Source organism: Xyrauchen texanus, chromosome 28 (assembly GCF_025860055.1).
Source record: "Xyrauchen texanus isolate HMW12.3.18 chromosome 28, RBS_HiC_50CHRs, whole genome shotgun sequence".
Classification (NCBI taxonomy): Eukaryota; Metazoa; Chordata; class Actinopteri; order Cypriniformes; family Catostomidae; genus Xyrauchen; species Xyrauchen texanus.
In genome coordinates, this window is record NC_068303.1 from 23766697 (window position 1) to 23910875 (window position 144179).

At 38.0% G+C, this 144179-nt stretch overlaps 3 protein-coding genes and 1 long non-coding RNA gene across 5 annotated transcripts in view; 2 read left to right on the forward strand and 2 right to left on the reverse strand.

Moving 5' to 3' along the window:
• Nucleotides 1-736: 736 nt before the first annotated feature.
• LOC127622326 (uncharacterized) lies at nucleotides 737-18631 on the reverse strand. The gene is made up of 3 exons (XR_007967963.1): nucleotides 18599-18631; nucleotides 16135-16217; nucleotides 737-1156 (listed from the first exon to the last, which is right to left on the reverse strand). It is a non-coding gene; the product is annotated as an uncharacterized LOC127622326 (long non-coding RNA).
• Nucleotides 18632-18831: 200 nt separating this feature from the next.
• LOC127621836 (disheveled-associated activator of morphogenesis 1-like) lies at nucleotides 18832-103504 on the forward strand. Of its 2 annotated transcripts, XM_052095580.1 has the most exons (26): nucleotides 18832-19167; nucleotides 39531-39809; nucleotides 47510-47599; nucleotides 66069-66140; nucleotides 67001-67095; nucleotides 69027-69360; nucleotides 69466-69576; nucleotides 70147-70250; nucleotides 70345-70411; nucleotides 70562-70679; nucleotides 71184-71322; nucleotides 72406-72464; nucleotides 72639-72826; nucleotides 73056-73361; nucleotides 74221-74328; nucleotides 76283-76312; nucleotides 79083-79180; nucleotides 88457-88541; nucleotides 90696-90802; nucleotides 92105-92193; nucleotides 93255-93423; nucleotides 93546-93653; nucleotides 99235-99295; nucleotides 99374-99505; nucleotides 102440-102610; nucleotides 102758-103504. In XM_052095580.1, the coding sequence occupies exons 2-26, from the start codon at nucleotides 39627-39629 to the stop codon at nucleotides 102977-102979; spliced, it is 3246 nt and encodes a 1081-aa protein (XP_051951540.1). In that variant the 5' UTR covers nucleotides 18832-19167; nucleotides 39531-39626; the 3' UTR covers nucleotides 102980-103504. The 2 variants fall into 2 exon arrangements, with proteins under 2 accessions (XP_051951540.1, XP_051951541.1); XM_052095581.1 differs by lacking the exon at nucleotides 76283-76312.
• A 1226-nt stretch (nucleotides 103505-104730) lies between these two features.
• Nucleotides 104731-110770, reverse strand: LOC127621837 (trans-L-3-hydroxyproline dehydratase-like). Its single transcript, XM_052095582.1, has 6 exons — nucleotides 110582-110770; nucleotides 109125-109611; nucleotides 108854-109023; nucleotides 108057-108179; nucleotides 107771-107908; nucleotides 104731-107610 (listed from the first exon to the last, which is right to left on the reverse strand). The coding sequence occupies exons 2-6, from the start codon at nucleotides 109603-109605 to the stop codon at nucleotides 107485-107487; spliced, it is 1038 nt and encodes a 345-aa protein (XP_051951542.1). The 5' UTR covers nucleotides 109606-109611; nucleotides 110582-110770; the 3' UTR covers nucleotides 104731-107484.
• Nucleotides 110771-118300: 7530 nt separating this feature from the next.
• Nucleotides 118301-144179, forward strand: part of LOC127621695 (nesprin-2-like) — a 126606-nt gene continuing 100727 nt past the window's right edge. Inside the window, 22 exon segments of the mRNA XM_052095418.1 lie at nucleotides 118301-118415; nucleotides 122250-122311; nucleotides 123847-123942; nucleotides 124063-124140; nucleotides 124264-124360; nucleotides 125509-125695; nucleotides 125844-126043; nucleotides 126596-126696; nucleotides 127293-127406; nucleotides 127511-127648; nucleotides 129992-130156; nucleotides 130254-130366; nucleotides 130729-130897; nucleotides 130982-131078; nucleotides 131187-131380; nucleotides 135126-135284; nucleotides 135672-135809; nucleotides 136187-136288; nucleotides 136423-136599; nucleotides 136688-136846; nucleotides 136937-137869; nucleotides 138305-138443. Of these exon segments, the coding sequence (XP_051951378.1) occupies nucleotides 118328-118415; nucleotides 122250-122311; nucleotides 123847-123942; nucleotides 124063-124140; nucleotides 124264-124360; nucleotides 125509-125695; nucleotides 125844-126043; nucleotides 126596-126696; nucleotides 127293-127406; nucleotides 127511-127648; nucleotides 129992-130156; nucleotides 130254-130366; nucleotides 130729-130897; nucleotides 130982-131078; nucleotides 131187-131380; nucleotides 135126-135284; nucleotides 135672-135809; nucleotides 136187-136288; nucleotides 136423-136599; nucleotides 136688-136846; nucleotides 136937-137869; nucleotides 138305-138443 (3706 nt within the window). The 5' untranslated portion in view covers nucleotides 118301-118327.

Consider the following 144179-nt stretch of genomic DNA (forward strand, 5'->3'; position numbering starts at 1 on the left):
GCTTGAAATCATGATTGCAAAAGAGAATGCTGCTGTTATGGACCCTTTATTCTGACTTTATCTCCGTTTTGGAGCTTTGGTCACAATTCTCTTGCATTGTATGGACCAACAGAGCTGAAATATTCTTCTAAATATCTTCATTTGTGTTCATCAGAATAAAGAAAGTCATACACATTTGGGATGGCATAAGGGTCAATAAATGATGAAAGACTTTTTAGGCAAACTAAACATTTAATTGGTTTTGAAATGTATTTTTATGTATCTTGTATTTTCTTAAGCAATTTTATGTAAAGCACTTTTTTACCACTGTGTATGTACCACTGTACAGGGTTGGGAGGGTTACTTTAAAAGTGCAATCAGTTACAAATAAAGATTTGTAATTTGAAATGTAATCTTTCAAGTAATCCAGTTCACTAAATAAGAAAATAATGTAATCAGATTATTTTAGTTACCTTTATAATTGCCTCAATATTGCATATGTTAATAAAATCAAGAGAAAAGAAATATGATTTTTAATCAGTCAAACATCACCAGCTAAATTTTATGGGTGATTTTATGTTTATGCTTAGGGAGTATTTTAATTTAATAATAATAATAATAATAATAAAAGTTAATTAATTAATAAATAAATACAATCTTGTTTTATTGAATAGATCGAAATGGTTTTATACATTTTTAGTTTCATGATTTACTTATTGCTACTTTCCATGAGATTTAAAATTTTACATTTGCCAGTATTTCTCCCTCACCCATACTTTTGAACTGTTCTTAACAATACATTTATAATAAATATCAAAATCAGATAAATTATCCAATTGCACTATCCACCTAAGAACTTAATAACATTTTCAATTAATTTGGTATTCATATGTACAATCCAGATTTTCTTAAAGAAAAAAAAGAAATGCTGTCCCAATTACTGTTGTCATTACAACATAAACGCATGTCAGAGAACAATTTTAGAGTTTCAGCTGAAGTTAAGATAGAAATGAGAAGTCACACTAAAGTTTTGACAGTAGGCGTCCCCAGCACTGGAATACTGGCCATTCACCTGAGGAGTGGTTGTTTCTCTGCTTCTATTCCTGCTCCCGTGAAAATGATCAACAGACTGTCGGACAGCAAAATCACTTCTGGTTAGGGCCCTGTGGAAGATATTCTAAATAAAGACAAGCAAGTGAAATTTTACAATTGACCCTTACTGCTGGGTCACACTTTTGTGTGTCTGGGGGTCAACTGTCAGTTGACAAAAAAAATTAATTCAGTGTTTCATTAGCTGAATGATCAGTTCCACTTACTGAACGGGTTCTATTGCCACTTTTCACTGTCTAATTTTTGTTTGTCTCAAATTAAAAATGGTAGTTACAGTACACTGACTAAAGTCTTTTCTTCCACTCATTTTTAAAACTATTCCTCTGTTCTGGTGAGTGAGCATGGAGCTGTTTTCTTAGTTGTAGAAAAGGGGGGCTGAAGCACAGGACTTCAAGTGATCAAGAAGAGTCTCTGAAAGGCAGATCCAATAATGCCACTGCTAATTACAGAATCTTGGTGAGGGTGGGCAGAGCGCTTATTCAAGCATTTAATTTGTGATATGAAGTGGTCTCAAGGCAGAGAGAAACTGGATCTGTTGTGTCTGTGGAAATCGCACATCTTAAATTTGCCATTCCTCTAGCCTCTGAATAGTGTGGCTTTTGTATGTGAGTGACATTGTTTTGCCAAAACATGCATGCACAGTTTTTCTCAGTCATTTAGATCTACCTCTTGAGACCGAAGCATGACTGTTGTGTTCATTTTCCATTTCCCTGTGGTTCAGTCCCGGCTCACCCAGGGCCCTTCTGCGTGGAGTTTGCCTGTTTTAAACCATGTTCTTGTGATTTTCCTCCAGGGTCTACATCAAGTGAATTGGAAACTCTAAATTGCCCATAGGTTTAAAGGAGTGTGATTTTGTATGTCTGTGTGTGTTTTCCCTGTGATGGACTGGCTACCTGTCCATGGTGTATCCCTGCCTTTGGCCCAAGGCAGCTGGGATAGGCTCCAGCAATACCTGTGACCCTACGTAGTACAAGCTGATGGATGGATGGATGTTTATTATGTTTCCAGGAGTGTTGGTTATTCACATTTTTGAGACATTACCTCAGATATTAGAATAATTAATTCTGATTCATAGTAATGGTCAGCATCACTGCCAACTATGTTAAAATAAAACTATACATGATAAAATTCTGAATCTATGTACTCATATGTACGATTGTCCCATGTCTGCCAAACATGTTGAGTGGTCCAAACATCACCTGCAGCCTGAAACTGAACTTTTGATAGGAAGTATGGATTGAATGCATAGAGAGTTATAGGTGCTCCCTCTCTCCCTATTTAGTGAATGACTTTACCTCCAGTGTGCTGTCTATCTGCACTGGACTCAAAACTAAATGTATCTTATTTTTATCCTCACTCCATATAAAGCCTCTGAAAGCAACAATTATTAGATTTTGAATGAACCCATTCTCAGCATGATAATGCACAGTAAATATGGGATTTCTATGGAAAAAATGCTCTAAAGTACACATTAGTGAACATTGTTTTTAGCTGTGTGGAGCTTCGTGACAAATTGATCCAATTTTAAAAATGGCATATCGGATGAAACTAGAGACTCTAATCTTGACTCTTTTATTTTATTTATCTTTTTATCTTGATCATTTTAATTAGATTTCTTACCAGATGTAAATTTTTTGGCGTTTCTCCCAAAGACAAACTCTGCTGTGGTCGGCGCCATGTAGTTTTGTCACATGACTCTGTACATAAAAAGATTAACCCTTTACTGACAGCCCAGAATCTACTACTACTACAAGTGACAACCATTGAACTTTGGATTAAGTAACTGACACATGGGCTATCCACTGATTTTTATACTCCATATTCAACAGCATTTAAATGTTTTTACAACCTTATGAAATATTACTCCCAAAGCTCAAAAAGGATTACCAAACAGAGCAGAAATAGTTTGAGCACAGCTTCATCAGATAACTTTGATTCAACTTATTTACATGTGGAAACAACCCCATAAAATAGAAAAAAATAGCCTTCTGCACAGCTGCTGCCCAGGCATGCATGGTTTTCAGGAGATGTCTATTTGAGAGAGATTCAGATCTCATTCTGTCTTTCACAGCATGTTTCTAAGCTTGTTTGGCAGTATATTTGGCAGAACATGCCACAAATTCGTCATCATAGGAGGTTAAACTAAATTATCCATTCCTGCTACACTTAACTGACTGTGGTGCCTGTTTCTATTTTAAGATTTTCTACCTGTCAAAAGTGTCTCGTAAGTTGTTGTTGTTTTGTTTTTTTTAAAGACTTGGAAGTGTTCCAGACCTACCTAAATATGCATTATGTCCATTATCAGTATGCAATATGTTTGCAATCAGTATGCAATATGTTTGCATTAGCAATTTAATTTAAATCAATTCCTCATAAAGTTAAAACTCTGTTTTAGTGTTATTTTTGGACCCTGACTAAGATTCTAAGAGCAAAATGGATAAAAGAAGTGACTAATTCTGGGAAGTATTTTGAAATGAAGGGCACAAATTATACTGGTAGTACTGCAGCTTGAGCAGGCTTCAGTAATCTCATTATTTCTAATCATCGTTTATGAGTCAATAACCTAATCATCACTACAGTCTATTCAAGACATCAATCAAAGTGTTGTTTGAGATACATGATGATGATATGTTTTTATATTCATTAATGACAGTGCAGTCCACCATTTCAGTCACATAAAGTCTATATTCTGCATCAAAAGCCAACCCAGGGTGGAGGCCTCTCCCTCATTTTCAGACAGTGATGTAGTTTAGAGGCTTGACCATACTTGCAGAAGCATCCAGTACAAGTTGCTTTCTTTTGGAAGTTTGATTTTCAAGCAGATTTACAAAAAAAAATCTACTGCATAGGCACAGTTAGAGATTTCAAACAAATATAAATGCCTCTACTCTTCCAGAGCCAGTTTGACAGCCAGTAACTCTCGATCACCCACATCATTATATTTCCTCTCTATTGGTGTAAGGCGATGGAAAAGGAAGGCAAATGGGTGATATTTTTTGTTGTCACCTTGAGAGAGGACGGCACCAATCCCGACATCAGAGGCATCCACCTACACAACGGCCGGAAGGGGTGTTAAAAGCGGTCTTCCATTAGTCTCCTTGACTGATGTGCACAAGGTGGTATGCCATCAAGTTTGGTGAAGATGGAAGCCCCCTATAGTAGTTCAAAGGCAGTGGGCGTGAGGGGCAAGGTACAGTCTAAAAAATGCTGGGTTATTTTTTCAACCCAAACACTGGGTTAAGCCGTTTGGGTCATTTAATTGGGTTATTTTCTCAGTGTTGGGTATAGTTTTATGTGTAACGTTGGGTCATTTTCACTGACAGTTGAAACAGTGCACCCCCACCCTGACGTATCAGCCAAACTCCTGTCTCAAATCAACTCAATGCTTTAGTTATCTGACGCGCAGGCTTTTGAATCGCCTCAGAAGGGAGCGGTTTTCAGCGAGAACAATTTGTTTTTCTCTTACGAGAGGTTCTCTCGTATTGCGTAAGCTAGCTTACGCTACGGGAAAGATTAATCTTTTCTGAGATATTGAAGCCAAAAAATTATCCTTAATTTTGTATCATTTGTCAACGCAGTGCAGCAACTGCAGACCTTGAGCGGGCTAGCTAGCGAGCTCATTGGTTGCTCTGCGGCAACTGCTGCAGCCTATAGACGAACTTGGGCGAACTCGCGTCCAATGAGAGGCGTCCGCGCGCTTACTGCATCAAAGCCCGCCAAAATGGCCGTGGCTAGAGTGCATATAAGCGTAGTTCGTAGGCTGGAACCCTGATTTTCATCTCTTCAGCGAAGCTCTTCGCATCTCTGAACTGGAAGCCTCGAAGAAGCCGGCCGTCTCCGCCACCTTCAGCCATCCTGCGAGCTACGCCATCCGGCGACGTATCCTTTTTTAGAGCAAGCTAGTTCTTAACGAACTTCACAAAAGAGTAACGAGCGTCTTTTTTAAGATGCCTCGCACCACTTGTGCTTCATGCTGCGCCCCTCTCAGCACCGGAGACCGCCACATCATCTGCGCTCTCTGCCTGGGACTGGGGCATGCAGAGCTCGCCCTCGCTGAAGGCAGATGCGACCTCTGCGAGGAGCTTCCGATGTCAACCCTGCGGGCTCGACTCGAAGCGCTCAGAACCGAAGCCGCCGCGCCGCCTTCCGTTCCGCCAGCGCAGGAAAAGCGCCGCTCCCAAAGGCTGCCAGAACCGGTGATAGAAGCGACTGCCTCGCCGGAGCCTCTCCCTCGAGCATCGCTCTCACCCTCCCCGCCCCCCCGGGACGCGCAGTTGCCGCCCAGCGGCCTCACTGCTTCCATCTCGGAGGATGAGGCGAAGGATAAGGGCTGTTCCATCATGGCTTCGGACAGCGAGGAGTGGTCAGGCTCCCACGCCTCCTCCTCGGCCCAGGAATCCAGCAGGACCCGCGCCGGAGTCGAAGGGGAACTAACACGCCTCCTCACACAGGCCGTCGACCGCCTCGGGCTCGAGTGGTCACCGCCCCTGAGCAGGCTCCCAACAGACTCGACGGCTGCTTTCTTCAGAGCCGTCGCCGCGCAACACCCGCGGCCCGGGCCGCTCCCTTCCTGCCGGAACTCCATACTGAGCTTGCAAAGTCGTGGAACGCGCCTTTCTCGGCCAGGATCTAAGAAGCGCGACGGACCTCGCCCTTCGCGCCACCAAAGCTGCAGACCAAGCTCTAGGGAAGTGCATGGCCTCGCTGACTGTGACCGAGAGACACCTGTGGCTAACGCTAGCCGACATGGGAGAAGCAGAGCGCTTCACGTTCCTCAACGCACCGCTCTCTCCGACCGGTCTCTTCGGCCCCGCAGTGAGTGGCATTGTTGACCGCTTTTCAGAAGTCCAGAAAGCCACCCAAGCCATGAACCTCTTCCTGCCGCGTCGCGCTAGCTCCTCTGCAGGCCGCCCATGTGACCAGCCTCCTGCATGAGCCTCTTCACAGCGCCCAGCTCAACAAAGTCAGACTTCTCAGCGTCGACAGGGCGGCCGCCCTCGATCGCGCTCAGACAGCCGCCGCAGACCGCCGCCCCCCCGCGGGCCTCGGTCTAAGGTTGCGCTGAAACCTGAGCAACCGAAGTCCTACTAGCCTTGTTGAAAAAAACGACGGCTCAGTCCCGCCGCGGCCGGACCACCGTCAAAGATGTCAGTCCCCCTCTCTCAGGCTACTACAGTGGTGGATTCAGCAGCCAACAATCCGGTGATACTGCCCGCTTGCCTGCACTCAAACGCCGTTTTCACGGCAACCCAAAGAAATCTTGTAAAGAGCAAACATGCCTTATGTGTAGAAAATGTGCCCACAATCCAGTGTTCACCCCTACACACAAGCATTACACTTCCCGTGTTCCTATCAGAGCCCACTCACATAAAGCGGACACAGCCCGCTCGAGTGTTAGAGTCAATAAACGCGCCCACGAATCCGTGCGCGCGCCCCTTCTCTGGCCGGCCTGTCACACGACCAGCCTTATGTGTAGAAAATGTGCCCACAATCCAGTGTTCACCTCTACACACAAGCATTACACTTCCTGTGTCCCGATCAGAGCCCACTCACATAAAGCGGACACAAACCGCTCGAGTGTTAGAGTCAATAAACGCGCTCACGAATACGTGCGCGCGCCCATTCTCTGCCCGCTCTGTCACACGGCCAGCTAACACTTCTCTGTATGTAAGTCCCGTGCCCGTGACTATGCTCGCGCATCACTTAACAGATGTGACTTTTTCCCCATTCACCTCAGTCGGGAAGTCACTCACAGAACAGCCTGTCCCTGCTGTCTGCGAGCAGTCATGCATAAGCACAGTAAGCGCGCTCACACATTCTGTTCAGCTCGCTGTGTGCGGCAATCAGGGTGATTTGGCCATTCACCCTCTAGCGTTACGCTTCAAAGCGTGGGAAGCTATCCCAGGGATATCCAAATGGGTGTTAAGCACAATAAAACAGGGCTATTTGCTACAGTTCGATCGCCGCCCTCCCCGCTTCAGAGCGTGCTCGAAACTATTGTGAACACGGAAGCAGCGTGCATGCTTCGTTCAGAAATAGCAAACCTTCTGTGCAAAAGGGCCATAGAGAAGTGCCGCCTTCGCTGAGCGAGTCGGGGTTTTACAGCCGTTATTTTCTTGTTCCCAAGAAAGACGGCGGCCTCAGACCAATATTAGATCTCAGGGGTTTGAACAAGGTGCTTGCAAAAAGACCGTTCAAAATGCTTACAATCAGGAAACTCCTCGCGCATACGCGCCAGGGGACTGGTTTATCTCTCTCGATCTGAAAGATGCCTACATTCAGATTCAGATAAATCCCCGTCACAGGCCATTCTTGAGATTCGCCTTCGACGGCCAGGTTTATCAATACACCGTCCTTCCGTTCGGCCTGTCTTTAGCACCCCGTACTTTCACGAAGTGCGTGGATGCGGCGCTCGCACCCCTGCGGAGTCAGGGCTTGCGAATTCTGAACTATTTGGACGACTGGCTGATTATGGCACAGTCACATACGGAGCTTCTGTCTCACAGAACAGTACTCCTCAGCCATCTGAACAGTTTGGGTCTTGCATTCAATTGGACCAAGAGCTCACTACAGCCCAGTCAGGCAATTTCCTTCCTTGGAATAGAACTAGACTCCGTGGCTATGACGGCTCGCTTATCTACACAGCGCGCGCGCCGTATTCAGCGACTAGCCGCGTCCTTTCAGATGAACAGCCTCACGCCTCTGAAAAAATTTCAGAGAGTGCTAGGTTACATGGCCTCAGCCGCAGCAGTACTTCAGCTGGGTTTACTGCGCATGCGCCCGCTTCAGCATTGGCTAAACACCCACGCGTCTCGCCAGGCTTGGGCCACAGGCCGCCAGCCGATCAAGGTGACTCAGACCTGTATTTCAGCTCTGCAGCCCTGGACAGTGGCCGAATGGTATCAGCGGGGAGTGACGATGGGAGCTGTATCTCGCCGAAAAGTCATCTCGACAGACGCGTCCAACACGGGTTGGGGCGCGGTCTGCGAGGTCTCTCCGGTTTTTGGCCTATGGTCAGTTCAGGAAAAGCTCCTTCACATAAATTGAGAGTGGAGAATTTTCAGCGCAAAATAGAGGCGCGCTTTCACCGGCTTTTTCTGTATATAACGCGGAATACATAATTAGGTGCATAATTAGTGCTCAGGGCTCACACTAATGACCGTAATTAATAAAAAAAAGTGGCTGTTTTTGACGTCATTTTTTCTTCGGTTCAGTTCAGGTGGCCGAGCTGTTGTCGTCTTTGTTCGTCATTTGAAATCAAATGACCGTTTGTAGGCTATTCAAATTTGTAGCCTAGTATATATTGCCTAATTGAGTGCGCGAACGACCGCTGCTTTTTCATTGGCCATTTAGGTTAGTTACGTTATTGTTCACGTGATTGGTTCATCTTAAAAAAAATTGTGTGTGAGCCTGAATTTGTTTGAATTTCTAAATACATTTGCAATACCTTTCAAACAATCCATGTGTTTTTGCATTTTTTCCAAACACAATATTACTCAACTTGAGGCTTTACGTAGTTTAAATACAATAAGAAACTTCTGTTTCAGTTTTTTTTTTTTTTACCAAAAACTCAGGCTTCAGGTATCAGTGTTGCAATTGTTTGGCTGTAATAGTATTTCTGAAGTGTTTTTTTTTTTTTTGTTTTGTTTTTTTTTTATGATCATGAAGAGGTCAAGGGGCGTTTGTTCAAAAAAGGTTGAGAACCACTGGTCGCTGCAGCAGTTGCCGCAGAGCAACCAATGAGCTCGCTAGCTAGCTCGTTCAAGGTCTGCAGTTGCTGCACTGCGTTGACAAATGATACAAAATTAAGGATAATTTTTTGGCTTCAATATCTCAGAAAAGATGAATCTTTCCCGTAGCGTAAGCTAGCTTACGCAATACTCGTTCCCTCATCTAGAGAGAACCGAGGTTACGTTAGGTAACCGATTCGATTTATTTGGGGAAACAAGGTTTGTATCGATGATTTTTTATCTATAAAACTATTACGTTACACTAGCAAATGCAAAAGTATGCAAAATAGGACAGTTCACATGACATTAACTGTTATTAAATGTAATGCTTGCTTCGTCAGCTTTGGGTTGCTGTAATGCTCACTGGATCGTTATTACGTTTGTTATTCTGTTTTTTTCTTCTTTTTGAATTATTCAAACGTCTCATTTGGTCATATTTCGACATTTTAGTCTGAAATGTGTGACTTATGTAACGGAGTCAATAAGCTCAAAGTCGATTAATACCTGACGAGCGTCGCGTCAAATATAAACGCACCAGTGGAAGAGTAGTTTATTAATGTCGGCACTAAGGCATCTTCACTTAGATATATCAATTATATATATATATAATTTATGAGATATATATATCTCAGTGAAGATGCCTGTAGCGCCGACATTAAAAAACTACTCTTCCACTGGTGCGTTTTTAACGGAGGTGAGCGTGTTTTCAATTAATTCCTATGGAAGTCGAGCGGCGGTGGGACTGACAGCGGTACAAACAATCATGAACAGCAGGAACGTTGCAAGCAACGATGAGCGTATTTCTTGTGCTCCAGTGGAAACGTACCATAAGCCCCGTTTACATTGTCAGATATTTGTCGCTTGGAGCACTAAAAATGTTGGGTGGAATTTGTACCCAACCAGGTGCGTTCATTAATTGTTTATGGTTCCTTGAACAAACATGAAAAACATAGTTTGAACCCTTTAAAATAAAGATCTGTAAAATGATTTGGATTTTTTCAAAATTATTTTTAAAATACAGTGTCCTGAAAAAGGGACATTTGTGTGTGTGGTGGTCATTCGGAAATGAGAGACAGGTGTGCAGATAGGTGAGATCAGGTGGTGCAGGGAGCAGGAAAACTGGGGTTACTGCATGGTAGGGGGAAGTGGCAGGATCTGAAATGACAGAGGGAGTTAATGGCATGAAGAGACTGGGTATATGGAATGAAGGTGATGGAAAAAAGAATGTTTATGCAAATTAAAGTAGATGGTAATTTGAGTCAGCTGATGATTGATTTTGTATAATAATGCTGCATCAATCATGTATAGTGTGCAGTATGTTCTCATGCATTCTACGTTTTTACTCTGTTTTTAACAGATTGGGACCAACATGGTTGAATACTTGGGGGAGGCTGAGACTGCTAAACCCTTCCCCGTTGTCCTTGGCCTCGGAGACAACAGTCAGTGCCATCAAGCCTTTGTTGTTGTTGGCAGACAGGCACTACAGCAAAACACTCTCCTTGGTGCTGTGGACAAATGCTTTCAACTTTTTATGTTTTGGACATTCATTTCCCAAAACAGTGCGCACCAGTGTGGGAGTTTCTTCAGACCGTTGTCTACAAACTCCCAGGAACAGAATTCACCTTTAATAAGACTGCTTCATGGTTATTTGTCTTGCTAAGCACAACATTTGTTAGCTGATAATGCGTTTTTTATGCTCGTTCCACTGTGTTCTTGTGCCACTCTTGTTAACCTTATTGTTGTAATGTTTATGTACTTTTGAAACAAAACCATTTATGAAATTTTAAGGATTTGTGAACAGAAATTGGATAAATTGAAATTGTTTATATGCTGTTTTATTGTTCATTGAGAATTAAAATATACTTATGCTTTCTATTTTTTGTCTGTATATAGTTACAATAAGTGAAGGTAGTGAAATATAAAGCTATGACATACTCTGCAGAAATGCAATGTACACCCGAGTTATAAATTCACAAAAACTGCAGAAAATACTGATATGGTCCTTTCAAACCCTTTATAAACAGCTTGAAACATACTACACATTGGGTTGTTGTAACCCAGCAAAAAATTATCACTACCCATAAGATGGGTTAGACAATCAACCCATAGAGTTGGGTTGGTTGTACAACCCAACATGTTAGGTTAAAATAACCACGATTGGGTTTGTCCATATTTGACCCAGCCATGGGTTGAAAAACAACCCAAAATTTTTTAGTGTGTAGCGGTTATGGATCGTGATCCTGTTAAGAGCTTGTTAAAGAATGCATGGATGTAGACAACCATCCTTCTGACCATGAAGAAACATTCAGCCCCAGCCCGGGAGCAGATCACTGGCGCAGTGAAATGGATGGTGTGGTGTTTGGGTGGTTCTCCGCTTGCTGAACACTTCAGAGTTCCTTTCAAAGTTTATTTGCGCTGTTCTGTCCTGTCTATATTAAGTTAGAGCATTGTTACAGTGTTTTCAGAGCGGTTCTGTGCTCCACAACTCCCTCTCCTGCGTAGATTAACTGAAGTGCTCTGAGTTCGGTTCCGTTTGCTTACGTGCGCTAAACGCCTTATTTACACTAAACTGGCGCGTCCTGCGTGAAGTGTTTTTTATTATTATCTGCCGTAGCAGCATCTCAGTCTTCGCAAGGCATAGGTATCATAATAAAAATGCAGAATATAAGATGGGGTATAATTCAAACAGCTTTATTAAATGATTGTTGAGCAAACAGCATTAACAGTAACACCTGTAGAGTCCAGAAACATCTCTTCCTCTAGTCTACTGTCATTTGATTACCGCACTTATTACACTCCCCGCGGAAACAAGTGAAAGCGGAACTAATATTACCAACATCCAACACAATGAAAAGGAAGGAACATAATAAATCGATATCAAATATTTAGTTACTACAATATAATGCATTGCTAAATTAAATATAATAAAATAATGAATAAAAATAATTAAATGAAATGGTGACAAACTAACCAAATTGTTCACTTTAAATTTAATTACACCAATGGTTTATCAGTTCAACTTCAGTTTGAAATTAAGCCTCATTTTTAGGACTATCTTATATACCGTAAAGAATAGTTTGTATAAGCCTACTAGTTTTTAAGGCCTTGAATAAAGAGTAACATTTATATTTAACAATGTTATTTTGTTATTAACCAACCAACATTATTTTTGACAACAAAAACTAGGCAACAACTATCGTTTTACCAACAGGGAAATGTAGTTAACAGTGACATTGAGCAGAAAGCTTACATATAACCAGTTTTGACAGAGCTGCTGATAAAAAGTTCTTATGGGGTGGTGAAAAAAATGTATAGTACCTTCCAGATGGGTTCAAAAGTCTCCAAATATCTGTGACACCAAGATATTTACACTTCCTGAGAAGCGTCAATGTTGCTCTAAGGGGCTTACAAACTTTTGCTTCACTATGATCAAGGACTGAGTCCATCAATAGATTAAAGTATCCTCCCAATATTATATCACGAGGGGAGCCAGCAGCTTGCAACATCCCTTCAAGATCTATAAAAAAGCCCTGATCATCAGTGTTAGGTGCGTAAATATTAGCCAAAATTAAACTTTGCCACAGAATTTCTGCTAAAACAGTAATGACTCTTCCTAATTTATCTTTACTCTGTTTGAGACATTTGAATTGTAGATGTTTATTTATCAGTATAATGACCCCCCCTGTTCTTACTTGAACAGCACTAAAGAAAACATGTATACCCCATATCTTCCCAAATTTTTCAGCTTCCTGCGGGGAAAGATGCGTTTCTCGAAGAAACACTTTCATATTTCTTAAGTTTAAGAAGAGAAATAGCCTTCCTTCTTTGTATGGGGTGCCTCAACCCATTCACATTCCACGTGGACAGAGGCAATCCACTCATATTAACATTTTACATTTTAGAAAACATAGATTGTGTGTCAAAAACAAGATTATACAGACCACATTCCCTATTGGTGCAACAATCAAACCCCAAACTTCCCCCAAACCAAGCAAACAGAAAAAAGGAAAACGTGTGCATTAACCACGCACAACGACCCCACATCCCTCTGAACTCAAAGAGACCATGTACGCCTATGAGCCCCCGCGACAACTTTGCCATTGGATTGCTCAAGTCCGGTGCTTCTGTACAAATTGTGTGGGGCAATAGGAGAATAAAAACAAAGAATGTGTAGATTAATTCACAGAACTGTCCCGAAGGTTTGTTCCTCCACAAAACATGCTCTAGTCTCTAGTGGAATCAGCATAAAGTTTGTTTAAAAAAAATGATAAAGAATTTAAATAAAAAAATGATATTATATTGAAATGATATTATAAAGAAAAATGTTCAGTGAGCCAGCTGGTAAAATACTCCACAAAACAAACTCCAGCCAATAGGAGGCATAAGAACAAAGAACATGCAGATTCATCCACAACTGTCTCAAAGGAGTGTTATTCCACAAAACAAACTCCAGCTATAATGCGGAACCAGTACAAAAAGAAACAAAAGAGGCGGCTCAGTTCCTCAGATGGTCAATAGTGTATTGACCGAGTCTAAATCACTCAGAGTCCACATAAGAAACACACCATGATTCCTCAGTCCATTCATTTTATGACAGACATCACTTGTAGGCATGAATATATTTTGCTTAGTTTCTTCAAACTTAGTATTCATTCTCAATCTTTCCTGGAACTTCAGTATAAAAGCGATCTACCATCAACGCAAAATTTTCTTGAAGAAATGTTACTCCACAAAACAAACTCCAGCCACTAGGCGGAACCAACACAATAGAGAAACAAAAATGACGCTCTGCTTCTTCGGACAGCTAAATGCGTACAGCGAGATAATCCACTCTCATGAGAAACACCAAATGGTTTACTCACTCATTGATTCTAAAAAAAACAAGGCTTGTTTGGAACATGTAAATACTTTGCAGCCATCCTTAGTATCTATTCTCAGTTTGGCCAGGAACATCAGAGCAAAAGTGATCTTCCATAATGTATGAGTTTCTTGCATTCCTTGAATCGATCATGTTTCTTTCTTGTCGAATTCGCAAAGTCCAGGAATAAGAAAATGTTGTGATTCTTCCAAGAAATCTTTCCTTTGCGCCTCGTCCAATTAAAAAGTTATTTTACCTACTTAGATTCTCCAAATATAAAAACTTTTCACAAACGCATTTCAAATCTATCTTAATCATTAGTGGCTAATTCCCTCTCCAATGACTCCAGATAATCTATCTGTTTCTCGACGTCTGCCACTCTTGTAACTAACTCCCGTAATTGATCAACGTATTACAGCAAGATCCTCTAAGTCAACAACTTTCGTCAGCATCACAGACATGTTGGACAGTTGACGCTGGATTTCTCCTGCCACACCATCCAAATGTAAAGATTTTGAAATGTATTTTTATAAAGTTCAAGTTTTGTGTAGAATTTTTTGTAAATATAGTGTTCAACATAAGTTAATAAAAGATTTAGCAATTTTATGTATGTTATTTACTACATTAAATTGTGTGATACATTGGCATTATATCGGCCCATTGGCCACCCTTTTCTCTAGATCTCGGCATCTGCCATTAAAAAAATAAAATAAAATAAAATAAAATAAAATATTGGTCGACCATTAATTGTCAGTATTGGCCAAATGTCTATATCAATTAATCCTTAATCTCTACATGGTAATAAAAGGTCTGGACTCTGTCTTAAAACCTTTCTAGCTACTAATCTCATGCCCAACCTCTCCTCCACATAACACTAAGCAATCTTTCACCTCTCTATGTCTCTGTCTCTCTCTCTTGTGGCTATTCCATTGGGTCTGTTTTTGCAGCTGCCGGTGGCGCTTTTGAGCAGTAATTCTACTGAGAAGAGCAGATGCCTGCCATGTAACTGTGTGGTTGATCAAACAGGTGAACTGAGCCTAACTGTTAGCATATTTCTTACACATTCCCAGCAATCAACCAAGTCTTATGAAGTGAAAAAACAAACGGTACAGTAAATGCTTTGTCAGAGTGACCAAATAATATCATATACATTAGACTGCCTTCACTTATGTTAGGAGATAATGAAACCAACCAAAAGTATGTATTTAAGGACTATGTATTTTTGCTAAATGTATTAAGTGCTAAACTGCTTTATTTACTTTCACACAAATCACAGGTAGTATTACTATAATTACTCACACACTGCTATGATATCAAAACACTTTTACTCTAATGCATCAATTGAAAAATAATACATTTTATTTTAATGGGAGCTTGTATTACAGACCCACCTACATTTACACACTGACTTTAGTGTGATTTACTTTCACGGTAGCTCACCTGAGAAAGTATTAGACTTTGAACTCAGAGACTACACTTCGAGCACAGCCAAGGATGCTTGAAATTAAAGAGAAAATTAAGAGAAAGTGTCTTAGAAGCAACACAAAATTATATGGTTGCTTCAGTAAATTTTCTTTTCATATCAAATTTGCTTTTATATCACTATCGGGGTAGTGCTGTGTCGATACAATCAAATATAGATATATCACAATACTATTTCTCATGATATTGTATCGATATTTGAGATCCATATATCGATATTTATTTAAGCAATATCACACAAGCAAGAGTCCGATATGGCCCTACATCAGCACTGCTGTGATTCGGCCGCAGGCATGATTCTGCTGGCAGAGTGCCGTAGGTAATCATAGCAGTGCTGATTTAGGGCCACATAGCACGATTGTGAGTGTGATATTGCTTATATCCAACAGTTCAACGAACAAGTTAATAAAACGCATTTGTGCATGGAACTAGTTTATTACGTGACGGATCAGAATCTGCCTTTGCTGGTTCAAACCAAATGATGCGTCCAAGCCTCCATTAGTAATTCAAAAAGTCAGACCTTCAGTGCTCATGGAACATCTAATCAGATTTGAAGACCAGAACTAAATGTATATATTAAACTAGTTGTGTATTCATTTAATGTATACACACAACAATATTGACACACTGTTACTTCCAAATCAATTAAATGAGCTCACCAAGAGACAAAAACATGATGTTTCGAGCTACATGCTCTTCATCAGACATCAGTATATAAATGAAATTTACCGAAATGAATTGGAATTGAATTGGAATTGAATCAAAATTACGATATATATCGCAATATACCGAATCATGATGTGTATTGCAATATGTGTTTATCATGAGGTGTCAGACAATACCCAGCTCTAGTTTGGGGTAAGGATGTCTGCATTGTTCAGATCTAATTTATCTTTTAAGACACTATCGGTTAGGTTTAGTTTAAAGTTGTAGGTTAAAGAGGTAGTTTTTACTCATTAAACATCTAATATTCACCTTAACCTCTATTGATTACAGCACCATTTCACTTGCTTGTGGCACCCCCCACTGGACACTTCGCTAGGAAACTGCAGTCAAACCTGTAATAAAGCACATACATTTATTTTTTTAAAGACATTGATTTTGCTATGTTTATGCCTTTCATCTAAACTAGACTGCTAATTTCTTACACCAAAAAGGGACTTACAAAATGAACTTACTGTTCCTAACAAATGATGATATTAGGAAACATAAAATGGAGTTTTCAAACAAAAATGGATTAGTGTGAACATTGCCTTGGAGACTCATATTTGAGTGCTCCTCTACATGTCATATTTAACTACCATGGACATAGTACTTGTCTTGGACAGACAGGAACAGCAAACAAGGCCTTATTATCAGTTGATTGACAACTCTCTCACTTGCTCCAGGCCGAGGTGGTGGAGAGGGTACTGTCAGATAAGCTTTCCACATGCTCCTCAGGAGGGTGGCTTCAGTGTTTTGTTCCCTCCTCTCCACACTCTCCTGCAGCTGCCACACAGTCTCTTGTGCCAAACACCAACACGGCCATCAGAGTTCCCTCAATTTGGTATTTAAGCCATTCATCCAATTATCTGTTGCTTGAAGAAAATCTTGTTGTAGCTTTTGGAAATAAGCTATAAAGTAGAACCATTTGTCAAAGCACTGTTCAGTCCAAGAGGGGTGCTTGAGACTGAAGTTCACAAAAAATAAAATAAAATAAAATAAAGGAGATATATTATATAAAGGTGAAATTTGGATTGGTAGATAATTGAAGAACCCATGAAATGGTTTGATGAAAAAAAATGTCTTTCTTGTGTTGATATATTTCCTAAAACAGCCAGTTTGAACAGGACATAATTTACCATTGCTTGTCAGTGGCAGGTGTATAAGGGGGAGGGGACGTTCTCATTCTAGACAGCATTTGACTGAGAAACATTTGTGTTTGTCCCTGTGAGCAAGATGAGTCATCAATTTTTTTGTGACCTTGTTCTTGAAAGAGAAAGACTTTTGGCTTTTGGCACCCTGAAGAAGGCATTTTTGACGATACGTGTACTCTGGAAGTGTGCCATGATTTTACTTTTTCTTTTTGGATTATTATTTCCTCATTCAAAAGCACCTTCATTTATTTTTTGAAGAACTTCAAGGCATACCAGATTTTGTTTTTTGAAGACTTTTGGCTTATTCCATGTCAACTTAACCCGAGTTCCCCAGGTCAAAATGAAGTCTTTGATATGATACCATGAACAGGCTGGGGGAGTAACTGAATGTAACAGGATTACATATTTAAAATACAAAATATAAGTAACTGTATTCCACTACAGTTACAAATTAAATCATTGGTAATTAGAATACAGTTACATTCAAAACGTATTTTGATTACTTAAGAGATTACTTTGCATTTTATTGTATATATTTAATTTAATATTTTGTCCTTTCATATGGAAAATGTTTATACATATAAATGATGCGATCCAAAGTGCATTTGAACAGTGGTGAAACACTTTCTTATGTGTTACATTCATACAAGCAGACAGAGAAGTCAATTTGAAGTGAGTTTGGAGCAGAAGAAATAGAAATAAACCTTGTGTAAATTGTCAGCTTTATGCTAAACTAAAATACTATTTCTAGCCATTTTACATGCACATTTTACCAGACACGATTATATTTTTTTATCAAGAAAATTCATGTTGGATCATAATTTATTTTTTTCTAGTAAGACCTTTGATATTAGGGCAAACATCATATTCTTGATGATCATTTTTATATTGTTTTCCTGTAAAAATATAAAAACAATCCTTAAAACAAGATACATTTGATTTATCTTGTTTTAGAAGCAACAATGCATAAGATATTTAGGTTTTTCAGAGAATGTATTTTGAGTTTTTATAGTCAAAACAAGTAAAAAAATCTCCCAGCGCTGAAGAAGTAATCCAAAGTATTTAGAATACATTACTGACCTTGAATCTATGAATCTAATGGAATACGTTACAAATGACATTTTACAGCGTGTATTCTAAGTAACCCTCCCAAACCTGGCCATGAATAGGGATATAATAATAATGAATTTTGCAGAAGGGCGTTAAAATGACAAGTTTTACTTGTGATTTTGTAGCAAAACTACCGACTATGCTGCAACTTTAGAAAGGTGGCAGCCTTTTATTTTTATGTAAACACGTGTCTGTTAATAACATTAGGTGACCTCAGCACACCTTGTTGCATTATATGCAAATGATGTTCAAAAAAGTTGTCCAAAAATGATGTTGTTTTTCCATAGTTGGAGTGACTCCAGAGGAATGAAAGATATATTAATATCCTTATAGATTCATTCATTTTAAACTTTCTTTTTCATATTTTAATTTTGAAGGCCCTATGTGCTTAAATCCCAAAGATATATTCACTCTCTATTGAACAGCCCCCCACCCATACAAACGCTCGCAAATAGAAGTGAACACACACTCACCTTAGCTGTCTATTTAGCAGCCCTTCTCCAAACAAACTGTAAACAGTGCTGCTGCAGCAGAACACAAGGGGTTGATGAGAGCGGGAGGGGGAGAGAAGTGAAGAGCAGTGGGTGGAGTCTAAATTCTGCCCGTATCCTATGAGCGATCTGAGTGTTGAAAAGAGGCGTGGTCTGTCGATAGAAACATCTGTGCCTGTGTGCTCGGAGAGAGAGAGAGAGAGAGAAAAGGAAAGACAGGGGGTGGAGGGCATTTGTATGAGATAGGCAGTTGAACAGCAGGGAGACGCATGTGTTCACTGGTTGACCGTGGCGGATTGGTTGTGTTCGTGGCTTCTCCTTTTAACCGGCTTGAGTATTTCAAGCATGGCACTAATGGAAGCCTTCTGGGACTGATCTATGGTATTTTTCTGTTTAGAATGACTCCGGTTACTTAAGTGACAACCTTAAATGTAAATGCTTTTCAAGCCTTTTATTGAAGATTGTTTGCCATTGTCATTCCTTTCGGCAACCGGTCTTATTTCCTCTTGAGGGATGTAATATTAAACGGACCATAAGCAAAGGCATAAAAGGTAAGTTAACCCAAGCAGCGCCTTTTACATTAGATGTCATTAAGGTTTCTCACTCTCATGACAGTACCGTTCTAATGGGTTGCGGTTTGGAATGCATGATTCCTCAGTGTTCTTCTCTCTTCGAGGTCAGCTGAGCTTTTTAATTGGTTGCAAAGCCTTGAAGGGCAGGTGTGGATTCTCTCACTGTGCGGTGTGGACGTGTACAGCCCTACAGTGATCAAGAGAGGCTGATAGTGTGCTAAAACGTCTACCGGTTGGAGCTCTTGAATTAGCACTTGGTGGCAAGACAAGATGCAGCACTACTCTCTTCATGCTCTTCATTTTAATGTGGAGGGGTTGGGCGAGAGAAGATAAGGAGGTCACTGTGAGCAGAAATTATCTTGAGCAGAATGGCCCTTTTATTACTGGCCTCATTTTCCTATAAATTCTTTTCTATTGGGCTGTCACAAATTCTATAATCTTTCCTCACTGTGTTGCTCTTTTTCTGGGTTTGGGTGAGTTCTCTCTCGGGCATGAAATGGGAGGTCTTGAAAGGAGAAGTTATTAGGTTGCCTTTTCCCTACTTCAGCATAAGTGATCATTTCTTACTGTGTATTTCAGACACAGTAGCCACCCTCTGTTTGGAGCTGTCATGTTGAGGTTACTTACATTCTTTTGCTTTCAAGCAAAATTCTGCTGTCACATCTGTTTAGTGAACCACCCCACCCTCAGAGGTATCGGGGGTTAGGATTGAGGCAGTTATACTTTCAATGCAGTAGTGTCTATAGATCTTTTCCTCTCTTTCCTTTCAGTGCTATAGTAATATAAATATTTTCTTTGATAAGGTGAATTAGAGTTATCTAGGACTATTTCGTGCTTTCGATTGAGACCTTATCACATAACAACCAAGCTAGAATTTGGTCATGTTAATTTAAACTTGCTTGTGATAGATTAAGAAATGTACACAGTAGATTTTAGGCTAGGTGTTCCAAATGACCACATTTGCCAGGTAACCGCAATTATGCCTAAATTAACCACATTTCTGCTCCTTTCAGATCTTTGAGTGTTCTTAATTACTGTGAATATTTAAACAAAATCAGCAGCTACAAAGGGAAATTTCTGCTGACCTATCAGCTATATTATATGCTAATGGTTCATTTAAATATTAAACAGTTTCTAATAAGAGGGTGTGGCTCACTGACTGGATTGAAGGAATCGGTTTATCTTCTCCATGCTTTTTTAATTGAGCTGAAAGGCTGTCATTTGACTGGGTCATGTGAAAGAGGCTGTTTTAGGCAGAGGTAATCAAAAATATGAATGAATCTTTTTGCATTTGTTCCTGTATTAGCGAAAAAGAGGGTTGAATGCCAGCTGGTGTTACATGGTGCTTGTTGCCATGGCAACAAAAGGCAAAGGGAGGCGCGGATAGCATTTTGACACATCAGTCCAACCAACTTCCACATCGCTGAATTTAACCTTGCCATCAAAACACAGAGAATTCTTGTTGTCTGTCCAATGTTACATTTATATTCATAGTGTACGTTAAAATTTTGAATGAGGATTTGGTCTTGGGGGAAAGGAAGAAGATGGCTGAAATCACAGTTGCGACTGTAAAACGTACCTTTTTCACCATATATCTGAGTATACATCAAGGACACCTCTTTATTCCTTGTATTTCAGCAAAACTGGTAGCATTGATGTAAAGCATTCTCTATCCTCATGTGAAGTATGGGATCAAGCATTAAAGTGGTCAGTGGAGCCAATGAACAGCCATACATCTGAGTCAAGTGCAATTTCCTGCAATGGCAGGGTCTCAGATTTCACCTGTATCTCTCTACTGAACTCCTTTCATCTGTATGGCCTACACAGCTCTCATGGCCCCCAGGCCACTGCACAGACAGGCGTGGCCCTTACATAGACCTTATCAAGGCAAGTTCAGACTACCATTTCCAAACATGCCCGTTGTCTTTGAGCGCCTTAATATGTGTTACATTGACACACCATATCAGCAAAAAGGCTTTAGCCAATTTATATGTATGAATTTGATGAATACTTTTACAAAAAGCAACTTAAAGTTATACATTATCATTATTAGTGATTGACCGATATGGGATTTTTAATGGACGATACCGATATCCAGAGAACAGGGTGGCTGATAGGCTGATTCAATGCCTATATATATATCACACAATTTAATATAGTAAATAACATAAACATAGAATTGCTAAAAAAATTTATAAACTCTTATTTAGCACTATATTTATTCAATTTCACACTAAACATTAACTTTGTAAAAAAATTATAAAAATAATAATTTTGTATTTAAAATGGTAGATAGCAGTTTCTTCTGATTTCTGTTTAGTCATAACATTTTAGTAATTTCTTTGCACATAAAGATATTTTTAATATATTAGGAAGAAGGAACAGTACACACAGTAGTCAGGCAACCATGGATGGCATGTCCATGTTAGCAATCGTATTTTTTCCAAAAAATAGAATCAAACCAATTGCACATACAGTGCATATGGAGTGGTGGTGGCATAGTTGGCTAAAGCACTAAACTGGTATTCAGAAGGTCGCTACCAGCGAGTCTGTAAGGGCTCTGTAAGTTGCTTTGGATAAAAGCGTCTGCCAAATACTTAAATGTAAATGTAATTGTGTAGTGAATAAGACATTTACTCATAGCACACATGAAGCACTTTTACTCTGAAGTTGCACTCACATGCTCGTGCAGATCCAGTGCGTGCAGCAATCTCCTGACAGTTCAAACAATCTGGTTCGCCTGCTTGGATTGTCACAGACTGACCGTCATGATTTGGGAATTAGAGAAACTCTGAAAATCCTGAAGTTTTTGATTCTGGCTGGTGGAATATTCACTTCAGAGGAAGATATTAGATGAGTGCTCGATGGGGAGAAAACTCTGGATTTTCGTGAGGTTTGTGAATTACAATATTTGCAGATGGTATATAATAGAAGTTTTATTGTTGCCTTTTATAATTAGAAAAGTTACAAAGAACAGTTGAGGAGAGACAGTTAGAATTTGTGCTTCAGAGGAAGATTTATGAGTGCTTCACAGGATGCTGAATCTGCTGAAGTTGTGTGATGTTGGTTTATTACATTTGTTAAAATGAGATATGTGCATATTTGCAGATGGCATATGATATTAGTTTTATTGATATTTACCTTTTTACCATTAGGCAATGCAGTTAAAAGTTGCAAGTTCAACTGTTGAGGAGAGATGGGGAGAATGAAACAGGCAAGCACTTTAACATTATGAGCTCGAACGCATCTGCCGCGGCTCTGATATGCGGCCCATTTAAATGACACTGTGTTGCACGCCGGTCTATTATTGTAGTAACAAGATGGCAAGTAACAACAAAACAAACCATGACATTTCACCCAAAAACTGGAGCCCACACATGGTCATGCATTCAACAAGACTTCCAGCTTCAACCACTGGGGGCAGTTGTTTGAATTTTGATAAGCACAGACCAATTAACTTTCAACCTACTTTCGCTGAATTCACACTGCGATCAGTTTGGAAGGAAGGTGCATGCCTGTATCACCCGTTGTTTGACCATGGGATATCCAATATCTTTTCACACTGATGGACAAATAAACATCTACACTTGGAAGTGCACTCAGTAACTTTTTTGTTTGTGTTGTCTTGGAATTACACTTGACACCTAGCGTCATGGATGCAGCATTACTCAAAATGTATGGTTTTTAAATACAGATTCCATTGGAGAAATTCACTAGTCACAGTGAGCCATAATTTGTTTAATCCATGAGTGAAAGTGATTAATAACAGCTTGTTAAATGAGATTAAGTGAGCAGGATTCAGCTGGTCATCTGATTTTAGCATGACAGCCCCCATAGCTTTTATAAGGTTACTAATATGACTGAAGTCTCCATCTCATGTGATTGCTCATAAATGTAAAATATTTTTTAAAATATGACAGTTTCTTTAGGGGTACAACTTTTGGAACGAGGAACAAATTACTGAGTGCATCTTTAAAATGATATGTTGTTCTAGATTTTGGAGTGAACTGAGGTTTAAAGTTTTGTCTTCATTAGAAACAAAGCCAGGATATGTGTTTAATTGGTTGTACATGGGTTAGGGTCGGGTAAGGGTCAGGGTAATTTACAGAAAACTTGGCTTGTGTAATGAACCCCTGAAAAAATAATAAATGTCTTTCAAACATTATCATACTGTTCTGCTTAACCCAGCTTTGCCTTGCCCCTCAGAGGGAGTGTCGTTGTGTGGGGAGGAATTCTCGTATTTGTGTGTGTGTGTGTGTGTGTGTGTGTGTGTGTGAGTGTGCTTGTGTAAGCAGTTTGTGCAAGTGTTAAGAGGGGGGATGGTGGTGGTCTCATTGTCTGCAGTACATATTTGACAGGCCGTCTGCAAGGGGAGCACCCATTCAGACCTCTTCATCTTCCCCTCCCGTTTTTCCTTCTAAATTACCCCTGACAGGAGGGAGTGTGGAATCTGAACCCCAGCTTTGGGTTCATATTAAGGCTGGATCGGTGGAATCCCTGTCTGGCCTGGGCTATGGAGCTCTCTGGTCTTCCATTCAGATAGCATATCAACTTCCTTGTAGCATGAGGGGGAGACGGATAGCTACCGCCACCCTCATGATTAATGAATGGCTTTTCAAATAATCGCAGTGTTACTCAACACCTCTTTTGAAAGCCTTGGACTATATCTCACTCTCCAGACTGGTCTAGGAGTCTTCTAGGGGGAGCACTCCAAGGTTCCCCAGTGTCCTTGTCCAGAATGTTGATTTAAGAAATGTGAAATGTATGGGGATTTTACATTTGAAAATCAGTGCTGCACTTCTGAGGATATGTTTAACCCCCTTTATTTCATGGGAGTTTTGTTTTGGTATGTACTGACCTTAAAAGCTGATTTCATCAAACAGACTTCACAGTTATTTGACTACATGGTTTAACTTTATGCAAACGAGCAACGGTGTAGTGAATAGGAGTGAATATGATGGAACTAAAAGGCGGCTGTTGTTCAGGTTGTAGAGCGGGTCGGCTGACAATTGCAGGGTTGGCAGTTCGATTCCCAGCCCACATGACTCCACATGCCGAAGTGTACTTGGGCAAGACACTGAATCCCAAGTTGCTCCCAATGGCAGGCTAGCGCCTTGCATGGCAGCTCTGTCGCCATTGGTGTATGAGTGTGTGTGTGTGAATGGGTGATTGGGACACAGTGTAAAGCACTTTGGTAACCTCTAAGGTTAAAAAAAAAAGCGCTATATAAGTGCCGACCATTTACCATTTTACCAACTCATATGATCTTATGCTGTGTTGCATTCAACTCGGAAAGTCTGATTTTCCAACTTCCTACTGGGAGAAGTGCAATGGAACGCCACTTTAAGTCATAATTCCAACTTGGAAAGTCATGCAGAAATTCTATGTCGCCGAGATGCAGGTGCGTGACACCACACAATCATGTCTGCACTCAGGAAGTTATACTAAATAAATGATAAACATTCACTTGTATTAAATAATATTGATAAATGAGTCAAAGTTCCTACATTACATGATAATAAAGCATGTTTAAAAAACCATTAGCAGAGTAGCAGGTATTCAAAACATATACAAATTATCAATTATAAAAATGATACTCTCTTTTGATAATCGTACACCTGTAGCACAAATGCTAGCATTGCAGATTGTTTCTGAATTGGGTTGCTAGGAGACTAGCAATGTCAAAAATAAATGTCTAGTGACAGTCAAACACCTGCTAAGTTAACGGGAGCGTTGCAGTTTTGTTTCGTTAAACGTCATCTTCCGAGCGTCTGGAAATGGAATGCATTTATGCTTGGAGATCAGAGATAACAAGTAGGAATATCCGAGCATTAGGGTTGCCACCTGTCCCATGTTAACTGTAGCATCCAGTATTTTGGCTGAAACGATAATGTAACGGGACGCCTATTTTCCCATATTTATATGCCAAAATGTTAGAGAGGGCCAGTGGATATAATCCTTACCTCTTGTTCTATTGTCAGCACTCTGAGAGAAATCTGATTTACCAGTCACTCCCAGGGCACTGTGTCATAATGACATTTTCGCCTGAGAAATGGTCCTGTTGACTCTTCATTGGGTATGGTCAGTTACTGCATCTAGGCAACCAAATATAAACATTGCAGAGTCTTACGTTCACCTACAATAACTCATTAAAGCTTTTTGGCACTCTGGCTGGGTGTAGCTAATATTTACTAGTGCAAAAACCTGTAAACAATAGGACTGTATATTGTGTTTGCCGCTCTGTTGAATTTGTATTTTGTTGAATTTTTTTATTTTTTTATTTTACCTGTTTACAACAGGTATAGATAGACCTGGTATAGAAACCAAAGTGTTGGGGTCTGAGGGATCTTTTCTACAAAAAGATTAAAATATATCATAGAGTTCATCAGTCAAGGGCAATTGGGTATGAATATTAAAAGATAAGATTCACAGTTTGTTTTAAAACTGAATGACAGCAGACCAGTTTTTGATTTTTTTATATATATTTTTTAATATTCAGAATACACCTCTGAATGGGACATAGGAGGCCTTTTGATAGATAAAAAAATACTGTATCGGCATTCAGGGGTGTCCCCTAAAAGAGAACTTATAAAATATAAGTCTGAATGGACCATTTTTATATATTCCTTGAAGTGATAATCTATTAACACAAACAAACATTTTGCATAACAGTGCAGCATAAAAATACTGTTTGCTAGATATGGACATATACAGTAGGCTATAGGTATAAATAGGCTGACTATGAAATAATGGAAACATTTTCAACAGCAGAGAACTTTTCTTGGAAAACTAGTCATTTCAAAGTTTTGGTTGCCTTTATTTGCCATCCATACCAGAGATGATGACATATTTGATTATTATAAAAGTCTCGTAACATGCTTATTAATTAAGCAAAATTATATGCTGGAAAAAACTTTATACACGCCAAGTTAACTTGTTCTGTCACAAACCTGTCTAAGCTGAACCATCTGAGTTATATATCAGACGGATGAAGATAGTTTCACTTTGTTTCATTCTTGTTTTCTGCTGTGTTTATGCCATCTATCTATATTGCTATCTAAAATGCCATCCATCTATATTGCTGTACACTGTGTCTCTGTTACTTTTGTTAAAATAACTGCTCCTGCAAATCTACTTATCAGGGTTTATGTGGCACCTTATGTCTATAGCAAGGAGAGCAATGAAAGGGAATAAATCGTGTTCGGCGGTTGTGAAAAATATAAATTTCCATGGTGTGTACAGCTCCATAGTATTGTCACGTTGCTCACTTAAACTGTAGAAATGGTAAGATGGGGCAAGTATTATTATGATGCCTCGCAGTCCGGATGAAACCAATCCGTGGTCCGGGTCTGCTAATTTGTGACTGCTGTTCTAGATATTCAGTGCCTGTTTTTGGAGGGCTCTTCAAATGAGTAAATGGATTTTCTTTTTTTGCCTGTATGCAGCCTTTTAGATAGATGCTATTGAAATATTTGGCTAACGATTGGCTTAAGCTAATGAGAGGCTAATGATAGCCTTCACCAGGTATGTTTGTAATGTTTAAAAATATCCTTGGCTTGTATAAACCAATCATCCACAACATTAAAACCACCTGCCTAATATTGTGTAGGTCCCCCCTCGTGCTGCCAAAACAGCACCAACCCACATCTCAGAAGAGCATTCTGAGATGTTATTCTTCTTACCACAATTGTACAGAGCATTTATCTGAGTTACCGTAGACTTTGTGTGTTCGAACCAGTCTGGCCATTCTCTGTTGACCTTTCTCATCAACAAGGCATTTCCATCTGCAGAACTGCTGATCACTGGATGTTTTTGGCACCATTCTGAGTCAATTCTAGAGACTGTTGTTTGTGAAAATCACAGGAGATCAGCAGTTATAGAAATACTCAAACCAGCCCATCTGGCACCAACAATCATCTAATCAGCTAATCATGTGGCAGCAGTTCAGTGCATTAAATCATGCAGATACGGGTCAGGAGCTTCAGTTAATGTTCACATCATCCATAAGAATGTGTAAAAAATTGTGATCTCAGTTATTTGGACCATGGCATGATTGCTGGTGCCAGATGGGCTGGTTTGAGAGTTTCTCTAACTGCTGATCTCATCTTTCACACACAACAGTCTTTAGAATTTATTCTGAATGGTGCCAAAAACAAAAAACATCCATTGAGTGGCAGTTCTGTGGACAGAAATACCTTTTTGATGAGAGAATGGCCAGACTGTTTTGAACTGACAAAGTCTACGGTAACTCAGATAACCACTCTACATAATTTTGGTGAGAAGAATAGCATCTCAGAATGCGATTTTGAGATGCGGATTGGTGCCGTTTTGGTGGCATGAGGGGGACATACACAATATTAGGCAGGTGGCTTTAATTTTGTGTCTGATCGGTGTATGTTGATGTTTCTTATCTTATATTAACCTACTGTGCTACATCCCTCTTGTATGATGTCAAGTCTTCCTTTCTTATCTTGGCATTTCTCCAACCAAAAGTGCCCTTAGTTTTTGCCGAGTCTTAAAGTTGGCTCTCATGAGAGTGATGTGGATATGTAAAAGGTGAGAAGTAATATGGAAAAATATACTAAGAAAGAAGGCGCATGCAGCAACAGTGGGGCAGAAATGGCCTTGTTTTTCAGGCGTCTTTCAACTTCTTTTTCTTTCATTTCTCTTTCCTCCTGATCACCTGACTGACTGGTAGAGTGTTTATACATAATCTCTAAATCAACAACACAACACAAAATGTTACTGCATCTCCTCACTTTGTATGATTTGGTTTGTTTAGAATGACTTCGGTTTGTAGGTCGCCAAGTTGAGTCACAATATAATAAATAATAATATAATTGATCTATTGTCACACATTATACATATATTTTTTTTTTTTTGGCATATATACAGTGAAATATTTTTTTTCACATATCCCAGCTTAGCTGGGGTCAGAGTGCAGGGTCAGCCATGATACAGCACCACTGGAGCAGATAGGGTCCAGCTCAAGGGCCCAACAGTGGTGTCTTGGTGATGTTGGGGCTTGAACCCCCAACCTTCTGGTCAGTAACCCAGAGCCTTAACAGCTGAGCCACCACTGCCCCATAATACATTAAGTAATAGGTACGGCACCATAGAAAATGAGAACGGATACACATATACATTGATTGATGGCAGTCCTGATGCTTTAAAATCCCCAAAAGTCACATAGGTTGAAAAGTCAATAAGCAAAAAAACTGTTAGCGTTCAGTGTTGCATGTACCAAGGAAGATAGATCGACTTAGTGTCATTTAAGGGTGGGAGTCAGCAGGGACCAGCAGAAGCATTAAAGGAGTGATTGTTTTGAACACAGACTTGAACTCATTTGTCATTTGTGCCTCAAGGACACAGGAAGAGTGACGATAGTGCGTGGTAAGTGATGTCATTGGAGATGTGCAGAGATCGGCTGGCTATGTGCGGAATGTGGCCTGTCAGGACAGGCCCATGGGGAAGTTTAAGCCCTCGGCAGAGGTGAGCAGGGTTGGAAGATTAATGCATTTAATGTACCATTGTGAACACCAGTAGGTTTAAAATGGTGATCAACACTAATCACCTTTGTATAAATCCCTCACATGTATTACCCCTCCTCTATCGATTTTGTCACATACAAAGGGGTTTGTATTCTTGTGAGAAAATGCTTAGTAAGGGCCTGACCACTCATACATTTTTATTTTTGTTAATGACAAGAAATACATTATTTGTGACATTGATGATTCAAGTCTGAATATGCTGTTATTAAACACGTGGAGGGGTTTTTCAAAATCTCTAAACCAAAAACATTTCTGACTCTTTCAGACCTGCAGACTGTTTTGACTTGTGTTATATCTTTTATAATTGATCAGACTTATGGAAAATCAAATATGGCATTGATTCCATTCAAATTTCTCTCGGACTGTAATCCTATCTAACCTTTATAATATAAACTTCAAGCTATTAAAACTATTTTAATACTATTTATTAACAACATCATGACATCACTAACAAAAAGTAATATGGTGCTACCATGGTTTTCTTTGAAGTACCTTGGAGTACCATTAGCTGTAAATACCATGGTAGATAAATATATTTTAGTCATTCAGTACAGATGGTGTATACTCACTCTACAATGGTACCACTGTGGTAGTTTTTTGTAAGCTATCTGTTATGAAATGTTTTTTTGTCACTGTATCACCTTCTCCTTTTTCCTGTTTGTCTACTTTGGACTTTCTCATAGATTTTCTGGTTGTTTATTTGTGATGTAGACAAAACATTCTTTCAATTTTGCTTTATATATTAACAACAGGGTAAATGTTTGAGGAATATAGTCCCAAAGTACTCTATTTGACATAGATACTCTTTGCCAAGATACTCTATTTACCATATTACCATTTGCGTTCTGTGGTTTTTATGAGTTGTCGGTACATGGAACAGAGTCAGCAGACCATTTCTGATTTACTGATATGTATGTTTGAGAAACTCTCCAATGTGTCTGAATAAGCATTTGACCTGTGTGTTTGTGCGAGAAAGCTCATGTCATCCAGCTTAGAACACCTTGCACCTTTATGGAAATAACAAGGAAGTACTTTACAGTATTACACCACTGCATTTGTATTGCTGCAGGCACACACTGCACAGAGCCTCTGATGCTGTTTTAGTTGTTTGCATAGATAATAATTACTTATTGCTTAATCATAATTTGTCTGTAAAAGATTAAGCACTGGCCTGGTGGCTGTCACATGGTGGAGCAGGGGTTTGGTTTTACTTCATGCAAAGCTGTCAGGTCACATGTCCAACTCTGTTTGTTGTGTCTGCGGAATGGGTACAAAGGAGAGATTATATTGTATGCCAACAAGTCACAATGCCTCTATGGACACTTTCATTTTGAAACTGTCCTTTTCAACAGTTGTACTGTATGTGAATGATATGAAACAAAGAATAAGGATTTTGATACATTTTAAATTATGAAAATATTATTGGTTACACTTTACAAAAAGGTTCCATTTTGTTAACAATAGGTAATGCATTTGGTATCACAAACTAATAAAGAACAATATATTTTAACAGCATTTATTAAACCAGTCTTATTAACAGTTGCAACATTGTTAGTGCATCATGCATTAACTAATGTTAACGTAAACAACTTTACATTTTTAACAATTTGTATATGTTGAAATTAAAATGATCCAATGCTGTTATGTTGTTAACAAATGGAACTTTATTTTATAGGGTTTAACATTCTGCACTTTTTCTAGGTCACTAACCAAATAAGCAAATTTGTGGAATTAACCATGTAAATTCCTTTGTACAAATGGTTAGATTTCTTTGCTTCCATTAAAGCACACAAGATGATCTTTCGATTGTATTTAGATTACTCTGGGATAAAATTGATTATTTGGTTTAGCACAAACTTGTAAATGTCAGCTTTAGTGCTGTCACTAATGAAACAGTAACATACCAAACAGTCAATTCTATAATTTATTTTAACAGTTTACTTAAATTGCTTTGCTGATAATATTTCTTGGAGACTTTGCAAAAAGCAATAATTTTCAAATTTTTGTATAATGTGTTTTCCTCTCAGTTCACGTGAGCATGGCTTTATGTTACTGACCCGAGTTGTATATTAGTATATATTAAAACACTTAAGTAATACAGAGATATTTTGGCAGCATATAAACACATGCTAAATTTGTGTGTTTGTAGAAATCTGAAATAAGGGTAAGTGCAAGCTTTCTGCCTGTTTCTGTTATTGTTTTACCGGTTTGTGACTGCACTGATGGGATTAATGAAATGTATTGTCAAGAAATAGTCAATAGGTCTTTAAGAGGTCTTTCTGTTACTAGATAATGTAATTAGTTTTTTAGTTTTTTCTGATTAACTGTTTTTATTGATTCATAAAATAATCACACACATTTAAAACTATACTTAACTCTACACTGCCCCTCCCGAGTAGGTGGCACAGCTGTAAATACCTAAAGAACTGAGATCTGGGAATCCCAAAATGTTGAACCAAATTCTCAAAGGATCTCAACACTCCACTCTCATATTGGTCACTGAGTGTATTAACCTCCCTCACAACCCACTCTGACCAGCAGAACGGGGACTTATTAATTCATCATTTTGGGTTCAGCCATATGCTCGAGGAAACATTTAAATAAATGTCCAAATTAAACACTTTTGTCCATACCGGGTGCAAATGCGATATAACAGGGTGTAACTTATCTCAGAATCAAGATAAATTTTTTGCTCTGCCGTCAGTTTCTAATATCCTCATCAGTAGATTAAGAAGTGGAATTTTAGAGATCAAGATAGAATTCTTTAAAAGCATTATTCATATCAATGGCTGAGGTTCACCACCAGCAGATTGAACAGAGGGAATGTTAGAAAAAGACTCTCTCTGTTTTATTTATCTAGCCAGAAGTTTTCCTGAATTGTCCCCCAACTCAAAGTATGACTGTCTTGCCCTGAATAGCCCAAACTACACCTTCCGCAACAAAATAGTATTATATCTGTATTTCAATCGGGTCAATTCTTTGAGACCATCAGATGACATTCGGCGCTTCAGCTCACCCTCGGTAGTTTTAATATTCCCTTCCAACTCCACAAGCTCTCGTGCTTTAGATTTTTTGGTGAATGAGGCATACTGTGTGATCCGGCTCCTAAGAACCTGAGGACGATGCTGAGGACCAGTTGGTCTCCATTTAAACATTGATTTCAGCCTTTAACATTTGTTGGAATTCAGGATTTTGCAAAAGGGATACATTAAAGTGCCAACTAAATGATTTCATTTTCTCCATATGTTGCAACACCTATAAACACACCAGGGCTTGATCTTAGACTGAAATGTTTCCAATTGAAAAATCAACATCAGATGAGGGACTTAGATATAAAAAAAAAAATCTATTCAAGAGTAAATCTTATTGGCTGATGGAAAAAAAAATTCTTCAGCCTCAGGAATTCCGACGATTTGGACGTTATTCTGCCGACAACTGTTCTCCATGTCCTCCAACTTCTTCCAGACACTCTCCAAATCCACCTTGGTCGCTAGCATCTTTACAGATAATTCTCTCTCTGATGACTCCAAATAATCGATCGGTTTCGTGACATCCCCCACTCTTGTAACCACCTCAGTGATCGATTGACATACTACAGCAAGATCCTCCAAGTCAGCAATGACCTTTGTCAGCATTGCCGACATGTTCAACATCTCTCACCGAATTTCCCTAATTTCTCTGACCAAATGAACTCTCTGCCTTGGTGCCTTCTCAGGGTGTTGAGCATGTAAGTGTCTTTTAATGTCTCCAGAGCCTGAGAATTTTGAATTCTTTGGCATATTGTCCTCCTAGAACAGTTATGGAATAGAGTGTATTGAATCTCACCAGTTTGTCATTAATAGTGTTAAAACTAGCAAAGTGCGCAGAGCTTGCCGTTCACATGTCCGAACCTCGCATGGCATCAAATGACTCCACCAAATTTGTTTTGTTTTAATACAATTTTATAATGATATAAATTACTTGTAATGCTGTAGATTTACAGTATATGCAGTCTAACAGCATTTTTGGGTTTGTGCTTTGGCCTAATGGCAGTTTATAATATCACACTTTGAAACCGTTGTTCATTCCCTTAAAGTGAGAATGGAAGTCATTTGTATGTGTACATAGAATGCTTATTCATTTCATCCTTTATGCAGTCCAGCCATAGCTAGCCTCCTTTGGTTAGGGACACTTTCAATGCAGCTCTCCAATCACCACTTCGAAATAAACCACAGCACAGACTTCTACTTGCCCAGACATTGCAAAAAGGTGGAGACAAACTGGAATGGCCATAGCTGACACACAAGTACAAAATCCACCCTGTACTTAAGCCCTTTCCCACCTTTCCCGTTTGATCCATTTTCATTTACATGTGGATTTAAGAGGAAATAACTGTCTGATCAGAGAATTATAAAAAGAGAATACATTTACATCCATGAGAACTTAACGGATCTTCTTCAGTATGTCTGGTCAGCTTTTTAAAGACAACGAGAGTACTTGGAATCATAATTGTGTTTTTGATTTTTCAAACATGCAAAATGCAGAAATGCACAACGTTGAAGGTATTGGTGTAATATAAACTAGAACACAATTTAACATATTTCACATTTAATATGGTCATGGGGGTGTTCTCTGGGGGCTAAGCCCCTTATTGCTTGCAAGCTTAGCAAAGCCTCTGTTTACTAACAATGTCCAGCAGTGTATGGGATTGCTTAAAAAAAAACAAAAAAAACCAGGGCCACTGTGTTTGATTGCTCATATCTTAACATTACATATAGGCGTTTTCACGATTTTTGGCTTATTTCTATGACTTTTTGTAAACAACTAAATGACGTCACTACAAATAAATAAATAAATAAGAAAATAGTTTGGCCTAAAAAAAACGTGTCCACATAGCGAAAGATAAGCACCTAAGTTTGCTGCCATTGATAACTTGGCTAAATGAGTTACTTCTGTATTTTAGTATTTTTTAGCATGCTGTTGCTCAATATGACATCACAGTGAAGTCATTTGGTTGTTTACAAAAAGTCGTAGAAGAATGCCAAAAATTGTGCAAACACCTTTATGCATTTTTTTAAATATGAACTATCAAACATAGTGGCCCCATTTTTTGGGCCACCCTGTATACACATGTGTCACAGGAGAATTACTGTAAGTGGAATTGCATTTGAAACATTTTCGGAAAATGGCAGACTTTTTTGCCTTTCTAATGCTCATTTTATTGCTAATATTATACGTATTATAAATACACACAATCAAATATTTTTTTCAAACCTTTTACATAGAATGCAGCTTGATTGATATTTATATATACAGTTCTGTGCAAAAGTCTTAGGCACATAAGATGTTTCACAAAAGCATTTGTCTTAAGATGGTTATTTATATCTTCAGCTTTAGTGTGTCAATAGGAAAGATAAATGTTAGACTCCCAAACATTACTTTTGAAACTAGAAAATATTAGAATAGAAGAACAGGGAGCCCTGCAACAGATCTCATGGCCCCCACAAAGCCCCCCACTGAACATCGTGTCAGTCTGAGATTTCATAAAGAGACAGAAGCAACTGAGACAGCCGAAATAGATAGAAGAACTGTGGTGAATTCTCCAAGAAGCTTGGAACATCCTATCAGTCAGCAACCAAGAAAAACTGTGTACAGGTGTATCGAGGAGAATTGGTGCTGTTTTACAGGAAATGGGGGTCACACTGAATATTGATTTAACTTTTTAGGTTTACTGGACTTTGTATGACATTAAGTGATACATGAAAACTATTAATTTAATTAATTTTCAAGACATTCTCACTATGCAACATTTTCACAAGTGCCTAAAACTTTTGCACTGTACTGTGTAGTTATATAAAATGAAATCAGTTAGTTTTAATAACAATAATCCGCTGGGACATAACAAGCGTGTCTCAACAACATTCCTCTTAGCTGAGAAACTGATTACTCGTGAGTTTCTTCTTTCAAACTGTTTTGATGCTAACCTTCTGCTCTAATGCTGTTGAATGTTATCAGTTTGGAGTCAGCTAGAGGTTAGCCAGAGAATGTAAGCGAGTTATCCCTCTCCTCACTAGAGTGATTTTTGGTGTGAAAGAAGCAGCATAGAATTTCCTCACAGCAGGGTCAAGCAGTCTAGCTGTAGTCCAGGGCCATAAGTCTCTCCCACAGGGCATATATTTTGATATCAAACCATAGAGGGGAAGGAATGCGTGGTGATTCGTGATCTATCATAGTGTGAGGAATGATCTCAGTGTTGACCAAACCAGATCACTCCTGTTGGTATGCAGGATATCATTAAATGCATCCAGACGTTGACTGCTGGGCCAGATGAATAACGGCTCAACACATGATTCGTGGATTATTTTAGGAAAGCCTTGAGTGCTTAACCTCCTCTGCATTGTTAATGTTTTCTTAAATAGCCTGATGAATCTTACAAAACATTTTGTACTTGAGATTAAAGTTGCAGTCAGGATTGAACCAACTCTAGTTCCAGGGAGGGGCAGCCGGGAATTCCACTGTGGCAACAGGCTGGCTGAATGGGCGTTGTGTTCAGCTGTACTCCAGCTGTGTCGATTTATATTGGTGACCAACAGCCGGTATATGGGTAACTGTGCCAGACTCGCCCACTCAAGGGAAAACTTTGAGAGAAATGACCATAGACGGAAAGTAACAAATTACAACTACTCTCATTACAGTACTTGAGTAAATTTTTTTTAAACTTTTTTTAAGTATACATAAATAATAATACTTTTACTTGAGTTGATTAAAAATGAAGTATTCAACTTTGCTAGACTAATTTTTCACCACAACTATAAAGTTGTACAAAATGTATACTACAACTATAAATATTTCTGAATTTTTTGGAAGAATAAAGTTGTAAGCTCTAAATCTGTTTCTAAACAAAAACGCGCTGTGTGTGTCACGACGGAAGCCCGCAGGGCACAGCAGCTCTCATAAACTGTCGCCGATGTCCTCTCTTCTCTAGGTTATCCAAGATTTTCTGCCCTGTCACTATACAAGAACTGTAATTCAGTGATTTTCTGCATATTTCATTTTATTATGGAAAGGAGCCATTCATTCAGGAACGAGGGAATCATCTGAACATGTTTAACCACTGATCAAACTTCACTTGTTTTTAAGGTAGGCAGTGTTTTAACTGTATCAAAGATTAACACAATGTAGATTGACATATATGTGGGGATATCTTGTTTACTAGCTACTATGTCAAAAACAAACTTTTTATATACCTTAGAAAGATAAAATGCCAATAATGTTGGAAATTAAAAATGCCACCAAACTTGACAAAAATATATCCAAAGTTCAAAATATGGTGGCAAAAAATGCCCACGCAATGAGTTCCCGTGTTTTATTAATAATATCTGATATAGTTACAATGACATACAATCTTCTTTTGACTTTTCACTGAACATTATTTGTTTCCCGGTTTGGTTCCTCACACCGTCCCGTGCACAGACGCATCAGTTCGGTATTGTACTCTGGTGTTAAATTATGTTAAATTCATACTTGAAAATGTATGAATTTCATTGCATTTGATAACAAAATATAAAATCAAGTGGCTTCTTTAAACTAATAATGCTAGACCTTTTCTCAGAACGTTTTTGCTGTGGTCTCCAGGTCATTTTTAGTGCATGTTTGAATTCAGTTCCCCTCATGTTCACATGGGTGTCCTAGTAGAGTAACCACAGGTTCGTCACATTAACTATGGGCATGTTTGACAATCAGAAAATTTCCAAATGCTTTTTGTCTTAAAGAAATACTCTGGGTTTTTTAGAATGTGAGCTCAATCGTCAGCATTTGTGGCATAATGTTGATTACCACAGTTACAGTGAGGCACTTAAAATGGAAGTGAATTGGTCCAGTCCATAAACGTTAAAATACACAATGTTTCAAGAGTATAGCCAAAAGACATGGCAATTAAATGTGTTAAAGGTACTTTAAGCGATTTTACCAATTCTAACTTACACGAGACTAAGCCGTTGATTTAGCCATGCCCCCTCTTTCCAAACACTGCACCAATACCGTTGAAACAGAAATAAAGGATGTTCCCACGGTTGTCAAACACAACAGTAGTGAAATGGCACCCTCAACTGACAAATTATAAATCAGAATATGGCATTAAGCCTGAATAATTAGCTGTAACGCAATGAGAATGTGCAAAATGATTGACAGGTCAGAGACAGGGGTTTGTGGACACATTTTTGTTTGCTGTTTACAAAGTCTAGAGCGGTCACAGAGACCAGTGAGATATCTCCTGATACTTATTTTTGTGATATCTTTCAGGGTGTTGACATTTTTTTGCATACATTTCCATGAAAAAAAAAACACTTACAGCACCTTTAACATGACTTTAGTGTGATCAAATCAACAAATAATCTTGTCTGTGTAAAGTAATATGCAGTATTACTCCATGAAGACGTACCTCCAGTACAGAACAGAACAGTTTTTCATACTCAAATCATGTATACACGTATAATGTTTACATCGTTTGGCTAACATTTTTAAACTGTGTTTTGTAACATTTATGGACTTGCCCCATTCACTTCCATTGTACATGCCTCTTGGAATAGACATTTGTAATTTTTTTTATTAATCAAATTTATTTCCTATGGTAATGAATAGGTCTGGGTATTGATACAGATTTTCAAATTTGATAAAATTCCTATTCACAAGCTCTCGATTTGATACTGATTGCAATTCAACATTATTCAATATTGATTCATATTATAATGTCCCTTTTGCTTACATATAAAATACATTTTCTCCCAGCTAATTCTGTGAATTATACAGGGGACCTTCTAACTAGGTACATTACAAAAATATAAATGTGTTAATTTTTAAAAAGCTAAAATGTGACCAAATTCATGAAAAACTAATAAAAATATAATTAGTAAAATGTTATATTTGTATTAGGTTTCATGATTTTGGTCACGTTTTAGCTTTTTAAAAATTAACAAACCCATGTATTCAATCAATTAATATGATTTTTACTATTTACAGGTATTTGCATTGATTGATTTAATTTATTGAAAAACCTCTTAAAGTCTCTTTAAGAAAGCCCACATTCTGTAAAGAGCATCTGTAAATGAGTGCATGTTAAAGAGACAGACTCAAACGTCTCATCTGTCCCACATGTTTTTTGTTGTTTTTAAAAAGGGTATTAAAAGACAGATGGGTTGCGTGGATCTCATCTTTGGACACACATTATACGTAGCAACTTTTACTCTCAAAATGCTGTGAAAGGTTTTTGCTGCTGAATATTACACCACTATGTTACACAATCACTGTTAAGTGAAATCTAAAAGTGTCCAATATACATTTTAGTCGCATAGCACAAAATTTGGTTGCAAATGCAAGTGATTTCCTCTCATTGTAGCAGAGTGATGAGCATAGAGTAAAAGGTCGATCTTGGGATTTGAGAATCGATATCGAGAATGTCTATATTTTTACCTACCCCTAGTAATTAATATTGTCACAAATGTTTTGATTAACTTGTATCGGACATATAACATAACTTTTTCATGAATGATCCTTAATCTACTTCTGTCAGATTTCTTTCTGGAAGTACTCTGTCAACTTTTTCCCACCATAAGTTTGTCAGTGACTCCAGGGCAGCCATTTGTGATTACAATCATCGTCCTTAGCCCAAAGGGCAAACGGTTCCTCACTTTGTCACTGAAATGCCTCACAGGTGTGTGCATACACCTGCACGCTTATATAAATCTCTTGTTAAAGCAATCCCCTGTGAAAAATTGTGCTGCTTTCACCGATTCAAAGTCATGACCATGATACAGTATTCATTAAACTATGTGTTTGTGGCTCCACACCCAATTGCAAAGCCATAAGACACCTGATGCATCTTCTGCTGTTGGGCTTGAGTGCCAGATGTTACTACATAGTGTATCCTGTAATGCACACAATGATCTTACAGCAACTGTGCATATTGAACTTCGAAAGCATGTCAAACTTGAGGGTCTGGCCTTGGATTATTGTGTTTCTTAATTAATGGCATTAGTAATTTAGCCTGCCAGTTAAAAGTTCTGATCATCTTATTTGGCGAGTTTGGGTCTTATGAATAGGTTTTTATTTTTGTTTGTGGTCAGTGGAACCCAATATTGCTTTCTATTTTCCTAAATATAGACGAGGGCCTGCACACATTGATGCAAGCTGCGTTAATTTGTGTTGGCTCTGTAATACTGTGTGGGAAGTGATGCAGTGTGGTGTACAGTCACTTCTGTGATGTGGTTTGATGGAATGAGCTGATCTGATGAGTACATGCACTTAACGTCACTGCTTGTGGTGCTGACTAAGCTTTTTGGGTTGACATCTTGATTCTTAGTTTATAGACTAAACTGTTAGATGTGTAGAAAAGAGAGAAGAACAACTTGGGTTGCACTGCAAAAAATCCTTTATTGGTACTTTTGTCTGGTTTTCTGTTAAAAATATCTAAACATCTTTAAAAAAAATGCTTGAGTAAAAAATGTGTTTTGGCTAATTAATTTTATCAGGTTTTAAGTACAATTCTAACAAATGTTAGTGAGGTTAATGCTTTAAAAGAGGGGAAAAATTATTTTGCCAATGGGGTATTAAGAAATATAAAATATAAAAAAGTGTTAATATCTTATGAAATGTAGCTTCTCATGTATCTTGTTTTAATAATATTTAGATATGTTTGCTGGAACAATACAAAAAGACTGATTAAGACAATTATTTTTGCATTGTCTTTCCTGTACTTAGGTCTTAGTCACACATCACACAAACTGACTTAAAGTTTCTCTTTTTGTCTTCTCGCAGGGCTGAGTGACCTAACTGCAGCTCTCACCTGGGGGAGAACCACCACTCCCTGATTCCCATCAACCCTCACCCTTGAGCCCCCAGTCCGAAGCAGCCATGGCACCACGGAAACGCGGGGGTGGAGGTAGTGGCACATCCTTCTTCTTCTGCTGCTTCCAGAGCAGTGACCATCCAGAGATCACCTACCGTCTTCGAGAAGACTTCGTCCTGCAGACCATGGAGCCCACACTGCCCATCCCCAGCTATGATGAGCTGGATGCCATGTTCTCAGAGCTGGTGGTGTGTATCATATTGCAGACTTAAAAAATCTCTGATCTGTGTGGCTGATTTGCAATTATTTGTTGGGAAGTTCAGTGGCACTCTTCTGCTCATGCGCTTCCCAGAACACCCTAATTTAAGTGGACCAAAAAGACATCCAAGTCCACTTTTATGGCCACTGACTGTGTGTATATATATAATATTATATAATTAGTGCTGTTAGTCAATGAAAATTTGTAATAGCTATTAATCGCATAATTGTTCGTGGTTAATCGTGATTAATCACAGATTTTGAAAGTGCTGAAATTTGACCCTAAATATACTTATTTTCCTGTCAGAATTTATTTATTACCTTCTTAGGAAAGAAAACTAAACAATATGCAACAATATAATGCTTTATAAACATTTTCCAAATAATGTCTTCCACAGTATAAAGATAGAAATGCACTAAAATAGCACCAATTCAAGTAACATTAAACATTTTCCGAAGTCTAGTCCCCACATGCATTTTCATTGCAATGATCATTAAATCTCTTAAACTCTCATCTGCCATAATATTAATTAGCTGGCAGACTGTGGCTATCCACATTGTTACAGCAATCGTGAAGCCGCATTCATGATTTGCGTCAGGGCGTCAGTGTCAGCCAGCGTCAAGCTTTGAACTCCACATGAAATTCGCTTCCAGATAAAAAAGTATCATTCTGCGTTTTGGTGATAGTTAAGACTTGCTGTGCTTCTGTGGTAATTAAAATGCTTTTTACTTAGGCAGAAAGATTTATTAATTTTGACATCTCTAAATATATATATATATATTGCAAGGTTTTTATATCGACAAAATATTGTATTTGCAATATTTGTAGTATTGAAACACTTATTGGTCGACCACTAGTTTTTAGTCCTTTGTTGGTTAATATCAGATTTCAGTTGCAACTAAGGAAACAACCAATTAAATATTTTTACATTTGACAATTTGTTGGTGTAAAGGGATTTATGGAAAGCAGAAGGCGAGAACTGTCTTGACAATATAAATAATAGTTTAATGATAAACTTAAACGACACAATGACGGTCAGCTGACCGTAAACGATATCTCTCTCGTCACACCACTTTCCGCAGTTGGCCTTTATCCTCGGAGGCTTAATTAGCCTGATAAGGGACCGGGTGTGTATAATCACGACCCGGCCCCACCCTCCGCCCTGTCACAGTTGATATTTTTGCAGTCACGACTAAGTGAAGCATTTCTGTGTTTTAAACCTGGTATGAATAGACAGTGGTATTGTACATGTCATGTTCAGACTAGCTAATTAATGAAGAAATTAAGCATTATGTACTGAATGTGGATTATAATTTATCCACATACTCAGCCCCTCATTCTTGGCACACTAATTTAGTGTAATTAAATAACAGTAGTTGACATATCAAAAGATGCCATCTTTAATCCTAGCTTGAATAGAAATCGCAGCACTTTGGCATGCTGCAGACTCTCTCTCTATGGTTGTCTCCTTCTCCATCACTGCCAGCTTCCACTTTGCACTTCAATGGGTCCCTTTGAGTGGCCTTATGTCTTGGACTGCTCTGCAGGCTAATTGCTTGTTTTTGGTGTGACCCTCTCTTAACCTCTCTTTCCCTGTACTTGGGCTTGAATTGATGAACAACACAAAGTAGGAGCAGCCTCTCTCTTTTCACAGCCCTTACAGAAAGATTTCATGCTCTCAGCATGTGCCTTTCTGGCAAGTTATCTGCAAATTTGTAAGACAGTGTTGCATAACTGGCAACCTGCCTGCTTATTCACAGCTACACACTTGTACACAAGAAGTAACATTAGATTTTAGTTAAGGATTCCTAGCTAACTACTTGAAATACTGCAGCCAACATTCAAAATATTTATTTGTCATTTGTTTATCATGCAAATTTAGCTCCATCCCTGAGCTTGGCGTAGTCCTGTAATCAATTTATCATATTCAGCTCATTGAGGACATTAGAATAATAAAAATACACTCTGAACAAATAGTTTGTTCAACCTTAGATGAAAATAATGAGATACAGTACATGAGGGGAGTTTTCATGTTATTTAGCCATGGCATATTTTTTTAGGATTGCCACCAATAATGACATTTATACATGGCTAGAGTCTGATCTGAACATATTGCATTAAAATCCCTTATGGCAGAGAACTTAACTTCTGGATAAGCCATGAACACAAAGATAATCCTATACAGTGAGGTCCAGTAGTTTCAGACCACTAGTAAAAGCATTTTTCTAATTCAATACAACATTTTTGTTACAAATTATATTATAAGCATGATATTTTGAGTGATATGTTGAATTAAAAAAACAACAACTTTATTTTAAATTTGACATGGAATGGACTTTACAAAGCCTGATGATCAATTTTATCCCAACACGATTTGAGAATGTTCCAAACTGCATCTTGTGTACTTCAATGGAAGCAAAGAAATCTGATCTTTTGTACAAATGAGTTGGCATGGTCATTGTCACTGATATGCTTATTTGATAAGTTACTGAGGTAATAAGGTTTCTTTGTTTTACCTTTTTCAGAATCCTGAAGCTTTCTGTTTATTTCCAGGTTTAAATTAGATTTTGAATCCCAGATGTTCAATGTGGTCACATACGTTTGAACCCCACTGTACTGTATATGGATTCAATAACTATTATATTTTACAGTTCCAGACTGGTATACTGTCACAATTAATTACCTATTTTAATAAACACGTTAGCTCTTTTAAATAGGGCTGCTCCCGACCAAAGATTTTCCTAGTCGACTAGTAGTCGTTAGTTTAAACCATTAGCTGACCTAGTATCTTAAATATATATTTTTGGTGGGGCATCAGAAAATGGTTTGAGTTCCAGGGCTGAGGAAAAATGTTATAAGTAACAATGCTAACACTGTTGTACATTACAGAGAAATACTAAACCGTAATTATGAGCCTTTACAATATACATTTTACAAGCGCACACACGAATTGAGCCACAGCGACACCGGCTAAAGCGGTAATGATTATGAATGTGTCGGAAAAACCAGCAAGAAGACTGTCTGAACATTTTGTTAATTTATAGAGAGAAATGCACATTAAGATAATCATGCTGTAAGCGAGGTGCTAATTTAGCTTCCCCACTCCCCACGAACACTTGTATAAGCCTAATAGCGCATACTTAATTAGTTATCTAACTTTAGAGTGAGCGGCCATGCTAAGTAGCTAACATTAGGCTACTTACATGTTTCAAATGATAAACCATGTTTAAGGTCCATCAATGACGAAAAGAGTTTGCATGTCGCCTTCTTGGGGTCATCCTTTACCATCTCGAAATGATCTTGATTTGAAAGATTCTACAATGGAGATTTACCTCATTATAAGTGGTGAAAGGATTTGTGTGGTATTATATGAGAACATGAGAGAGCATTGATAGATTGATGTGCACTGCCCAGGCTTTAATGTTTGTTCTCAGATGGATGACTGGAGCTTGATGTGGCATGTTGGCTTCAGATAAGGCAATGTGTGGTTTCTGCATGAATGGAACATCCTGGTTGTAGTCTGGCTGCCCTTTGCTGTAATGAGAGATTATATACATATGTGCATTGGGGATGTCTAGACCTCTGCTGACTGTGCAGCTCATTTCCGCAAAAGACTAGGGGATTCACAGGAAGAGGAGAGATGGAAGAGACACCAGGCCGGATGAGAGGAACAGCAGCTCTTCCTCTCTCCTACATCCCTGTGGAGCACCAGGAACATCACTGTCACCAAGAGCTGCCAGACAGGAAGACATTACCAGTTTTGGCAGGCAGATCTCTCTGTAGCATTAGATAGATACAGGATTTACATAGAGAGATGTGCGCTGACAGGCCACTTTATTTGGTACTGCTGGTGAAATGAACAGGATGAAGTTGGATTCTTTCCTTGAACATGGTCCAGTTCAGATGTAGGTCTCAGATTCAGACTGCTTTGACTGTTGAGTCAGTTTCCTTTTCCAACATCATGTTTTGCAGGTGTTTTAAAGAAACAGTATAATAAAGAGTAGTCTTTCTGGTGAGAAGGTCAAATCTCTGACTTTTATAGTCTGTGCATGAAGACATGGAGGTCAAACTCAATACATCCATCCTGCATTTAGCTAGTACAGTTCTGTTGGTAAAAAAATGTAAATCCCTTAATTTTTCCTAACCAGACGCGGTATGATAAATAGTGCAATGATAAAAGCTATTTCTTACATGAAAATCTGAGTGTTTGTCAGAACTGTCCACAACAAGGCATTTGCTGTTGTGCTGGGTAGCCATGCCCACTGTTAAATCTCATTGGTTCAGAAGTTCTGCTTCACATACATTTACTTTACATTAAATATCAAATATGTTCTAATTGGCTGTTATTGCTTCGTGTCATGCAGCATTTTTACTTTAAGTGTGGACAGACAAATCACTTATGACTTCTTGGGTCCCACTTTATATTAGGTGTCTTTAACTAGTATGTACTAACATTAAAATACATACAATACAATGTATTTTTTGAGGAACTACATTTTGTTCTACAAAAGTTTCAGAAGATTCACATTTGCTGCTACTAAGGTTGAGGTATGGGTAGGTTAAGGAGTAGAGTTAGGGTCTTGGTTAAAGATTGGGTTAGAGTTATGTTTAGGGTTTGGGGTAAAGTTAACAGTGTAACTACAGATGTAATTAAATACAGGTACTTTACACGTAAGTATAATGCAACAACTCATACAACTCATACAGTGGCAAGAAAAATGATTGGAATTAGCTGTTTTTTTTTAATTGGTCATAAAATGTGATCTCATTTTCATCAACGTCACAAGTATAGAAAACCACAATGTGCTTAAGTTAATTACCAATTAATAACCCCAACCAAGCATTTCCGGGAGCAGCAAATTAGACCTGCGCAATGTTGACAAGGAATTTTGGGCCATTATTTCTTGCAGAACTGCTTCAGCTCAGGCATATTCTTATGATGTCTGGTGTTACGGTCTCTTGAGGTAATTCCACAGCATCTCTGTTGGGTTAAGAAAGGATTTTCTTTTTTTGAAGCCATTCTGTAGTGTATTTACTTCAATGTTTAGGGTCAGTGTCCTGCTGCAACACCCAACTTCTACTGAGCTTCAGCTGACGCACAGCCACCCTGACATTATCCTGTAGGATATCTTGATAAACTTGGAATTCCTATTTCCCTCGATGATGGCAATTGGTTCAGGCCTTGAAGCAGCAAAGCAGTCTCAAATCATGATGCTGTCTCCACTGTACTTTACCGTTGGGATGATGTTTTCATGTTGGTATGCGGTGCCCTTTTTACGCCATATGTAGTGCTACGTGATCTTCCCAAACAATTCAACGACCTTAGTTTCATAAAACATTTTCCAGTAGCGTTGTGGAGTGTCAAGGTGGTCTTTGGCAAAATTCAGGTATGCAGCAATGTTTTTTTTTTGGAAAGCAGCACCTTCCTTCAGGACACCATGCCTGTTTAATGTTTTGCATTTAGTAGACTCATGAACAGAGATGTTAACCAGTTCCAATGATTCCTTCAAGTCTTTAGCTGTCACTCTAGGCTTCCTTTTGACCTCATTGGGCATTCTTTGGTGTGCCCTTAGAGTCATCTTGGCTGGACAGCCACTTCTAGGGAGAGAAGCCAAATTACTAAATCATCTCCATTTATAGACAATTTGTCTAACTGTGGACTGATGAATATCTAAGCTCTTCAAGATAACATTGTAACCATTTTCAGATTTATGAATGCAACAATTCTTGATCTTAGGTCTTCTGAGATTTCTTTTTAATGATGCATGTCCATTTCAGCAGATGCTTCTTGTAAATAACAAACTAAAAATATTTGAGTGCTTTTTATTAGTTAAAGTAGTTCTAACCAACACCTCAATCTCATTTAATTAATTGGATGACAGGTTTGCCAACTCCTGACTCTAATTAGCTTTTGTTGATGTCATTATCCTAGGGGTTCACTCCAACATGATTGAATGATGAATTCAATATGTACAAGAACAATACAATAATGTGTGTGTTAGTTAAAATAGATTGTGTTTCTTCAGCATTGTAACTTAGATGAATATCAAACCAGATTTGAAGACAAATTTATACATAAAAGCAGGTAATTCCAAAGGGTTCACAATCTTTTTCTTGCTATTGTTTGAACATAATAAATACATTGTATCACATGCTTAAGTACATAGTAATCAAAGACACCTCATATGTCATGCCTAGTGAGAACACATTGTGGCTAAAATTCTTTGGAGCAAGTGGTAAATGGTCTGTTGGTTTAATTGAACAGTGTAGGTACAAAATTATAACTTGAAGCAGTGTTTAGAACTATTTAGCAAAAGCCTCTGGACTTCTGTACAAATCAACAGTGTTGGCTTTCTGTACACATCAACAATGTGTTGTCTTGATCCTTTTGGGAGGCTATGGGAAAATCTTGCTGTGTTATGTCCCTTGAGGACAGCATATACTAATGCTTTGTGATGGGACATTTAGTTGGACAACACCCTTATGTCACAAAAGATTGTTTAAGAATGTTTTTGGTCGCACATTTTAACAAATACATTTCTCTTCACCAAATATTATAATGTGAACAAAGTGTGTGCGTGTGTGTGTGTGTGTGTGTGTGTGTGTGTGTAGTGCATGTCTGCTTGTGTGTGTTTGTGTACAAATGGGAAATCAGAGTGGAAACATTGGTTCACATGGGACTCCCAAGTCGAAAGCAAGTAAACAAAAGCAACAGGGCTGTTTTTGTGGATATTACACCCACTGTTGAGGGCCAACCACGACACAGTGATTGTTGTGGTTTAGTGCTATTTCCAGTATAACACAAAAGGAAATTACAAGTGGTAGACATTTATTTGTTGGACTTTAATTGTCATAGGCAGTGCTGGGTGTCAGTGTTTTTCTGCTTGCAAACACATGCGCACAAATATATTTATTTTGTTTATAAAACCAGCAATTAACATTTCAGTTGATTGTGTCATTTATTTGTATGCACTGTTTGTCATTTTAGCACCCTATTCGCTAAAGGATTTATGCAATTCAGGTAATAGCACAAACATGCCATAAAATGCTAAATGTAATTTGGGGGGAACAATTTCCGATCTTGCATTTCTATTATTTGATCATTGATTAATTTTGCTGCCATAGTCAATAGAAAATGTACACAAACATCTCTTTTAATAAATAAATACATTTTAGTTCACTGCTGCTTTCCATGGAAGGTTATAGCGCAATATCTTTAACTGTGACAGGCAAATAGTGTTGTGAATAAGGTGCAATCTATAAGACTAATTTACGCAGAAAGGAGTTTGCACTGAAAATGAAGAGCTACATCAGGCTATTTTAGCACTTGGATAAGCTGGATTGCAAGTGGTATGTGAGTTAGACAGGTTTTGTGCTGCAACCAAGTGCAAAAGTGGCACAAATGTTTAGTGAAATCACACCTCTTGTGTTCTATCACAGAACATTTGTGTTCTTTCTCTGCCAAATTTCTTTCTGGATTTCCTTTATGTCCTCACTGCTTGAGGACGGGAGGAAATATTTGTGGGTAAAGTGAGAGTTAAAAAAACATTCTGTGGTTTCCACATGTTATCATTGGTTTATGGGTGGATATTGACCCTGTCTCGAGAGATTTACAGTTTTTATGCCATATGCCAATCTCTTCAAAAGTATCTAAACTTTCTTTGTCTTTCTGTTTCTCTCTCATTTCAGGATGAGCTGGACCTCACAGAGAAACACAGAGAGGCCATGTTTGCCTTACCAGCAGAAAAGAAATGGCAGATATACTGCAGTAAGAAGAAGGTTAGAACTCTCAAACATCTCATATATCAAAGTGCTTAATTTAACCACTTATCCATCTTTAAGAATCAGGATTCTGAAATAAAGCACCTGATATCCATTCCAAAAACTACTAATCTATTATACGTTCCCATTCATCTGTCCTTTGTCATTTATGAGTCAGGGCTAAGTAATATGGATGGCATGATGGCCCAGGGTCAATGTTGTTATCCACTGAAAACTTAAACATCTGTAATGTACTGAACATTGCTGTTGTGAATTTTTATGATTTACATATGTGACCAGGAAAATGTTATCTAGCTGGGAAGATAATGTTATTAGGTGCTCAGCGTACATGAGATCATGTTTAAAATTATAAGGATGATTTGTCATGTTTGTGAAGCCATGTTTATTTGGTTAAAAATTACGATGTTTTCTTTTGAACAAAACAATTTAATATAACAATAAATATATAATATTAAATAAAATGTAATATAACATAATATAAATCACAACATTGGTCTTGTTTATGTCAAGTAAAATGCTGCATAACAGAGCAAATGAAAACACAGATGAAAACTTCTATTCAGTGCAACATCGCTCTTGCTATAATAATAATAATAATAATAATAATAAAAAGAAAATTGTATAAACACTAGTAATATATTTCTGTCCCAATTTCTTAAATTTCGCACATTAAACTTTTATTTTAAATGAATTTTCACATGAATTCTGTAGTTTCACACTTTTGGATAAGACGCTGGTTATATGACCTAATGTGATTATTCACGCGCAAAATGCTGTGATGTAATTGTATAAATATATAGTTTGCAAGCGTTCCGCATGTCACAGTGAATGAATACTCTCTTCTGTAATCTACTACTGTCATGAAGCATTAGAGGCAGGACCCTAAAATAGGGAGAGAAATCAAACAGGTTAACAAGCAGGGCAGGTGTGACTAATGAACTAATAATAAGCAAACAAGGAGGCGGGGTATGACGCAAGACAGAGAGACACGAGGCAAAACAGAAACAAAACAAAGCCACGTGCTCTAACAAAAGACTCGAATGACATATATCGCCAAGACAATAAGCAACATGGACTCATGCTAACCGACAGATAAGATGAGAGAATGCACGGCAACACTAACATAGCAATGCCATGCATTCTCACACTAGACTAACCCTGAGAGTACATCACGAGGCAAACACCACATGATGCCCGCAACAGTCGACAAAATGAGACGGGACACCTGACGAGAGTTCAGCCACACACAAACCCGTCACCTCAGACTGAAGTGACTGAACATCAGCACAACGTGAAGATGGCTCGCAACACAGGCGCACAGCGCAAAGCGAGGACAACGTGCGCACGCTGTTGCCAGAGACAGACACAGATTACTGACGCGAGTGCATCCTAACAATGTGACATAAGAGCAATGCACTCATGCCAATACAAGTCAAGACATGGAACATGAGTGTCTGGATCCCAACACCAAAATGGAAACCGAAACAGACAGAGAAGTCAGGATCCAGACACCATGCTCCGAACATGACACGAGACTGACCGAAGAGCGCACAGCAGGGAAATACAACCGAAGCCGTGCACTCACACAAAGACAGGAGACAAACCACAAGCCAGAAGAGAACAATGATGACATGACTCTGTCATACAAAAAGCCAGACTGACCGAGTGACATGATCATGACAACTACAACATGCACAGCGCACGATGCTCATAAATTGTGGTGTTTTCATCAGTCTATGTTTTCAGCATATGAGCAGCTTCACACATTCACTTTGCGGCATGCAGAGCAGGCAAACTGTGTATATATTTAATTAAATCACATCCATCTGCAGATTAATAATCACACTAGGACAGGTCACAATTTTAATTTGATTAATTGTGCATTTCTGTGTAAATGGAGTATCAGAACACATGCTCAAATAAGCATTTGTTAATAGTGTCTGTCAGTCAGTTTCTAAAGTACTACCGTTACTGTAGAAACACTGGTATCGTTCAAAGTTTAGGTACTTTTGACATGACTATTCATGGATATGGTTACAGCTCTATAATTGTTGGCTATTTATTCAAATTAAAAACCTAATAAATAATTTGCTGTAAATTGTATAATAATAATAATAATAATAATAAATAAATATAAGGATATTTGTTTCTGACAAAAAATGCTAAAAATAACTTTTATGGCAGTATCAGGGTAAGGAAAAGTCTAAACTACTGTCCTGATTTTGATTACAAAAACATCTTTATTGATGTTGTGTCCTGAAGTGTCAGCTAAGATTTTAGTTAGCTCAATAGGGCAGACCTTTACAGACAGCTGTGAATAAAGAGAATTTGTCTTTTTGGTCATTTCTTACCAAAGCATTACTGCTCTTCAGGATACTCCATTTGCTGCTGTGAAGAGAGTTTGGCAATGTATCAGTCAGCCTGTCTACATCTAAGAACTTAAGAAATGGTGATTCATGGCTCTTTGTGATGCTCTTAGACAATAACAGACCCATTCTTCTTTTGAGAAAGGTACTTTCTGCTCAAGACTTTTTCACTGCAACAACTGCGCTAGTGTCCTCCAAAGACCATTATTTGTACTAATCCTATACAAGATGAAGACTTCATCAACTTCAAGTAAAGGTTTCAGAGCTAATCTTTTAATGCACTGAGTAGATGCTCATCTGACACTATAAAGGCTTGATTGGTCTGTGATGAGATCAGAAGAATGTACTGTTTCCATGTTGTATTTAGCACATGTTTGCCATTTGTGAAGTAATTAGTGTGAGTTGTCCCCGCTTTCACAGGGGTCTGCTGTTCCCACTACTGATTCTTCCAGTTTACTATATTTAGTAATAATAAAATCCTGGGTCACACTTTATATTAGGTGGCCTTAACTACTATTTATTACTATATAACTACATGTTGTTCTGCAAAATATCTGCTTCTAAGGTTGAGGTATGGGTAGGTTAGGATTAGGGGTTAGAGTTAGGTTTTGGTGTAAGGGTTGGGTTAGGGGAAAAGTTAACAGTGTAACTTCAAATGGAATTAAATGCAGGTACTTTAAATGTAATTACAATGCAACAACATGTATGTATATAATAAGTATATTGTGTCAAATGGTTAAGTACATTGTAGTTAAGGCCACCTAATATAAAGTGGGTCAAAATCCTGTTTTTAAAATCACACTTCTGCATTTGTACTGGACGATGTTGCGCGTTTTGGAATGTAGGATGCAGCCAAATCATACCATTTGTACTCCATGAACTAAACGAGTTCAGAGAGCACAGAAACAGAAATGTGAATTTAAGTTTGTTAAGGATGGACGAGAATAGAATGACATCAATCTCTCCATGATGCCACAAACATCACAAATCCTGCCAGCTCTTGACTTTTTTTCTGATGTGAATCCATGTGTTTAGCTCAAAGACAGCATGAGCACTGAAGCACTGAGTAGGTGGTTGGTGGTTACCTGCCAGTGCTATCTATGGAAGGAATGCAGTGTGAGGGATGGAAAGAACATTAAAGTGACAAAATCCTGCTCATGTTTGTCTATAAGTGCAGGTATTTAAATGGCACACATTTAGTTCCTTTTTTATTGAAGTATAAAGATCCCAACCAGATTTTTTTGTATCTTTTGGTCCATGTCTGTTAGCTTTGAGGATATCTGTCATTGTGACCCAAAAGTGCATTTTCTGATATGGTCATGGAAAAGATTTGGCTGAAGCTAGCCAATTTAGGCAAATGCCAACATGAGCAGGTTAAGTGAAATTGCCCTCTTCCTCAAAAACCATTACAAAATAATGCAATTCATTGTAATATTAAGGCATTTAAAAGTTTGTTTTTAAAGAAATATTACGGGTTCAACACAAGTTAAGCTCAGTTGACAACATTTGTGGCATAATATTCATTACCACAAAAATAAATTTTGACTTGCCTCTCATTTTCTTTAAAAAAAAAAGCAGAAATGTGGGTTACAGTGAGGCACTTACAATTGAAGTGAATGGGGCCAATCCGTAAAAGTGAAAATGCACTCTGTTTCAAAGTCATAGCCACAAGACGTAAACAATATACTTGTTAACATGATTTTAGTGTGATAAAATCACGTACTAAACTTACTAACCTGTGTAACACTATATACAATTTTACAACTTTGTTACCATTATGATGTAGTCAACAAACCCTAAAACGACAGTAAAAATGACCATTTAAACAACTTTACAGCTCAAATAATACATGAGTTTTAACAGAAGAATTAATGTAAGTGCTTTTATAAAATTGTAAACTTCACATTTCTGCCTTTAAAACCTCCAGAGATTGTCCCCATTCACTTCCATTGTAAGTGCATCACTGTAACTTAAATGTTTGCTTTTTTTCATGAAAAGAAATGATTTTTTTGTGGTAATCTACATTATGCCACAAATACTGTTGATTGAGCTTGACTTGTATTGACCCAGGATATCCACGGTCACGAGAGACAGACATAGATTATTGATGACAAGCACAATGCACTCACACCAATACAGGACAAGACATGAAACACGAGTGTCCGCAAGCAAAACCGAACCAGACAGAAGGGTCAGGATCCAGACACTATGTTCCAGACATGAAACAAGACCGACCTAAAACAAAAGACAGACATAGGACGATAATGCCATGGTCCTGTCAGACCATAACCCAGAGTGACAAAGTGACAGAACTGTGACAAAAATGCTCTTCACCTCAATTAAAATATCACCTGACATTGATTTAATGCTACAACAGTCAGCAGACAGTAGCTCAGAGATTTAAAAAAATGTAAGCAAATAATTTGACAGCCTACCATTTGCTCCAAATACTGGTTTTATATGTTATATGATAATTGTGTTTGTCAAATGGTTTAATGTGTTCTCCTGTTCTCCAGGGTAGGGTTGCACCAGCTGTGCATAAGGTCTTACGTAAGTCGTGACGTAAAGTTCACACTATGGGCTTTGTAACTACTAGATAGTTTGTAACTAAGTCATTGCTTAATTTGGTTGCACCACCTCTCCATAAAGTAATGCATAGTCGCATACTATGACGTTTACCTGTATTGATCCAATAAACAGCCTTTAAATTTGTACACAGAGCTGTTAAAAATCCATGCATTTTAGTTTTATCTTGTTACAGTTGATGTTCAAACCTGTTTGCTCACGTAACTGTCAGCTGTAATAAATGATATCCCCATTAAGGGAGAGGATTGAAGCCTTCCATGAAAAACATGTGCTTATTGATGTCATAAAATATCAGTCTGCTTTTTGATTGGAATTGTTACTTCTGGTCGGAGGTTTCCATAAATATTTAGTTGATACGTAGGTTTACATTCTACTGAGTTTAATGGTGCAACACTCAAATATTTAGTAGTGTGCCACAACTAGGCTAAGTTGTAATTTACGTATAGCTGGTGCAACCGGCCCCAGGGCTTCAGTTTGGGAAAGAAGGTGTGAAAGGATAAAGGAAGAAGTGGTTGGTCCAAAGCAAACTGGAAGGCCTTCATTTGCATGTGCAGATTATTTAATCTACAAGACCAGGGGCTTTTGATGGGTCTGTCAAGCCAACGGCAGGGTTGAAACCTTCTCTTCTCTCATCCTCCCTTTTATTCCCTTAAACTATGTGTAGCCATCTTTGTTATTTACTTTAAGTCAAGTCAATTTTATTTGTATAGCGCCTTTCACAACACACATCGTTTCAAAGCAGCTTTACTGAAGATCTGGCATTAACAGAAGATAAAACTGTAATGTCTATAAAGTCGATGAATCATCATTGTGTAATTTAGATAAAATATGATTCTTAATCGTGTTTAAAAATAATTAAACAATAATTGTAGTAACCCCAGTGAGCAAGCTGTAGGCGACTGTGGCAAGGAACACAAAACTCCATAAGATGTTGATTAATGGAGAAAAATAACCTTGGGAGAAACCAGACTCACTGTGGTGGCCAGTTCCCCTCTGGCTAACGTCATGAATATAATGTAAATATTACTTATGTATAGTTAAAATCATGGTTTAAAATTATTAAACTAAGTAAGCGTTAAGGGTCAGTGTTTAAACATCGATTGTGTTTGAATTGTAAGATTAATGACCAATGTCTTTGAAGTCCATCCTGGATTAACTGCAGAAGTTCACTTAGATGCAATTGTCCTTGTTAATTGGCTGATGAAGGCTTTTGTTGGCAATAGTTAGTCTATGCATTCCATTTCAAGATCGTAGTCCATCAATTGACCGAGGTCACAATAGACGACTTTAGTCACATCACTATGGTAGTATGCTTTATTCACATCTTTTCTTCAATTATTTGTTCATACAGACATTATTCAGTGTTAATTGACAATTTGAGAGACACACCTGCTAGTAAATGCTGTTGTCAGTCCCAAACACTGGCTGTGTGAATGTAGCCAGTAAGGTGTAGAAGTCTTGGATCTTGTCACACTTGTCACACAAAAATACAAGCCCTGATGACATTTGTGAAAAGCTAATGGTGAAGAGATAATCTAACTGGACTATAGACCTGTGTTTGGCAAAGTTCATAGCGCTGCAGGGTATTGATCTGTCTTCACGCTGCTAATCTGGTCACAGATTCAATCACAGATTCAAAACTGACATTACAAATGTGAGTCATAGACGACTGTGTCTCTTTGATTATGATATCAAATGATGTGATGACAAGATGGTCCATAAACCAGACAGAAGAATTTAGTTTCTTGACCAGATAAAGCCAACGTCTACAGTGAACATCCCACGTTAATGCTGTACTAGAGATTTACTCTACTAGACTCTAGAGTTTTAAACTTAGTCAAAGCCTAATAAATAAAGTGGATATATCATAAACAAATAGGATTTTCTTGCTCTTTTGAAATGAAAGAGTTAATTTAGGTATGCTCTAACACTCGGGCTGTGCCGAAAAGGGGTGCATAAAAATTCATTTGAATGTTCTTAATATCGATTCTTAAATCTCAAAATTTATCTTTTACTCAAAGCGAAACCCTCCACCACAATGAGAGGAAATAACTTGCATTTGCAACCAGATTTTAGGCTATGCGACTAAAATTGTATACAGTATACAGTATGTTTGGCAACTTCCATGTAATGCATTTCCAAAGACGAGATTTACGCAATCCATTTGTCATGAATAATGTTTCTTTTAATACCCTTTCTTTTTTTTACTGTCAGTTGTTGATAAAAAAAGAAACTATTTATTTTAATCAGGCATAGCACAGATGAGATAAAGCCATTCAAGTCTCTATTGTTAACATTCACTTATTTACAGACAACAGTACCAGTTTTAAGCATGTGTTCAACAGATCAATGTGAATACCTGTAAAAAAGTACAAATTATGCAATTAAACAATAAACATGTATCAAAATATAATAGATGCAATGTAATACCATTTATTGATTGAATACATAGATTTTTTTTTTTTGAAAAGCTAAAATATTACCAAAATTATGAAAGATTAATACAATTTTATTAATGAAATTAATAATTTAAAAATGGAATGTTGTTAGAAGGTCCCCTGTATAATTAACAGCATTGGCTATGAGAGAATGTATATAAAATGTAAGAAAAAGGGACATTAAAACTGAAATATACCCATATGAATCGATATTGAATTGAGAGCTTGTGAATCGGAATTTAATCAAATTGGGTAATTTGTAACAATCCCCATCTCTAGTGCTGATACAATCATATATCGCTATTAGGGGTCTAACTGTTCACTCATCGAACGATTTGGTTCGGTTCAGTTCATAGTACTGAACTCAAGGTTTGGTTTGTTTCACGATTCTTTAAACTAAACCTGAACCAAGAAAAGTTAATGATCTAAATGATTGATTAGGGATGTACTAGGACTAAAAATCCACCCAGAACAGGACAATGGTGACTCCAAATGAAAATAATTTCAGTAAGCTAATAATTCTGCTTACTGAAATTCATAATTATGTTAGATACAGTGCATTAAGAAAGTAGCCAGACCGCTTCATCTTTTTCACATATTGCTATGTTGCAGCCTTATGCTAAAATGCTTTTTTACATCATTCTATTCTCCATACCCCATAATGGCAAAGCAAAAAAAAAAAAAAAAAAAAAGATTTTTGAAAACTTGATTTTTTTATAACTGCAAATTTATTAAAAACAATAACTTAAATATCTTATTGACATAAGTATACAGACCCTTAACTCAGTGTTTAGTTGAAGCACCTTTGGCAGTGATTACAGCCTCAAGTCTTTTTGGGTATTGTCACATATTCCCTGTTGTCTTTTGTTTTTGTGCTTTTATGTTGAAGTTCTTGTTTAGTTCCTGTTTCCTGTTAGGTTTTTGTAGTTCTTTGTAGTTTCATTTTATGATTGGTTTTCCCCTGATTGTTTCTCATTCCCTGATTGTTTCCCCAGGTGTTCATTGTTTTCCCTTGTGTATTTAAGCCCTTGTTTCCCCCAGTTTATTTGTCAGTTCTTGCATGTTTGGCTAGGTTCCGTGCTAGGTTCCGTGCTAGGTTCCGTGCTAGGTTCCGTGCTAGGTTCCGTGCTAGGTTCCGTGCTAGGTTCCGTGCTAGGTTCCGTGCTAGGTTCCGTGCTAGGTTCCGTGCTAGGTTCCGTGCTAGGTTCCGTGCTAGGTTCCGTGCGTTTTGATTTATTCTGAGCTTTCTTGTTTACTTGAATTCTGAGCTTTCTTTGCTTATTTGAATAAAGATGCGTATAGATCCTCATTCCTCGCCTGCCTCATCACAGGTATTATGCAACAAGCTTTGCACTCCTGGATTTGGGGATTTTCTGCCATTCATCTCCGCAGATCCTCTCAAGGTCTGTCAGGTTGGATGGGGGCCGTTGGTGGACAGCCATTTTCAGGTCTCTCCAGAGTTGTTCAATTAGGTTCAAGTCCGGGCTCAGGCTGGGCCACTCAATAATATTCACAGACTTGTCCTGTAGCCACTCTTCTGTTGTCTTGGCTGTGTGCTTAGGGTAATTCTCCTGACGGAGGTCCTGAGCACTCTGAACCAGGTTTTCATTAAGGAGATCTTTGTATTTGGCTGCAAATACAAAGGTTCCATTCAACCTTGACCAGTCCCTCAGTCCCTGCTGCTAAAAAACACCCATACAGCATGATGATACCACCACCATGCTTCACCGTTGTGATGGTATTGTGCAGGTGATGAATTGTGTCTGGATTCCTCCAGACATGACGCTTGGAATTGAGGCCAAACAGTTTAATCTTCGTTTCATCAGACCAGAGAATGTTGTTTCTCACAGTCTGAGAGTCCTTTAGGTGCTTTTTGTTTTGCTTGCACTGAGGAGAGGCTTCTGTTTGGCCACTCTTTCATAAAGCCCAGATCGGTGGAGTGATGCAGTGATGGTTGTCCTTCTGCAAGGTTCTTCCATCTCCACACATGATCTCTGGTGCTCAACCAGTATGACCATCGGGTTCTTGGTCACCTCTCTTACCAAGGCCCTTATGTAGGGCTGCAACTAACGATTAATTTAATAATCGATTAATCTAACGATTATTATAACGATTATTCGGCAATTATTGCAAAGATTAATAATTTTTCTTAACAGATTATTCAGCTTGTGCCCCGACTTAAAAGGTTGTATTAAATGTGCTTGCTAACAATAAAGAGGGAAAAAAATCATCTTTTTTAAATTCACTGCAAAAAAACCAACAACTATTGTTGTCAAGTGTTTTTGGTTTGTCTTCCATTTAAAATTGACTTTTAAATCCTTTAAACAAGATACATTTACTGGAGAAGCAACATATAAGATATTTAGACTTGCTTTAAGAGAATGTATCTTAAATATAAGTGTATTTTGTATATAAGTGTTTTTACTTGGTTATAATTCTGCGAGTGCAGTAAAGACAAAATATACTTATATTTAATGCCTCTAAAAAAAGATGCATTCACCTGAGAAGCAGCATATAAGATATTTATACCTGCTTTTAAAGGATTTTTAGATCTTTTTTAAATATTTGTATTTTAATATTATATTCAACATTCTCAGATAACAATTTTTTCTTTTGGAGTATAGTTCCTAAAGTAAATGTACATTGTTTTAAATTAATTTTAGATCTTTTTTATTGGAAACAAGCCAAAGCAAATCATAAACGTATTTTGTTGTAGTGTATTTACATTTACATTTATGCATTTGGCAGATGCTTTTATCCAAAGCGACTTACAGTGCACATATTTCAGGGACAATTCCCTCGGAGCAACCTGGAGTTAAGCGCCTTGCTCAAGGACACAATGGTGGTGGCTGTGGGGATCGAACCAGCGACCGTCCGATTACCAGTTATGTGCTTCAGCCCACTACAACACCACCACTCCGCACCACTAGTGTATAATGGGGAGAAGACTTCCTCTCTCACCATTCTGTTCACTTCAATCAATTTGCAAATGGAATTCAGTTTCGGAGTTTGTAGTTAATTACATGACCTGCTTCCGTATTATTTGAACTTTAATAAAGCTATAACACATTAAATATAACTGTATTTAAGATGTAACACCGGGGTATTTCCTTTGAAGAGCTATGTCTCCACTTATTCCACAACGAGAGTGCTTCTGTATCTACTTAGTTGTTATTTTTGTATAATTCCCTTGTACTTTGCGATCTACATAAGATGAAGCTGTTTGGGATGTTTAGAGTGCATCTGGACTGTGATCTGTGTAATTCTTCCTCTCCTCAGTAAGGTGCGAGCTGCAGTGCTGCTTTCACGAGTCATCATTACAGTTCTCATTTACATTAAATTAGATAAAACGACTATTCGACAATGAAAATGTTTGTCGACAATTTTTTATTGTTGACGTTGTCCATAACGTCGACTAATCGTTTCAGCCCTACCCTTATGCCCCGACTACTCAGTTTGGCCAGACGGCCAGCTCTAGGAAGAGTCCTGGTTATTCCAAACTTCTTCCATTTAAGAATTATGGAGGCCACTGTGCTCTTGGGAACCTTAAATGCAGCCAAATTGTTGTAGCCTTCCCCAGATCTGTGCCTTTACACAATCTTGTCTCTGAGCTCTGTAGGCAGTTTCTTTGACCTCATGGCTTGGTTTTTGCTCTGATATGCATTTTCAACTGTGGGAGCCTATATAGACAGATGTGTTCAATCAATTTAGTTTTCCACAGGTGGACAATCAAAGTGTAGAACCTCATCATCTCAAAGATGATCCAGAGAAATGGGATGCTCCTGTGCTAAATTTCAAGTGTCATAGCAAAGGGTCTGAATATTTATGTCAATGTTATATTTCAGTTTTTCTTTTTACATTTGTAAAATTATCAAAAATGAGTTTTTTGCTTTGTCATTATGGGGTATGGCGTGTAGATTGATGTGAAAACAAAAATATTCAAAACATTTTAGCATAAGGCTGCAATAAAAAAAAATGTGGAAAAATGAATACTTTCTGAATATACTGTACATATGCTGCTTACTGTCACTGATTACATAAATTAAAACATATTTTAAATAACATTTTATTTTTCTAAAATGGTATTGTCTCTAGTGTATGTCTGTCTATGTGTGGCCCTGCGATGGACTGGCGACCTGTCCAGGGTGTCCCCCGCATTTCGCCCAATGTTAGCTGGGATAGGCTCCAGCCCCCCGCGACCCTGTACACAGGATAAGCGGTTGACGATGGATGGATGGATGGATGGATGGTATTGTCTCTGATTACATCTAAATATTGTAAGTGCATGCTTATCCAGTTAAATAATAATAATTTACTGATGAAATCAAGTCAGACATGACATTTGACATTAGGATTATATTCCCCAATAGCATTATTATTGTTAGGAATGCAGACGGAGGCAGACAAGAGGTGAGGATCCAAACGCGGGTTTATTGACAAAGGAAATAAACAGACAAGAACAAATGTAACTACCTCGATGGGCAAAATGAAAACAAAACACGAAAACACAGGAACTGGGAACACGGGAATACAGGCATGGGAGCGAACATCAACATTCAGCAATCGACAGTCACTAAACAAAGAACCAGGGTTTAAATCCACAAACACAATGAAGACTAAACGAGACACAGGTGAAAACAATGAAGAGTGCAGGCAGTGAGAGAGGCCAGGAATTGTGGGAATTGTAGTTTGTACACAGACAGTGAAACACGGGGCGGACAACAAGGAAAACGTGACATGGAATGTGACGTGCTGAGTGAAACAGAAAACACGGACCGGACCACAAGGAAAGTGACATGGAATGTGAGAAGTGGCGTGTGAAACAGACAACACGGGGCAGATAACACAGGAACGTGACATAAACGTGATGGGTGAAACAGACAACATAGGGCAGACACACAGGAACGTGACAATTATACATCATATTCAGCTTTATATATAGTAGATTAATATGACATTCTCATTTAACCTCTGTAAACTTTCATTTTCTCTCTCATGGTCAGAGCAGATCACTCTTGTGCTTCAAACAGAAATTCGATCCCTCGTACTGAAAAGGCACGTCTCACACCCGCTCCTGATTTCACTTTCCTAACTCATGGTACAAGTGCAACACCTGTGGCTGCTAGTGTGCAATCATATTTTATAGCTCCTTGTGTCCAACGACGCAATTTCCATGTGTATGCCCACATTACGTAGGTGTAGGATGTTGCACATATTAGAACAGATGCTAAAATAATGTACATTAAAAAAAAATCCTGTCTCCACGATGCGCATCGTCATATTTTTTAACTGTGATGCACTGTACACGATTAACCATTACAACCCTAATCGATATATTGCGGTACTTTTTCTCATGATATTGTATCAATATTATTATTAATTAATTTGTGTTTTCATATCATGTCCAACATTTAAATTATAAAGAAGCAGGATGTTTAAATAAGTGCAAACTTTTAGACCAAAGTTTCTCGAGGTGCGAGAATGATTGAAACTGAACCTGCATCTTTCACTCTTTCTCTAAAAGTCATGCTGGATCTTTTACATGTATTTGGTGCAGTTTCAATCGTCATCCAATTATGATTTAATGATTTATCACAATATATTTAATTATGACATGTATTGTGATACATATCGTATCATGAGGTGGTTGGTGATATCAGCACTTTCTAACGATCATAACGCAAAGGAACTTCCCCAGTCCACCCAGATGGTTTCTGTCATTCATATATAATTGCATACCACACTGGTATATCATTATATATGGGTAAGATGGCTCCGCAGATGGCTGCTTCGTTGTGGAGCTCTCTAGTGTTTTTGTTACTTTTGTATTTGTCGTGTTTTTTGTCATTCATTCCTGATTTGTTTCACCAGGGATGAACTGTTGAATATTCGGCAGAGCATACCTGATAATTTTTGCCGTCTCTCAGGACATGAAGTGGGACACCCACATAGACTCCATTGTGAAGAAGGCTCAACGGAGGTTGTACTTCCTCTGCCAGCTGAGGAAGTTCAATCTGCCACAGGAGCTGCTGACACAGATCTACTTGGCTGTCATTAAGTCTGTCCTGTGTGCATCTATAACTGTCTGGTTTGGTTCAGCCACTAAATCAGACAACTACAACGGACAGTCATGACTGCTGAAAGGATTATTGGTGCCCCCCTGCTCACCCTTCAAGACCTGTATGACTCCAGAGTGAGGAAACGTGCATGTAGAATCACTCTGGACCCCACTCACCCTGTCCACTCCCTCTTTGAACTGTTGCCCTCTGGCCGACACTACAGAGCACTGAGCACCAGCACATCCAGTGACATTTTCGATCAGGCCATTTTCCTCATGAACAATTAAACTGCCTTCAGACTGCCTTTTGTGTTCTGGAAAGGTAACAGGACAGTATAGTATTCTTAAAACCCCTGTGAAGGGTGAGGGCTATTTTAGGTTTGATTTCCAAACCAATCTGCTGACATCTCTTTATTCAGAAAGCTTAGTACAGTCATTCTTTACCCCCTGTGCCCTGTTCTCATTGTCTCAGTGCAGTCAGGTGTGCAGGCTACTCCTGGCTCAAGGCCAAAGCTGGAGGTACAGTATCAGTAAGGTCACAGTACCAGTGGTCCCACCCCTGGCAAGAAAGATTAAGAATGATCCATGTGGATATTAATTTAATTGTCCCTATTGTGGAAATAAATAAGCATCCGTAATCAGAGCTTTCTGATTTCTATAAAAGTAAGTGATTCTGTTGTATTCTTATACTACCTTTGTTTTTGCTGAAGTATAAGGCTTGTTTCATACCACAAGCAACAGCAGTGCTTTACATTGTTCTACATACAAGTAGAGTTTTGGCGCTGATCAAATGTTTGCTGAACCCAGCAGAAAACGTGTTGAAACTGCACTGCAATCTATTTATTTTGCAGGCTTTTATGGACCAACATAACATACAGGTGTGAGCTACTCATCCATTGATTGAAAAGAATATATCAAACAAGACACAGTGACAGGCACACAAATATCTTTGTAATCAGTAAATCTGACTTTCAGCTGACGTTTGACTCCACTGAAAGACTTTCTTATGACGTTCCACACTACATCTCAGTAGGTGGCAGTTATGCATCAAAAGCTAGGTTGCCAGCCACCAATAAACATCACAAGAAGAAACACTTTCTTGCCTGTGACAGATCAAGGGATCATGAAAAAATATGAAACTAAACAGTACACAAATAAGCAGCACTGATGTTGATGTCAGAGTTGTTGTTGTGTTAAGTCGATAGATGTATTGCATCATCAGTGTTGTCTTGTTCTGTAAACAATAATATCATATTAGCCGGATATCTAGCTTGCAGCTACCGAGCCTCATTACCAGTTTCCATGACAGCAGGGCAGCCTGATAATACTTCCTAACAGGCTGATTTCATGACTGTGATTCAGTTAGCTAGTTGTGTGTAACTTAGGCTAAATATAGAAAATTACTCAAATATTTATCATCGCTATCAAAATTATATATATATATATAATAAATATCGACATCATAAGCTTGGTCTCTTACTCAGTACCATGATTATTTCTTGGTGAAAGGCTGGGCTCTTTGGGCAATGGGCCAACAAATTGTTAGATCAGTAGTGGAGAGCATCTGACCTACCTCAGTATGGCAGATGTAAAAGATCAGACCTTAATCACTGGAGTCAACAGTAACATCTCTTTATTGAATGCTATAAAATATTTAAGCTTATTCAGCTAATTTTCATGGTTAATGTTTGCTAGACAATGGAGTTTTAACAAACTGCTTATTGTTCAGTTTGCTGTTGTAAGCTCATTTTATCCATAAATCTAGTTTGTGATACTTTCGCACAGTTTGATGTTTGCAGAGGGTTCGTTCTTTTCTTGTGCACGGCTGTCCTGTTTATTGCTTTTATTTTACCAAGAAAATAACAACGGAATCTGGCATGGTATGAAATCACTAACAACTTGACTAACTTATTGCTTTTATTATGGGCTGATTCATCTTCCTCATTTGCAGTGTTGGGTAAATTACTCAAAATGAATAATCCACTACAAATGACTTATTATTTATCTAAAAATGGATTCAGATTCCTTTACTGAATATTTCATATAAAATGTAATCACTTTACTAATTATTTTACTTTTAATTTACTTTCTAAATCACTTTTCCTAGAAAGGTTTTTGGATTTATGCTGAAATTCAGAATGTCTACATTTCCTCCACAATCACTGTCGAGCACCCTTCAGCTGTCACAGAAATGCTAACTGACGTACAAATGAATTCATATTTTAAATGTATTATACAATATATATTACTTAAGTGCAAGTAATTACTTTCTGACTCCAGCCAGTTCTCCTAAGCAACTAAATCGGCCCGGTTGCTAGGGAGGGCAGAGTCACATGGGGTAACCTCCTTGTGGTCACTATAATGTTACAAAATGCGCATATTGACGGTCTCAGATGCAGAGGCAACTGAGATTCATCCTCCGCCACCCGGCGAGTCACTTCAAGTGCATTGGGAATTGGGCATTCCAAATTTGGGAGAAAAGGGGAGATTTTTTTTTTATTATTATTTTAATTGAAAGTCAGTAACTGTAATCTGATTACAATAATTTTAAAATATTTATGTTTTAAATATGTGTTACACTACTGTAATTGGATTACAGTAACTAATTACTTTGTAATCAGCTCATTTGTTACTTGATTTCTTGAAATTATAATTATTTGAACTGAACATTGCAATACAATGCAAAACAAGAAAAAAGGCTTGTTTTCTGAGAATTTCATTTTTCTAACTCCATTGGCAAATAGTATTTTAAGTCTGATTTGTGCTTAATACAAGAACAAGCAATTTACCAATGGGGGTTAGAAAAGTAAGCTTATACTGTATTCTCTGAAAACAAGTCTTATTATTTTTCTTCCGAAGTAAATTAATCTTGTGTTAAGATAATTCTACTGGAAAAAGCCAGAAATACTTATTTAGAAAACTATTGTTAGCAGTGTGAGCCCTGCTTGTTCTTGAAAAGAGAGACTCTTCAAACTGACCACTGGGTTCTAGATAAACTATACATTTCTTGAACATTTACAAAAATGCCCTTGCCTGAATATTGTAGCCATTATGAATGAAGTGCTCATGGGAAAAGGGCAGAAAGAAGGACTGTAGTGAACATTCACAGCATGACAGTGAGTCCTGCCAGACATCCACATTAATGCTTTGCTCATTAAGGCCAAATTCTGGGGAGTTGAGGATAATTATGCAGGACGGGGGATCAGGGGTTCTCCAGACATTTGGCCAATGTCCAAGAATACTCACACGTCCCTACAGATGCACAATTGTGAGGTGCCATCATCTCCCTAAAGGCTTGGGTTGTTTGGGTGTGAAATATCCTACGAAGTTCCACAAGGATCTCATTGCCAATGCCATATTTTTTCTTTCCTGTGTTCCATAAACATAGAGTAAGCTACAATTAAGCTGCCTTATTAGTGGCTGTGTAGGCAGGCTGTTTGTTTTTCATAAGGAGCTGCCAAACTTCATGAGTTCCAATCATTTTTTAATTTATTACTCCCTTGTAACTCCCTGCTTTCCTTCTACATCTGGTTTTGGCTGGTTGATTTTGGGTGTCTTATGCCATATATCTTGAAAATGGTTGCTTCAGCACTATAGAGTAGGACTGGGTGATATATTGATATATTCGCAATGATTTTGCTGTCGATATGAAATGAAGAAACATTATGGATGAATGTGCTAATGTGTTAAATGAACTTTTTTGCCCAAGTTAAGTTTCCTAGTTTCACAATTGGGTCTCTGATTTAAACGGAAGTGACAAAAATAGAGTAAGGTTTGGTAAGTTCGACTCATTTTTGTAATTAGGTACAAATTAATTGATTCCAATCCATTTTTGCCATCTCTCAGAAATGTTCCCTGAAAGATATTATGATAAATAATGCTTTTTGCATATACTTTAAATGTGAAAATCATTGTAAAAAACAGTGGGGAAATCATGCCTTGACTTTACTTCTTGCATTAAACATTTTGAATCTACTTGGCAACAGTGGGGCTTTAGGTAAAATGATGGTTCCTTTGACTTTAAAAGACTCACAGTTCAAGCCATTTCAGAAAAACACTTAAATATTAAGATAATGAATATCGTCAAAAGACAGAAATATTGAGATATTTTGTTTAGCTATACCCATATAGAGCTGTGCTTATGTGCTTTTGGCTCAATCTGGGTGCAGTGTTGTTTCTCTGATGTCTGTGAATCTGTGTTGGCCTACTTACAGCGTGTTCTATTTCTGCCACAAGTGCTTTGAATGTGATGTTTGAGATCTGCTCTCTGCTTTCTTGTTTTTGAGAGCATGGATACATCTGGGGAGTGTTTCTGTATGTGTTGGGAGAGATGGTTTTCACCAGAGAATATATGCAGGGTTAATATTTTTGAATGTTTGATTATAGAAAATCCAACTGCCACCCCTTCATGTAAGCAATAAATGTGCAGATACTTTGGTTATTAAAGTGTATTGAGGCATAAACCTCAATCTCAACCTAAATTAAGCCATCAGCAGGTAGATAAAATAGATAAGCAAATACAGATGTTGCAAACAAGAAAGAAAATATTGCAAAGAGAATTTCAGCAATAAAAGGAAGATAAATATAGAAAAGAAGCAAAGTAATTCACACTTTTGTCAGTAGAATATTTGGTTTCACTCAAGTGGCCAGTATCAAAATAAGATCATTTTCAAGATAAAGATAATTTTTCACTGCTGCTCAGTTGGGAATGTCTCATTCCCACCAAGTCGCCCAAATTATGCCATTCCCAATAACATTCCAAAAGCACACTTTCCTTCCTAGCTCATTCCTGATATGTTATTTAACATTCCTCTTTTCCCAGGCTCATATTCGTGTTGTATGTACTCCGATTAGTGTCTCAGCATCATGCTGAGGGCCAAATGGATTAATGAAGTGTGCTTGAAGTAAAAACGAGAGCGATGTTTACCCATACTAACATATTAATCAATGTCTTCAGGATATAATGTAACTTACTGAAGGAGCCAGTTCATTATAGTTTATGTTTAACTTTCCCTCAGGAACAAGAGGAGAATAAAGGTGCTACAAGTTGGCCAGAGTACTACATTGACCAGCTCAATTCAATGGCAGCTGTAAGTATGTTTTCATGCCTTTTCCAAGATTAAAGTAAATGAGTATTCATGTTTTCACACTTTATTATAGGTACCGTAGATTCCAGTTTTTCTTAGGACCATTTCAATTATATTTACCCTTAACCCTTCTATTGTCTCTGGGTCAGTTTTGACCGGCACAGGTGAAGAATCTGCAGTTTTTGGTGCGGAACCAATTGTTGTGACTATGTTGAGACTATCAAAACAAATAAAATAAATCTAAAAACGGATTTTACACATAATTGTTTAAGTGAAATAACTATTTATAACCAATTTTCCTTTCATTGTCTTAATGGGTCATTTTGGACCAATATGTGAAAAACCACTTGTGACCTTTCACTTTCAGACTTTCTGGATGTTATGCAACTTTAAATAGTTTTTTGTACATATATTTAACATTTTCTCAAATTTAGCCCCTAGCCCCATACTGTTTTCTAGCTTCAACACCTGTTTCATTGGGTACTGCATCTTTCCCACAAATTAAATTATTTTTTATCTAAAACAGGCTTTGTGCACTCATGCACGTCCACACTCACAAACACACACAGAGAGAGTATTTAACAGTTTTGAACAGGTACTATGTAGTAAATATATTTACTATAATTTTTACGTTTAATTCTTTTAAGGCTATAATGGGGCAAAAGGCTTCCCCAATGTAAAAAGACCATCAGATGTTATTTCCTTGAGTAAGGCACTTAACTCCAGGTTGCTCCAGGGGGATTGTCCCTGTAATAAGGGCTCTGTAAGTCGCTTTGGATAAAAGCGTCTGCCAAATGCATAAATGTAAAATGTAAATGTTTGTGATTCTAGTGTAAGTATGGCTTCCAATTTGTATCTAACAGAGGAAGACTCTGTTGGCCTTGGAGAAGGAAGATGAAGAGGAACGTAACAAGACAATTGAAAGCCTTAAAACGGCTCTGCGGACACAACCCATGAGGTCTGCATACACTAACACACAAACAGATGCACACATTCAGTATATACATTCAGAAGAGAAGCTCAAGTGTTGCTGTTCCAGTGGAAACATATACATTCATATATCAAATATATTGTCGGCTTTAGTTGAAATGGTACACAGCTGTCTCAATGCAGTTTTTCATTTAACACGTCACTTTTACTTTGCTTAGTCCCACACTACCCTATTAAACACATGCCTTCCCTATGGTGTGCTTTTTTTGGAATTGTGACTCATTAAACAAATGAGATCACTTACGTCACACACAAGCACACATTTGATTAAGTGGTTTCAGCTCTGACCATTTGATCCTGGGGTCAGGTCATCACCACTGACCTTTGCAGGGGTTGGGCCAAAGCACTCCAGATGTCTTTGTGCTTAATATTGTTTTAGGCATATATCAAATTGTGTTTTCTCAGTTTTGGCCAATTGTGTTTCAGTCGAAGTGCTTTTCAAGGGCCATAAATGAGTCAAACTACTGATTAATTATGTGTTATTCATCACCTGTGGAGTAGATAATTTTCAGTTCTGTGGTTAAGTATAAACATGAAAAGAATAAAAAAGAGACACTTATTCTTTCCAGAGTTGTGGCCTAGTAGTTAGAACGCAAGAAAGTGGCTTATTGCGAGAAAATAGCATTCCAGTTTACTTACTCTGTATAAGCGGCGTATGCTTTACTCCCATATACAGTACATGCGGCTTGGTCATTAAACGGCTTTCTCCACAGCAATGTAATTTCCCCATGATGCTTGTGTAATTGACAAACATGGTATCCGAGGAAGACTTTGCTGTTTTATTTAGTTGCTTCGCCTTATTTGCGGATATACCAGAGTTGTTGCTGTGATTGTTTCCTTAACTTTCTTTCATGACCTGCTGCAGAATTTTCCTCTTTTGTAAAACTCTGGGATTCCCCCAGTGTACAAGCACATATACGTGAACGTGAGGGACAGTCAATATTTTACATTGGTGATATAGTTTATAGTGTATGTGTTTTTCCCATTGTAGTCCTAGGAATGTTGAATTCTTTCTGCTGCGTTGATTTGTTGTTGGGCTCAATCCTATGAATTTGTTATTCATTCTGTTCAAGCACATGCACACTTCTTAAAAACATTTTACAACACCACTTCTGTGTTTACATGGCAACATTAAGCCACATTCTCCGAGAGAAACCTATAATTGTTAAAGTGTTCTTGACGTTCTTGTTTACATGATGTTTCAGAACTGCACAAACCCTGAAATAAACAGTTTTTTTTCCCTCCACTTTTTCTCCCCAATATGGAATGCCCAACTCCCAATTCACTCTAAGTCCTCGTGGTGGCATAGTGACTCGCCTCAGGGTGGCAGAGGACGAATCTCAGATGCCTCTGCGTCTATGTCCGTCAATCCTCTCATCTTATCACATGGTTTGTTGAGTGCTTTAATGTGGAGAAATAGCGCATGTGGAGGCTTCACACCATCCACCGTGCCATCAATGCACAACTCACCATACGCAAACCACATTATAGCGATCATGAGGCGGTTACCCCATGTGACTCTACCCTCCCTAGCAACTGGGCCAATTCGGTTGCTTAGGAAACCTGGCTGGAGTCACTCAGCACGCACTGGGATTTGAATTAGCGATCTCCAGGGGTGGTAGTCAGCATCTTTACTCGCTTCACCTCCTCCTCCAGGCCCCAAGTGCATGTAAACGTGTGCTAAGTTTTCTGAAGACGTATGATAGCGTTGTGTGAGAAACGGACCAATATTTAAGTCCTTTTTCAACCTTCCCCTCTATTATGTATATTTTAAAATATATTTTCAGAAAACTGGAGAGAAATTTTTATTAAATGAGAGCTTCTATGTATTGCAACCTGCCTTGTGAAATGTAATGTGAACTACACAGATCTTTAATGGAAAGCTTAATTCACCCATAGGTTTGTAACACGGTTCATTGACATGGACGGCCTGACATGCATTCTGAACTTCTTGAAGAGTATGGACTACGAGACCACAGAGTCTCAGATCCACACGTCCCTCATCGGCTGCATCAAAGCCCTGATGAACAACTCACAGGGTCGTGCCCATGTGCTCTCGCATTCTGAGAGTATCAACATCATCGCCCAGAGTCTGGCCACTGAGAACATCAAGACCAAAGTGGCGGTACTGGAGATAATGGGTGCTGTGTGTTTAGTGCCTGGAGGACACAAGAAGATTCTGGAGGCAATGTTGCACTACCAGAAGTTCTCCTGTGAACGAACACGATTTCAGGTGGGCTAATTAATTCAATCCAAGCAAGACATGACGTTAAGCAACTTTGTAGCAATATAAATGTTTATGCTATGATCATGACCATAATAATTGTATTGATCACAGAAATTGCTGAATGATCTGGACAAGAGTACAGGGCGGTACAGGGACGAGGTCAGCCTGAAGACGGCCATTATGTCTTTCATTAACGCTGTGTTAAGTCAAGGAGCTGGAGAAGTAAGACTTTTTGACTCACTTTTTACCATTACCAAATTTTTTTCCCCCTCAACCTGCCCTCTATTTTAAACTGTCATAATTTACTCTCCAAATTTTCCTGGGCTTGGGGCAAAAATGCCTTGAAATGCCAAAAATCCCCTGTATATAATCCCTTTGTTTTTATACGTAATTTGATATATTTCACAATATTCTATTCTAAGCAGGTCTAGAAAAGCGTTAAGACAATGTAGCAACCATTTCAAATAATGTTAGAAAAAATATGCCTGATTTTACGTATATAAAATGGCCTGATTATATGTATATAAAAAAGCCCCTGAAAATCAACAATATTATACTAGTTAAATTTCGATACTGGTGTTCTATATAGAGTATATACACTTTATGGGGAATTCACTAAGAATGGTTTAGCATCCTATTTACTAAAGGAATAATTCAGAACAGGCAACAGCGCAAACACGGCCACAAAATCGTGGAGCAACTGATTAGTTAATTCACCCTTGTTTGTTTTTGATTATAAAAACAGTCTCTACAGTTCATTGTTCATCAAGTCTTTCTTTAATTAACCTCTAGGCCAGCCTTGAGTTCCGGGTTCATTTGCGATACGAGTTCCTCATGTTGGGGATTCAGCCCATCATTGACAAACTCAGGTCACATGAAAACTGTACTTTAGACAGGTATGTTTCACAGTAGTTATTTTGAGAAACTTTAAACTCTCATTAATACATTTTGATTTCATGATTTTGCTGTATGTCTTATTTGTTTCCTCAGGCACTTGGATTACTTTGAGATGCTAAGAAACGATGATGAGCTTACTTTGTCGAGACGCTTTGAGTCTGTAAGTAGGCACTCTAGTCTAAACTACAGTTTTTTTGCAAATTTGCATTTGTTTTTTGACATTTCCTTGTATTTAAGATTATTGTATGAATTTTTTTTATTTATTGAATGGATGAAAATGTATAATATATTTTTCCATAACTTTTTTCAGATTCATATAGACACGAAGAGTGCAACACAGGTTTTTGAGCTTGTTCGAAAGAAGCTGGCCCACACTGATGCATTCCCGCACTTTATGTCTATTCTACACCATTGCCTGCTCATGCCTCGTAAGTGCTGTAATCTCGCATACCCCTCAAAGTATCACCTTTGACTTTACATAGTGACACGTGAAACCATTTGGCACCTTCTGTCTTTCATCTTTTGTATTTTTCTCCTATAAATGTCATACCGATAGCTCTCCCTTTCTCTCCTCCTGAGTTTTTACTGCATTATTTCAGTTTGTCTTCTTACGTATACATTTTAAATACATTTTTAAACAGCTTTTCTTATTTTTATTTTTTTTATCCATTTTAATGCTTAAATGATTTTAAAATGTAATTATACTTGTCTTTATTTTTCTTTCTCTTTATCATGCCTAATAGCACTCTGAATTACTATTGTGTTTGAAGTGTGCTATATAAATAAACTTGCCTCGTGTTGCCTAGTCCATAATTGAAACCACAAGTTTTGCTGACTGTTATAAGTATATTTAAATAATGTTATACATTTGTTTCAGATTATATTAGGTATTATGCATACAGAAATTGTTGAACCTGTCCTTTATTTTGTAGATAAGAGAAGTGGGAACACAGTGCAGTACTGGCTGCTTCTGGACCGCATCGTCCAACAGATGGTCCTTCAAAATGACAAAGGTCATGACCATGATGTCACCCCATTAGAAAACTTCAATGTAAAGAATGTGGTTCGAATGTGAGTTTGCTCCCTTGTTTTCAACAACTTGCTCTAAATTGTTTTAATAAGATTTGTTTTCTTTGGCATTCATTTGTTGCTGTAGTCAGGGTTTGGAGGGTTACTTTTGAAATGTATTCCACTACAGATTACAGAATACATGTTGTAAAATGTAATTTGTAACGTATTCCGTTAGATTATTCGAGGTCAGTAACATATTCTGAATACTTTGGATTACTTCTTCAGCACTGGGAGATTTTTCCACTTGTTTTGACTGTAAAAACGCTGCCAGTACAGTAAGACAAAATATGTTAAAAATACATTCTCTGAAAAACCTAAATATCTTATGCAGTATTGTTTCTAAAACAAGATAAATCTAATGTATCTTGTTTTAAGGATTTTTTTTTTTTTTTACAGGAAAACAATACACATTATTATCAAGAATATGATTTTTGCCCTAATATCAAAGGTCTTACTAGAAAAAAAGAAATGATTATCCAACAGTAATTTTCTTGATAGAAAATATGATCGTGTCTGGAAAAATGTGCATGTAAAATGACTAGAAATAGTATTTTAGTTTAGCATAAAGCTGACAATTTACTCAAGGTTTATTTCTATTTCTTCTGCTCCAAACTTACTTCAAACTCACTTCAAATTGACTTCTCTGTCTGCTCGTATGAATGTAACACATCATAAGAAAGTGTTTCACTGCTGTTCAAATGCACTTTCGATCGCATAATTTATATGTATAAATGTTTTCCATCTGAAAGGACTAAATATGAAATGACACAAATGACAATAAAATGCAAAGTAATCTCTTCAGTACTCAAAATACTTTTTGAATGTAACTGTATTTTAATTACCATTTATTTAAATTGTAACTGTAGTGGAATACAGTTACTTATATTTTGTATTTTAAATACGTAATCCTGTTACATGTTTTCTGTAACCCTGGCTGTAGTATATTTAAAGGAAGCAGAATTCTTTTTTTCTTCTTTTTTTAAATACCACTGATTAAGTCTTTACCATGTCAGCCAAGATTATCTGTACTGGATTACTCAGTCTCTTAATCAATTTACTTACTATTTTACCCTCCCTTTTCAGGCTTGTCAATGAAAATGAGGTAAAACAGTGGAAGGAACAGGCAGAAAAAATGCGAAAAGGTCAGTATTGTACATGTTGATGTGTTGTTTGGTTCCACATTTAATGCTATATAACTATGTAAAGATCCAGTGATATATTGAAAGAGTGAGTTTCAATTGGCTGGAATGCAGTGTCTTGATTGTCGAGAAAATAACACACCTATCATTTTGTCCTTTGACCCCTGTGTTCTGTAGACCACCATGAACTTCAGCAAAAGATGGAGAAGAAGGAGCGAGAGTGCGATGCTAAAACACAGGAGAAGGAGGAGATGATGCAGACACTCAACAAAATGAAAGAGAAGTTAGAAAGAGAAATGGGGGAACATAAACTGGTCAAGCATCAAGTGGCAGAACTGACTGTCAGACTACATGACCTCAGCACGGTATACTGATGATGTATCAAATCCATTACATCCCCAAAAGTATGTGGATGCCTTGCATATGGTTTTAAAAAGTAAATTTTTAACAGCCAGGTGTGATGTTTGGACATCCACATACTTCTGGCCACTAACTTTGTACAATATTAATATAGACTTTATTCAACCACACCTCTATGGTGAACTGTAAACCACCACTGTCTCACCACTTTGTTCATCCCATTTGTATTTCTAGAGACAAGTAGCCAGTGTTCCTGGAGGTCCTCCTGTCCCTGGGCCTCTAGGTGGACCTCTCCTACCTCCTCCACCACCTCCACCCGGTGGCATGATGCCTCCTCCACCACCTCCTCCACAAGGCTGTGCTATGATGCCACCACCTCCACCACCACCCCCTGGTGGCCCCCCACCACCCCCTGGATGCCCTCCTTTTGGTGGGGCTCCACCTCCACCAGGAGCCCCTGTGGGACCATCCCTGAAGAAGAAAAACATTCCTCAGCCATCCAATCCACTAAAGTCCTTCAACTGGGCCAAGCTATCTGAGGTGAGACTGGCATGGATTACAGCTGCAAGCTGGCTCATCCAGGCACTCATCTGTTTCTTAAGCTCCGCTTTTAATCAAGAAACACTTTTGGAAGTCCACCGGCACACATTGGTGTTGAGCTATAGTGAAATCTAGGACAGTTTTCACTGTCACTGAAGTTTGCCAGCATGGCACCATAATTTGATTGAACAAGTGGCATGCCAAGAGTGCTTATATTTTGCATAACAGCACTTGGACACTTCACTGTTTGCATCACTCCACTTGTCCATGTTCATTGCATGTTGCTTGATGACATGCAGTGGTTGATCCTGTTTTGGCTTAAATTTTACATTTTCATTTGCAGAGCAGAAGTTGCTTGATATTAACTTCTTGTCTACAGAATTGTTGTATAATAGCATTATTAATATTGTGGTGATATTCTGTACAACAGCTATCTTGGTCATTTTAAGCATATTGCTTTATTGTCATACAGTGTGGTAAGAGAACTAATCTGATTTGCAAAAATACTAAAAAAGTTGATTGTCTGCTGACAAAATCATGCATTAATTGCATGTACACTATATTCTTTTTACATTGTGTACTAACCAGCATGCAATTAACCATGATTTTGTCAGGAGATAATAAACAATTACCTGCAAATGTGATTTTGTTATTATGATGGCAAGATTCTTTGCTAAATGCAGAATTGTGGTACATTCAGAGTTCTTGTCAATAGATGCAGCATGTGCATATTTATTCTTTAGGTATGTGTCACAATATCATTATGGCTGGGAACTTGTGATCAGCTCTGATTTGTTTAGTAACCGAATGACTTTGGACTGAATGGTAATTTAATTTAATATCCCATTTTTTTTCACAGAGCAAGCTTGAAGGGACTGTATGGGCAGATGTTGACGACTGCAGAGTTTTTAAAATCCTAGACTTGGCGGACATTGAGAAGACCTTCTCTGCATATCAGAGGCAACAGGTCACTGAAACATTTTTTTACTCATTTTCTTCCAGGATGATCTCGCAAACAATTCACTGCTTCTCATGCATGGTATTCATACTGTGTGTTTTTGTCTATGGTAATCTTGCATCATATAATCACATAGCATTGGGTTTTGATTAGCAGTCTGTAAAATGTGTTGATATCACCAGGCACAGAAGAGTTTTCTATGAAAAGCAGACATTGGCAAACCGTCCTCATTAAAGTTGGTAAACCACAAATTTGGTCTCATTATAAAGTCATTTCACAGAATTTCTTATGGCTTTACAGCCAAATTAGGGAAGGGAAAAAATTATCTATCTTGGATACAGCTTGAGATACAACTCACTTCATTGGCTGTCTTCATAATCATACTTTAAAACAATGCGTTATGTGCTTGCATCTGGTTTGAAAATAACTTATTAAAGGCCTTGCTAAATAAGTATGCTTAATACTTTGCTGTTCATATTCATTAAGCCACTCAGCCCTCTCCAATTTCATTAACTATATACCAGACAATTTAATATTCTCAAATTTAACATTTTAGGTTAAAGCCAGTGTTTTTAATTATAAGTGGTCCACAATTTGCTTAAAAATGTCATAACATGATCACTATTTGAATGAACATTAAAGTGATAGTTCACCCAAAAATGAAAATTCTCTCATCATTTACTCACCCTCATGCAACCCATGATGTTTATGACTTTCTATCTTCTGTTGAACACAAACAAAGATTTTTAGAAGAACATTTCAGCTCTGTAGGTCTGTACAGTGCAGTGAATGGGTACCAACATTTTAAATCTCCAAAAGCACACTAAGGCACCATAAATGTCATCCATAAAACTCCAAGGGTTAAATCCATATCTTCTGAAACAATATGATAGTTGTGGGTGAGAAAAATTTCAATGTTTAAGTCCTTTTTTACTATATATATATATATATATATATATATATATATATATATATATATATATACAATTTCACATTCTTCTTCTTTTGTGTTTGGTGATTCACATTCTTCGTTCATATCGCCACCTACTGGGCAGGGAGGAGAGTGGATAATGAAAAAGGACTTAAATATTGTTTCTCACCCACACCTATTATATCGCTTTAGAAGACATACATTTAACCACTGGAATCTTATAGATTACATTTATGCTGCCTTTATGTGCTTTTTGGAGCTTCAAAAATGTGGTAGCCATTCACTTTCATTTCGAGGACCCAAAGAGCTGAAATATTCTTCTAAATATCTTTGTTTGTGTTCTGCAGAAGAAAGAAAGTCCTACACATCTGGGATGGAATGAGTAAATGATGAGAACATTTTCATTTGTGGGTGAACTATTCCTTTAACTAATGATCTGTTAAGTGTTATATAATGTAAAATGTGAATTTCATTCCTAGAATTTAGTAATATTTTTGGGGTCCCGGTGTTTGATGAGACTCTGGGTAGAGGGTTCCAGGGTCTGCAATGGTTGAAAACCACGGGACGAAATAAAGCATTGTGTACATTTATTGATTTGCTTGAGGAAAAAGACAAATTTGATAACATGAGATAAACTTGACGTATTTGCTTGAACTTAAATTGCTATTGCATAGATCAGTACAAATTGCTCTTGCTGATGAAAAAGCATCGTGATTTGAAACATCCTCCAAAGTGTTTGGGTAAAATGGAATTGGAGAGGTAGATGTTAGTAGCTTGTGACGTGTAGTCTAATACTGTATGTTTTGAAGTTAACAGGCCATTCATGATCAACTAGCATACATCTTACAATGCACACACACTGGCAGATCCACATAAATCTCTGCTTTCATGCACCCTTAAGCTCACCATTCACCATCCCAGTAATGTCATCATGTGCACATGCCTGTTTGAGTTTGTTTTGGCTGAATTCACCTAACTACACTATCTCTTTAACATGTGCTGCATCTTCCTTGCTTCTTGCCTGCATTGTAGGACTTCTTTATGGTCAATAACAGCAAGCAGGTAAGTTTGGTTGTAGATATCTAAAAGTGTTTGTTTCAACTCTGTCTCTTTGCTCATCTCTCTCTCTCTCTCTCTCTCTGTGTCAATCATTTTGTATCTAGCCAGTGTAAACATGTGGAAACACACTGGAATACATTTGGAGTGGGGTTTACTTAAAAAAAGAACCTAGGAAACAATTTCCATGCAAAAAAATGCAAGTAAATTTTACAGACCTTATTTTCAAGTAAAGACTTCACACAATTCTTGGCTTTAATTAGAAATTCTAAAGTAAAGTTTACTTTGCAATACTCTGTTTCAGTTAAACTTTACTCACTATTTGTTTGTAAATTTTTCTTAAGCAATGTAGCACTGAATTAAGCCTTGCTTTTAAAAGTGTGCTAGCATTGTCATATCATGTCTGTACCACATGACACACACAAGCCTTCCACAGGGAAGCTTAATGCATGTTATGTACACTGATCAGCCACAACATTAAAACCACCTGCCTAATATCGTGTAGGTCCCCCTCGTGCCACCAAAACAGCTCTGACCCATCGAGGCATGGACTCCACAAGACCTCTGAAGGTGTCCTGTGGTATCTGGCACAAATATGTTATCAGCAGATCCTTTAAGTCCTGTAAGTTGCGAGGTGGTACATCCATGGATTGGACTTGTCGGTCCAGCACATTCCATAAATGCACAATCGGATTGCGATCTGGAGAATTTGGAGGCCAAGTCAACACCTTGAACTCTTTGTCATGTTTCTCAAACCATTAACTTTTTTGCAGTGTGGCAGGGCACATTATGCTGCTGAAATAGGCCACTGCCATGTGTACGTGATCTGCAACAATCTTATGTAGGTGGTACGTGTCAAAGTAACATCCACAAATTTTCCCAGCAGCACATTGCCCAGAGCATCACACTGCCTCCACCGGCCTGCCTTCTTCCCATGGTGCATCCTGCTGCCATCTCTTCCCCAGGTAAACGACACACATGCACCCGGCCGTCCACTTGATCTAAAAGAAAACACAATTCATCAGACCATGCCACCTTCTTCCATTGCTCCACGGCCCAGTTCTGATGCTCTCGTGCCCTTGTAGGCGCTTTCGGCGGTGGACAGGGGCCAGCATGGGCACTCTGACAAGTCTGCGGCTACGCAGCCCCATACGCAGCAAGCTGCATTCTATCATGACCAGCTTTACATTTTTCAGCAATTTGTGCTACATAGCTCTTCTGTGGAATCTGACCAGACGGGCTAGCCTTTGCTCCCCACGTGCACCAATGAGCCTTTGGTATCCATGACCCTGTCGCCGGTTCACAGCTTGTTCTACTTTGGACCACTTTTTGTAGGTACTAACCACTGCATACTGGGAACACCCCACAAGACCTGCCGTTTTGGAGATGCTCTGACCCAGTTGTCTAGCCATCACAATTTGGCCCCGGTCAAAGTCGGTCAGATCCATACTTTTGCCCATTTTTCCTGCTTCCAACACATAAAATTCAAGAACTGACTGTTCTCTTGCCTAACATATCCCACCCCTTAACAGTTGCAATGGTAATGAGATTTTAAATGTTATTCACTTCACCTCTCAGTGGTTTTAATGTTGTGGCTGATCTGTGTAGTCTATTAGACAACATCACCTTGCTTTAATGGTGATAGAAACGAGATCCAGAGCTGCGCACGCAGACTTCAACACTTGGTGCACAAAACACCATGACATTAACAATCAACAGATAATTTTTTGATCATCAACGGGTAATTTTGAGCAGCAAATGAACTTAACACTTCACCAAATAAGAAGTTACCAAACCTAACAATGAAATCAACAATAAAAACGGTTTTAATCAACTTAAAAAACATGCCCAGTGCATTCTGGGAACACCAGCTTCGAAATGTTAAGTAAAAAGCACTCAAATTTGCAAAAATATATGACAATATTTTCTGCTTTAATATTGGTAAATGATGATGCATTGTAAAGATAACAAACAAATAATTTACAATAATATTTACATGTTTGAATTAAAAACAAATGTAGAATTTACTTAATATAAAATAACTGCTATATTTACTTCACCACAAAATATTTTTTTTTCTGTGTAGTTTTTCTCGACTTTAGTGAAACTACCTGTCAAGAATTTGGACACACCTCCTAATTCTTAAATATGACTATTTTTCACATTTTAGAATTATGGTCATCAAATCTGAAATAACACAAAAGGAATAATGGAAAATGTTAAACAAGTCTGATCTTAAATATCTTAGATTGTAGTTTCTTCAAAGTAGCCACCGTTTGCCTACAGTTATAGCCCTGTAACTCGTTCTCTCAACCAACTTCATGATGATTTTAAACAGTACTGATGAAGTTCCCATAAATGGTGGTCACTTGTTTGCTCCTTTTCTTTTACTATCCTCTCCAACTTATCCATTTTTATATTAAAATGTTAGATGTTAAATAAATTCATATAGGCACAATTTATTTTGTCTGTACAACACTAATTTCAAGCTGGTAAGTCTAAGCATGTACAATAGATGTTAAATAAATTCATATAGGCACAATTTATTTTGTCTGTACAACACTAATTTCAAGCTGGTAAGTCTAAGCATGTACAATAGATCAAAAGGTTTTAAAGATCATGAGAAACAAATTCACTCATATGTTAATGTGTCCAAACTTCACACTGGTAATCTGTTTACTTCAATTTTTTATATTTCTTTGCTGTTATTAGTGTCATCTGCCAATTTCTTACCTTGCAAATTTGTTAATTGAAATGTATCTCCTTGTGATCATAGAAAGAGACTGAGGATGATGCACTAAGCTCTAAAAAAGTCAAAGAGCTCTCTGTCATCGATGGTCGACGGGCTCAGAACTGCAATATCCTTCTCTCACGGTGAGTGGTGTGTCTGCCCCATGTATTAGTTCATCTCTACTGTAGTTTGCGTGTCTGTGGACCTAACTGATGTAATGCTATATCCTATGGGTAAAAACTTATGGTTCCCATGTCCTAGGATGATACAGTCTTTTCCACCTTGGGTACCATGTCATTTCCTGTCACTAAAAGACACCCAGTCCCTTAGTATGCGGTTGCTTCCTTGAATTCTTCATAAATTAATTCAGTATGGGCCTCTGAAATGATCAGGAACCATGCAGCATTAATAAAGGCAGTCTAAATCAGTTTTAATCATTATTCACTCTTGGCTCAACCTGGTTTTCATTGCCAAGAACGATACTTTACTTTCTAATGAGTCATGATATTTATTAGCTCCTACTTCCTTTTTGTATTCATGTAATTAATGTCAGAAATCGTTCAAAAATACTTATTTAAATAAATGATTACTGAGATTTAGTGACAATTCCATGATAAAATAACGCATTTAATATAGGCACCATTAAGGAAAAGACCATATATTGATTTATTATGGATTTTCTGTCTTGGATTAATGTAGTAATTTCCCATCCAAAAGATACTTTTGATTTAGCTATAATGCAGCTGTAATAACAAAACTTTCAGCATTTCTCTTGAAATAGCAACGAATGAGCTGTGGAAATGCATCCATCAAATTTAAGGATTCAGCATGTCTCTACCTGGATTCTTCAAACAATGTTTTGTCTATGCCTAGACCCCAGGAAATATTTTATTCACTATTATAATAGGAATGAACAAGGCTCACTAAGCAGAAATTCTATGACATACTAAAAAAAAACATGAATATAGATCATCAGTCTAGAACTCCTGGGTAGAATATTATTCAGGTTTTAAATTTCTTTCCATTTATAGCTTTTTACAGGTGTGAAATTAAACAGTACATTCTTCTATGCAGGGCATAATACTTTAGTTTACAGGGTTCTTGTAGTTTCTTTTACTCTTTGGAAATGTCCTCAAATATGTATAGTGTGGGTAGGAACCAGCAGAGACCTACCGATATGATATTATATATAAGATTTTATTGTGATATAAAAACTGTGACATGCTTTTACTCACTTGTTTCTCATTCATCTTCATTGGACTTCAGTGGTTTAGCAAGAAGTGCTGAATTTTCTGCTACACTTCCTCATAGAAGTTTGGACTCATAGAAGGTCAAATTCTTATTTTAGGTTAGAACACCTGTTTGTCACCTCAGGACTGCCCTTTATGTCAGAAACGGATCCCACAAAGCAAACCGTTATAGTCATAGCTTGCAAACCATATGCTCTCAGATTTATGATGGCTCACTAACTAGCTGTGGTTTGGCATGGTGTGGAAATACCAGAGTTACTCGCAAAGCAAGTCAAATTCCTCTTGAATTCAAACTACATGAAACAAGCCACTTAGCATTTCCAGTGGCCTTTTATATATAGTTATAGAAAGAGGGGTTCCCTATCAAAAGCTACACTTTGATGCAGCGCTGATGTAGCATTTTGGGAACGTCTTTTATGAGTGACCAGCTGTGAATATGTGTGCAACACATCAATGAAATTGACTGAAATTTATAGCCTCTGCTGGTGACATCATCAGGATGCGCCAGTACCAGGGGCTTTAAATAGATGTGCATCATTGTCTTCAGACAAAAGACCTGACAGGGCGGGGGTGCAAGCATTGCGAGCTGTTTACAGTGAAAATGCAGTGAAAATGCTTCGCACTCGTCTCGCTTCCAAGAGCCAGCGCCCACCCTTCCATCGTGGGGCTCTCGTATGGATCTGACTGAGGAGCAAGAGACGGGTCTGTCCCTATCGCTCGCTCTCTCTCCAGATCCAAACAGTCCTTCTCATGATCTCGAAGCGCGCCCTGGCGCCTTTTCGGTTCATTAGGGGAGCATGGAATCTCTTGAGTCCGTGGACTTTGAGCTACCTACCTCTGAGCATTCCTCACATAATAATGAAGCGGTTGAGGAATTACTCAAGGTGGTTACTTGTGCGGTGGCCAGACTACAGTTAGACTGGCCACACAAACAAGAGACCCCCAAATGCTCTAAACTAGAGGACAGATTTCTGTCTGTTGGCCAGGGGAAGGGAATGCAAAATCAGTCCCTTCCCTTCTTTGAAGACCTCCATGATGAGATTTCTCATTCATAAAGGAAATCTTATACTTCCCGTATCTTTGTGCTTTCGACGTTGACATATTCGAACATCGTGGGTGCTGGGTATTCGATGATGCCGCAGGTAGATGAGGCACTCGTGGGTTATCTCTCGCCTGGCTCGGCATCATCATTAAAAAGACCTACTCTCCCCACAATGAAACAAAGTGTGGCTGATCGCGCTCCCCCTCGTAAGGACTGGAGACCGGCTCATTGCCCTCAGCAGCCTCCAAAGCAACACCTCTGGACCATTATCTCCAGAAAGAGAAAGTCCTGACGGTCTTGCGACCAGCCTTGTGGGGGTATCCACCTGGGACGGGGCACGTGAATCATCCACCTCTCCATTCCTGCCGCCTCTGGTGTTTCGGGAGTTAGCGGTTTCCAGCATTTTCCAAATGTTGGGTGTTCCGTTGCTTCCTGCCGTAGTCCAGGACGCGGAACACTTGACATCCCCTCAACAGTAAGTGTCAAAATGTATACCCATCTCAGAGAACCTGGCAGCGTGAAAGCTATGTGGGTCCTAAGGCCATAGAAAAAGGCTACAGAATTTCAACGGTGTGGTCCCCACCATCGTGAAACCGGAACAAGCATATCTACTGTTGAAAGAACTGCAAAATCTCTTGGTCAAAGGGGCCATAGAACATGTTCCTCTTTCAGAGAGAGAGTCAGGTTACTACAGCAATACTTCCTGGTTCCCAAGAAGGGTGGTGGATTGCGTCCGATTTTAGATCTTCAAGGCTCTCAAGTTCAAGGTGCTGACCGTCAAAACGGTCATGTCTCAAATCCAACATCACTATTGGTTAGTCACGATTGATCTCATGGACCCATATTTTCATATAGAAATACTGCCACAACACAGAAAGTTCCTGAGGTTCGCTTTCGGGGGCAAAGCTTTCCAATATTGGGTTCTTCCATTCGGCCTAGCCTTATCTGGTTGAGATTTTACAGAGCAGAAGTGGACCTCTTCGCCTCCCAACAGACAGCACAATGTCCCCTCTACTTCTCTCTGAGTCACCCAGCCCCCATGAAACAAACCTACGGTTTCTCTGCTCCCGGGAGTTCTGGCCAGAGTTCGCCAGCAAGGGTCCTGCCTCTTACTGATAGCGCTGCGAACAGGGTATGGTTCTCTGAGATAATGTCTCTCCTCTCTCGCCTTGGGCGATTCTGGAGAGGAGGGACCTTCTGTCTCAGGCGCAGGCGGACGATATTTCATCCCCACCTGCCCATGACCCAAGTGGAAGCCCAGAGACCATACTTCCAGCCACCCAATTGCACACTTCTTTGGGTTTGCCATGAGTCCTTTCTGTCTCAATGACCTCAAGACAGCCCTCAGATTACACAGTGCCGCTGCCAATCATTACTGAAAATTATAATGTCATCTAGATAGGCGTAAGCAGTGTGCGGTCTGAGGATTCGGTCCATGAGCAACTGATATGAAGCCGGGCCCCGAAAAAACCTAACAAGCACCATGAATTGGTGTAATCTGAATGGGTGGAAAATGCCATCTTTTCACAGGCCAAGGAGTTAAGGGTATCTGCTAATATCCCTTCATTAAATCCATTGTCGAAGAAAAGTGAGCCACGCCTAACCAATTGAGCATCTCATCAATCCGAGGCATCGGGTACGCATTCAATTTAGACACCGCATTTACTTTTTTAGATTCCACATAAATCTGGACGAGCCGTCACTCTTTGGGACCAGCTCCACAGGGCTGGCCCAGTCACTGTGGGATTCTTTTATTACTCCCATATCTAGCATCGCCTTTAATTTATCTTATATTTTGTGCTCGGGTAATAGGGAGGAACAACTGCATACCACTGCCCCCTATGGCCATCTCTATATGGTGCTCAATGAGATTCGTATGACTGGGAAGAGGCGAGAACATGTCGGAGAATTCTCCTTGCAACCTGGCAACCTCTGTAACTTGTGAGGTTGAGAGGTGGTCTCCACAAGTGACACGGATTGTTCAATCGGTGGCTATTAAGTTCACATCTGGTCTGAGCTCCTCCCTCTCTGGAACTACTGTCGCCAATGTCAAGGGGGCTGCCTCTCTCCATGGTTTTTGGAGATTGAGGTGGTAAATCTTACGTGCTCGATCCGTTCGTTTGACCTCATAATCGATTTCCCCAACTCACCGTGTGACCTAAATGGGCCCTTGCCACTTGGCGAGTAATTTAGAACTCGATGTGGGGAGTAATACAAGGACTTTATCTCCCGGTGCAAATTCCCGTAGCTTAGTATCCCTATTAAAAAACAGACTTTGACGTTCTTGAGCCTGGAGCAAATGATCCTGTGTTAATTGCCCCAGAGTGTGGAGTTTTGCAGTCGACACCCATACAATCATTTAAATGGAGAGTACCCCGTGGAGACTTGTGGGACCTCTCGTACTCCAAATTGCATCTTCGTGTACGAACTTACAAATCATATTCTTTAGTGTCTGATTAAATCATTTGACCAACCCATCTGTTTGGGTATGGTAAATGCTGGTCCGAATTGATTTAATCCCCAATAATTTGTACAGTTCGCGTAGTGTACCTGACATAAATGTTGTGCCCTGATTAGTGAGGATTTCTTTCAGAATCCCCACTCGAGAGATTATTCTGCTGAATATGCTTCACGCTGAAATGTTGCGCAGAGGCACTACTTCCAGATATTGCGTTACGCAGCCACCAGAACCAACAGAAAGTGATGCCCGTGTGCCGTGGGTTCAAATGGCCTGATGAGGTTATACCAGTTCTTTTGAAGGGAACCTCGATCAATGGAAGGAGGTGCAATGGCACTCTTGGAGTAGCTGGCGGTTTCACTAGCTGACATTCATGGCATGCTGCACACCACCTGCGACAATCCCCATGAATGCCCAGCCAATAGATATGGACCAATAGTTTCGGATTATGATGAGCTGTCTGGAATAACATTTTCAGACGGCTCTTCGGTATTAACAATTGTGTTGCGTCCTCCCTTGTCTGAGTGTTCTGCGTCACTCGATACAACTGATCATTAATAATCGAAAAATACTGGTATGAGAGTGCAATGTCTGGCTGGAGTTGTTGAGCATCAATCACTCTCTCTTTGTCAAATGCGTGTCTAAGGGTCTTGTCTCTCATCTGCTTCAGAGAATAATACCCTGCAGGGAATCCTCTAAGGGCGGGGGAAGCAGTGCCTTCCCTTACGTCATCCTGACCTGGAGCTTATGTAGATGGCCCCAGCACCGCCTCCCCAGCCAGCAAATCGCACCCCACACATCGATACACTTTGTTACTGGACACATCCACACAAATTCCCCTAAATTAAGTTGTAAATTTCGGCCAATTCATACCAAAAAATGTGTGAATGGTTGAGGCAGGGAGTAACCACCGCTTCTATTCTATACTTTTGATCTTTGAATTGAATAGTGACGGGCACTAAGGGGTAATCGTGAATATCCCCATGCACACACCTTACTTTCACCTACCGGCTTGTGTCCAAAGCCTCAGACTGAACCAAGCTTTGGTGAATGGAGGTTTGTTTACCACCTAACTCGACCAAGGCTTGATATGTACCCAGTACATTATGTAAGCGATTGGTGAGTTCACATGAAAATTCGGAAGCAGCGCTTATTTACAACAGAAGAACGTCACGCGAGAGTTTGGCCATTTGAAACTGCATCCGAACACTGGATGGAAGCGCCGATTTAACATTAATAATGTTTTAATTATCTAATTGTTTCTTACATAAACCTATACATTCGCTTCAGAAGACATTCATTGATCAACTGAAGTCGCATGGATTATTTTATGCTACCTAAATATGCCTTTTGGACTGTCAAAGTGCTGGCACACGTGTATTTCTATTATAAGGACCTGACAGAGATCTGTCTGCTTCTAAAAATCTGCATTTGTGTTCTGCTGAAGAAAGACATACATATCTGGGATGGCATCAGGGTAAGTGAATAATTAGAGAATTTTATAAAAAATTGTAAAAACCGGGTCTCTATGGCGCTCTGGAGAGTCCCGCTTAGACCCAACAACATTACTCAACCAGTGGTGTGAGTTGACTGTTTGAACAACTGCTGGAGAGGAAATTCAGAAAGCTGTTTGAAAACATTGTTTATTTTTGCAGTTCCGGTGGTGCTACTACCACAGAAATGACACATTTTAAAGCTTTAAAACTTAAAAAAGGACCCAAAAGTATAATGAAAGTAGTCCACATGACATGTGTCCCATCTTGCAAGTGTTCTGAAGGCATACGAAAGGTTTTGGTGAGAAACAATATTGAATTTTAGTCATTTTTCACAAATAATATTTATGTCCATTGCATGAGAGAATCTTGTTCACAGTGGCATATTTTTACACAATAACTTGCATTGTTTTTAGCACAAAACAACACGTTAGCCAATGTGAACAAGCTTCTCTCAAGCACTCATGAATGCTCAACTGATGTCAACTTTTATGCTGAAAAAAGACTTGTTTTTAACAAAAAACTATACTATGTGTTTAGAACACAGAATATGACACACAAATCAAATTGACTACTGTTATGTTATGTTTGAGTTATTTTTTAACTTTGAGGAACTATCAATTGCCATTGTATTAAAAAGACGGTTATTCATTAAAACGTCTCCTTTTGTGCATAAGAAAGAAAATCATATGGTTTTTGAATGACATAAGAGAAGCTAAATGATTACAGAATTTTCATTTTTAGGTCAACTATCCTTTTATTCAATGCGGTGTTGACAGATCTCAATCAAATAAGGAAATGAAACACACTATGCCAGATGCAGAGGAATGAGTTAAAAAGAGCTATGATTGACAACATTCTCCATCATTAAGGTTGATTTGTTGCATTTTACAATGCTGGTAGAGTGTCTGTGACCACATGAAATGGAAAGTCCTCTGATATTTTGCAAAATATCCCCCTACTGTTTCTCCACCTTATTATTTTCTGATTAAACAATAAACGAGGGAGACTTGAGGTTACACTAATGATCTAATAATGACGTTGGCTTGCTTGTAAAGGCTGCCATTATTTCATTCTTTTCCTTCCTCTGTTCAATTTTACACACTCCCGCAAGACTGTGAACTTTGTTAGAAGTAACTCAATAACTGAAATCTTGGAAATTGGGAGCACTGTTTGCCACAAACGTGTAAACTCTAACATGGAAATTTCTTTGGCCATGTTTCACGTCCTTGCTGCGGTTTGCAGCCTCTCTGGATCCTGGCAGGAGAGTGAAGGGAGCTTTCCAGCACTGATCTCAGGCCTGTCAGACACCTGTTCTTTTTGGCCTAAAGTCTGCACCTAGCTATCCCTGGATCACATGCTTCTCCCTATCATCAAATGTGTAAACTAGGAGGGTGGGCTGCGCTAGTGGATTTTCCTCTGGGATATTTTGACTTCCTCTGTCAGGGTTGTCTACTGTGAAGAACTGCCAACAGTGAACACACCTTCATTTAGAGGAGGAAGCATTTTATCTTCCGTAGATTTCAGCTTGTGTAAACAACATAATTTCCATCAGGGGTCTCAATTGGTTTTGCTTCATGACCCAGATTTAACATTAGACATCAAGTGGCAATTAACTTAAATGAGGACATTTCACGCAACCTATCCATGTTGTCATCTGTCTAAAAGCGTGACTGAGACAAATTCCTGGGATCTTGTCGTATAGAAAAATCGACAGTTGTTCACTGATGCCCAATTAATTACTTTTGCAATGAATCTTATAAAGTTTTGTCAGTGTGAAAACTGTAAATCAGGACAATTGAGATTAAGTCAGACATAATGCCACACAGTGTGCCATGGCTTTTACCCAAGACCTCACAGGAAGCTTATCTTAGAGTCTGATAAGCAACAATCGTAAAAGACCATGAAAAGCATATAGTGTGCACCCAACTTAATTTGGCTAGCTTTTACCAAGTGACAGATACATTTGTACCGCAATAAAGTAGGGTTTGATTGGACATAACCTTGGATGTCAACAACAAATGATATGGGAAGAGTTTTTATTTTTTTTTAAACTGATAAGCCTATTTTTTGCTGAATATACAGTACATGGATATTTGCTTTTTAGGAATATTCCGGGTTCAATACAAGTTCAGCTCATTCGACAGCATTTGTGGCATAATTTCTTCAAAAAAAGCAAACAATCGAGGTTACTGTGAGACACTATCCATGGAAGTGAATGGGGCCAATTTTGGAGGGTTTAAAGGCAACATTTTTGACCTTATAATTTTATAAAGCACTTTAATTCTGCTGGTAAAAGTCGTGTATTATTTGATCTGTCAAGTTGTTTAAATTGTAATTTTTACCATAATTTTAGGGTTTGTTGACAATAATATTACATCCTCATGATAACAAAGTTACACAGAAATGGTTAGTAAGCGATTTTAGTAATACATTTAGTATTTTGACGTTTACGGATTGGCCATATTCACTTCCATTGTAATTTTCTCACTGTAATCCAGATTTTTGCTTTTTTTTAAAGAAAGGGAGGGGCAAGTCAAAATTAATCTTTGTGGTAATCAATATTATGCCACAAATGCTGTTGAGAGTTTATCTTGTATTGAACCCGGAATATTCCATTAAGTACATTTGATTATTGCCGATTAGCATTGGTTTCCTGCTGTCTGTTACCCTAGTATCCGAACATATCTGCAACCAATTTCTGGGTTTCAACTACCAGTTATAACCACTACTTTATATTCTGTATATACGTATGGCTCCAACATATCGCTGGAAAGGGCAAAAACTAATATGGGACTGGCTGACCACAGATGTAACATTACTGTTGAAACATAGCTAGTGGTGATAATATCACTTCTTCATTCCAGGAATTATATATAGTGATAGCAAGGAAATTCTTGGTAAATAGAACAAGCATTTAGGTTCTACATAGGGTATCCAGATAAATACCCCTTCAAAATAATATAGTCTAGTTTATGTTTACCATTTACCAAAGTAAAATGTTTATGTTAGTTTTGGATCTCAGCAAAACAAGATTTCCATTCCTCAAGGTGATTAATTCGAGTTCTCTGGTTCTTTGCTGATTTGGCTCTATCAGTTCCACTCCGATTTTACTTTTCAGATGGACTTATTTATCTCTGTCTGTCTAATGTGTACATCCTGTGCATGTGTTTCAGTTTAAAACTTTCCAATGAGGAAATAAAGAGAGCCATTCTGACAATGGATGAACAGGAAGATCTGCCTAAGGACATGCTGGAGCAGGTAAGTGTCAAGGGATGAACAGAATTGAATGTGAAGTAGTGAAGGAAGAATAGTCTGAGCTACAGTTTTATTTAATAAATATTAAGATCACTGACACCCTGAAAGATGACCTGCCTATAACAGATGCTCACTGCTTCCATCAGCCAGTCATTCAAATAAGATTTAAAATATTAGTTTCAGAAATAAACATTTGTCATCATTTGCTCACCCTCATGTTGTACAAAACCTGTATGACTCACAATATGGGTTTCAATCCATGTAGTTTTATGAAAATGTTTTCACATGAAAAATGCTAGATGGAAAAACCAAGATGCAAATAACATTTCCAAAATGCACATCTTGTGTAAAGACAAGCACATGATCAAGATGAATAAACATTTACTGAATATATTCCTAGACATGTATCTAAAAGTAATGTGACTGAATCATTTTCTCATTACTGGGCTAACCAGTAGGTGTGGGTAAAAATATAGATATTCAGATGCATCACGATCTTCTTTTGAAGGATCTCGATATAGATTCTTAAGTCCCAAGATCAATTTTTTTACTCTATGCATAACCCTCCATTACAATGCGAGGAAATCCCTCACATTAGCAACTAAATACAGCGCTATGCGACTAAAACGTAAATTGGCAACTGGCTGGTAATGTTTAGATTTCTCTTACCAGTGATTGTGTAGTATAGTGGTGGAGTATTCAGCAGCGAGATCCTTTCACTGCATGTTGAGAGTAAAAGTTGTTCCGTGTAATGTGTGTCCAAAGACAAGATCCATGCAACGCATTTGTCATTGAATAATGTCTCTCTTAATACCCTTTCTGTTCTCTACAATCAGTTGTTGATCAAAAACAACAAAAAAGAAACATTTAATTATAATCACGTATAGGACAGATGAGACGGATAGAAATCGTAACAAGCATAAAATTAATTGACAGTTAAGTAAAATTTTTATTAAAAATCTATTTCTGAGTCAAAACCCAGCAGCACCAAATCTGTATTAATGCATCATATCTAACAATAATTCAGTTAAGACTTGGAAACAACTGAGAAAAGTACTTTTTAATAATGTTTTCCTTGTATCTGAATTAGCCGTGTATGCATATAGTACTGTATGTAGTAATTATACGTAGTTGTAAAAAGGTCTTCATTCACAGAATATGACATCCACAATGAACAATTATAGAAATAAATGTGTGATGCAGTGGTTTCCTTCAGGTTCAAAGCACATATTTAAATATTTCGGACAACATGAAGTGGTGTAGTTCCAAAAATATACTGTAATAAACACTTTGGCCTTTAGTTTCTGAAACAAAATTAACTGGTTATAACCGGTTTCAAGCATTTAAAAATAACTTTTTCAATCTGGAACAATTGAAAATCACTTTGTTCCAGTTTTTGTTTGTATTCTGCTAAAATTACGTTCGTTTCGTTTTTTTTTTTCGTTCCTTGAACCATTTTTAGTCCCTGTTGGCTACCATTACCTCCCAGGACTGTCTGACAGGTTGTCACTGTAGAAAGTTTTGTCTGCACGGTCTAAACCACAATTTTATAATTAAAATATATTTTTTAATTTTAGAATTAAAAAATAGATTTTTTAAATTAATTTTATATTAATAAAAGAGACCCTGTGGCAGTGTGTGACAGTTTGTTCTCTTAATGCATGGAAACAAATTTTTATTCTGAAATAGTTTTCGCTATATTCTGAATTTTTCACTGAAATTCAATGTGCAATTTGAATGGAAACCCAGCTACTTTTGTCAGTGGAACACAAATGGAGAAATGTTAAAGAGTGTATTGACAACTCTTTTCCATATAATGAAAGTGAATTTGTATCTGGGCTGTCGAGTGCCCAAATGAAGAAAAAAAAGAGCATCATAAACATAGTCCTTGCAACTTGCATGACATTCCAAGTCTTCTGAAGACATATGATAGCTTTGTGTGAGAAACGTTATAGTGATTGTGTACTTGCAATGTTTCCCTGGCTAGAAAAGTGTGGTCAATATATTATACAACATTTCTCCTTTTCTGTAAAGAAAGTCATATAAATAAATGACAGAATATTTATTTTTGGCTGTGATGTCACAGATGGATTGAGAACTATTCTCAGGACTAGTAGTAGTACTGGTATCAGTGATGGTGTTTTTGTACTACTCCAGATGCAGAAGTTTGTCCCAGAGAAGAGTGATGTGGACGTACTAGAGGAGCACAAACATGAGCTGGACCGCATGGCAAAGGCTGACCGCTTCCTCTATGAAATGAGCAGGTTGGAAGACTAATCAAGTGTTGACTTATGCATACAAATCAAAATGGGTTCTAAAATTTGACAAAACTGTAATTGTGATCAAAAGAGCTAAGGGTAAGATGGTTTGCTGGTCTTAGCACACACACAAACAAACTTCAAAACAACTCTATAACCAGTCATCAGATCAGCCTGACCAGGCTGGGAAACCAGCTAAGATCTGACTCCTGGAGAGTGGTAGTGGCGTAGTGGGCTAAGGCACACAAATGTTAATCAGAAGGTCGCTGGTTCGATCACCACAGCCACCACCATTGTGTCCTTGAGCAAGGCACTTAACTCCTGGTTGCTCTGGGGGGATTGTCCCTGTGATAAGTGCACTGTAAGTCAATTTGGATAAAAGCGTCTGCCAAATGCATAAATGTAAATGTCCTTTGATGCTAAGATAAAACAAGTTTATATCCAAGGCAGTCAAAGTGAATGACGCGATGTTCACTTTCATAGCCATGCATAGTAGATTTTGTCATGATGTTGTCCTGGTACATATGTGAGGAATATCTCATTCATGAAGGCCACCCACTAATTTACAGTGATTTATTCAGATTTGTTTCATTTACCGCACTGCCTTACACATACCAATTTAAGGTTTAATGCTATATCTGACAGGAAAGAAGGAAAAGGGTTGTGAATCCTGGGTGACACATTGATCTGATCAGACTGAGGATCCCATACAGCATCAATATTTGCTGTAACTAAATAAGTACTATCTCAGTGTAGCTATGAAGCAGCCTTGCACTTTCTGGCATAGGAAGCAAGGCCAAACAAAGCACAGGTGCCTTGGCTTGCTTGCTTTTTCTTCCTCTGATATATGAGGCCCTAGTGAGTTTTTTTCCCCTCTCTACTGTGGCTAGTGTGTTTGGAGTATAGAGGATGGGAGAAAAATCTTTCCAGGAATTGGCCTGGATTGGGTTGTCCGATTTTAGTCCCAAGGCAGTGTTTGGACACTCTGTATCTGCGGTATCCACGGTTATGCTCCCTGGCACAAGGGTGGTGAATGCAACACAGAAGTATTAGTTCAGTTCACTCACTTGTTCAGGCTTTGTTTGTTCTTTATTCAGTAAAGCCATCAAGGCTGTGTACACAGTGCATACAGAGCAAGTGCAGGTCATATTTGTATTGTGTCATACAATTCTACAGCTGATTTACATTCTATTGTTGGTAATATCGTGGACAGTTTTATTAGTTGCTCTTGCTTTTATATTAAATGTTCTATCTCTCGCTTTATCTATCTTTCCATTTCCCATTCATTTTTCTTTGTCCTCCTGTCAGAATAAACCATTACCAGCAGAGATTACAGGCATTGTACTTCAAGAAGAAGTTTGCTGAGAGGATTGCAGAGATCAAACCTAAAGTTGAAGGTCTGTGTGTTCATGTGCAGTTGTATTTATATATACTTGCATTTTAAGAAGATCGTATACCACTGGATTGATTGTCAGTATCAGATTTGGGCAATATTCATAATTTAAAGGAATATTTCAGGTTCAGTACAAGTTAAACTCAATCCACAGCATTTGTGGCATAATGTTGATGACTACAAAAACATCAAGGGTACAGTGATGCACTTACAATGGAAGTGAATTTTTGGAGGGTTTAAAGATAGAAATGTGTATTGTTTACATCTTTAGGCATACTTCAGTGAGAATTTTAAAGTTTACTGATTGGCCCCATTCACTTTGTGAGTTTTTCACTTTAAATCCAGATTTTAGCTTTTTTTTAAAGAAAGGAGGGACAATTTTAAATACATTTTTGTGGCAATCAACATTATGTCTCAAATGCTGTTGGTTGAGTTTAACTTGAATTGAACATGGAATATACCTTTAAGAATTGTCTCTCTTTAAATTGAGGAAAACACACTTCAATTGTAATTTGAATTGGAATGATATCAAGAGAAATTTACATAATTGCAGTTCAGAGAATTTCAAAACAATAACACAAGAGTAATTTATTTTTAGTCCAAGTTTAAAAATAAAAAATAATAATAATTTTGCCATACAGCACCATAACATTTTGTTTTCTGATATCATCAAATTCATGTTCATTTTAACTTGATTTATTGTTTTCTAATATATGGTAATTGTATTAGCTAATTATGTTAATTTGATTAAATATAATGTAATACATACAGTATTTTATTACATGCTAATTTTTACAAGCAGCATTTAAAAAAAAAAATACATTTCTGGAATTACTGCAAATTGTTGTGCTGTTGTGTCTATGATGACATTTATTGGTATTTCAAACTATAATTATTTTTATATCACTTTAAATGATTGAATATCATTCCATTTTAATTCAGCTTCCCTAAATTCAAATTCAAAATCCATTCTGCTTCCTGTATGCGCACAACCATGGTGTCTACATGCAATATGTACTGACAATTCGAAATAATGCACTAGTAATTGAATATTACATTTTTCAGCACTGTCCAAGGCATCAAAAGAGGTGTTACAGAGCAGAAATCTCAAGCAGTTGCTTGAGGTGGTGCTAGCATTTGGCAACTACATGAACAAAGGACAGAGAGGCAACGCATACGGTTTCAAAATCTCCTCACTCAACAAGATTGCAGACACGAAGTCCAGCATTGACAAGTGAGAGGATATATTGTAGTGTAAACCAAAAACACACAGAAAACAGATTTTTAGCTTTGTCGAACATGTGGATATGTGTCCACGTCTTTTGATGTTAATACTGCTTTTTTTCCCCATTGCAGGAATGTCACTCTCCTACACTATCTGATCACCATTCTGGAAAAGAAATACTCTAAAGTCATGCTCTTCCAAGAAGAACTGCAGAATGTGCCAGAAGCTGCAAAAGTCAAGTAGGTATAGCTGCGGAGTGGCTAGCGTGCACTTTTTTTCGTCAGCTGTAAAATTTACGGGCCTTTAGGGACTACTTGCACTAAATGGATTTTGGAAATAGTTTTTGTTGTCGTACTCCCTCCCACCACTGGCCTCAAGTCCACCCTGTGGGTCATTAAGCCTTGGTTACTCACATATGCAGAGTAAAGCCCTAAATTATACTAGGAGGAAATGGGACCCTCGGCTCTCCTGGCTCTAGGTGTTGAAATATATAAGTGAAACAGATGCATGGCCACCATAGCAGAGAGAGCGTATATACAGATCCAGTTGGTGACCTCTCAAGTTGCACATGTTGCTGTGAAGTGTGTGCAGATAAACATGGTTCAAATCTTGAGTGATACACTTTTAAAAGGATTCGTTCACACAAAATTGAAAATTATATAATTTACCCAAATGCATCCCAGATGTGTATGACTTCATTCACAACAAATATTTTTAGAAGAATATCTCAGCTCTGTAGGTCCATACAATGCAACTGAATGGTGACCAGAACTCAGAAGATCCAAAAAGCACATAAAGGCAGCATAAAAGTAATCCATATGATTCTAGTAGATAATCCATCTTTTCAGACATGGTATGATAGGTGTTGTTGAGAAACAGATCAATATTTAAGTCCTTTTTTACAATAAATCTCCACCTTTGACCAGTCACAACCAGTTGGTGGCTGAATGTGAAAGTAACTTCCACACCAGAATTTGTAAGTGAAAGCGGAGAATTTATTGTTAAAATAATTTATAGTAAAAAAAGATTGTTCTGTTTCTCACCCACACCTATCATATTGCTTCTAAAGACATGGATTTAACCACTGGAGATGTATGGATTAATTTTATGCTAACTTTGAGCTTTTTGGACCTTCTGAGTTCTGGTCACCATTCACTTGCATTGTATGTACCTACAGAGCTGAAATATTCTTCTAAAAAATCTTTGTTCATGTTCAGCAGAGGAAAGAAAGTCATACACATCTGTGATGGCATGAGCACGAGTAAATCATGAGATAATTTTCATTTTGTGAAATACATTTTAAGCTTTTTTTTTCATTGTTATTTATGCTTGGAAAATAGTCATGGAACCTTTCAATTTAAAATGAAAGTTCATCATTTACTCACCCTCATGCTGTTTCAAACCTGTATGATTTTTCTTTCTTATGTGAGGCACAAAAGGAGAAGTTTTGAAGAATGTTGACACTGGCCATACAATAAAAGTGAATGGGGACTGAAGCTGTCAGTCCTTAACATTCTGCCTAACATCTCCTTTTTTGTACCTCGGAAAACAGAAAGTCATACAGGTTTGGAACAAATTGTTGTGGGTTAGTAAACTGTGAACTATCTTTAAAGTAACTCCTCAATACTTTGGGCACATGCCTTAAACTGACTAACCCAACTGTACTGTACAATGGCTATAAAACTACATTCCCCTTTTTAAAGGCAGAATTATTTTTAGTCCTGCCAACGAGACTAATGTGATAGTGTTTGTTCCATGAGTAAAGTCGCAAGACCATGATCTCATTCTTGATTTCCTTTGAGGTAGTAAAATGAATGAAAAAAGGACTCTGTCTGTCTGTCTCAGGCTATCACACTCGGTGTTTTTGCATCAGTCTCTTTTATTCCGAAAATAAAAATTATGCGTATAAGGGTCACAAGCTGTAATGGGTATAGGTTGTTAGTCAGCAATAGCAGATGTGTGACTGAAAGTGTTGATATAAATATGTGTTTGTGTGTGCGTAGAGAATGTTTAAGGTTTTCTATCACCATATAAGTCTGCCTCCGTCTACTTTGAAGGCGCAGTCCATTACAATGCCCTATTTGTGTGTAGGGCAGAATAAAGAGACACAGTTTGAAAGCAGGCAACTATCATTCACACTGAGGTCATTTCTCCAGCTAAGTATAGCACCGCTCTAAACGGAGCCATTCACACACATTTTATGCAGTATCACTAATGGAGACACTTCAGCACTAACACAGGGGTTAAAGTTCAGGGCCGGTTGCACCAGCTATACGTACGTTACAACTTAGCCTAGTTGTGGCATAAATGGGCACTAAGTCACAATTTACGCACTACTAAATATTTGAGCGCTGAACCATTAAACTTAGGTAGAACGTATTTACGATAGCCTCCGACCAGGAATAATGGTAAGGATAAATCAGCAGACTCATTTAATGACATCAATGAGCTCATGTTTTGCGTGATAGTCATCAATCATTTTGACATATATGACGATGTTGGCATTTACACTCGTTTACATTTACAAGAGGGAGAAAAAAAACATACTTTTAAGCGGCTCTTCAGCATGAAACGGTGCAGTTTTCAGGGTGCGTCGTCAGGTGTCAACATATACTAAATAAATAAGATATTAAAATGAATAAATGTCTATTTTTCCAGCCTGTTGTATTAGTAATGATTTATTGCCCCTTATTTATTTTAGATACAGTTCTATATTGTTATTTACACAGGGCAAATATACTATTTATCAGATCTACTTTTATTACGTATCGTATTTTAATTGGGATATAATTTATTACAGCTGACAGTTACACGAGCAGACAAGGTTTGAACATCAACCGTCACAAGATCAAACTGAAATTCACAGCTTTTAAACACTTCTGTGTCAAATTTGAAGGATGTTTATTGGATCAACACAGGTAAACGTCATATTATGCGACTACATATTACTTAACTAGTAGGTCGTAAACTCTCTATAAAGTCTTGCCTAAAGAACAGGTGGTGCAACCAAATTAAGCACCGACTTAGTTACAAACTAACTAGTAGTTACTAAGCCCTTACTCTGAACTTTATGTCCCGACTTACGTGAGAACCTACACTCAGCTGAAGCAACCCTATCCAGATGAGCAGCTGTAATATATATATACAGTGAGGAAAATAAGTATTTGAACACCCTGCTATTTTGCAAGTTCTCCCACTTGGAAATCATGGAGGGGTCTGAAATTGTCATCGTAGGTGCATGTCCACTGTGAGAGACATAATCTAAAAAAAAAAATCCAGAAATCACAATGTATGATTTTTTAACTATTTATTTGTATGATACAGCTGCAAATAAGTATTTGAACACCTGTCTATCAGCTAGAATTCTGACCCTCAAAGACCTGTTAGTCTGCCTTTAAAATGTCCACCTCCACTCCATTTATTATCCTAAATTAGATGCACCTGTTTGAGGTCGTTAGCTGCATAAAGACACCTGTCCACCCCATACAATCAGTAAGAATCCAACTACTAACATGGCCAAGACCAAAGAGCTGTCCAAAGACACTAGAGACAAAATTGTACACCTCCACAAGGCTGGAAAGGGCTACGGGAAATTGCCAAGCAGCTTGGTGAAAAAAGGTCCACTGTTGGAGCAATCATTAGAAAATGGAAGAAGCTAAACATGACTGTCAATCTCCCTCGGACTGGGGCTCCATGCAAGATCTCACCTCGTGGGGTCTCAATGATCCTAAGAAAGGTGAGAAATCAGCCCAGAACTACACGGGAGGAGCTGGTCAATGACCTGAAAAGATCTGGGACCACCGTTTCCAAGGTTACTGTTGGTAATACACTAAGACGTCATGGTTTGAAATCATGCATGGCACGGAAGGTTCCCCTGCTTAAACCAGCACATGTCAAGGCCCGTCTTAAGTTTGCCAATGACCATTTGGATGATCCAGAGGAGTCATGGGAGAAAGTCATGTGGACAGATGAGACCAAAATAGAACTTTTTGGTCATAATTCCACTAACCGTGTTTGGAGGAAGAAGAATGATGAGTACCATCCCAAGAACACCATCCCTACTGTGAAGCATGGGGGTGGTAGCATCATGCTTTGGGGGTGTTTTTCTGCACATGGGACAGGGCTGACTGCACTGTATTAAGGGGAGGATGACCGGGGCCATGTATTGCGAGAGTTTGGGGAACAACCTCCTTCCCTCAGTTAGAGCATTGAAGATGGGTCGAGGCTGGGTCTTCCAACATGACAGTGACCTGAAGCACACAGCCAGGATAACCAAGGAGTGGCTCTGTAAGAAGCATATCAAGGTTCTGGCATGGCCTAGCCAGTCTCCAGACCTAAACCCAATAGAGAATCTTTGGAGGGAGCTCAAACTCCGTGTTTCTCAGCGACAGCCCAGAAACCTGACTGATCTAGAGAAGGTCTGTGTGGAGGAGTGGGCCAAAATCCCTCCTGCAGTGTGTGCAAACCTGGTGAAAAACTACAGGAAACGTTTGACCTCTGTAATTGCAAACAAAGGCTACTGTACCAAATATTAACATTGATTTTCTCAGGTGTTCAAATATTTATTTGCAGCTGTATCATACAAATAAATAGTTAAAAAAATCATATATTGTGATTTCTGGATTTTTTTTTTAGATTATGTCTCTCACAGTGGACATGCACCTACGATGACAATTTCAGACCCCTCCATGATTTCTAAGTGGGAGAACTTGCAAAATAGCAGGGTGTTCAAATACTTATTTTCCTCACTGTATATGGGGCAGTGGTGGCTCAGTGGTTAAGGCTCAGGGTTTCTGAGCAGAAGGTCAGGGGTTCAAGCCCCAGCACCACCAAGATGCCACTGTTGGGCCCTTGAGCGAGGCACTGAACTCCAGGTTGCTCCGGTTGCTCCAGGTTGCTCCCTGTAATAATTGCACTGTAAGTCGCTTTGGATAAAAGCGTCTGCCAAATGCATAAATGTAAATGTAAATATATATATATATATGGTTCTAATCAGACTGTGACCTGTTTAGATAAAAGGTTAAAAAAGGAGTGCATGTATGACACATGAAAATATTTAGATGTAGACTTAGATTTTGGTCCAGCCAGACCGCAAATTATTTCTTATACATTAATATAATTATAAAAATTGCATTTATTTCTCAACATTAAACAATTCAGCTATCATTCACTGCAAAGTCGACTCAAAAAGAGGCATCTGAAGTGATATATGTAGCATAACAAGGTGTTTACACAGACTTTTTGATGTTGCACAGATTGTATGTGATTATTTGTGATTTTATAGGCATGCTGTTCAAAGCCGTAATCTTGGAGAGAGTATTTTGACTATTTAGGTTATACCATTTCTGATTTTTACAAGGCAGGCTATTGTAGCTGCCAACTTCAAAAAATGACAATAATTATTCCTGAAATGCAGATAAAACATAGTATATTAAAGGGATAGCATACCCAAAAATAAAAATTCTCATGTTGTTCCAAACCCGTATGACATTCTTTCTTCCGTAGAACACAAAAAGAGATGTTAAGTCTAATGTTAGCCTGAGTCACTATTTACTTTCATTGTATGGAAAAAAGATGCAATGAAAGTGAATGGTGACTGAGAAAAAAATCTGCCTAACAGTTTTTAAAAAGATTTTTTTTGGCCCCTTTAAATAAACAGTGATAAAAGATAATATTGCATCCTGAAACAGGGCAAATTGTTATTTTTAGTACATTTGGTGGGAGGGCAATTTAGAGATTGGACCTCTTGGAACATTAATGGAATATAGGAGGCATTCTTGGTTACACAAAATGATTCTGAACTTTCCATTGTCTTTCCAGCATGACAGAATTGGAGAAGGAGATCAATAATCTTCGTTGTGGCTTGAAGAATGTAGATAATGTAAGTGCTCCACAATTTCTCTTTGCAAACATTTGCAATAAAAGTCTGTCTTCTATTAAATCTCACTCTGTCATGCAGGAGTTAGAATACCAGAGGAATCGTCCTCAGGAGTATGGAGATAAATTTGTGTCTGTGGTCAGTCAGTTCATTACAGTGGCCAGTTTTAGCTTCTCTGATGTAGAGGACTCCCTCAGTGAGGCCAAAGAACTGGTGAGTATGTGTGTGCATGCAGGATTGCATTTGTTTGTGTGTGTGTGTGTATTTTTAAGGTGCACATCCTTGTGCCCGCTGAGCTTCCTTCAGAGGCCAGCTGTAGAAACAGGCTTCAGTCACCTTCTGTCTCCTGCTGAACGCAGGAGCTGACCTTCAACCTTTGTACACTTCCTATGTAGTGACCCTGGCACTTTCATCGGCCCTCTGGGGTCCCACAGGAGATAAATGTAGAACAGGACATACAGTCAAATTCATATTGCTTTTGAGTGTACCATCTGTGCTGAGAGAGAGAGAAGGTATACACGCTCAATCGACAAGTCATTGTTTTTTTAAAGGTAGCATGCAGTGAATATATGATATTTAACTTTTATGACAGGTTTGTGACTATTTTATTTGTTTTGTATGTAACAATCTCAAAGTTTACTCTCAGAAATGCATACCACACACTCCAATAGGGATGTGTGAAACTGATATTTTTTTAAATGGGTAACCTGATTGACTTGTTGACTAATTGGTTTTAAAAGAATAGTTCAGCCACAAATGATAATTCCATTTACTCATCCATATGTCATCTCAAACTCCTATGGCTTTCTTATGCCAAACACAAATGATTTTGAAGAAAAGATTTTTTAAGGATGTATGATTTGTGTATTTGTCCATACAATGCAATTTAATGGGGGACCAAAACTTTCAAGCTAAATAAAAGACATAAAGGCATCATAAAGGTAGGCATTGATTTAGTTTTTGCGTATCAATAATTTGAAGATTTTTCTGATGATTATCGATATATATCAAGATTATTTCAGATAGAAATGGGGCTGCTTTTTGCACAATAGTCTTTGTCTTACAAACATATTTCTCAACACAACTTTGTACAATGTGAGCGGTAGGGTTAATTAAAATGGGTTGTGCACTGGACACTTCTATCTAATTCAAATTAAAACCGAAACAATTATTTTCTATAGGTACGTACACACACACCACACAAACCCAAACTTTATTGCAGAAGAGCTTATGCTCCAACCTAACATATGCCTCCAGTCTGAAGTCAGAGATAAGAATATGCCCCTTGGCTCAAGTACATACATCCCCATGGAGGATCCATATGGCAGTGATAAAGGCACATCAAAGGTATTGTGGGAAGGCTAGGCTTCCTCCCCTGTGGTGAGACGGCACGAGGAAGCAGCAGTGCCATGGCAAGACTCCAGTCCCCTGTGTTTAGGGTTATCAAAGACAACTTTATGGCTGGCTACTAGTTCTCGAATAATTAGCACTGCGTCATAAAGTTCATTTACAAGAGGTTTGTTAGACCCCATAGTTTGTTATGCTACTGTCTTCAGAACTCTTCTATCGTAAGGCCACGTCCACATTCTAATGTCATTGTTTTCTAAAATATACAGTGCTAGATAGCACTTTTTTCTAAAGTCTTTGGTTTCTGTGGAAGAAAATGCTGTTCCAGATTGGATGAGTGGCATAAATTAGAAAAATCAAGCATTTACAACCGAAAACTATTAGTGTTGACATGCCCTAAAATGTGAAGTTGATGGTTGTCACACTGTTTGAGATTTTTTAATTGAATGAATGTTGAGAGTGGGATTACTTTTAACCTCCTGAGACCTGAGCATGACTGCTGTGTGCATTATTTATTTTCCATTTTCAATTAGTAGCACCTAATAAACATGCAAAATACATAAATAAATTCTAGAGCAAATAGTTTTCCTACAAATTGATGTCCACATATGTGGACAGCGGGACTAATTTGTGAAATATTAAACAATACTAAGCTAGAGAAAGTCTTGTTTTTTTTTCATTATTCAATTGTTTATTATGAATGTTTGTTATTAAAGTGACATTACAGACAATACATCAGAAATTATCATAATTAATTCTGATAAAAGTAATGGCCAGAATCATTCAATCACTGCCAACCTTGTTAAAAAAAAATGATACACTATAAATTCTGAATCTATGTACTCATTATCATTGTCCCTTGTCTACCAATCATGTCGAGTGGTCCAAACATAATGTGGAGCCTGAAACTGAACTTTTGAAATGTACTTAGCTGCATAAAAAGCTTTATGATGCTCCTTATTTAGTGAATGATGCGCTACATATGCACTAAAGTACACATTAGTGTATATTGTGTTTAGCAGCCTGGCAATTGACGATAAATTAAAAAAAATATAAAAACAAAAATGTAAAAGAAATAGCATATCGGATGAAACTAGAGACTGATCTTGTAGTTTCAGGTGTAGTTGTGTTGGCATTTCTTCCAAAGATAAACTATGCTGTGGTCGGCACCATGTTGTTTGGTTGCATGACTCTGTGCCTTGAAAGTTTAACCCTTTACTGACAGCACAGTCTCCTGAACTGAGATCAGATGGTTAAAATGAATTTAAATGATGTGTTGCATATAATGTTAAAGAGGACTTTTGTTTCTTAGGATCACCCATCTTGGTAATGCTCCAGAGCATGGATTACCAAACATAGGATGGCAGGGGAAGCAATATTCAAATTTATGAGTAAGACGCTACCTGATAATGCTAGGGCTAGGTTTAGGTTTGTGTTATAGTTTCTCTATCCAATCTGAATGAATATTACTGAATCGTTCAATCAAGTTTTGCTTTCCTCATAAATACAAACAACACTTCCCTTGCCATCCTATGTTTTGGAATTCATTTTTTTGGCAGCTATTTCTATGTAGGTTATAGGCATAAAATTACCTCCCATCTTCTTTAATGAGGAAAAGATATTTATCATATATCTTTCATATATCCTGGTTTCAGCTGCCATATTAAGTGTTAAAATTTCTCACATTTCTTCTACCTAAGAGTGGTTTGTCTCTTCCTGCCTATACTGTATCTTATGTCTGTGGCTCAGTATAGAAAGCAGGGCATGCCTTTCATATGACCAGTATTTTATGTTCTCCAGTACTTAAAGACAGTGAAGCACTTTGGTGAGGATTCTGATAAGATGCAGCCTGACGAGTTCTTTGGGATATTCGACCAGTTCTTGCAGTCATTTGGAGAGGCCCGTCAGGAGAACGAGAACATGCGTCGACGCAAAGAGGAGGAAGAGCGCAGGGCACGGATGGAATCTCAGGTCTTTTAACAAACCTTTAACAAATGGCTTTGAACTTAGGCGAGAAGCCCCAAGTGCACTTTCAAGTGCTCTGAGGTTGGATCTCTTTTTACTTCACCCAAGTCCTAAGACCTCATTCACTGTCAAATCTTCTCTTTTGTCTTTTAGCTCAAGGAACAGCGGGAAAAAGAGAGGAAGGCTCGCAAGGCGAAAGAGAATGGAGAGGAGGACAGTGGAGAGTTTGATGACCTGGTGTCTGCTTTGCGTTCTGGAGAGGTTTTCGATAAAGATCTGTCCAAGATGAAGCGCAATCGCAAACGCATCAACAGCCAGACATCAGACACCGGCAGAGAGCGTCCAATTACCAAGCTTAATTTTGAACAGCAGTGAACCAGACCGACCATCAAGCTTAAGTGCTGATATGCATATTATTGGGATCCACTTCATTACAACCAAACAACCGCCTTTTGGTGGTGAATGTCTGCAGAAAACTCATTATCACCACACCTCAGATTAAACACTACACTCTCTGGGATGGGAGAACAATGTTTGACAGGATTGATATATCCGGTACTAGCTAATTGAAAAGGACTTTTTATAGGTGTGTTTATAAGGGCCGCTGGGACCCATGTTGTCTTAAACACTGTGGATGGTCATTGTACAGATTCTATGCAGTTCCTGATGTCATTTGTTGGTCTTTATGTTTGAGGACTTGTTCATGTGAAATGTAGTTGTATTTAAAATGATCTTGAAGTAGCTGAATCATGGCAATACTCCTCCCTTCTGTTCTTCCTTCCTGACTCTCCAGTGTTTTTTTTTTTTATCAGCAGCCTAGTTGTATGGTCTGAGAAGGTTTCCTTTTTCAATGTAAGATACATCCAATGGACTTTTATAATTTAAGGAAAATGCAACTTTCCATTGTAAGATTTTAAGATGAATCTTATCAAATAAATGGAAAATGTAAAGATTTTATTTGTTTTACTTGCCTCTCTATACTGAATGGCAAACAAAGCATTGGTTAAAACAATTGTGTTTGTTTGATGACTAATAATACCAATATTAAGAATATTATAACACGATAATAACACATTTGCTTGGTCATGTTATTCTATTGAAAGCCCCAGTGGGGAATATGTAAATATATGATGCCCCCTAGTGGCCATAATTAACAATTAAACAATTACAAGATCCACATTAGGAGAGGGTTAATTTCCATTAGAGAGAATCTGTCTTAGTCACCCTGTTAACATTTCGATAATCGGTACAAAAAAGATACCATCAGATTTATTTATGAGTAAGCAGAATGAGGCCCAGCTTGAGAATGAAGGTTTTGCGATATCATTATCAAGCATACACTGAATTTTAGCATCTAGATGCTTGCATTTCTCAGGGCAAACATGATAGAAATGCTGGAGAATGGGCTCACCATCCCCAACGTCAATTTCATGCTCCACCCAGTGGGCACGAGAAGTTAAAGTACTGTAACGACTAAGCAGGCTCTTCAAATCCGCACGACGAGATACATTTAAATGAGCAAACGCAACATCCAAATTTGCAAATGATTCTGAATTTTTTAGTCGACCAAGCAGCACAGCATCATCTGGAGGATAAACTCCCTCATCCACATCACCACCTAAGGGAGTGGGTGATAGTTACAACTACCATCGTTGGTTTAGCATCAGTAGTTTCCACACTCCGTAAACTAGAATGATAAAATTAGGGATTTAACGAACAATAACATGGCACAACTGAGTGGATTTTCTCTGATTAGGAGTAGCGATCAAATATTTCAGTTCAGAGACCTTCTCAACTACAGTGAAACGGCCGGTAAACGGAGTGTGAAATGGAGAACCATCTATGGAGAGCCAAGACTCGATCACCAGGAGTAAACTGCCTATATTCAGCTCGACCATCAAAGAGAGACTTACAGTTATTTACATAATAAAAAAAATGGCTACGGTCTCTATCCAACTGTCTCGCAAAACTGCTAAAAGACAGCGTGTCCAAAAATAAAATCGTTTGGGCAGCCTGGATCACCTGACAGATTTCTCGGGCAGCCTGGATCAACCACGGCAACTCCTCCCAATCACTATCCATCTCCGTACAGTAAGCACACAATAACAGTACAGTAAGCACCCTGGGTTTGAGCATGATAGGCACTTTCTTTATTTTGCTTAAGGTACAATTGCTGCAACACCTGAGAAAACAAGTGAGAAGTCAAATTAGAGCCTTGGTCGCTTTGTAGAATTTTTAGAATGACAAAGACCGTTATAAACTGGGTTAGAGCTTTCACCACAGATATTTATGTAATGGTGCGGAGGGGATAAGCTGCAGGGTATCATGTTGGTGCACACATAACTGTAAGAACATTTTTTATCAAGGCAGAAGACCCACACTATCAATGATCAGATACTCAAATGGCTGACTAATAGCCGCAATAGGAAACAATGGACCAGATTACATTTTCTGGTTCGGCTTACCCTTCATTTGGCAAGTGCGACACATTCTAATGTACAGGGCAATATCTTTCTTTTAAATGTCGGCCAAAAGAAATGGTGCAAAATGTGGTCAAAGGTTTTCCCTCACACTCCAATGACCAGCAATGTCACCATGAGCAGTCTGCAGGACCAAAGGATGAAATTTAAGGGGAACTACCACCTGCATGATGGGGTCACCTGCAAAACTGGCTCCATGAGAAATCCATTTTCTCATCAACATTCCATCCTGCAAAACATAGCCATGAGCAACATCTCTAATTTGGTCGAAAGGTAAAAAATAATCAAATAGTTCTGTGAGAGTAGAATCAGCTCGCTGTTCATCTATCATGTCAGGGCAGGACACAGAAAGAGACTCGGGTAGAGAGAACCATCACACATCACTGTTGTCAGTCCTAGGTACACTGGGAGAAGTTTGGTTAGCACTCATAGCTCGAGTTACAGCATCAAGCTTTTAATACTTCGGGATACTCCTGTGCACATTCATCGGACTAACCCTCTCTGGCAAACTCAATGTGAGCTTCATTCACCCCTTTGGGCAAAGTTCTAAACTTTTGGCGGTATGCTTCTGGTACCAGTTCATAAGCTTTTATTACAGTTTAACTGTAATGTAATTTTCACTCTCTGATACCGGCAAAGAAGAGAAAACCTCTTTAGCCTTACCAGTAAATACACATGGTAAATGCAGTGTTCACTCTTTATCAGGCCAACCTTTTGCATCAGCCACAATCTCAAACAATGTGAAAAATATATCAGGATCTCTTTCATAACATTTTGGTAACAACTGCAAATTTCCAACAGTGTCGATTGAAGATCACACTGAGAAAAATCAGCAGGACTCTCATTAACAAGTTTACCCTCTCATACAAGATCTAAACAATATCTATGGAGATCCAGGTTTGTTTGCTCAGTTTTATGCTTTTCACATTCAAGTTCTAACTTCATACGCTCTTGTTCAACATTAAAAGTCTCTCTTGCTGCTCAAAGGTTAAAGAGCAGGCCGAAATTCAAGAGGGAGAATTTATTTTAGTAATTTCTAAATGGCTAAAAGTACACCACTATCGATTAGATTAGCTTTGAGTATTTCTTTAACAGTGTCTTTTAATCGCTCATAATTCTCAGCAATTTTTAATAACTGATCTTTTGTACATGACTCAAACAATGCTTCACAGTGCATACAAATAAACTCTTGTACCAAGTTAGCCATAATATGAAAATTAAGCAAGTTATATCCGAACAGCAGATGAAGTGATCATAAAAGGCCAAATCAGGAGGGATTGAGTAAAGAACAAGGTACCCCCACTCCTACCTAGACACAAGACACTAACTTACTTTACCCTAGTCTTCATGCAGTTACTGGTGGGAGTGTTTATGCACTATATCCCGCTGGCACAGTAAAAGCAACCAGCAAGCTGCTGACCGTCCCGTGCTACGGATGTGCCCAGAGACAACCGTTCTACACATGGTCACCGCACAAATATAACAAACAAATTACAATGAGCTCAACTTGCCCCAAAAAGTATCAAGCCGCTTAAGCCTAACAGGGACACAAATGGTAACAAAAAGTCAGCTACCACACAAAATCCCACACTGTTCGAACCAAAAGATCACTTACCTTTAATTGTGTGAAAAACAAATAACTTCAGCCTAGGCTAAATATGAATTCCAAACCACTGCAATTCTCTACCCGAAACAGAACAAAAGGAATCATTTTCAAAGAAAAGCTCCCAAAAAATCTCAAAACAAGAGCAGCAAATAATTTTGACAATTCTTAAATCAAACAAAACCGAAAGAGTTTTTCCCAAACAAGGGGGGATACAAATGTTCAAAACAATAGTGCAACAAAGTTTGTAATTATTTGGCTGATAAAATCAATGTGAGCAACCAAAACCCACCCACCAATGATTACAAACTAACAAAAGCAATTAAAGCAAATTTACAAATAACGCCAAATGAAGGGGTCATTCAAAGATCCCGGACAAGCCCCCATTTGTCACGACCGGCTTGTAAGCCACGATAAAGAGGGAGACCATAGGTGGGTTAAATGTTCAAATAAAAGTAATTTATTAAAGTAAAATGTTTATTAAATATGTATTATAACAAAAACAACAGAAACCAAAAAGAACACATGTCTGAATGGGGAAGAGGAGAGTGAAGACTGGGCGAGTGCCATTTAAATGCCTTGCAGCATTCACTGGCACAGGTGTATCGCATCAGTGTTGATGAGCCAAACGACTCCAATCACCACCAATCTGCCACACAGAATACAAACGAAAAACTAATATGGCCTAAAAGGGGCTGTAACAGTAAATATATCTGGACTCACACAAGAGACTGCAGCCTAAACATCCTATCCGCATTCACGCAGAAATCTATGCTGTAACCTTATGATCAACTGACTCAGCACAGGAGGAAGCCTCCACTCAATGGGTCATTGCTCTCCTGTGTAAAGCTGGCCACTCCACTGTAGTAAGCATGACCTGCAACCTCCACTATCACAGCCTTAAAGTCCCCACACATGGTTTCCTATAAAAATAGACAAGAGGAGTTTACTGTCTTTGTTAATTAATCACAAATACATAAACCACAATTCCAGTGAGATCTGGATTGTGTTATTATATAATACTTTTTACTGTTAACACCATTTTCCATCACTTATTCCCACTAAATAAAAATGTACATGTACCTCTATTGCTTTCCCTATAAATACCGATCCTGTAGCTCCACTCTGGAAACCTCTGGTCTGGTTCAGCCCGATCAGGCCTTTATGGTACTGAAGAGCAATGCGAGCAGTGACCCCTGACCCAGTTGGGCTTCTATCCACCTGAAAACCCATAATAAAAAGTTATATCATGTAAATGTAATGGTCTGATATATAAATGTTGATTAGATATTGTGGTTGGTCTTAAAGTACAAAACTTCTTCTGCACAGAGCATGTGTCACTTTGGACATCAGAGCTTCAGTGCATTACCTGTGCATCAGCAAACACACACACATTGGCAGTGGGCTCTTCAGAGAAAGCATCTTTACCATCAGTAAGGATTGTTCCATAGAGGAAGGCCAAATCCTCACTAACAGGATGGTGCAGTTTAACCTATCAGAGTATCATAACAAAAGCAATCCAGAGTGAATGCAAAAACAAAGCAAAAAACATAATAATAATAGCAACAACAACAACAACAACAACAGGCAAATTGTACTAATAGATCATAATGTGAAATAAGGTAGGCTTAAATTTTTTTCCTTTAAGCCTGGCAAAAATTAATTTTCAAACTTGTGGTTAATTGTATGCTTATGTGTGGCAAACAAAACAATTCAAGCACAAATATTTGCTACTAGCAATCAGTAAAGGCAAACCTGCAACAATGGAAAATCTGTCAGTACTGCTAAACTTTTCATTAAAAAATCTATACTCCTTAAAAAATGTATTGTAATTTTGAAACATATGTATAAAATGATGACCACTCACAAGAGATGAAGACTCTCAAGTCACATCAGTAACCTAATAAATGGTGTTTTATTCTACATGGAGAGGGTCATCTCATGGGGGCTGCCAAGTTAGAATCACATGACCATCTGAATATTATTCGCTTAATCTCAGTAACCACCCTGTTATTGGACACTGTCACTCATGGATTAAATTAATAATGGGAGACAGTGAATTGTGAATTTACTTACCTTTAAATGCACCTTTAAATTTTATGAATAGAAAAACATTTAATCATGCATGCAACCCTGGTATGGATTCATTTGATCACAGCTCGATACCTGGGATTTCACAGCATTTGTCACAGCAGTGGCTGCATCCACTAAATCTCTGGTTTTGGACTTGCTGACATCCAATCCAAATTTCTCAGCACTCACAAAAGCATAAAGAGCTCCACCATAGCTTATATCCACAGTGATGAACCCATATCCTAGAACAGAGACACTCACATCTAGAGAAAGAATGGATTGCAACAAAGAATTAAAAAGTTCCTTCAAAGACATGTGGCCTTTTTAAACTGTTAAGAAACATTGTCATGGTCATATTGCTCACCTGTAGCAAAAGCAAAGGCTGGGACACTGTGGAATCTGACAGCCCCAGTTTTCCCATCGGAATACTGTGCGAAAGCCTTCACTAAGCCGCAGGGGCAGTGTATGTTTATCTGTGTCTCTGGTGAAGTGGGTGCCTTAATCAAACCATAATCCACTGCATACCGCCCGAGTGCAATGACAGCGTGACCGCACATGGTGCTGTACCCTTCATTGTGCATGAACAAGACCCCGAGATCAGCCTCTGGCAACTCGCTTCTGACCAGCAGAGCCCCATACATGTCGTAGTGACCACGAGGCTCAAACATTAAAACCTTGCGAAGATGATCAAGATGCTCTCTCACATAGCGCCGTTTGGCAAGGATTGTGTCCCCCTTGACCTCTGGATACCCACTCAGGATAATGCGCAGTGGCTCTCCACCTGTGTGCATGTCCACTATAGATAACACTGGCCCGGCATGAGGGGGAAGCTTTGGGAACTCCATTCATCACTTTACAGTTAGAAAGAGGAAAAATAAAATATATAGTAATGGTGACAAACTTTACAATAAGGTTGTATTTGATAACATACTATTCTAATAGTACACTGTATGTTTGATAATATACAAAAAAAAATCTCTCTCTCATCATTTACTCACCCTCATGCATCCCAGATGTGTATGACTTTCTTCTACTGAACACAAATGATGATTTTTTTTTTTTAATATCTCATCTCTGTAGGTCCATACAATGCAAGTGAATGGTGACCAGAACTTTGAAGATCCAAAAAGCAGCATAAAAGTAATCCACAAGACTTGGTTAAATATCATATCTTCAGAAGTGAAATGGTAGGTATTGGCAAGAAACAAATACATATTTGTATCTTTATAAAGTCATCTTTAACTATAAATTCTCCTCACTGCCCAGTAGGTGGCGATTTGCACAAAGAATGCAAATTGCCAAAAACAATAAAACAAGAATGTGAAAGTGGAGATTTATAGTAAAAAGGACTTAAATATTGATCTGTTTCTCACTTATATCGCTTCTGAGGATTTCACAACTGGAATCGTACAAATAGCTTTTATGCTGTCTTTATGTGCTTTTTGAATCTTCAAAGCACTGGTCACCATTCACTTGCATTGTATGGACCTACAGAGCTGAAATATTCTTCTTAAAATCATTGTTTGTGTTCAACAGAAGAAAGAAAGCCATACACATCTGGGATGGCATGAAGGTGAATAAATGATAAGACATTTTTCATTTTTGGGTGAACTATCCCTTTAACTCATGCAACCAAATAGAATCTTTTAATGAAAGATTATAACATAATTCCTAAAGGGTTTACTGTACACTAAGTACACGACTAGCAGGAATTCAACAGGCTAATGCACAAATATGCTCTAACATATTGGCCGAGAATAATGTGCAAATTGTGCAGCAGTAAATAGGTAAATAAGACGAATAAAGTACGAAGCAGCTTACCGTTACAACTGGACAATGTGGAGTCTTATGAGAGAGCCCCAAGTATAGACGTCAACAACAATAACACTAATCTTTTATAAATGCGAATGTTCAATTCAAAAGATAAGAATTGCGAAAATTGCTTTTAAATCTTAACAGCTTATCGCCCTTGTTCGTTTAAGGAACTTTGTTTAGATTTCTGTCCAAATTCCTGGCCTGCTGGAAAGTTGTGCAGTAGCTCAATGCTGACTCCATGCGGCCTGGATGAGGATCCAATTCCATGAACAAAGTTAAGTTGTTTTGTTTGTCATTTGCACAGCTTACTTTGCAAAAGGTTACTTTACACAGGTTTACTTGACATTGAAATGTATGACAAAACTTAAGTGGCAGGGTAGGGTTGCACCAGCTGTGCGTAAGGTCTTATGTTAGTCGGCACGTAAAGTTCACACTTAGGGCTTAGTGACTAGGCTACTAGTTAGTTTGTAACTAAGTCAGTGCTTAATTTGGTTGCACTACCTGTTCTTTAGGCAAGACTTAACTAGTAGGTCGTAAACTCTCTGTAAAGTAATGCATAGTCGCATAATATGACATTTACCTGTATTGATCCAATAAACATCCTTCAAATTTGACACAGAAGTGTTAAAAAGCTGTGAATTTCATCAGTTTTGATGTTCAAACCTTGTCTGCTCGTGTAATTGTCAGCTGTTATAAATTATATCCCCATTAATATACGATACATAATAAAAGTAGATCTGATACATTTGCCCTGTGTACATAACAATATATATGAACTGTATCTAAAATATATAAGGGGCAATAAATAAATACTAATACAACAGGCTGGAAAAAATTTACTTTTTAATATCCTATATATATTTTGAATGTGTTGAAACTTGACAACGGGTGACACACCCTGAAAACAGCACTGTTTGAATGGTTTCATGCTGAAGAGCCACTTAAAACTAAGTTTTTTCTCTCTTGTAAAAGTAAATGAGTGTAAATGTCAACATCATAATGTATGTCCAGAGGACTGAAGCCTGTCATGCAAAGCATGTGTTCATTGATGTCATAAAATATCAGTATGCTTTTTTATTCCAACTGTTACTCCTGGTAAGGGCCGTAGCAAGGAATTCTGGAATTCTGGACCCTTGACTGTACATGGCTATTAAACAAATGCAGTCTTAAATTTGTTTTGTTCCCCCCTGGAACTTTGGGCCCCTAGAATCGTTACCACCTTTCACCCCACTAGCTACGGCCCTGCTCCTGGTTGGAGGCTACCGTAAATATTTAATTCATATGTAGGGTTACGTACGTCCTACCTAAGTTTAATGGTGCAACCCTCAAATATTTAGTATTGCATAAATTGTGAATTACTGCCCATTTACACCACAACTAGGCTGAGTTGTAACTTACGTATAGCCGGTGCAACCGGCCCAGAACACGAACAGTGCATACAATTCAAGCTAAATGTAACCCTCCTCCTGATCGTTATACCCCTCCTTATGTATCTCCAGGTATGTGAGACTTTCTGTCTCTTGAACGTATCCCCTTTTATGTACTTTTATGTATTATTGTGTGTGGCAATAATAATAAAAAAACACCGACACAGAATTTGTAATGTTAATAAAAAAAAAGTGGCTGACGAAGCATACACAAATATTCCTGTGGAACCTTCCAGAAAATATTGTCTTCCTGTGGTTTTTATATGGAAATAAATAGTGGGTATGTGAATTCCATACTAGACCGTGACAGTACTGTACAGTAAAGCAGAAAACACCAGTAAACTAGCAATGACAATATAGCAGCAAAATCTACCTATTCAGCCTATGCGTAAGTATTTGCTCTAGTTGTGTTTGTGTTAAATATTTTTTTTTAAGTTTAAACATCTTCTAAATGTTTGTATAAAACAGACAAAACAGGTCTGATTTGATGATTATATGTCATCTGCATACTACAGACTCGTTTCTTAAACATACCACATAAACTGATAAATGCTATCTGAAACGGATAAAAAAAGAGCCGATACAAATGAACAATTCTTTTTGAATCGGCTCTTTTTAATGATTCATTTGATCCGTCTCGGATAGCGTTCATCAGTAACTGAACTGGGAATGGGAGGACATTTGGGATAACCCTGTAAATGACATGTGATAAACATCATGAATTCATTAAACAAATATTTTATTGCAAAAATACACGTTAAATGCCGCACGGAGACTTCTGGGAAAACTTTAAAGCGTTGACTCCTACCAGTCGGCTTTTTGAACTGGTTCATTAAAACGAACTGTTCGAGGGAACCGATTCTTTGACAGGAATGGCACTTTCAAACGCACAACGGTGTGTGTTCGATTTCAAGACAGGATTGAAGGCGGAGTTAAAAACACTTCAAACAAATAATTGCCGCCACGCTGTCCTCGTAGTTGGTTTTCAATTCAACTTCCAATGCTTTTCTGAAACGAACTGTTGGGGAAGTACCGAAGAACAATCGTCATCAACTTAAAACCGCAGAGTTCATTCATTGTAAGTTTATAAAAAGTTATTGTTAAATGAATAATTTGACTGCAAGCCATTCATGGTTCCAGGTTGTCTCTTAATGTCAGGTTCTGTTAATTGGCATGGCATTAAACACAATGTCACTTCATAAGTTTCAGAAGTCATATTTTCGCACACTTATTTATTGTTTAATAATTGTCATTTGTATGCATGAATATATAATTTTATTATATATTTTTTTAAAAAAAGACTGTGTAGTCTGTGATATGCAGGTGTATTCAGAATTCGAGGTTGCTTTGGATTTAGCCTGACATTGAAGCTGCAATAAGGCTAAAATGGGGAACAGTTGAACTGTACACATTAAAGCAACTGGTCATGAGTTTCACCGTAGACTTGCTGTTGCTGTCCAGCATAACTTTCATGTGCCCTTGTGCTAATGTTAATTTCCTATACCATATCTTTGTGCAACTCGCACTGAAACTATTTGTAGCACCTTTTAATTGACATGTTGTGGCAATACTAACAATTGACTATGTGTTTTAAATTCTGACTGATAAAACTGACTGATAAAAGTGTGTGGATTTCTTTGTACTCATTGAGCAACCTTTTGGCGCATGCTTGAGTGACCTACAGGTGTCAAGATCCAAGATGAGCAACATGTAACAAAAATATACAACAGAACTGGTTACCCATCCCTTTTCTTGGTTATTCTTGTAAGAGCATGAGTTAAACAGCAAAACTGTGCTTTAAGTACTATAATTCTTCCGTTTATGGTTACAGATTCCTTCCCCACCCATGCATATATCACACCGCACCTAGCAGGTCTTTTCAGTGAGGCTTTGTCTGGTCTTGCTGTTCCACTAATTAGCTGAATGTTTTTGAACTCTGTCATTGTTTTGGCATAAATGTGTTTGGGGGCAAAACTGCTAGTTTAATTATGCATGGTGTTGCGAATGTCGCAGAAGTGAAGGATTTTGGCTTTCACATAATTACCCAGAAATGTGTGTGTTTATATTGTAGGTGTGAAATTGAAGCCAACTTTTAATGAAAGTGTCACATTGAAAACTGTGTCCTTGCAATAATAATAACAGCCACAGGCACTGTCATCTGATACAGTTTCACTTTAAAGCGGGACAATAAGAATGAGGACACGTAACTTGATGCCACTGCACTGCGCATTATGATTTGTTTTCGAGACCCCTATACAGTTGTGATGTACAAATGTAGATCATTTGTGAGATTAAAGGGATTGTTCACCCAAAAATGACAATTTTCTCATCATTTACTCACCCTCATGCCATCCCAGATGTGTATGACTTTATTCTGCTGAACACCATTTAAGATTTTTAGAGGAATATTTAATCTCTCCCCAATATCAAGTGAAATGGTAGTGAATTGGTAGTGGTACCAAAATTTTGTAGCTGCAAAAAGCACATAACGGCAGCATGAAAGTAAACCATATGAATCCAGTGGTTCAATCCATCTCTTCAGAAACTATATAATAGAGGTGGGTGAGATAAATATTGAAGTCCTTTTTTACAGATAAACTTTCACGTTCTTCCTCTGTTTCTTCGCAATTGACATTCTTTGTGCATATCGCCAACTACTAGGCAGGAAGGAGAATTTATTGTAAAAAGAGTAAATGCTGAGAGAATTTTAGTTTTTGGGTGAACTATCCCTTTAACAGCATAACTAGGTATAGCTTTGTTTAACTGAACATAAGGAACATAAGCATTTTTATTGGTGAATCTTACAATGCATGTCACTAGCCCCACTAAACAGAGATTTATAACACTGAAAAATACTATTTTGTTCATATATGACATCTAATACTATGCTTATTGGTTCTATTTGTTGTACTAGCTTTAAGTTTTTCATTCAATGGGCGATTAGTCCGCTTTGGCCATGTATTACTGCAAACATCTTAATGTATACTTTTTGAAACCCAGACCATCACATGCCTTAATGACTTGTGCTTTGTTTCTACTTTTTGTCACTTATCAAGCATGCAGTTTGGCTTAGTAACACATTTCAAATGGGTTTAGTGTTGCATGCTCGATTAAGGGAATTAAGGTAAATCAAGGTGATTTACATCCACTCATATATGTAACACACAGAACAAGTTTTGCCTAATCCTAAAGCATTTTGCAGGTCATCCTATTATTAGCCTTAGGTCTCTAGTCTCTCTCTCGCTCTCCTTTTGTGCACGTACAGTATGTGGAAAAAGTACATGGTCTTCTGGTATGTGTGCATATTCCCAAGCCTGTATTTCCCCCTTTGAATTCAGATCTGGCAACAGTGAGTGAGGCTGAGCTTTCAATTCCAGTTTCCAGAGCTATTTGGCTGTGATTTAGGTTGACTCTGAATCTCACCCAGGAACAACAGGTGTGTGTGTGTGTCTGTCTCTTGCACGTAGAAAATGAGTGACTCTTCTGGAAGAATCAGAAGGGATTCAAATAGAAACAGAATGACTATTCAGTCATTTATGCATACCCTTACAAGGTCATAAATGTTCAGGATAGTTCTTTAGAGTGGAAGTATGTTTCACTCACATTGCAAGTGAATGGTACCAACATTTTGAAGCTCCAAAAGGCACAAAAAGGCACCATAAAAGTAATCCATAAGACTCCAGTGGTTAAATTCATATCTTCAGAAGTGATATAAGTGTGGGTGAGAAACCGATCAATGTTTTTACAATAAATTCTTCTCCCTGCCCAGTAGGTGGCAATATGCACAAAGGTTGTGATTCAGCAAAAACAAAAGGAGAAGAATGTGAAAGTGGAGATTTATAGTAAAAAAATAATAATAATATTGACCTGTTTCTCACCTTCACCTATCATGTCACTTCTGAGGATATGGATTTAACCCCTGGAGTTTTATGGATTCCTTTTGGGCTGATCTTCAAAATGTTGGTACCCATTTACATTCATTGAGAGGGCCTACAGAGCTGAGATATTCTTCTAAAAATCTTTGTTCAGCAAAAGAACAAACACATGTTCATACACGTCTGGGATGACATGAGTGTGAGTAAATGAGTGATTTGTTTTATTTTTGGATGAACCATCCCTTTAAGGGAATTTACATAAAGTACTTATGGAAAGTTGGCTATACTCCATCTATAACTATTTTATATATTCTGTAATCATTTTACAATTTTTAAAAATTATTATTATGCATGCAATTTTATGACCTCATATCAATCGAAAGACATGAAGCATTAGTCACACCTCTAGAACATTAAAACGGTCTAATCTAGTGAAGATAAATAAAGAATAATAACAGGTCAAGGCACCTTAAATATACCATTTCCCTCATAAATTCTTATACATTTTAACCTGTTTGTTTAAAAAAGTTAATGTGATCCGTCAACAACCCCCTAGCATGTGTAAATGTTAAAAGAACCGCTTTGTGTGTCATATTGACAAGATTTTTGTAAGATATTTCTCCTTTTTCCTTTCATAGAAATACAGTCAGAGTTCCATGTAATACTTATCACAATTAAAAGTGAATCAGAATTAGAATATCACTTGAACAGATTGTATTAAGCCCATAAGCCACTTCTGAAAACACACTATAACAATAATGTTATATTTTAGCTAGGTTGTTTGTGTCTGTGTGCATTGTGTTCGCTTGTGCTTATGTCCCTCCCTTGAAGAGCAAACCGTGCCTCCTTCATAATTTATTAATTACGGTTCGGTTCATTTATTCTGGTTCAGACTATATGCAGTCAGTTTTGTGGGTTTTGAATTTAATTAGCTTTATCTCCCCAAGGCTGGCTTCCTACATGGACTTCCTTTATTGCATTGCTACTTTATGTTGATGGTGTTTATCCGTTCATAAGCCCTTTTCTTTCCCAAACTAATTCACAGTACCATCAGAATTATTTGTGTAATTATGAGTCTGTCAACAAAGCTCCTTACTTGTATCACTCCGCTGTAGTATATGAGACCTTGCCTTAGATCTGCAGAACGTGTTTGCATTTGGCAATGTTACAGGTTAGTTGATGTCATGTGAAACCATATTTATGTCTCTTAAACTGTATTTGCCATGTTGATGCTGAATGACTGATTGACTGATATCACTTTAATAAAAGCCTAAATATTAGTTAATCTTTTCACTCAAAAGTCATTTTATCAGAATGTGTCAATTATTGGTTGTACCTGCTGATACAGAAATGGACAAGATCTAGATAAATGTGCTGAAAATATGGCATACCAAAAATGAAAATGTTCTCATCATTCACTCGCATGCTATCTAAGATGTGTTTGACTTTCTTCTGCTGAACACAAAGATTTTTAGAGACTTTAGTTTTTAAGTCAACTGGGTCCAAAACTTTGAAGCTCAAAAAGTTTAAAAAGGCAGCATAAAAGTAATCCATGTGACTCCTGTGGTTAGATGTATATCTTCAGATGAGAGATGATCGATGTGGGTGAGAAACAGATCAATATTTTAAGTTTTTTTTTTCTATAAAACTTCACTATCAAACAGCCCTTCTAAGCACTCTTTTGGAGATTCAAATTCTTCATTGATATCACCACCTAATGGGCAAGGAGGAAAATTAGGGTAAAAAAATGGAAATAAATATTGATCTTTTTCTCACCCACACCTATCATATCACTTCAGAAGACATGGATTTTTGTGTTTTTTGACCTTCATAGTTTTGGACCATGTTGATGTGCATTGTAAGGACCTACAGAGCTGAAATATTCTTCTAAAAAATTCAGCAGTTCAGCATTGGAATTATTGGGTGAACTATCCCTTAAAGGCACATAATTGTATGAAAGTCATTGCAATAGATAACAAAATATCAAATCAAACAAACAATTCTAAATCTTTCTTTAAAATAAATGCCTTGATTTGATATGATGTTATATAATGCAAACGCATTCATAGATTTTTAAATGTGGCTTAAGTGTCAAGTGGGGATGCTACAAATGCAAAAAAGATATTTAAATGAGTACAATATACTATCAGTCCTAGTTTATTTCCTGTTTGAATGAAAACTGGGGAATTACATGAATCAGTAAAGGAAACAGGTTGGGGAATGAAAAGTGTATATATCAAATACAAACATTTTAGATGCTTTTGGAGTTCGAACTGATCCACCGTGTCCTAAATTTATCATTTGACCAATGCACATTTGTTGTGTATAATATGTGATGACAATAAATAATAGTAATGGGAATTTACTGTCATAATTTTGTTGAAACTGTTTTTTTTTTTTTTTTTTGCAATCAGAGGGAATGAGTGTGTGAGGGTGTTAAGGCAAGAGTCATGGCATCGGGGGGAGAAACCTGCACTCTGTCTGAGGATGAAAGGGGCATCCCACTGGACATCGATGATGTACACATGCTTTTGCAAGGTCAGTCTTTAATGTTATCCAAAAATTTAGTTTGATTAGATGGTAACACTTTAACCAATGTTAACGAATGGAACCTTTTTGTAATGGTTAACATAAGGTGTCATGAAAAAATAATAAACAATATATTTTTTAAAATTTTTAATCTTTTTTTAATGTTAGTTAATAAAAATACTGTTGTTCTTTGTTAGTTTACACCAATCAGCCACAACAATAAAACCACCTGCCTAATATTGTGTATGTCCCCCTTGTTCCGCCAAAACAGCACCAACCTGCATCTCAGAATGGCATTCTGAGATTATAATATTCTCACCACAAGGTGGAGGTCATGTTGTAAAAGGTTTTTAATGTGGCATTTGCCAAATTAACAATAAAATGATAAAATTTTTCCCCCCCATTTGAATTCATTTGTTTTTGTTCTACTGGCTCTTTTACATTTGAATTCCCCTCTCTGAAGTTTAGGGTGGCTACGAGACGGTGTGTGCTTGGGATTGTAAACTGTTGACTCACCAAGTGTTCGAAGAGGGTGTGCAAAAACTAACTTGACTGTTTTTCTAGAACCTGTTCATCACCATCTTACATACACATGATCCTGAGTACACAGTAACTGTATCCTGGCACCTCAAGAATGAATCAGAAGAAATATAAGCCAGCACATAGAGCTATATGCATTTGTTAAAGGCTCTAGTGACAATGAATGGAACAAAAAATCAATTTATAGGGATAGTTCACACAAAAATTAAAGTTTATCATAATTTCTTCACCATCATGTTGTTACAAACCCATATGACTTTCTTTTTTATGTGAAACACAAAAGGAGATGTTGTGTAAAATGACAGCCTCAGTCACCATTCACTTTAATTGTATATATTTTATTCTCCTGTGTCCTTTTGTGTTCCACTAAAGTCAGAAAGTCATATGGTGATCCCTTTAAGCTGTGTGTTGTATTTCACTTTACGACCCAAATGTTTTCTGCATTAAAATGCAATTTGTTGTTCTTAATTTTAAATTTTCCACTTTTTCAGTAGAGCCCTCTAATCTTTAACCGTTAAATACAGCAAAGACCTTTGAACCTTTAGCTGTTGATGTCTCTCATTTAATTTCTTTTGACTTTAACCGCTGCGTGCGGGTCATTTACTGTGTGTCATGTGTCTTGGCGGTCCTGTCTGTTAAAACCATCTGTGTGCTGGACTCCAGACAGTTTCTGCTTGCTGGTGCATGGTTGCCAGGCTACCAGTTGTTTGCTATGACGACAGTGCCTGTCCTAAAGAATGGCACCTTGTCTGAAGTCATGTCTAAAGTGACATCACGTGTTTGTGTCTAGTCCAATGATGGCACTTTTGCCATCAGGTTAAAGATTACCAGACATAACACGTTGGCAGTTTAGGTTTGATTTTATAAATGTAAGTATTGTTCTATGTTTAAACATAACCAGCGATGATCATGTGAGGGTTTTTTGTTTTTTTTGGGGGGGTCTGAGTATTTAGAAAGCTAGGTCATTCAATAATGCTTTTGAACCGAATACATATACCAGAACATATGGATTTACACTACCAGTTGACAAATTGGACACATCTTAATGGGATAGTTCATCCAAAAATGAAAATTATCTCATTTACTCACCCTCATGTCATCCCAGATGTGTATGACTTTTATTTATTCTGCAGAACACAAAGATGTTTAGAAGAATATCTCAGCTCTGTAGGTCCTTTCAATAAAAGTGAATGGTGACCAGGGGCCGGATTCAAGAAAATGTTCTTAAGAAAAAAATTAATGTTCTTAGGAACATTCTTACGAACTTTATGTAATTTATCTTAAGTGCAATTCTTGAAAAATCCTTAATTGTTCAAATATTTTCTTAATAATAAAAAGACTTTGACATTGTCTGATAAGCCTGCTAATGGAGTTGCCTTGTCTAATAGCCTACAACACATTCAATACATCAACACTGGTAAATTTATCTAGAACCTTTTTTTTTTTTTTCTTTAAGTAGCACTCATCTTGCAATAATTTTTTAATGTAAAGTGCATGAGATGTGTTGGTTTAACAACATTAATCGTCATAGGAGTATTTACTTCTAACCATTTGATAACTTTTAATTTGACATGGAGGAAAAGAAACAAAAATTTAGTAGACAAGAGCTGGATGTTCTTGTTGAGGAAATTACTGCAAGGAAAAAGTTCTACTTGGGAAGCTTGATAATGATATCATGTTGGAAAGTAAGAGGTGGGAAATTTGGAAAGGGTGATGGAGGCTGTTTCCGCTGTGCCCAACTCTGATAGGGATGAGAATGGGGGTGAAAAAGTGTCTCCGCTTTCTAATGTTATAATTCTTTTCTATAAAATCTAATTATCGTGGAGAGAGAGAGCGCTATATGTAGCACATCCGTTTGAATTAGCATGATTGGTCACCACATTAAGAAGCTTCAAAACAAGATTTATTGTGAATTTGGTGATAACATTTACATTGTTTATAAGATTAAAACAAAAATATAAACACACAACAGTCAAAGTTTTTTGGTCTAAAATAACATTTCTACAGAAACAGCCCACTGCTACTTCAGAATCAACATGAAAAACTCAGTAAATTCATTAAACATCTTAAATTTTAGGATTTAAGACAATGGTAAGGTTATCCGAACTTTAAGATGCTATTTACGACGATATTTAAGAATTTATTTTTAGAGGAATTGAATTGAGAACAATCTTAAGAAAAAAGAAAAGAACTTTAAGAAAGTTTATTTGGGAATACAAAATATTCGTAACTTTTTCTAAAGTTACAAATAAAGAAGAAAATAGTAGTTCTTAAGACCGTTTCGTGAATCCGGCCCCTGAACTTTTAAGCTCCAAAAATAACAAAGGCAGCATAAAATAAATCCATACAATTCCAGTGTTTTAATCTATGCCTTCAGAAGCGATATAATGTGTGTATAATAGGAGATTTATAGTAAACAAAAGATTGAAATCAGAAGACACATATTAAACCACTAGAGTCATATGGGTTACTTTTATGCTGCCTTTTATGTGATTTTTGGAGCTTGAAATGTTTATAAAAATATGCTTTCCTCTTGACTGCATTACCTCATTTAAAACTAAAAATACAACTTGCTTTTGCCGCCACTCTGTGGACATTTCACCTTTGGCTGGGACTGTATAGTTATGTGTTTGAAGAGGGAGAATCATTGAACTGTAGTTGAGATTATTTGTAGCCATGGCCCATAATGACACTGGACATCCAGTTTCCAAAATGGGTTACTGTGTCAGCTTGTTGGATCCTATCCCATGAAACTATATGAACATCCTGTCTTGAAGGAAAGGCCCAGTCTCCCTTTAATAGCATAGGAAGAAGTTTCAAATTAAATGCAACTTTGATTGGTGGGTGGTGGCCCCGACTAGACTGCCATGTTTCTGTCGACTGAGTTTATTGCATGGTATGGATGTATCATCTGGGTGACCAGAGAAACTCTAAATGAGGGCCATTTTAATGCCCAAATGAAGTAAAATGGTGTCTCGCAAACCCCTGTTTGAGATGGAAACTGTTGGCAGCTCGAAGATTGGTAAGTTGAGCAAGGTTTCCAGTGGTACTGCAACATTCACAGCTTTTTAAATCGCTACATGTGAACGATATGCTGGTTTTTGATTTGATATAAACCAGAAATCTACAAAGCTGTCTTGTGGCATGATGTGTACATATATTTGCATGGATATATTCTAATTTTGCCAATGTTCCCTTGCTATGTATTTCAAACACACTCAAAATGCATAGCATGTAGTTTTTCAACAAAAGATTTTGGTCCATGAATAATTCTAATCTAATGTAATGTTATGTTATTAACAGTGGAACAGGAACAGATTCAGAAGAGAACTTTCACAAACTGGATCAATGCACAGCTCTCCAAGGTAAATCCAAGCACAACACATAACTTACTGTAATGACTCTAACAAGACTGGTTTTACGTTTCATTTTGACATCTGAGTTGGCATATTTGGCAATACATTTCTTCATATAAAGAGCCATTTGATGATTGTGTGCACATTGCTCTTGTTGCAAGACCTAAAGGCTATTAGTTTCATATTTCACAACAGACAAATGTCTTTTCCAAGATCCCAATTATTTTATTCTACTAATCTTGCACAGTTTGCATTTCTTTTGACGGTGCATTTGTCACTCCACAATAAAATACTAAACAGTGTAGTCTAAAAGCATTATAGAGTTTAAATGAGGAGGTAGTTGAAATGCTGACTCACTGGCCAGTGAGGAAATGTCTGTCCTGCTCTTTCTGCCTGTGAGGAGCTTTGCAAGGAGCTTGATTATTTATAGCTCCCTGCCCGGTGCACTTCAACGGGCTGTAACTTGAGTCATTCACCTCGTCCACCGCCACTTGGCCACAGATCAGACACACACTCTTGAAATTCCTGTAGCAAGTGATAACCTGTGTGGATTTCAGTGATCGAGAAGTCTCTATATAGCTTTAGGTGTTCTTTGTGCATATGTTACATCAGGTTATGGAATCTTTGTATTTCTAATTTAAAACAAGAATATTCCCTCGTTCCCAATTTCTTTCCCCCACCAAATGATGTTTTTGAGAGAGTTGCACATCTGTCCGTCCACCTGTAGTAAAAATATAGTAGTAGATTTTCTAAAAGTAGTTGGTGCATCACCACTTCGTCAACCATTTTGAATTAATGTTGTTATAAATAATTGCACTGACATATTAAAAGGACAGTCATATAAAATAATAAGTAAGGGTCAATGGTAATCACCCTTGGTGATTTGGATATAACATTATATCCTGAATAGTTATAAATGACTTTCAAAGTGGCCTAGGTAGCGCAGCAAGTACTGACGCTGACTACCACCCCTGGAGTCACGAGTTCGAATCCAGGGTGTACTGAGTGACTCCAGCCAGGTCTCCTAAGCAACCAAATTGGCCTGGTTGCTAGGGAGGGTAGAGTCACATAGGTAACCTCCTCATGGTCACAATTAGTGGTTCTCTCAGTGGGGCACGTGGCGAGTTGTACATGGATTGTGGAGAGTAGCATGAGCATCCACATGCTGTGAGTCTGCTTGGTGTCATGCACAGCGAGCCACGTGATAAGATGCTCAGAGAGATACTTGTCCTCCGCCACCCAGATTGAGGTGAGTAACTGCGCTACCACGAGGACCTACTAAGTAATGGGAATTGGGCATTCCAAATTGGGAGAAAATAAATGGCTTTAAAAAGATATTTGCTGTAGTAATATGCACCAGAATGTAAATATCCACCATTTGCAACTAAGGAAGTGATATGTAGTCAGATAAAGGACAGGTCATTACAAGATGACACGACCCCCACGTGAAGCCACAATATTTCATGTCCATAAATAAATGGCCATGAAGTATTGTTATAAATATAAGTTAACACTTTAAGTTAAAATAGGAATGTGTGTTATAGAGGAGCCCTCCGACCTCAGTCCAGGATCTGTTCTCGGACCTTCGAGACGGAACTCGATTGTTGGACCTACTCGAGGTGATGAGTGATCAGCGCATGGTGAGTGCTGAAAAACACCTATCGGGAGGTTCACAGAGGAATTGTTATAATAATGGATATGCTTGTGCTGCATGCAATCATAGGTATCATACAATTAATATTTATTTTTTTCCCTTCTAGAAACGTGAGAGGGGTCATGGTGTGTTTCAGCAGAGAGGAAACATTGAGACTGCTTTGAACTTCTTAAAAAATAAATCAGTAAGTGGTCTTTTGTGATTTTTACTGGGAATGTGTCTTTCAAAGAATGTTTGGCTGACTTTAAAGGACTAATAGAACATTCACATTTATATGAAGTGATATACTGTATTTGTGTATTCTCAGATAAAACTGGTCAACATAAACATCTCAGACATCATAGAGGGCAAGCCTTCTATCATTCTAGGCCTAATATGGACTATTATCCTGCACTGCCATGTAAGTACAACAATGCATCTACATATTTCTTTAAAGCTGAAGTATGTCACTTTCTCAGTGTTAAAATACTTTCTTCTTTCTCTGCTTAATATGTAGAGACAACTATAAGTAAGCCATTCATAAATTTTCTCAAAAACTGCAAACACTGTGTCTCTGTGGAACTATAAAAAATTTAAACGTTTGTTTTGCACTACCCGCTTAGACCTGCCCCAACAAAGTTACTCAAATAATGCCGTGAGTTCATGCCCCCAGCAAAGTAAAGAAAATCCAGACTCAGAAAAAAGGTACACACTCAGAAAAAAAGGTACACACTCAGGGTACATGTAATTATTTACATGTACCCTGAAGCATATATAATTTCCTGTCTTTTTAGAAGACTCTTTTGTGTTAGGGAACTTGGGCTGAAAGTTTTTTTTGTATTTGTATTTTTTATATATACTTTATTATATTTATATATGTGTCTATTCACTCAGTACAATTCTCATGACATTGTACAATCCATTTAAATTCTTTTTAATCTTATTGTGTGTATGTGGTATTAATGTTCTCCCATCACCCATACATTATTCAGCAAATAATTTTGCACACATACACTCACTGAGCAATTTAGGAGCACTGTGGTCCTTATAAGTACCCGACGTGATCGGCTGTTATAGCCCATCTGCCTAAAGTTTTTTTACTCTTAATTTCATATATTACCATCTCCATGGAATGAACTTTGAGCAAGGACATAGATTTAGTCCTCATTCTGATGGTTGATGTGAACCTTACTGAAGCTCCTGACCCATATCTGCAAGATTTGTATGCATTGAACTGCTGCCACATTCGTGAGATTATCTAATCAGCCAATCATAAGTAGGTGTACAGGTGTTCCTAATAAAGAGCTCAGTTCCTCTGAGCAACTTTTTTTTTTCTTCTTAATGGTACAAATTTGTATAGAAAACAAGAGTACACCCCCTGGTGACGGCCTTGTACCTTTTTTCTGAGTGTGTATAATTCGCTCAATTCATTACCACATACAGTATAGCTTTTTTTCAATAACTTCCTAATACAAGATCTTCCTTAAGTTCCTGATATATTTCCTATATTGCCTTTTGCTTGTAATTGAAAGCTGTGTTTAATATGTTCACTTGTACTCATTACTACAGATAGAGGAGCTAGCCAGCTTGCTCTCCTATGGCTCCCGCTCGTCATCTCTGGACTCTCTGTCCAGTCTGGATTCTGCCCCTGGGTCTCCTGTCAGCAGTCCTGTTCTTCGAAGAGCATCACCACTCCATGCACGCTTCCGTCTCTCTGCTAAGAAGACTCTGCTCCTGTGGGTTCGGGACCAGTGCCAGAAGTGAGCATTTTTTAACTTTTTTTTTTTTAAGCCAAAGTAGATGAAGATATATTGCACAGGTTCTATTTCCTCTGTTTTCCTTGTTACTTTTCATTTCACTCAGATTTTTCTCTAAGTGGATGATTAATGATATTCATCTTTTATTCAGAGTTGGTTGCACAGCCAGTGTGAGGGACTTTAAATCCAGCTGGAGGAGTGGTGATGTGTTCCTTGCCATCCTATTTTCTCTTAGACCAGATCTGGTGGACCTCTCTCAAGCTCAGACCAGGAGCCACCTGGAAAAGCTGGAGCAAGCATTTCACCTCGCTGAGACTGAGCTGGGAATTCCCAGACTGCTTGAGCCAGAGGGTGAAAACCATTAACAGCAATATATCTTGGTCTAGTGTAATGGTTTTTAACTGGTTTTGATTCAGGACCCAGATTTTATGATGGACATCAAGTGGTGACCCAACGAAGTACCAAAACTGTTTGTTTATTGTAGTCAAGTAAATAAAAATGTCCTTAAAATCCAACATTGACATTTATTAATGTATTTATGAATTAAAAGTAGTTGATTCATATTACCATAAACAATATAATTTCCATTTTGGCATCTGTCTAATTTGGCTAGCTTCAAACATGGATAGATGAATTTGTGTGACAGTACAGTATAGTTTGATTGGATGCACAACCTTTGACATCCAAAACAAAATGTTTATGGAAAGAAAGGGTTTTCTCTCCCTTTTAAAACTGGATAAGCTTATTTATTTTGCTATGCTACTTTCATATACCGTTGTTTTTTCCCTGTAGTCTGTGAGTATAAAATATTATTGATGGCCGTGAATCAGTTGAGAACATTGTTCTTTAATATTTAGTTTGAAGTTAATGTACAGTATTTTAAAAATCTTTTTTTTTTCTCAGACATTGACGTCAAGAACCCTGATGAGAAGTCCATTATGACATACATTGCACAGTTCCTGCAGTACTCCAATGATCTGCCCTCAGCTGATGATGATTTTGAGGTGAGACAATGGCCTACTTAAAGTATTAAATTTTCAGATATTCAAAATGAATATTCTTTCATTTACTCTCCCTCATATCATTCCAAACCCTTTTGACTTCCTTCTATCGAACACAAATGGAGATGTTTGACAGAATGTTAGCCTCAGTCAGTTCACTTTCATTGTATGATAATGAAAGGTAATGGTGGCTGAGTCTAGTTTTGGTTTAACTATCTCCATTCCAGCCAGTCCTGTCCTTATGTTTGTCTATCACTTTTTTTTTTCTCTCTCTCTAACCCCACTTCCTCTCTTTGTGGATCTCTGTCTTTGCTTCCTCCTTTTTTGTCACCTCCTGCTGGTTGGATGCAGCTTCAAACTTTGCTCTCTCCTGCATATATCTCTCCTGTCAACATCCCTACATACTTCACTCCTGCTGTTCTGGCCTCCCCACTTCATCAGGTACAAATGCCACTCTGTGCCTTTGAATTCCTCCACTGTTCCCCTCTGTTGAAACTTATTCCAGACTCAGCCTCGGCATGTAAAACATTGTTTCATCATGCTTTAAGATTTGAAAATCAATTTCTGATTAATTTCTATATTTCTTGCCATGCCCTCAGGCTTCACCCAATCAGAAAGCAAGAGAGATGGCGTGCTGGCTACAGCGAGCCTATCTGGAGTTAGGGGAGGCGTGGACCTCCACAGAGGGGAAGGGATATGCAGAAAGATATCAGGTATTCTGAATGGAAAAATTGTAAATCTTTTCAACAGTATGATAAATTTTTTCATTAGGCCTTTTCTTTTGGAGGCAAGTCCTGAATGTTTTAATTCAATACAGGCATTCCAGAACTTTGTGGAGACTTACTATGGCCAACGACGTCCAGTTATTCCATTGCTCAGTGCAATTAGACGCTCTGCCAAACCCACTGAGGAGCAGCAAGCACTTATAAAGGCCTGGGACATCATGGAGCAGAGGGTGAGATACTTAGATTAGACATGCGGCCCATTGGTCAAATACCTCTGTTATACTGGAGTGGTGGTGGTGTAGTGGCTAAAGCACAAGGCTGTTAATCAGAAGGTTGCTGGTTCGAACCCCACGGCCACCACCATTGTGTCCTTGAGCAAGGCACTTAACTCCAGGTTGCTCTGGGGGGATTGTCACTGTAATAATTGCACTGTAAGTTGCTTCGGATAAAAGTGTCTGCCAAATGCATAAATGTAAATGTAAAATGTACTTCAATTGAATCATTGAAAAATATTGTCTGTCTAAACAATTATGACCATATCAACATCAAATACAAGAGTAGAATTTAAATAATGTACAAGAGGTACATTTTCAATAATTGTCCTTTTCTTATATTTGATTCTGCAGCTTTACTGAAATGGTACATTTTGATGTAATCGTTATTTGAAGTTTTGGAGTTTCTGGGAATTGTTCTTCATTTTTAGTGTTGATTTTATTTATTTTTCCCATGAAAAACCTGCTTCATCTGAGTGGAGGTGGCATTTTTTTTATTTGTGGTTCCAAATAAGAAAGACTGGGATATGTACAAGCTCCAGAAATTGGCTAAAGCCTATTCACATTTTTTTCTGACTAACCACTGGGCGGCGCCATGATGTTTCTAATCGCCACTGGACTGTTTTCTGGTTCCGGCCTCCATAAGAAACTACCAATACAATGTACCAGATGGAGAACAACAACCATTTTAGGTGTTAGTTGTAATAAAAATACAGTCAGGCTGAATTTTTTCAGTCTTGACATCTTAATGTAGTTAATGATACCAACGTAACCAACATTGGGCCAAAGCTTCATATCACCCACCCAGTCCTTGAAGTTTAACATGTGAGGAGGCACTGTAAAAACGTGCTGTCACTTATTTGGCAGCTGTCATCACAACTCTCTAATGTATCAGCCTTATGAAGCTTTTTTAAATTTATTTTTTATTTTACAAATTTAATACGCTTAACATCACATTATCCACTAAGAACCTATGTCGATGGGAGTGAAAACACTGGACACCGGAAAGCGAAAACAGTTGTATTTTATGAACCGTGAAACACTGTTCAGAAAAAAAGGTGGATATCAAAGAGCAGATTGAGGGAGAAATGGCCATAAATTGTTAATGATACATTTACAGTATTTTGCTTAAGAAATGTAACATTTTTCAAAATATCACTAAATAATATCACTGTATTTTAAAAAGCCCTGACTACTTAGTTGACCATGAATGCATGGCACCAATTAAAGCTGTGCTAAAGCACTTCATATTAGCTACATATTCAACAATACTCGTGAGACAGTGAATACAATCTACAGTTACATGTCACTCACTAAAAAAAATAAAGATTTGTTGGCTCAACACTAACGTATAAAACTAAATAGATTCTACTCAGAAATGTGCATATCTATAACATTTTTAGCTTTATATAATTTGCATAATGTGTACAACACAAATATTAATTATAAGGTGAGTGATACATCAAGTAAAAGAGTATTTATGAGTTCCATGAACTTCTTTGGCTTAAAAATCCATAAAATTACGATGTTTAGTACTACTTACGATCTAATACAGAACTGAGGTTTTGGAAATACCCATAAAGCCTTGTGCTTGAATAATTTAAGCACTTTTGGTTGGTCAAAAGAAATGTATTGTTTCTTTTAGTTTGTTGAATTCATAGAGATTTTTTTTGTTTTTATTTATTTTTTATTTTTGTATTGATGTTATAAAGTCAATCTGTCATTTTTTCCTTGCCCATGTGATTGTGTTCAGCTGAAGTGCAGCTTTACTGCACCTCTTTATATAATCAAATGTTTAATGACTGACCTCAGTGATATTCTTTTGAGCCAATTAAATTAAGTAGAAAAAAAATAATAGTATTGTTCATTTGAAACAATGTGCTATTATTTGTTAAATCTTGATAGTGTGACTGATACATTTGTGTATATCTAACAAGATTTTCTATTTATGATGATAACATGACCATAAGTTGAATTTACTTTAAAAGCATGATGCAACATTTCTACATATATATTTTAAGTAAATCCAAAACACTTTTTTTTGTGTGTACAGTTCAATGGTGAGCTAATAGACCTTGAATAGAATAGAGAGGATAGACCTTGAATAGAATAGAGAAATTCACTACAGGGCCATTTTTGTCCACGTATTTTAAATATCTAGGGTATTTTTTTATGGATTTTTCACATAAGCCCTAGAATTCTCTTTGGATGAAAGTACCTGAAAAAATGCCATATCAAACAGCAACACTATGCTTGTAAAAAAAAATGTAATCATACTTTTACACATGCAATCCTCTGCAGTTACAAGAGTACAGAACAGAGCTGGATGTTGGCTTGCCCGACCCTCTGAACACACTGGGTCAGTGGCTTCAGCATATGGAGGCAGTCCTGTCTGAAGAGAACAGAAACACAGAAGAACATGCTCTTGCTGCCAGAGACGCCAGAAGCAAACAAGAGCAACTCAAGGTCATTGTGTAGCCATGTATTATCATGCATACATGTGCATTTCTAAATTATGTGAATTGGATGTTTGGATTGATGTTTACTCTTTCTACCACCTCAGGTTTTGGTTGAGGATTTAAGCCAACATTTGAACACTCTTCATGAGTACCATAACGCAGACGACGATGTTTGTCCTCATGTACCAATTGAGAAGCTGAAGGAGATCAAGAGACGGTTAGCAAACTAAATTTATTCAGTCCTCCCTGCTGAAAGACCAGTATGGCTGGTCAAAAACACACATACCTTAAGATGCTGGTATGCTGGTGTCCTTATCAGTCTTCTAAAATAGCTTAATATGCTATCTGGGTCATCTAACTTCATCAGAAATTACATGCTGGCTAGGTAGCTTAGCTGGTGAGGAAAAAAACATGGCTATGCTGGTCTTGCATCTAGACCATCGTAAACCAATTTTGACCAGAATGGTAATTTATGCTGGTCTTTTTGGCAGGGCTGCTCATTGGTTTATTTTACTTTTTCAGAAGGCCTCCTCAGATATACAGGTTCCTTATCACCATGTTCCACATTCTCTTCCATAGTTTCACCAGTGCCAGAGTGACAATCAAGTACCACGGCATAAAGTTACAATACAGGGAGCAGATACACCATCTTTATGACCTGCTGGGGCTTCTAAAGTCTAAGTTAGGCTTGTGGAGAGGGCTTTATGGCTCCCAAGAGTCTGTTTACTCCCTGCTACAGGACTGGCATGTATGTGGCCCTATGAAAAGATTAAAATAATTTTCAACATTTTATGGTTTGTCAACTGGTTTATAATGTCTATATGTCAATTAGGAAACAGTTGACAAGCAAGGCCTGTTGTCAATGTTGACGGAAGCACTTCATAAACTGAAGGACACAGCAGCCAATTACACAGACAAAGCAGCCTTGGGTAAGATTGCATTGTTTGAATTTCTGTTAAACTTTGCCACTCAGTCGGTGACATCTTGTAAGCTATGTCTGCCCTCTATTCTACATTTATTTATTAATTTTTATTTAGCTGAAGACTTGCCTATAGTGAACAGGCAGGTAAAGGAAGTTGAAAATGAGATGGGGGTGTGGACAGAGGCCGTAGATTCAGCAAGGGGCACAATGGAGCGTGTGCTGGCTGCATGGGAGACCTACAAAAACTGCCTGTATCTATTGCAAGTCTGGTTGGGTCAGGAGGGCCAATTACAAACTGACGGGAAAGAGGTAAAGGATTTGCCATTGAAAAAATTACTCTAAATCATGCCTGAATACAGTTCAAAAAGTAGTTGGATGGTTAAGACACAAATGCATTAAAAACATATGAATGTCATTGCATTAGATTTATGCAATATCACATGAGCAAGAGTGCTGTTACACTGCTTGCCTAATCAGGTTGGAGGACCAATACATTTTCCTAATGAATTTGAAGATTTCTGTTTGCCAAACATGTCCATAGTTCTTTTTGGTTTTATAAAGTGTATATATACTACACATGAGGTTTCTCTGTTAAGACATTTGTTTGAACTTAAGAAGAATTTACTTCAGTTTAGCCATCCATAAAAATCCAATGAATGGGACCAGTTGGTTAAAAGTAATTGCAAAAATAAAAAACAAGTTCTGAAAAAAGGTTTAGCATATTTTTTTTTGTTGCTGAAAATACTTGATATATTGCTTTTGATGCAATGGAATCATACAATTATACCGTTGCTTAAACGGGTAGTTCACCCAAAAATGACAATTCTCTAATTTACTCCCAGATGTATATGACTTCCTTTCTTCTGCTGAACACGTGAAGATTTTTAGAAGAATATTTCAGCTCTGTTGGTCCACACAATGCAAGTGAATTGTGGCCAGAACTTTGAATAATTAGGTGGAATAATGAATTGTGGCCAGAACTTTGAATAATTAGGTGGAATAATGAAATGAAAACATCACCAACATCTCACGAACCGCTGCCTCGTCATTATTTTCTTCTGTGTTTTCCCCCGTTGTGTGCAAATCAGTGCAATTATGGGTGCAAGCTCGTCTCATGTTGTTTGTTGGCTTCTTATCACAAATCAACTCTCCTGTTGCTATGTGCGTGGGGGGGGGGGTTTGTACAAATGGTCATGTTTGATACTATGGAGCTCCCGAAGTGACCTGTGCAAAAATCAAATAGACTTTCGCGTGCACGCGTGCGCGCGTGTGTGTGTGTGTGTGTGTGTGTGTGTGTATAGCTCTTTTCCAATTGTGTCATTGCCATCATTCATTTACTCAAAGATAATGAGCATGGATGCGCATCAATGTATAGAGATATATTTTAAACTTGGCCTCCAATACAAAGACATTACTGTCTATGACATTTGAAATACTGTCATGGCTGAGACACGCTTTGATCTTCCAAAGGACACTAATCAAGCAATAGACTTGCATCTAACACGAGAACTACCGGAATTCTATAACTACTAAAAAGGCAATAGCGGTCATTCTGACCGTTCATACTAGACTGTACCAAATGTAATTTTTTTCATGTCATATTTACATTCAAAACTTCTATTGAGGTTTTAGAATGAAGCTTCTAATGTCTGTTGTCATGTTTTATGACGTCATCACCCTAAACATTTTTAAAATCCTTGAACAAAATCCTCTATTTGAATAAAATAGAATAATATGGATTAAATGGAGTGCCAAGCGAACGCAGATAGTCCTACATAATACGATCTTTTTTTGTAATATATAATAGTGCTAGACTATACACACATACATATGTGTTGTATAATATATATATTAGCTGCTAGACTGCCCCGGATGTTGCGTGCCTCGCTTTTTGTACAGGAGAATTTGTTCATAATGATTTTACAGCATAATATTTTTATTATAGTTTTACAGCATGATATTTTTGCTCGCAGTAAAACAAATATTGCTTTCTAAATCAGTTCGTTTTCCCACAGTTTAGCGAAAGTTCATATTCTTTATTAACCATTTTGGCCATTTTGGGTTAGAAACTTATATGTATTTCATACATGTCTAAGGTTTTAACTATGCATTGAAATACACATGGGTGATGTTTTTATAAGCTATTGTATTGATTTGTTTTTATTTTATAATGAAAATAATAGAATATAAATAATCAAATTTGTATCTGTAATTACTACAATAGCAGGTTCTATGGATGTCGATGAACTAATACATTTTCACATTCATTAGAATTAAAATTTCGTTTCCTGGTGTTTATTATTAATATAACAGATTCATTTATTCATGGATTTTGATTCCAGTGGTGGCTGCATAGGATTGTTTCCGATTCGTGTTGTCCAAACATTTCCAATAACTCCAGAGCGTTGTAAAGTCAAAAAGTCAACATGTTTTGAAAAAGGATAGATGTAATAATTTCCAAAAGTCACAACATGTTTTTATCTAATGAAATATTCTGCCTCAATCCATGTTTGTTGGCGTTTAGACTTTCAAAACCATTTTCACTGTGGTGAAAAAACTTGCTGGACACAAAGCGAGGCACGCACCTTCCGGGGCAGTCTAGCAGCTAATATATATATATATATTACAACACATATGTATGTGTGTATAGTCTAGCACTAATATATATTACAAAAAAAAGATCGTATTATATGTAGGACTATCTGCGTTCGCTTGGCACTCCATTTAATCCATATTATTCTATTTTATTCAAATAGAGGATTTTGTTCAAGGATTTAAATTTTTTTTAGGGTGATGACGTCATAAAACATGATGACAGACATTAGAAGCTTCATTCTAAAACCTCAATATAAGTTTCAAATGTAAATATGACATGAAAAAAATTACATTTGGTACAGTCTAGTATGAACGGTCAGAATGACCGCTATGGCCATTCTAGTAGTTATAGAATTCTGATAGTTCTCGTGTAAAATGCAAGTACAAGTCTATTGCTTGATTAGTGTCCTTTGGAAGATCAAAGCATGTCTCAGCCATGACAGTATTACAAATGTCATAGACAGTAATGTCTTTGTATTGGAGGCCAAGTTTAAAATGTATCTCTATATATATTCATGAGCATCCATGCTCTTGCGTATCTTTGACTAAATGAATGATGGCAATGACGCAATCGGAAAAGAGCTATACACACACCGGAAACTGTAATGCGTGCGCACGCGAAAGTCTCTTTGATTTTTTTATTTTTTTGCACAGGTCACTTCGGGGTATGATACAGCTGGCCTGCAAACAGTCGTGTTTGTGCACTTGACTTTAGTGTATGCACTTAACTCACGTCTTTGTTTCCACATCTGTCTTTGGCATGCACCACGTATCTGCCGTGATTTAAACTGAACTCAGTATCGATTCTGATTCTTTTGAGAATTGATTCAAAATCGTTTGAGTATGAATCGCGATGCATCGCTGAACGATTTCTTCCGCCAGCTTTATTGTAATGTGTTATCTTCTTGTTTATGTTTATACTGCTTAATTGTTTTTTTTTTTTACTGTGAAGCACTATGCAACAGCTGTCTAGAATAGCACTATATAAATACATTTTTACTTAAGTTAAAGTGGAAATTGTTAGAAAATAAGCACTTAAATATTGTTCTGTTTCACACCCACACCTATCATATTACTTCTGAAGACATGGAGTTAACCATTAAGTCTTAAGGTATGTGCTTTCATATGCTTTTTTGAGCTTATATTTTTTTTTACCCATTCACCATCATTGTATGGACCTACAGAGCTAAGATATTCTTCTAAAAGTCTTAGTGTTCAGCAGAAAAGAAAGTCATACACATGTGAAATTGCATGAGGGTGAGAAAATTAGAGAGAATTAGTCCTTTTTTAAGTGTGCAAATACTTAGGGCCATTGTACAGTACACACTCTAGATAAAGACATTTAACTGTCATTTGTGCAAGTAATTTTTCAAATCTTAAGGGCAAAACCTTGAGTTAAGACAGACATTTTTTGCTGTTTTTGTGGTTCTGTTGTCACAAGACCTTTTTCATAATACAGCAGAAGCATTTATCTGAGTGGAGTTCTCATCAAGCCCAGCTGAATGAGGCTGGAAACTTTCTCATTGAGATGGCTGATGCCTCCACCAGCCACTCTCTTGCTGATGAGCTCTGCAGACTCAACATGCAGTGGGCTGACTTCATTAAAAGGACCAAGTTTGTGAGTTTGTAAACACAAGCCCCTCTTGTTAATTTTTTTTGCATTTATTTAGCAATTTGAGCTTGTTCTGCTTGATGACTTTAAAATGCCTAAACCCAGCCTTGTCTTATCCTTTTCAGAAAGTTGCATAATTTGTTAGATCTTGACAGGGTATTTTTCATTGTTTGACAAGCTGGTACTCTAGACTATTGTGCTTTAAAAACCACTGAAGCATTGTGTTGGATCATATATACTTACTGTTTATACCTGTGTGTACTTACGTTTTGTTCTTTTAACATTTTACAATATAGATTGTGATTTGTTAATTTAAGAAAAAAAGATGTTCTTTTTTAACAATCGGATAAACTTTTACATCAAAGGACACATGCTGAATTCTCCTGTTTTTAGGCAGTGGCCTCTCAACCCACTAGTGTGGTCGCAGGTGTACAAACTGCCCAGGGCCTTATTCAGGAAGCAGGCTGGGTGCTTAGAGAGGCAGTGGAGGTGTCATCTGGACCTCTATGTATATATAGGAAAAAACTCCAGGTATGCCGATCTGATCGTAAATTCCTACCAGCTCTAGTGCCATAATTTTGTACTGTTGTACTAGTTTTTCTCGTTTAAGAGTTTTAAGAGTCTCTCTTTTTTTCTTTTCTATTTTTTAAATGCTTTTTGCTATCATAGTTTAATGTACAAAGAACTATACTGTAAATAAGCCATTCATAAGCTGCAAACTAACTTCCTAAAGAGTGTTATCAATGTGACATGAGGAGCTTTCAAAACATTGCTGTTTAATTATGCCAGCCCAACATAGAAACATTGGCTCAGCCAATTGCAACTTTGGGTCGAGACACTCTGTTTTGGAAGCAATGGTAGACAGGGGCCAGGAAATTTTATTGAAAACTTTCTCTCCCCACATTCAGATCATCATTAAGAAGATGTCAGAGTTGAATATGGACTCTTTATCTCCATTACCAGACTGCAAGGAGGAAACTCCACAGAAACTCAAATGTACTCTACCAGAGGTGATGAAAATGTCCTTTCTGTTATACTAAATTGGACATTCTAGATGCTTAATCTGTTATGAGATTAATGGTTGTTTTAATTAAGTGCTTTCTAATTCGGTCACATTCTGTTTTTGGGACATATCTCTTGGCAGATGTATGAGACTCTGAGTGGTGTGAACAAGTCGTGTGAGGGCCTCCAGAGAGCTGCATCCCTGCTGGAGGGAAGAGTGGCTGAGCTTGAAAACTGGAGAACGGAAGCCCAAGATGTCTGCCAGCATCTAAAAGAATGTCAGCATAGGGGCCATCGGGGGCCTCATCTCAAGGCCAAAGTGAGCAGAATCACCCTAGCTTGAGTCCTATTTGATAGATTAAAACAAAGCCTTCACATTTTCATCTCTTTTATGATTCCCATTACAGGCGCTGATCTCACGAGGTCTACAGTTAGAAGGACAGGTGGTGACCGAAAGTGAGGACCTGCAGACGTTGGTGACATCAGTGCAAAAAACCCACTCTCTGCCTTACTACAGCATGTCAGTTCTACATGACCGAGTGAAACAGACTGTCTTTGAGTGTCAGGTGCCTGATTACTGCATTTCACCGTATCAGTCAAAACGGTTTTCAATAGAGTATTTATCAACTCCCATGTCTCTTTGTGTATGTTTTTAGGAGGTTATTGAGATGCTCAGTTGTCATGGAGGTAAGCGCAAAGGGCAGCCTGATGGTTCACAGCCCTCTTCTAAGGTTATTGTGCCAGCATATTCTCAGTCTGAGGCCCACACTCAATCCTTTCAACAACATCAGGCTCGGATGTTTCCCAAAAGCACCAAACCTTCTCGAGATAGCCTAATAGATCCTCAAAGCGAAGAAGATCTTTCACCTCAGCTGCGGGCACAACTGGGCATGCAACCCCAAGTGTTCCCTCTTACCCACTCTGAATTTCATGATAAAATACCCAAAGATCAGAAGACAACTGTGTGTCAGATACAGCAAATTGAGCTCAAACAGCCAGTGCTGTCATCGGTTGTTGGAAGGAAGACTCAAATGAAACCACAGACTGAAGTTCAGGTTATCTCTGTAGACTCTGTCAACTCTTCATCCTTGCCTACATTTAGCTTAAACACTTTGTATACATCTTTTACAGTGAATCCATCTGGAATGCCAATAGAACAAAACCTTGGTGCATCACTAAAATCACAACCTCAAACCTCATTGGCCACCCCACACCAAAAGGTACTCCCCAAGGGTCAAAGCTTTCCACAGCCACTTGAGCCATTACAAACCCAAGAACCCAGAAAACATCAAAAGACGGAAGAGCTAAAAACACAAAGTGTCCCACCTGTTCAGAAACCGATCCTTGCATTATCTGGTAGTCTGCCAAATGATCCATCTCCTCCAAAACCCTCATCTATCTGCAAAAAACAAAAGAAGAAAGGTCAAAGCAAGGCTCCAACTGTTTCTCATGTCCCAGAACGGAATGAGGTATATGCCAGAGCTCAAGCTTTAGCCAAAAGCAGACTGGAAAAAGCCAAACGGCACCTGCAGGACCACATACAGGATGTGATCACAGTGTTCAGTAACAAACAACCCAGGAAAAAGCAGGTGAGACCATTTCAAAAGCTGGTGATTTTCAAATACAATAATTATTAGCAATCCAATGGTGGTTTAATAGTAACAAAATATTTTTGTTGAAAATACTGTAACATGTAAAAACGTGTGTGAACATTGCTCTGGCCAACACCTCCAATCCCTTCTCATTGATTGTAGCTACTCTGACAAGTAGTTTTGGAGAAGTCATATAATTTTCCACCCTGCACTGTGAATGGTTACATGTGTCCAGTAAAGACATGAAACTGCATCATTGTGCGCAATTTGTTTAAGCAGACTGTGTTTGTCTGTTGTTGTGATCAATTTATACAGAAATCCAGGTAAATACAATGGGGTCACATACATTTCCCAGCAGCTGTAAGCTATTAATGACTAGTGTTATATTGTTGATTTTGTTGATCGCAACTTGTAGATGTTTTTGTTCATTAGGCAGCATCACGGCTTCTCAGGCCTGCTGTTTTGGAGGAGTTCATAGAAACTGTGAAAGGAATGGGGGCCTTCTGTACTGATGCCCAGCTCGGAGACATGGACCTTCTCTGTCAGTCTGTCAGGGCCCAGTGGGAGGTGAGCGAGAGAACATGGCTTGGTCATTAATTATCAGTATGTACCAGTACCAGAGCAACATTGTTTACTAATTGGATGCTTGACTATCAGTGGTTTGCAATTGTTTACAAATTTCTTATGTTTATGTGACACGTTCTTCTTGAAAAATTGTGAGGGACATTTAGAATTTGGACCGTTTTATAAAACATTAATCTTGATATGTCAATACATGGTCCGCTATATTTGTAGTAACAGCTGGACTTGTGTAGGTATATTAGCGCATCTTGCAGTGATTCAATCACTGATTTAAAAACGGCTTCTTTTTGGTCACAATTCTTAAGAAATAATGTAGAACTCCTGTATTATTGTTCTGTGAATTCCCTGTGGGGACCCGGGGTAGAATAGGTCCCTAGCACCCCCTTGCTGATTGTAAGAGGCGACAAATGGGGCAACTTGTACGCCGTGAGTTGCGACTCGTGTCAGTGGAGGAAGAGATCCTGGTGCTTGAGGATTGTGGCCTGCTGCGGCCGCCATATATCCAACACGTCACTTTGGCTCCTACTTCATTCAGACGAGGGGTTGGAATGGCCCATTCCAATCAATCGGCTTGTCAGGATTTGCCCTGGACTTGGTTCAGAATTACAACCAACTATTTAGTTTTCACCTCTTCCAGAAGGCACTGGCGTAGGGTCAATTGAGTAGTATAAATCTTGTATTTATATGCTCAAGTATATCATATCTGTATCCTTGGTGTACATCCGGTGGAATCCCGCGGCACTGTACATCCCCTTGTAGGACTCCGAGGTGGGTGAGGAGCAGAGATGATGAATCTATTCTTTCTAAACATGGCAAATAAACAAAACACCAAAAAACGGATACTGGATCAAGACTTGGAAGTCGAACTAACCACTAACATTTTTTCTTCAAAAGAAGGAAATTGGCAAAGATTTATTTTACTTGAGTCTCTATCAATTGACAGCCCTCTCACTAAACTGTCTCCTTTTGCTATTCAGAAAGGAATCACAGGAATAGCAGGAACAGTCAAGGATATTAAAAAGCTGCGATCAGGACAAATTTTGGTGGAGTGCGCTCGGAAAGCAAACTCCGAGAACTTATTACGAGCAACAAATCTGGCTGGAGTCACTATGAGAGCATTCTGTCACCCTTCTCTGAATAACAGCAAAGGAGTGATCCACACCAGAGAATTGCAAGACATGGATGAAGCTGACATAACCTCAGAACTGAATCATCTAGGTGTGATTGATGTCAAAAGAATAAGTATCAAAAAAGATGGACAAGTAATTCCAACAGGAACATACATTCTGACCTTTAACAGACCTCTCCCGCCAGAGAGAATTCAAATAGGATACCTAAGTGTCACTGTAGATATCTACATACCAAACCCGTTGAGATGTTTTAAATGTCAGAAATTTGGTCATGGTTCTGCTGGATGCAAAAATAAGGCTGTTTGCCACAATTGTGGTAAGGATGACCATGAAACAAACTGTACTAATTCTGCTAAATGTAAAAACTGTCTTGGTGACCATGCAGCCTCATCAAAGAAATGCCCTGCTTGGATTAAAGAGAAGGAAATACAAAAAATTAAACACACAAAGAAGGTGAGCTATCCTGAAGCCCGAAAACTTGTTGAAGGTCTCCCTGCCTTCACGCTGAATAGATCCTACTCTGCTGTGGTCAAACCAAATATTCGAGAAATTAGTACTCAGACGGAACTGACTTGGATTTCTACAGACAAACCTCAAGTTATTAGTAATATTAAGAATTCATCTTCACAAAAAAGCAAGAATGTATGTATCCAAACCAACCCGACTCAAGATACCCAGTTGGAACAAAGAGAACCCAGAGAGAAAAGGAAACCTCAAAATACAGTAACTCGACTACCAAACCAAGATAAAAACAGAACTTCAAAACATGACAACCCAAAAGATGTCGAAATGTCAGAACCTACGACTAGTCGAAGTCGTAGTCTTTCCCCTAAGTGTAAGAATAAAGGATTTGTACCTATCCTTCCCACTTGAAGATGAGTAATCTTTTAATCCAGTGGAATTGTCGGGGTCTAAAAGCTAATTTTGCAGAGCTGCAACGTTTAACTTCTGTTTTGAACCCCCTTGCCTATTGTATTCAAGAGACTCACTTATCTCCAAATGATCCCCTGACTGTTAAAAATTTTAGACTGTTTAATGTCTATGGACCAAATGCACAAAGACCTTCTGGTGGATCAGCTGTCTTGGTTAAAAAGGATATTATTCACAGTCACATTGTACTGGATACCCAAATACAGGCAGAAGCAGTACGTATCACCTTTCATAGTCATTACATTATGCTCTATCTACATACCTCCCAGCGAAGTTATTACACTGAAAGAATTGGACAAACTCGTAGCACAATTGCCGACTCCATTTATACTTATGGGTGATTTTAATAGCCATAATCCTTTATGGGGAGAAGATCGATGTGATGCTAAAGGAAAGAGAATGGAGGATTTTATACATAAAAATGACTTGTGTTTACTAAATGATGGAACCAAAACCTACCTTCATCCAGGTCATGGCACATATTCTGCAATTGATTTGACTATATGCAGTGCTGAAATCTTTTTAGATTGTACATGGCGGGTCTGGGACGATTTATGTGGGAGTGACCACTTTCCACTTATTACCTCATTCCCTCAATCGGATGTCCAACAAAGACCTTCAAGATGGCAACTTAAAGCAAATTGGCCTTCTTTCGAAATTATGTGTTATGAAAAATTTATTTCAGCAACTCAAGACAATCAGAACTCTATAGAAACTTTTACTGAACAGTTAATTGATATTGCAAATGAAACAATTCCAAAGACATCCTCTAAATCGCGACTGTAAAGCTAACCCCTGGTTTAACGAGCAGTGTAAAAAGCTATCGGGGCACGGAAAAAGGCGGAAAGACTTTTTAATAAACAGCCTTCAACGGCTAATTTTATATCTTTCAAAATTTGTAGAGCTCAAGCTCGCAGAATTTTAAATGAAGCAAAAAAGCAAAGCTGGAGACAATTTGTATCAAGTTTAACATGCTATACTCCCATGAAGAGGATCTGGAACATGATTCGCAAAATGAAGAACATTGGAAATGGATTTAATATCCAACATATTAAAAAACTAGATATTCTCCAGACAAAGGAAATGGATATAGCAAACACATTAGCAGAATCTTTTGAAAAGAATTCGTCAATAGAAAACTGCCTCCCTGAGTTCCAGTTAATTCGAATACAGCAGGAAAGGGAAAAATTGAACTTCTGTTCTGATAACGAAGAAGTATATAATCAACCTTTCAAGATGGATGAATTAATACACTCTTTAAGATGTTCCCATGACACTGCTGTAGGGCCAGACCAAATTCACTATCAGTTCTTAAAGCACTTACCCCAAAGCATATTATCTCTTCTTTTAGATAATTTTAACTCTGTCTGGTCTTCTGGACAAATACCACCCTCCTGGAAAGAAGCAACCGTAATTCCTATACCTAAACCAGGAAAAGACCATTCAGATCCAAATAACTACCGACCAATCGCTCTTACCAGTTGCCTCTGTAAAACGATGGAGAGAATGGTAAATAATCGGCTTGTTTGGACTCTGGAGTCGAAGAAACAAATAAGTGACTATCAATGTGGCTTTAGACGTGGAAAGTGCACCTTGGATCAATTAATCCGTCTGGAAACTTATATTAGAGATGGTTTCATTAGAAAAGAACATGTTGTTGCCGTCTTTTTTGACTTGGAAAAAGCATATGATACAACATGGAGATATGGGATTTTGAAAGATCTTTACCACATGGGTTTTAGAGGACGATTACCCATCTTTATTTCCAATTTTTTGACCAGCAGATATTTCAAAGTCCAAGTAGGAAACACCTTGTCGGATATTCACAAACAAGAAATTGGAGTTCCTCAGGGAAGCATTCTTTCTGTCACTCTCTTCAGTATTAAAATAAACAGCATTGAGAGTATCATTGGATCTAATATATTCTGCAGCTTATATGTGGACGATCTCTGCATCTGCTATAGAGGGAAGAACATGAGTACAATTGAAAGACAACTGCAGTTATGCATTCACAAAATATATCAGTGGTCAGTTGAAAATGGATTCAAATTCTCTAAATCAAAAACAGTCTGTACCCACTTCTGTATCCAGCGATCCCTTCATCTTGACCCAGAACTCTTCATTAATAGAGAACCGATTAATGTTGTTAAAGAAATTAAGTTCTTAGGACTCCTTCTTGACAACAAAATGACTTTCATTCCTCATTTGAAAGCACTTAAAAACAGGTGTCTTAAAGCCATGAATATAATGAAAGCACTGGCAAAAACAAAATGGGGAGCAGATTACATGGTTCTTTTGAGACTCTATAGAACACTAATTCGTTCCCGGCTGGACTATGGAAGCATAATTTATGACTCTGCCAGAGAATCATATAAGCGGATGTTGGACTCAGTACATCATCAGGGCTTACGACTCGCCTTGGAGCATTTAGAACTTCGCCGATGCAAAGCTTGTACGTCGAAGCCCATGAACCTTCACTTCAAAACAGACGATTGAAGCTTTCACTCCAATATGCTATCAAAATAAAGGCAAATAAAACCAACCCCGCTTATTCTTCAATCTTCAACCCACAATTTACTCCTTTGTATGAGAGCAAACCTAAAAGTATCAGATCCTTTGGTATTCGTATTAAACCTCATTTGGAGAACTTGAATATAAAGTTGAACATTCTAACCCAAATACAATTCAATTCTATATCTCCCTGGAAACTAAAGAAGCCTAATATCAATTTGGACTTGACTCATCAGAAGAAAGGGGTGACCCATCCAAATGTATATAGACAGCAATATTTGGAAATAAGAAACCAATTCCTCCCATGTACCTATATTCACAGATGGCTCGAAGATGAAAAACAGTGTAACGGCAGCAATGGTGACTGGAAATCAACGCTATGGAATTCGTGATTCCAAAACAGTGCTCAATTTTCTCTGCTGAGGCTCGTGCTTTACTTTTAGCTTTGGAGCACATTGAAAATTCTCTGCAAAAATTTTTTATAATTTTTACTGACTCTAAATCCTGCCTTCAAGCAATGGACACTTTAAAAATTGACCATCCTTTAGTGGACTGCATCTTAACCAAAGTGGATTATCTACTAAATCAGTTCTTCAGCATTATTTTTGCTGGGTTCCAGGACATGTTGGCCTTTCAGGAAATGAACAAGCTGATGCAGCTGCTAAGGAAGCTCTTAATCAGGAAGTTAATGAATGTCAAATCCCTCCCTCAGATATCAGACTGATTATTAACCGATATATTTTAAATAAGTGGCAAGAAGAGTGGAATATGTGCAAGAACAACAAGTTGTATGTAATTCATCCGGAAATTTCAAACAGACTTTTTATCAATTTTAAAACAAGATTTGATCAAGTGGTCTACACCAGATGTCGTATAGGTCACGTAAATCTGACCCATGCCTTTTTGCTTAAAGGTGAAGACCCAACCCTATGTATGTTTTGTAATATTCCCTTATCTGTCAAACATATTTTACTAGATTGTCCTGGTCTTAACACAAGTAGAGTGCTCTTTTATGAAGTTACCTCGTTAAAGGACTTATTTAATGAGATTGTGCCTGAAAAGGTTTTGGATTTCTTATCATATATTAATCTTAAAAAAAATATTGTATAATATGACTTATTTATATTTGTTTTGTTTTTATTGTATTTATATGA

Coding starts and splice junctions, on each gene's coding strand:
- LOC127621836 (XM_052095580.1), top strand. CDS start 39,627: ATGGCACCACGGAAACGCGGGGGTGGAGGTAGTGGCACATCCTTCTTC. Junction 39,810..47,509: donor CCATGTTCTCAGAGCTGGTG/GTGTGTATCATA, acceptor CTCTCATTTCAG/GATGAGCTGGACCTCACAGA. Junction 90,803..92,104: donor TTCCTCTATGAAATGAGCAG/GTTGGAAGACTA, acceptor TCCTCCTGTCAG/AATAAACCATTACCAGCAGA.
- LOC127621837 (XM_052095582.1), bottom strand. CDS start 109,605: ATGGAGTTCCCAAAGCTTCCCCCTCATGCCGGGCCAGTGTTATCTATA. Junction 109,024..109,124: donor AGCCTTTGCTTTTGCTACAG/GTGAGCAATATG, acceptor TTCTTTCTCTAG/ATGTGAGTGTCTCTGTTCTA. Junction 108,180..108,853: donor CAAATGCTGTGAAATCCCAG/GTATCGAGCTGT, acceptor ATACTCTGATAG/GTTAAACTGCACCATCCTGT.